This window comes from Carassius gibelio, chromosome B16, assembly GCF_023724105.1.
Source record: "Carassius gibelio isolate Cgi1373 ecotype wild population from Czech Republic chromosome B16, carGib1.2-hapl.c, whole genome shotgun sequence".
In the NCBI taxonomy this organism is placed as follows: domain Eukaryota; kingdom Metazoa; phylum Chordata; class Actinopteri; order Cypriniformes; family Cyprinidae; genus Carassius; species Carassius gibelio.
In genome coordinates, this window is record NC_068411.1 from 5,088,358 (window position 1) to 5,199,781 (window position 111,424).

Below are 111,424 nucleotides of genomic sequence, written 5' to 3' on the forward strand. Positions count from 1 at the left end.
GTGAGCTAAAGACCATGGGGGAAAGAGCCTTTTCATATAAAGCCCCTAAGCTATGGAATGTACTTCTTCTACACGTCAGATATGCACCTATGTTGGGCGATTTTAAAAAGTTGATTAAGTCACATTTATCCAAGACTGTCTGTCTTTAATGAATTGTTGTATTGCTTTTGGCGTTTGTTTCTACAAATAAAATGCATTATTATTATTATTATTATTATTATTATTATTATTATTGTTACATTCGCCTTACCGCGCACGTTTAAACCTCGCCGAAATGATACAGACATAAGTTCAAAAAAAAAAAAAAAGTGCCTGCTAAATGCTTAATTTAAAATTTTAATTTCCATGCAAGTCTTCTGGTAGGACCAAATCATTTAGGGACCTATTTTACCATTCACTGGCGTGATCACTCAAAATTAATCTAAAACGCATCTGCCCTCGTGTTTAGATGCAGGATAGCAAGTGTGAGTAAAATTACCATCGCCTTTTAAGGACCGTAATACGGAAAACCGGAAAGTAAATCTCTTTAGAAACCACTTGGAAGCGAATAGCACATAACTGCTGTTAACCCATTTGCTGCAAGCATCGCCAACGGCCCCAGTCTATGTTTCATTTTCACAGCACGTTAAACATCACTCTCTTACTTGATCTGGATAAACCGCGCATCAATTGAAGTCCAAAGACTTTGGCTTTCATATTTGACCAATATTTCGCTAAAACATAATTCCAGTGATTAATTTTCCATCATGTCAGGAAAACTATTCCTGAACGGTAAACGTCAAAGTGTTAGCTCGTGGACAAATGTTGATCATGGATCTAGTCAGAAAGAATCATGAACAGAAACCTCTTTATTTTGGGTATATAATTTCTGCCTCCATGCCAAAAATGGGGGGTGTCTGGTAAGGGGTTAACGTTACTGCTATAATCATGTCTTTCGGTACAACGCCTTACAAGACTAAAAACATGCTCAATCGTTTCCAAAAGCCTCTGTTTCCACAGTCCATAATACAACGTGAAAACAGCGTTCCAAACGTATCCGCTCGGGAGTCCGTCTAAAGAGCCCGGAGGCCAAATGAGAGGAAAGATGCTTTTCCAACAGGAACATAATAAGGTGGACAAGGCCTGAGGAATTGTCAAATCAGGCAACAAATTGCTAAGCTGCCAACATCTACAGCAGCCGAAGCAAGTAGCCTTTTATGTACCTCCTCACTGCCGCAGCGGCGTCTGCTCCCGCAGGAGCCTTTCCTGTACCTCCCCACCGCCACTGCAGTGTCTGCTCCCGCAGGAGCCTTTCCTTTATCTCCCCACTGCCGCTGCAGTGTCTGCTCCCGCAGGAGCCTTCCTGTATCTCCCCACTGCCGCTGCAGTGTCTGCTCCCGCAGGAGCCTTCCTGTATCTCCCCACTGCCGCAACAGTATCTGCTCCCGCAGGAGCCTTTCCCGTTCTCCCCACTGCCACAGCAGTGTCTGCTCCCGCAGGAGCCTTTCCTATACCTCCTCACTGCCGCGCAGTGTCTGCTCCCGCAGGAGCCTTTCCTATACCTCCTCACTGCCGCGCAGTGTCTGCTCCCGCAGGAGCCTTCCTACACCTCCTCACTGCCGCGCAGTGTCTGCTCCCGCAAGAGCCTTTCCTATACCTCCTCACTGCCGCGCAGTGTCTGCTCCCGCAGGAGCCTTTCCTATACCGCCTCACTGCCGCGCAGTGTCTGCTCCCGCAGGAGCCTTCCTACACCTCCTCACTGCCGCGCAGTGTCTGCTCCCGCAGGAGCCTTTCCTATACCTCCACACTGCCGTAGCAGTGTCTGCTCCCGCAGGAGCCTTTCCCGTTCTCCCCACTGCCGTAGCAGCGTCTGCTCCCGCAGGAGCCTTTCCTACACCTAAATATATAAAAAAAAAAAAAAAAAAAAAATACCACACATCACCTCCGCCTAAAGGCATGCCATGCATCCGAGGTTGCGGTGATAGCATCATGTATCGACAATAGCCAAGACGATATTAGGCCCATTTTCCAACCAACGTTTTTTTATAATAATCATTAGGCGGCCTACCTTAAATCGGCTATCAACCGCTCCGTTATCCCATCTCAGCACTGCATTTCCCGCTCGCCCGTGCTCTCAAAGGATGATGTGAGCCCGTAGGTTTAAAAAAAAAAAAAAAAAAAATACATGAACTAGCAGTATTTAAATATAGTATTTATACTTAATACCAGTGTATCAGTACGTCCGAAAGTATATTTTTTGATTATTGGTGATTCCATAGGCTCTTTTCGTGCACCTGCATGGTCAAAATGGTAAATAGTAAGCTCAGACAGTATAAAGAATCTTTCTCTTACTCCACCCATGCACGATTACATCGTCGATATGTACCATCGATCTCACGTGCTGACAATGACCACATCGCCGATACATGGCACCTATTTGGGGTACACTGGCACAGGAAATCCAATTTATTTTTGCACGCTTAATTTCGGATACTATGACTGCACCAAGATTTTTTCTGACTCATTATCGGAAGCAGCTCATTGGATTTGCTAAACAATTATTCAAGTAAGCCTCACAGCGTCTACCCTCGTAGACAAATAAATCATCTTTAGTATCGAACTCCCTGCCAGGCCCTGCAAGAGGGCTCCCGGTTGAACCAACCTTTGCCTTCTCCATTCAACTATCAGCAAAGCTTTCTCGTTTGACATATTAAAATCCTGCCAGATGCTTTCCCACTTAAGCAATCTTGGACTTTCCATCCGACCACCAGCGAAGCTTACCCGATTGAAATAGGCCGATTAACCAAAAAAAAAAAAAAAAAAAAAAAAAACGACATTTACCTATCGAACACCAATGAGTACATTGCAGCCCAAACAAATTTTCCCTCCGATGGCAAGATGTACCCATCCAATACCGCAAGTTACGCTTTCGCCGAACACCAACGGGCTCTTCGCAGATAAAACAATCTAAATTTTCCCTCCGATGGCTGGAGAGACTACCCATCTGGTGTCGCAAATTTTAATAAATATAATAAATAAAAATAAAAATAAATATAGAAAATAAATAAATCAATAAATAAAAAGACACCGGATGCTGGCCATAGCCTCCCGACCAGATAACCTTACCTTTTTCAATCCTATGGCCGGCAAGGCTTCTCTCTTTGATGCCAAGAGCTTGCGCTCCCATCGGATGCTGACGAGAGCCTCCCGGCCAGACAACCTCACCTTTTCCATTCTGCGGCCAGCAAGGCTTACCCGTTCGTTGCCAGGAGCTCACACTCCCTTCGGACGTAGGTGAAAGCCCCTGGCTACCTGCTTTGCCATTCTGTCTTACGTACGGAGAGGTTTACCCATCCAATGCACGGAGTCAGGGCTCCCATTGAATGTAGGTGAGAGCTTCCCGGCTAGACAACCTTACCTTTTCCGTCCTTTGGCCAGCGAGGCTTAACCGTTCTATCCGGGAGCTAAGCTCCTGTCGGACGAAGGTAAGAGCCTCCCGGCCGGACAACCTTTTCCGTCTTTCAGCCAGAGAGGTTTACCCGTTCGATTCCTGGAGCTAAGCTCCTATCGGACGTCGGTCCGAGCCTCCCGGCTAGACAACCTGACCCTTTCCACCCTCGGCCAGTGAGGCTTACCCGTCCGATGCGAGTGCTCCCATTGGACGCTGGCGACAGCCTCCTGGCCAGCCAACCACGACCTTACCGCGTGGTTTAGGTTACAAACCTACAAGCAAGCTGTTCAAATGCTGCAAGTACCAAACACACAATAAACTCTCCTTCCTTCCTATGGTCGCCAAGGCTAACCCGTCTCTTGCCGGGAGTAGCAAACTCCCTTAAAACGCCGACGACAGCCTAACGACCACACAAACTTACCTTTTCCATCCTACGGCCTGCGAGGCTCACCCAGTTTTGTCCCCGCCGGACGCTGGCAAGAGCCTCCTGGCCACCTATCGTTACCTTTTCTGTCCGCCATCCAGAGAGGCTTACCCGTTCGATGCGTGTGCTCCCTTCGGACGCCGGCGAGAGCCTCCCGGTTAGACAACCTTACCTTTTCCTTTTCTATGGTCAGCGAGGCTTACCCGTTCGATGTGTGTGCTCCCTTCGGACGCTGGCGAGAGCCTCCTGGACAGACTTGCTTTACGTTTCCACTCTACGGTCGGCGAGGCTTACCCGTTCGATGTGTGTGCTCCCTTCGGACGTCGGTAACAGTCTCTCGGCCACGCAACTTACCTTTCCATTTGACGGTAGGCGAGGCTTAACCGTCCGACTCTACAAGTCTCGTCCTCTCGCCAAATCCTGCAAAAAATAAAAAAAAAATAAAAATAAAAATAAAAAAAGCTACCCTCAGCTACTCTCACATCTTTTAACCCCGTCTGGCGAGGCTTACCCGTTCGATGTTCTGAGTTAGAGGCCCCATCGGATGCTGCGAGAGTCCTCCCAGTCGGGTTTTCCTTTCCAACCCTCCCCGTCCGCCGAGGCTTACCCGTCTGTCGCGTGTGCTCCCTTCAGACGTCTGGCGAGAGTCTCCCGGACGGGCCTATGCTTGCCAGCCGCAAGCGAGTCTCATCCATCCGATGCCGTGAGTCGGGATCTCCCTTCGGATGTTGCCAGAGTCCTCCTTGTCGGCTAGCCCAAAAGCTTTTTATCTGCCAAACCGAGAGGACCCAGACGTCCGTCATCCTGAGTCTCAATCTCCTGTCGGAGGCTTCATGGGCCCTCTCGGTCAGCGTTAGGCCCTTCACCCACTGAATAGCAGGGGCTATCAGCCAGTAGGGCCCTTACGCCGACACCGTGACCTATTCCGGTCGAGGCAACTCGGGTCCTCCCGGTCGGGCACCACAACCACGCTGCTCCTCCTCATCGGCCGGTAGGGCTCACCGTTCCAACGCCAAAAAGCTCCAGTTGAGCATCGGCCCGAGCCCTACCGACCGGGCGCCAACAACCACGTAGTTCACTAGCTGCAGCCGGTAGGGCCTACTCTCCCAACTCCCATGTCGCTCCCTCCGGAGTACGTAGGCCCTTCCAGCCTGCCAACGAGATGACTTCTCAGAAACCAAATCAGCCCCCGCCAGTACTCTGCTTTTATGGGGGACATTCTTTAAACTGGCGGCTGTCCTCTTGTACATTTGCCTTTTTGGGGGGTACTCTAGGTTCGGGCAATTCCCGAGCTCGGAGCCCTTCCCCGGACAGCACGCCAAATACGCATACCATACCTCAGCTAATTATATGTAAGCGTGAACTAGTGAAATGTAATTATCAATGAAGATTCGGGAGGAGCGCGTCAGATACTTAGCCTAATCATCACAGGTGGACCACAATCAAGTAATCAATCCCACAGTATAAATATCGCTGACTTACCTCTATCCATTGACGGTTTATCAGCATCCCTCCTCCACCCCATCTCCTCACTTCAAGTTCACTTTACAATATACGGGGAAGGGGGGGTACTCTAGGTTCGGGCAATTCCCGAGCTCGGAGCCCTTCCCCGGACAGCACGCCAAATACGCATACCATACCTCAGCTAATTATATGTAAGCGTGAACTAGTGAATATAAATCCTTGCTGTACCCCCAGTGCACAGTTGCACAGAAACCGAGCAGACCTGGCATAAGCCAAGGACTTTGGTAAGTCATTTGTCTGTCATGTGAATTTTACCTATGCACATGTAACTATTGTGATGCCATGTCAAAATGTCTCATTGCTGTCAGGGTGTGAGGCCAGGTCCAGTGGGAGACATGGAGGTCCGCAAACCCCAAAATTCTACCGCTGTTTGTGTGAGGTGAGACTATATTACCTTTAGTTATATATATATAGTTTAGCTATGTGTTGATGTGGTTAATATGTGTGCAATTAATATGCTGAATTTAATTTTTTTACATCTTTTCACTTCAACATTTTCAGAAGTTCTCTCTACAAAGCACTGGATGGGGAAATGCCAGATCTTGCCACATTGAGAGTGGAAGAAGTATATAGGGACTTTCCCCCTTTGCTTGCACCTCTGGTGACCACCATGGGCATGTCAGCGGAAGTCCCATTAGTTCAGTCAGCTTTTGGGGCTGTCCAGGCCGGGAGTGTGCTGTCATTTCAGCAAAAACCACCAGAAATGCGGGAAATCAACAACATCCCAGAAGCCCCTGCCCAACCTTCCCTTCCCATCCAAGGCTATAGGCTTGAGCCAACCACATGTGCCAATGTGTTATCAGAGGAGGAACATGTATATATGAAATCGCTACAGGTGTCATTCCACATGGCCCACAGGATTGAAGCTGCAACACGGGAGCAGAGCTCATGCCAGGAATGGCATCGACTGAGAAAGATGCGAGTTACATCTACACACTTTCACGAGGCATGCCATGTTCGCTGTCATACATCAGCTGAAAATCTGGCACACAGAATTCTGAGGGGGACATTCATGACGAAGGACATGAGGAGAGGAATCGATATGGAGCCAGTTGCCGTGACAGAGTACTGCAGTTTAAAAAATGTCAACTATTCACCCTGCGGGTTCATTATACACCCTGATGCTCCATGGCTGGGATGCTCCCCCGATGGAGTAGTGTTTGATCCTTCTGAAAACCCACCATTCGGCCTGCTGGAAATTAAATGCCCCAACATCAAGAGTTACGTTGACTGTCCCTACCTGAAAATGTCTGATGGCTCTTTGCAGCTTAGGAGGCAGCACAAGTACTATTGGCAAGTACAAGGTCAGATCCTCCTGACAGGTTTGGAGTGGTGCGATTTTGTGGTATGTGCGCAGGAGGACATGCTTGTTGAGCGCATACACAAAAATTTAGATGTAATGTGTACCATTAGAGACCGAGGAGATCTTTTTTTTTTTTACCACTACCTACAGAAGTGTTTGTGTGTTTAAGTCATTTCAGATATAATGACTGTCTAAGTGTGAGTGTGGCCACATACCACTGGTGGTCCATTCAAATACACTGAAATTATTGTAATTATTGTATATATATATATTAGGGGTGTAACGGTTCACAAAATTCACGGTTCGGTTCGATACGATACACTGATGTCACGGTTCGGTTCGGTTCGGTTCGATACGTTTTAGATACAGCAAAATGTAAAAACATCTCAACTTTTCAGAATGCCGCAAGCGCACCGCGGGTCATGTGACAAGAACCAACCAATCAGCTTCATCCTTTCCCGTAACAACGTTGAGAGCTCAGCCAAGATGAAGGAACAGCTGATCATAGTTGTATATGGATTGCAATTTTGAAATAAATTCAGTAGCAGAGCTACTGCAAGCGATTTTTAGAGCTGCAAATCCATTTATCCTTCGCTGAAATTTCCGCGTCTCATGGAGAGAGCACGTCATTGTTGCTTAGCAAAGACAGACGCCTCAGGAGAAAGACGCGCTTAGCGTTTTCCACGCGTTTTTAGGCACGATATGTGAACGGCCCCTAAGGCGCTCGCTCACTCAGCACGCGCTGAAGGCTCGTTGCAAAATGTCTAATGCATTTAACAGACCAGAAATATAAGATCCTAAAATAACCAACAGGTCTGGTGTTTGGGTTGGATTCCCTGTAAGCTAGTGTCTAAATGCTGCAGGGATAGTTTGCTGCGTGCATGTTTCTCCTTTTTTTCGTCTTTTCCCAGATAGTACTGACGCATATATCCCAGATATTCCCGCTGGTTTTTTTTTTTTTTTTTTTTTTTTGTAATCCCGCTGGTGTACCCTGTCATGTTGCAGATGCGACATACCGTTGTTTTTTTATCCACCACTCTCTTGCCATCACCATTATAGCTTAAAGGGAATCCAAAGTGCACCCAAACACCAGACCTGTTGGTTATTGGAGGATCTTCTCATTTCTAGTCTGTTAAACGCATTGGCTATTTTGCAACGAGCCTTCAGCGCGTGCTGAGTGAGTGAGCGCCTGCTGAGTAGCCTAACATAAACATATAAGATGGTGTTTTTTTCTTCTTCGGGAGTGTCAGGGGCGTTGCCTGTTACGTTGTTTGGGTTATTGGGCTACCTTGTTGAACGCATATCATTATATTTCTTTCTCTCTCTTTTTTTTTTTTTTCAAATATAATTAATTACTCCAACGAACCGTTCGGTATACATAATGCGTACCGCGTACCGAACCGAAAGCGTCGTACCGAACGGTTCAATACGAATACGCGTATCGTTACACCCCTAATATATATATATATATATATATATATATATATATTTATATATACACACACACATACATTACATTTATACAAGATATACAATATAATACATATACCTATCTATATCTATTATATTACATATACATGTATATATATATACATATCTTTATACAGCATTATATTTATTGTATTATTCATAGTCATTTACACGAAACAATATTTACATACACTATATTTATACAGTATATATACACCTATCTATTTTATTACAGTATATATACACACATTATCTTTATACAGCATTATATTTGTTATATATATATATATATATATATATATATATATATATATACACACACATTATATACAATATATACCTATCTATTATATTACATTACACATGTATATACTATATCTTTAGGTTCTTATAGTTTTTTTGTGTTATTATAATAAAATATGTATAAGGAAACTGTCTGAGTTTTGTCTGTTGATCAGAGGTATTAATACAGAACAGAGTGTGAAATCCATAGTATTAACAAAAGAATATGTACAATATTTATACAAACCCTAGCACATCATCAAGTTTTTAGACTCAGTGGCTCCATGCCTTGACAAGTGGTCCACATTGGTAGTTCACAAGCAAACATGCCACTGTGAACAGTTGGTTTATGCTACCAGAAATTGACATGGGAATGATTGTGTACATTCAATGGGAGCCCTGACTCCGTGCATTGGATGGGTAAACCTCTCCGTACGTAAGACAGAATGGCAAAGCAGGTAGCCGGGGGCTTTCACCTACGTCCGAAGGGAGTGTGAGCTCCTGGCAATGAACGGGTAAGCCTTGCTGGCCGCAGAATGGAAAAGGTGAGGTTGTCTGGCCGGGAGGCTCTCGTCAGCATCCGATGGGAGCTCAAGCTCTTGGCATCGAAGAGAGAAGCCTTGCCGGCCATAGGATTGAAAAAGGTAAGGTTATCTGATCGGGAGGCTATGGCCAGCATCCGGTGTCTTTTTATTTATTATTTATTTATTTATTTATTTTCTATATTTATTTTTATTTTTATTTATTATATTTATTAAAATTTGCGACACCAGATGGGTAGTCTCTCCAGCCATCGGAGGGAAAATTGAGATTGTTTTATCTGCGAAGAGCCCGTTAGTGTTCGGCGAAAGCGTAACTTGCGGTATTGGATGGGTACATCTTGCCATCGGAGGGAAAATTTGTTTGGGCTGCAATGTACTCATTGGTGTTCGATAGGTAAATGTCGCGTTTTTTTTTTTTTGGGTTAAACTGCCTTTTTTAATCGGGTAATCTTCGCTGGTGGTCGGATGGAAAGTCCAAGATTGATTAAGTGGGAAAGCATCTGGCAGGATTTTAATACTTGCGATGTCAAACGAGTAAGCTTTGCTGATAGTTGAACGGAGAAGGCAAAGGTTGGTTCAACCGGGAGCCCTCTTGCAGCGCCTGGCAGGGAGTTCAATACTAAGGATGATTTATTTGACTACGAGGGTAGACGCTGTGAGGCTTACTTGAATAATTGTTTAGCAAATCCAATGAGCTGCTTCCGATAATGAGTCCATGATCAACATTTGTCCACGAGCTAACACTTTGACGTTTACCGTTCAGGAATAGGAATAGTTTTCCTGACATGATGGAAAATTAATCACTGGAATTATGTTTTATCGAAATATTGGTCAAATATAAAAGCCAAAGTCTTTGGACTTCAATTGATCCGCGGTTTATCCAGATCAAGTAAGAGTATGATGTTTAACGTGCTGTGAAAGTGGAACGATAATAGACTGGGGCCATTGGCGATGCTTGCACCAAATGGGTTAACAGCAGTTATGTGCTATTCGCTTCCAAGTGGTTTCTAAAGAGATTTACTTTCCGGTTTTTCCGTATTACGGTCCTTAAAAGGCGATGGTAATTTTACTCACACTTGCTATCCTGCATCAAAACACGAGGGCAGATGCGTTTTAGATTAATTTTGAGTGATCACGTCAGTGAATGGTAAAATAGGTCCCTAAATGATTTGGTCCTACCAGAAGACTTGCATGGAAATTAAAATTTTAAATTAAATTAAGCATTTAGCAGGCGCTTTTATCCAGAGACTTAAGTTTTTTTTTTTGTTTTTTTTGAACTTATGTCTGTATCATTTCGGCGAGGTTTAAACGTGCGCGGTAAGGCGAATGTAACAATAATTAAAGCTGCAAGCAGCGATGAACGGGCCCTCGCACCCGGGCTCACCGGCAGCGAGTGGCTTTAGTTAATAGGTGAACGGTGAGAAATATGCGTTTAAACTCATAAATATAAGTAGAATATATCAATGTTTATTCCATATATGTGCCAATCTTCCTGTTGCCAGCAGGTGGCGCTATCATTATAATGGAAAATTGGCCTTCAGATGTGTTCAGGGCAGGACTTTTATCGAACATGTGAGGTTTGGGGAAGATTGGACATTTTATGCCTGAGTTACAACAACATCCTATTTCATGGCGAAACAATGAAATTAGTCAGGCCGCCATGGACACGCCCTTTAACGAAACCTCAAGATCTTCGCAATTTAAGATCGCAAAAGGCTTTAGATTACACTGACCAAGTTTGGTGTTGATCTGAATAAATATCTAGGAGGAGTTCGTTAAAGTACAACCCCTGAAAATGGCCAAAACAACACTAATTTTGCAGAGAAAATTCCAAATAACTGACTTCCTGTTGGGATTCGGACTTCGTACCAAGAGACTTTTTCGTAGATATTGGTGTGTTACATGTGTGTACCGATTTTTGTACATGTACGTGAAACATAGCTCAAGCCGCACTCCGTTTAAAGTGTATACGCACTCCGTTGAAAGTTTATAGGTGGCGCTATTGAGCCATTTTGCCACACTCGATGGAATATTGGCCTTCAGATCTGTCCAGGCCAGGACCCTTATCACACAAGTGAAGTTTGGGCAAGATCGGACATTTTATGCCTGAGTTATAACATCTTTTATTCCCATGGTGAGACATTGAACTTCATCACGGCGCCATGGACACACCTTTTAACAAAAACTCAAGATCTTCACAACTAAACATCACACAGGTCTTTAGATTAGACTGACCACAAAAAAGACATTGATGTCATAAAATTTCTAGGAGTAGTTTGTCGCAGTGTAAAATATGTAACTTCCTGTTGCCAATAGGTGGCGCTATGACTATAACTGAATATTGGCATGTAGATCTGTTCAGGTCAAGAGTCTTATCCAACATGTGAAGTTTGGGGCAGATTGGACATTGTATGTCTGAGTTACAGCAACTTCCTTTTTCATGGCGAAACATCGAAATTTGTCAGGCTGCCATGGACCCGCCCTTTAACGAAACCTCAAGTCCTTCGCAATTTATTATTGCAAAGGGCTTTAGATTACACTGACCAAGTTTGGTATTGATCTGAATAAATCTCTAGGAGGAGTTCGTTAAAGTACAACCCCTGAAAATGGCAAAAACAACAGCAATTTTGAAGGGAAAATTCAAAATAACCGACTTCCTGTTGGGATCCGGATTTCGTACCAAGAGACTTTTTTTGTAGGTATTGGAGTGTTACATGTGTGTACCAATTTTTGTACATGTACGTGAAACATAGCTCGAGGCGCACTCCGTTGAAAGTGTATAGGTGGCGCTATAGAGCCATTCTGCCACACCCGGTGGAATATTGGCCTGAAGATCTGTTCAGGCCAGGACTCTTATCACACATGTGAAGTTTGGGGAAGATCGGACATCTTATGCCTGAGTTATAACATCTTTTATTCGCATGGCGAGACATCAAACTTCGTCGCGGCGCCATGAACAAGCCTTTTAACGAAAACTCAAGATCTTCACAACTGAACATCGCACAGGCCTTTAGATTAGACTGACCACAAAAAAGACATTGATGTCATAAAATTTCTAGGAGTAGTTCGTCGCAGCGTAAAATATGTCACTTCCTGTTGCCAATAGGTGGCGCTATGACTATAACTGAATATGGGCATGTCAATCTGTTCAGGTTCGGAGTCTCATCAAACATGTGAAGTTTGGGGCAGATTGGTCATTGTATGTGTGAGTTATAGCAACTTCATTTTTCATGGCGAATCATCGAAATTCGCCAGGCCGCCACGGACACGCCCTTCAACGAAAAGTCAGGATCTTCGCAATTTAACATCGCAAAGGCCTTTAGATTAGGCATACCAAATTTGGTGTTGATTTGAAGAACTCTCTAGGAGGAGTTCGTTAAAATACAACACATGGAAATGACCAAAATTACACAAAATATGCTCATAATATTAAAAATAACCGACTTCCTGTTGGGTTTAGAATTTCGCTCCAAGAGTCTTTTTTGTAGGTATTGGTGTGTTACATATGTGTGCCAATTTTCGTGCATGTACGTGAAACATAGCTGGAAGGCTGTTGATTTTCTTGGTATAGGTGGCGCTGTCGAGCCATTTTGCCACACCCTCTTCTGAATCCTATATCACACGAAAATTTTCACCAGGTTTGACGAGTGTGCAAAGTTTCATGACTTTTTGAGCATGTTAAAGCCCTCAAAAATGCGATTCATTCGGGAGAAGAAGAAGAAGAAGAAGAAGAAATATAGCTGCAAGCAGCGATGGCGGGCTCAAGCCACCAGTGCCATCGCCACCCCGGTGGCATCAGGTAAACTGTGTCCAGCGGGCACATGCATTCACAATATCCCTCTGGCAGTGAGGTTTTAAAGGATATGGCAGTTAAAGGGTTAATCCGAATCATCTAGACTTTAAAATCACATTCACAGAACAATATATATATATATATAACTTTAGTAACACTTTACAATAAGATTCCATTCATAAACATTATGTTAACATGAACAATATTTATATAGCATTCATTCATGTCAGTTAATATTCCAAACTTAAACATTAAAACATTGTTTTATTGTGATTTTTTTCCAAGCACATTTTACCAATTCCAAACCATATCAATCTTAATAACTACCATTATTTTTTATTTAATCATTTATGAGTGCTATACAATAGTCCAGGAAAGCTGGAAGAGAAAAACAGGTCAAGAAGAACTGACAAAAGAATTGCAAAATAATTAGGAAAAAATGTGAAGATTAATTTTTAGTCAATTCTGCAAGACAGACTTTCAGGAAAGGAGGTGGAATAAAAATGAGCTCCTAAATCTTAATCCCGGATTCAGGAAAATATATTCCTCAAACCATCGGACAAGAGGAGGTGGTGCTGGTCCTTCACGAGTCACTCTAATCTGTTCATAAAGCCTATATATAAAGTCTTAATATATAGTATTTCACAATACTTCATGGTATTCTAATTAAATAATTTTTTGGAATCTTAGATCTCTCAGAACCTGGCACATTGTAATTCTGAGACTCCAGGAAAGTGGCAGTTCTGTAAAATGTTGGCGCTGGAGACTAAATGCTCCCTGATAGTTTCACACCTAATTCACTTAAAACACACACAAACACACACACACAGTGACAGAGGGACAGAGTGACATCAGATGTATGTTTTTTAATTTTCTGTCATCCATATAATGTTGTATAGTCATGAAACTATGCATATTTCCTCTGTCTTCTATGTGTACATTTTTTTGAAGTGTTTAGAAGCTGCACTTTTTTTTACTGGTTCCTTTTTTACTATTATTTCAAAAAACATCACGGCAAAACCATTCAAGCTATCCAAAATTCATTCACACCTGTTCTGTAAGATTAATTCTTTAAACAGTGGTAAAAGAGGATGTGGTGCTGATCCTTCAAGAGTCACTCAAAACGTATCTGTCCATAAAGCCTATAAAGAATTATTCTTAATATACAGTTCAAAATACTTCAGCTTGTTATTCTAATTAAGTGAGGGTCATTTTATCAGTAAAATATATACAATTCATTTTTTTTTTTAAAGATTTCTATAAATGATTTAAATCATACTCGTTTCTACAATAATTATTTAAAAGTAATCCTATAGCTCCCTCTGGTGGCCATTATAGGTACTAAGAATTGCAAGCTTGATTTATAAGTTATGATAGTTTTAATTTTATGCTGGCTCTTGAAAGTGATAAAGCTATGAAACTTACTGTGCTTCCTTCAAATGATGACTTCTACTTATATAAAAAATTATGAAGATTTAGAATGAAAAATTGTAAAGATATAGTAAAATAACTATTGTATTTTTTTATGTTACTTTAATAAATCTCTATGGCAACACCATTTAAGCTATCCTAAACCCATTCACAATTTAACATCTCAGTATATTGGCATCATGTTGAAAAAGGAGTATGGAGTAGTATGAGTAGGAGTATGAATTCATTTGCAGGCTTTATCATAAATCCACAATAACATTTCTGAGTTCTGTATCAATCTGTGTTGTTGTTTGTTTATTTTTATCTTTTATTTTTCATAGGAAGATAACTTACTCTCATTTTTAATAAATGTGCTTATAAACCAAGGACAAGCTATTTATAGCTGTATTTATAAACTGCTTACTACTGACTATTAATATTGGGACAAGGCTTTATAAAGCATGAACTGACTATTTAATAATGAGTGCAGTTATTATAAAGTGTTATCAATGAATTTGCTAATGTTAACAAATTAGACATTATTTTACAGTGTTATCAAATCCTTAAATGACTCATAAGCATTTGTGAAAGTTCTGCTTGTATTACAGCTTAGTATTGATCTGTGAGCTGAACAGATTTACTGTTACATCCATGAGATTATGTAAATTAAAATAAATATAATGTCACAGGATGTCATAGGTCAGTATCAAATGAGTTTGAAATTATTATTTGCAGCACAAATAAGGTTTTTTTAGGATTTTTAAAAATCCCTAAAACTGTCAGAAAAAGGTTAAGGCCTAAGCTATTTCTATGTGAGTGGCTAATTTTATTTTTGTTTTTATAATTGTAATACACAAACTATGAAATTATACAAAATGTATAAAAAGATAAATAAATAAATACGCACACATTAAAAAAGCAGCCAAGTCGAATGAGTTTCCTTTTTTATATAGATTAAAATTGAAGACAGAAGCAAGTGGTAAATGTGGTCACTTTAATATTCAAATCCAGTAGATCCAGTTTATGTTCACGTGGCTGTTTTCGTTTATATTCGCCAAGCTATTATGTATTTTGAAATAATCTTGTCCGTTATGTGTTCGTTCGTACGACGAAAGGCAGAATCCTGCAGCTCCAGAGATACATGTTATTCTGCCAGTCGCGCTTTCAAATAGTCTTGCACACTTAAACAGGTCACAAACACCTGCATTTAGCTCTTGTTGTGTTACAATGGGTTGATTGTGTGATATCGCTGTAATAATTTATTTTTAAAAGCTTTAAAACAGGAATAAATTCGTTTTCTCTGAGCTCTTTACTCCAGACGCTCGTGATCACAGCGGTGATTCATCTCTCCTATTTCTCACGTATCTCTGGCCAGAAATAATTTATCCATGAGCCCTGAACCGGTAATAATCAGATATGTTGGTTTAGCTTGTCAGTGTGAATTAAATCTAAGTATTTGTTTGTATTTTTAACCGATTTAAAAGTGAAAGTAAAAGTCCGGGAATTGAACCTGTAGGGGCGCTATTTCTCTCAGACAATGGAAGTCTGAAGCACATATACTCAAACAGAGGGACAGAGTGAGATGAGATGTCTTACAGTTTTTTTAATTTTCTGTTATCCATACAGTGTTGTAAAGTCGTGAAACTATGCATATTTCCTCAGAATGACTTTTTCATCTGTATGAAAAAATTATTTGACGTGTTTGGAAGCTGCAATTTAAAAATACAATAATGATTCCCTTTGTAAGGTCATTTAAAAAAATCACCACGGCAAAACCATTCAAGCTATCCAAAATCCATTCACAATTTAAGTTCCTATCAGAAATACTGATGTGTGTTCAGAGTTTTGTGAAATTCTAAGTATGTTATTTGCCTCAAAATCACCTGAGAAGTATTCCAGTTTGACATGTTGCCACGGCAACAATATTTTTAGATATCAATATCCCCCCAGCAGATTTATATCGGCTGTGTTTTAACATTATTCTGATGAAGTTTGAAGCAAATCGAGTAAAAATAAGATGCTCAATTCAAAGCATTTTGAAAATGACACACTTCCTGCTGCCACTTGGTGGCGCTATAACTTTGACTCCTAATAGTCACATATATGCGATCGACATCATACAATGAATAATCTGATGAAGTTTGATTAAAATTAGGAAATGTATGTGGATGGTATTAGACACTTCCTGTTTCTCATTTCTCGCCATAATTTCAAAGCCTCGCCACGAGCAAACCGTTTGAGATATCAAAAATCCCCTGGCAATTTTTCATCCCCAATGTCTTGAGATCATGTTGACCGAGTTTGGCGGCAATCGAGTAAAAAACCTATGACAAGTATTTCAAATTCCAGAGCATGCGCTTTTTACATAACTCTAAATAGCTGACTTCCTGTTGGGCGGAGCCTATGATATTCAATACGAAAGTTGTTCGGCACAATGAGATCTATATGTGTACTGAGTTTCTTATGAATATTGGCAAGTATGTGTGAGCTATACATCAACATTTCTGACTGTGATCCAGGGGGCGCCGTAGAGCCCCTGTGCCACGCCCGGGTCCCAGCTTCTGCAGGCTCCTAAAGGCCACAGATTCCAAAGTGTGTGCAAATTTTCAAGAGTTTTTGAGTATGTTAAGGACCCCAAAAGCCCCCACAACTTTGACGAAAAATATGACTACTAAACCCAAAATAGCCAACTTCCTGTTGGGCGGAGCCTATGACATGCAGTACGAAAGTTGTTTGGTTTGATGAGATCTACATGTGTACCGAGTTTCGTGTGTCTACATGCAAGTATGTATGATATATGGCCCTCAGTATTCCAGGGGGCGCTGTAGAGCCCCTGTGCCACGCCCGTGTATCAGTCTCTGCCCGGCCCTAATGGCCGCAGGTTCCAATGTGTGTGCCAATTTTCAAGACTTTTTAAGCATGTTAAGGACCCCAAAAGCCCCCGAAACCTTGGAAAAAAATTAGAAGAATAAATAATAATTAAAGCTGCAAGCAGCGATGAACGGGCCCTCGCACCCGGGCTCACCGCCATCGTGTGGCTTTAGTAAAAAGGTGAACGTTGAGAAATATGCATTTAATGTCCTAAATATAAGTGGAATATGTCAAAGTATATCCCATATATGTGCCAATCTTACCGTTGCCAGCAGGTGGCGCTATCATTATAATGGAATATTGGCCTTCAGATGTGTTCAGGCCAGGACTCTTATCAAACATGTGAAGTTTGGGGAAGATTGAACATTTTATGCTTGAGCTACAACAACTTCTCTTGCTGTGGCAAGGCATCAAATTTTGTCATGGCGCCATGGAAACGCCCTTTAACAAAAACTCAAGATCTCCAAAAGTTAACATTGCACAGGCCTTTAGATTAGACTGACCACCAAATATATGTTAATCTAAAAAAAATTATAGGAGTAGTTTGTCACAGCGTAAAACATGTCACTTCCTGTTGCCAATAGGTGGCGCTATGACTATAACTGAATGTGGGCATGTAGATCTGTTAAGGGCAGAAGTTTTATCTAACATGTGAAGTTTGGGGCAGATTGGACATTGTATGTCTGAGTTACAGCAACTTCCTTTTTCATGGCGAAACATCGAAATTTGTCAGGCCGCCATGGACACGCCCTTTAACGAAATCTAAAGACCTCCGCAATTTAACATCGCAAAGGGCTTAAGATTACACTGAACAGGTTTGGTGTTGATCTGAATAAATCTCTAGGAGGAGTTTGTTAAAGTACAACCCCTGAAAATGGCAAAAACAACGTCAATTTTGCAGAGAAAATTCTAAATAACCGACTTCCTGTTGGGATTCGGATTTCGTACCAAGAGACTTTTTTGTAGGTATTGGTGTGTTACATGTGTGTACCAATTTTTGTACATGTACGTGAAACATAGCTCGAGGCGCACTCTGTTGAAAGTGTATAGGTGGCGCTATCGAGCCATTTTGCCACACCTGATGGAATATTGGCCTTCAGATGTGTTCAGGCCAGGACTCTTATCACACATGTGCAGTTTGGGGAAGATCGGACATTTTATGCCTGAGTTATAACATCTTTTATTCCCATGGCGAGACATCGAACTTCGTGACGGCGCCATGGACACGCCTTTTAACGAAAACTCAAGATCTTCACAACTTAACATCTCACAGGCCTTTAGATTAGACTGACCACAAAAAATACACTGATGTCATAAAATTTCTAGGAGTAGTTCATCGCAGTGTAAAATATGTCACTTCCTGTTGCCAATAGGTGGCGCTATGACTATAACTGAATATGGGCATGTCAATCTGTTCACGTCAGGAGTCTCATCAAACATGTGAAGTTTGGGGCAGATTGGTCATTGTATGTCTGAGTTATAGCAACTTCCTGTTTCATGGCGAATCAACGAAATTCACCAGGCCGCCACGGACACGCCCATTAACGAAAACTCAAAAGCTTCGCAATTTAACATCGCAAAGGCCTTCAGATTAGGCATACCAAATTTGGTGTTGATCTGAAAGAATCTCTAGGAGGAGTTCGTTAAAATACAACGCATGGAAATGACAAAAATGACACAAAATTTGCTCATAATATTAGTAATAACCGACTTCCTGTTGGGTTTCGGATTTTGCTCCAAGAGACTTTTTTGTAGGTATTGGAGAGTTACATGAGTATACCGATTTTCATACATGTACATGAAACGTAGCTCGAGGCGCACACCGTTGAACGTGTATAGGTGGCGCTGTTGAGCCATTTTGCCACACCCACTTCTGAAACCCATATCAGACGTAAATTTTCGCCAGTTCTGAGGTGTGTGCAAAGTTTCATGACTTTTCGAGCATGTTTAGGCCCTCAAAAATGCGATTCATTTTGGAGAAGAAGAATAATAATAATAATAATAATAATAATAATAATAATAATAATAATAATAATAATAATAATAATAAACGGAGCAATTCCAAGAGGGTCCTCACACCATCGGTGCTCGGGCCCTAAATATAGCTGCAAGCAGCGATGGCGGGCTCAAGCCACCAATGCCATCGCCACCCCGGTGGCATCAGGCAAACTGTGCCCAGCGGGCACATGCATTCACAATATCCCTCTGGCAGTGAGGTTTTAAATGATATGGCAGTTAAAGGGTTAATCCGAATCATCTAGACTTTAAAATCACATTCACAGAACAATATATATATATATATATATATATATATATATATATATATATATATATATATATATATATATATATATATATATATATATATATGTATATATATATATATATATATATATATAACTTTAGTAACACTTTACAATAAGATTTCATTTATAAACATTATGTTAACATGAACAATATTTATATAGCATTCATTCATGTCAGTTAATATTCCAAATTAAACATTAAAACATTGTTTTATTGTGATTTTTTTCCAAGCACATTTTACCAATTCCAAACCATATCAATCTTAATAACTACCATTATTTTTTATTTAATCATTTATGAGTGCTATACAATAGTCCAGGAAAGCTGGAAGAGAAAAACAGGTCAAGAAGAACTGACAAAAAGAATTGCAAAATAATTAGGAATTAATGTGAAGATTAATTTTTAGTCAATTCTGCAAGACAGACTTTCAGGAAAGGAGGTGGAATAAAAATGAGCTCCTAAATCTTAATCCCGGATTCTGGAAGATATATTCCTCAAACCATCGGACAAGAGGAGGTGGTGCTGGTCCTTCACGAGTCACTCTAATCTGTTAATTAAGCCTATATATAAAGTCTTAATATATAGTATTTCACAATACTTCATAGTATTCTAATTAAATAATTTTTTGGAATCTTAGATCTCTCAGAACCTGGCACATTGTAATTCTGAGACTCCAGGAAAGTGGCAGTTCTGTAAAATGTTGGCGCTGGAGACTAAATGCTCCCTGATAGTTTCACACCTAATTCACTTAACACACACACAAACACACACACACACACACATTAACCACAGTGACAGAGGGACAGAGTGACATCAGATGTATGATAGTTTTTTAATTTTCTATCATCCATATAATGTTGTATAGTCATGGAACTATGCATATTTCCTCAGAATGACTTGTCTGCTATGTGTACATTTTTTTGAAGTGTTTAGAAGCTGCACTTTAAAAAAATAAAAGACATTTACTGGTTACTTTTTTACTGTTATTTCAAAAAATCACCACGCAAAATCATTCAAGCTATCCAAAATTCATTCACACCTGTTCTGTAAGATAAATTCTTTAAACAGTGGTAAAAGAGGATGTGGTGCTGAACCTTCAAGAGTCACTCAAAACGTATCTGTCCATAAAGCTTATAAAGAATTATTCTTAATATACAGTTCACAATACTTCAGCTTGTTATTCTAATTAAGTGAGGGTCATTTTATCAGTAAAATACATAAAATACATATTATTTTTCTTTGAAAGATTTCTATAAATGATTTAAATCATACTTGTTTTACAATAATTATTTAAAAGTAATCCTATAGCTCCATCTGGTGGTCATTATTGGAACTAAGAATTGCAAGCTTGATTTATAAGTTATGATAGTTTTAATTTTATGCTGGCTCTTGAAAATGATAAAGCTATGAAACTTACTGTGCTTCCTTCAAATGATGACTTCTACGTATATAAAAAATTATGAAGAGTTGGAATGAAAAATTTTAAAGATATAGTAAAATAACGATTGTATTTTTTTATGTTACTTTAATAAATCGCTATGGCCACACCATTTAAGCTATCCTAAACCCATTCGCAATTTAACATCTTCAGTATATTAGCTTCATGTTAAAAAAGTTTGCTGTGAACTTGTGTCTTCTTGGAGGAGTATGAATTCATTTACAGGCTGATTTTATCATAAATCCACAATAAAATTTCTGAGTTCTGTATCAATCTGTGTTGTTGTTTGTTTTTTTTGTTTTTTTTTTTATTTTTCATAGGAAGATAACTGACCCTTTACTCTCCTTTTTAATAAATGTGCTTATAACCCAAGAACAAGCTTTTTATAGCTGTATTTATAAACTGCTTACTATTGACTATTAATATTGGGACAAGGCTTTATAAAGCATGAACTGAATATTTACTGTTTGAGTTTGAAATTATTATTTGCAGCACAAATAAGGTTTTTTAGGATTTTTAAAAATCCCTAAAACTGTCAGAAAAGGATAAGGCCTAAGATTTCTATGTGAGTGGCTAAATTTATTTGTTTTTATAACTATAATGCATAAACTATGAAATTATACAAAATGTATAAAAATGTACAACAGTTATTCTTTTCCAATGTTTTTTATTTATTTATTTATTTAATTTTTTTTTTATTTTATTTACATTTCAAAACATTTGCCTACTGCAATCATTCTAAACAGCTTGAATAAAACCTGTCAATATTTATTATAGACCACTGTAACTGTGTATAATCTAACAAACAAGTTTATTATGAAAATAAAAGTGTGTACACCAGATAAATTGGACGATAAAGAAATTGCTAACAATAGTATAATAGAGCATGTTTTATGTTTTTAGGCGTTTAGATGCAGAAATGGACAAATAAAATGTAAAATAAAATGTAATTGATTTAATTAAATATAGATTAATTCTTGTTAGAGCAAAATAATAAATAAATAAATACGTACACACATTAAAAACGCAGCCAAGATGAATGAATTACATTTTTTATATAGATTAAAATTGAAGACAGAAGCAGCTGGTATACGCGGTCACTTAATATTCAAATCCAGTAGATCCACTTCAGATATATTTCTCAACGGTTTACGTTCACGTGGCTGTTTTCGTTTATATTCGCCAAGCTATTTTGAAATAATCTTGTCCGTGATGTGTTCGTTCTTACGACGAAAGGCAGAATCCTGCAGCTCGAGAGATATGTTATTCTGCCAGTGGCGGTGTCAAATAGTCTTGCACACTTAAACGGGTCACAAACACCTGCATTTAGCTCTTGTAGTGTTACAATGGGTTTATTGTGTGCATTTGTGGTAATATTTTATTTAAAAAAGCTCTTAAACAAGAATAAATTCGTTTGTTTTGAGCTCGACACTGTACGCGCTGATCGGAGGCGTGATTTCATATAGGCAGCCTCAAATATTTCATTTTCACACAAACAGTTCAAAAACATCTTAATTTAGCTCTTGGTGTGTTCTAATTGGTGAATTGTGTGATATCGCTGCAATACTTTATTTTTAATAGCTATAAAACAAGAATAAACTCGTTTTTTCTGAGCTCATCATTCCAGATGCTCATGCTCAGAGCGGTGATTCATCTCTCGTGTTTCTCACGTATCACTGACCACACATCCATTATTAATGAGCCCTGACCTGATAATAATCATATATGTTGGTTTAGCTTGTCAGTGTGAATTAAATCCAAGTATTTATTTGTATTTTAACCGATTTAAAAGAGAAACTAAATCTCCGGTAATTGCACCTGTAGGGGCGCAATTTCTCTCAGACAATGGAAGTCTGAAGCACATATACTCAAACAGAGGGACAGAGTGAGATGAGATGTCTGACAGTTTTTTAATTTTCTATTATCCATACAGTGTTGTAAAGTCGTGAAACTATCCATATTTACTCAGAATGACTTTTTGTCTGTATGAAAAAAGGTTTTGAAGTGTTTGGAATTTAAAAATGCAGGAAAATTAATAATTCCAGTTTTACTGTCATTAAAAAAAATCACCACGACAAAACCGTTCAAGCTATCCAAAATCCATTGGCAATTTAAGTTGTTTAAAATGTTTTGGCATCATGTAGAAAAAGTTTGGTGTGTATAGTGTTACTCTCCTCTGAGCAGTATGCATTAATTCACAACTAAATGTAAAAAAAAATCCACATTCAAATCAAAATAGCTGACTTCCTGTTGATCGTAGCTGATGACTGTGAATTAGAAAGTTGTCCGTCTTGATAAGAACAATTTTTTTACCGAGTTTGGTGTCTGTAGCTAAAACTAACCCCCCCACTTTTGACAAAAGGTGGCGCTATAGAGTGCCTCTTCCACGCCCTCTTATGAACTTTTGCCAGTGTCTAGTTATCATAAATACTGATATGTGTTCTGAGTTTGATGAAATTCTAAGCATGTTATATGCCTCAAAATCACCTGAGAAGTATTCCAGTTTGACATGTTGCCACGGCAACAATATTTTTAGCTATCCAATTTCCCCCAGCAGATTCATATCGGCTGTGTTTTAACATTATTCTGATGAAGTTTGAAGCAAATCGAGTAAAAATAAGATGCTGAATTCAAAGCATTTTGAAAATGACACACTTCCTGCTGCCAGTTGGTGGCGCTATAACTTTGACTCCTAATAGTCACATATATGTGATCGACATCATACAATGAATAATCTGATGAAGTTTGATTGAAATCAGGAAATGTATGTGGATGGTATTAGACACTTCCTGTTTCTCAATTCTCGCCATAATTTCAACGCCTCGCCACGAGCAAACCGTTCGAGATATCAAAAATCCCCTGGCAATTTTTCATCCCCAATGTCTTGAGATCATGTTGACCGAGTTTGGTGGTAAACGAGTAAAAAACCTATGACAAGTATATCAAATTCCAGAGCATGCGCTTTTTACATAACTCTAAATAGCTGACTTCCTGTTGGGCGGAGCCCAATGACATGCAATACGAAAATTGTTCGGCACAATGAGATCTATATGTGTACTGAGTTTCATATGAATATGTGCAAGTATGTGTGAGCTATACATCAACATTTATGACTGTGTTCCAGGGGGCGCCATAGAGCCCCTGTGCCACGCCCGGGTCCCAACCTCTGCAGGCTCCTAAAGGGCACAGATTCCAAAGTGTGCGCAAATTTTCAAGAGTTTTTGAGTATGTTAGGGACCCCAAAAGCCCCCACAACTTTGACCAAAAATATGAATAATAAACCCTAAATAGCCAACTTCCTGTTGGGCGGAGCCTATGACATGCAGTACGAAAGTTGTTTGGTTTAATGAGATCTACATGTGTACCGAGTTTCATGCGTCTACGTGCAAGTATGTATGATATATGGCCCTCAGTATTCCAGGGGGCGCTGTAGAGCCCCTGTGCCACGCCCGTGTATCAGTCTCTGCCCGACCCTAATGGCCGCAGGTTCCAATCTGTGTGCCAATTTTCAAGAGTTTTCGAGCATGTTGAGGACCCCAAAAGCCCCCGTAACGTTAGAAAAAAATAATAATAATAATAATAATAATAAAATATAGCTGCAAGCAGCGATGGCGGGCTCAAGCCGTCAGTGCAACACCACCCCGGTGGCATCGGGAAAACTGTGCCCAGCGGGCATAAGCATTTACAGTAACCCTCTGGCAATCAAATTTTAAGGGATATGGCAGTTAAAGGGTTAATCCAACCCGTCTAGACTTTGAAATCACATACACAGAACAATATATATATATATATAACTTTAGTAACACTTTATTTTAATATATATAAAAAATGTATAAGTTGTGCATCGTAGCTGACACCTAAATGAACACATTACAATTGGTTTATGACTGCAAGTCTTTTTCCTCAAATGCTATTGAGCTTCAAATTTGCTTTTGAGCCCATGTGAAAAAGTAGCATAATGTACATATGACTTACAGTTTGTTTTAATAAATATCAAACATTTAATTTAATGGTGCATTATAGCTGTCACCTAGATGAACAATTACAGTTGTTTTTATGACTGTAAGTCATTCTCTTCAAATGCTACTGACGTTAGAAAAGTGTATAACAATATCACATGTAACTTTAGAGACGGTCCCTAAATTTGAGACTCTCGAATGTCCAATGTCAAGCCAACTTTATGCCTGTTTTTGTTTTGTTTTTTACTTTATATTTCTTTTCTCTGTGCCGGATTGCTGATGTCTTTTACCCTGGCATAGATGTCCATCCATCAATTACGAACATTCATCCGCAAATGTCCGAGCGGTCGCGAGCGCGGATGGGAGAATGGCGCATGTTTTATTTTTTTTGAGCTACTGGGATGGTGCCCCCTCTGGGAGTTGGTGCCCTACGAAGACTGCGTATTCTGCATATAGGGAGCGGCGGTACTATCTGGAAGATATATTCCTCAAACCGTTGTACAAGAGGAGGTGATGCTAGTACTTCAAGAATCTCTCAAAACCTATCTGTTCATAAAGCCTATATATAAAGTCTTAATATAGTATTCCACAATATGTTGTGCTATTCTAATATTATTGTGGTTTTTTATTGACATTGTTATTTGCTGTTATTTTTTGTTTTAATATTGTTACTGTTGTTACTTGTTGTACGGTGACCTTGAGTGGTTTGAAAGGCGCCTTAAATAAAATGCATTATTATTATTGTTATTATTATTATTATTATTATTAGCTGTACACTTGATAAAAAAAATAAATATAAACTTATTCAATTGTGTATGTATATATATATATAGTGTACAGTTTTCTTTTATTGCATCTTGAAATAAATGTTTCTGAGTTCTGTGTTTGTTTATTTTTTTTATTTTTATTTTTTTTATTTTTTTAGGAAGATTACAGCCTTTAATCTCCTCAAAATTAATGTGCATATAAACTATGAACAATTTAATTATAGCTGTATTTATAAAATGCTTACTAATGACTATTAATTTTGGGAGTAGGCTAGCAACAGTTGATGTTGAGGCCTAAGATATTTCTTAAGCTGTAATGATGAAAAAACAACAACAACACCAAATTGCTTTTTTTTCTGCTGGTGATTAAAGAGATGATTAAGTCTCCCCCCCCCCCCCTCTCTCTCTCTCTGACACCAAGCCCATCCCCTCTCCCACACATTCACACAAACTCAGCACACACACTTAACACACACACACACACACATTACCCAGAGGGACAATGACATCAGATGTATGGTAGTTTTTTAATTTTCTATCATCCATATAGTGTTGTATAGTCATGAAACTATGCATATTTCCTCAGCATGACTTGTCTTCTATGTGTACATTTTGTTGAAGTGTTTAGAAGCTGCACTTAAAAAAATAAAAGACATTTACTGGTTCCTTTTTTACTGTTATTTCAAAAAATCACCACGACAAAACCATTCAAGCTATCCAAAATTCATTCGCACCTGTTCTGTAAGATAAATTCTTTAAACAGTGGTAAAAGAGGATGTGGTGCTGATCCTTCAAGAGTCACTCCAAACTTATCTGTCCATAAAGCCTATAAAGAATTATTCTTAATACACAGTTTTCACAATACTTCAGCATATTATTCTAATTAAGTGAGGGTCATTTTATCAGTAAAATACATATTATTTTTCTTTGAAAGATTTCTATAAATGATTTAAATCATACTTGTTTCTACAATAATTATTTAAAAGTAATCCTATAGCGCCATCTGGTGGCCATTATTGGTACTAAGAATTGCAAGCTTGATTTATATGTTATGATAGTTTTAATTTTATGCTGGCTCTTGAAAATGATAAAGCTATGAAACTTACTGTGCTTCCTTCAAATGATGACTCCTACGTATATAAAAAATTATGAAGAGTTGGAATTAAAATTTTTTTAAAGATATAGTAAAATAACTATTGTATTTTGTTTATGTTACTTTAATAAATCGCTATGGCCACACCATTTAAGGTATCCTAAACCCATTCGAAATTGAACATCTTCAGTATATGGGTTCATGTTAAAACAGTAAAACAGGTGTGAACTACTTGTGTCTTCTTGGAGGAGAATGAATTCATTTACAGGCTGAGTTTATCATAAATCCACAATAACATTTCTGAGTTCTGTATCAATCTGTGTTGTTGTTTGTTTATTTTTATTTTTTTATTTTTCATAGGAAGATAACTGACCCTTTACTCTCCTTTTTAATAAATGTGCTTATAAACCAAGAACAAGCTATTTATAGCTGTATGGATTTACATTTAAAAAAATATCCTATGGCAATCATTCTAAACAGCTTGAATAAAACCTGTTAATATTTATTATAGACCACTGCAACTGTGTATAATCTAACAAAAAAGTTTATTATGAAAATAAAAGTGTGTACACCAGATAAATTGGACGATAAAGAAATTGCTAACAATAATATAATAGAGCATGTTTTAGGTTTTTAGGCGTTTAGATGCAGAAATGGACAAATCAAATGTAAAATAAAATGTAATTGATTTAATTAAATATAGATTAAGTCTTGTTAGAGCAAAATAATAAATAAATACATACACACATTAAAAAAGCAGCCAAGATTAATGAGTTAAATTTTTTATATAGATTAAAATTGAAGACAGAAGCAGCTGGTATATGCGGTCAATTAATATTAAAATCCAGTAGATCCACTTCAGATTTATTTCTCAACAGTTTATGTTCACTTGGCTGTTTTCGTTTATATTAGCCAAGCTATTATGTGTTTTGAAATAATCTTGTCCGTGATGTGTTCGTTCTTACGACGAAAGGCAGAATCATGCAGCTCGAGAGATATATGTTATTCTGCCAGTCGCGCTTTCAAATAGTCTTGCGCACATAAACGGGTCACAAACACCTGTATTTAGCTCGTGTTGTGTTATAATGGGTGTATAGTGTGCATTTATGGCAATAATTTATTTTAAAAAGCTCTTAAACAAGAATAAATTTGTTTGTTTTGAACTTGTGACACTGTGCGCGCTGATCGGAGGCAGTGATTTCAGATAGGCAGCCGCGAATATTTCATTATCACACAAACAGTTCAAAAACATCTTAATTTAGCTCTTGGTGTGTTCTAATTGGTGAATTGTGTGATATCGCTGCAATACTTTATTTTTAATAGCTATAAAACAAGAATAAACTCGTTTTTCTGAGCTCATCATTCCACACGCTCCTGCTCAGAGCGGTGATTCATCTCTCGTGTTTCTCACGTATCACTGACCACACATCCATTATTAATGAGCCCTGACCTGGTAATAATCATATATGTTGGTTTAGCTTGTCAGTGTGAATTAAATCCAAGTATTATTTTGTATTTTAACCGATTTAAAAGTGAAACCAAAAGAGAGTCTCCTCCCTTTTTTAGTTCAGGATATGCACCTGTAGGGGCGCAATTTCTCTCAGACAATGGAAGTCTAAGCACACACACTCAAACAGAGGGACAGAGTGAGATGAGATGTCTGACAGTTTTTTAATTTTCTGTTATCCATACAGTGTTGTAAAGTCGTGAAACTATCAATATTTACTCAGAATGACTTTTTTTCTGTATGAAAAAACGTTTTGAAGTGTTTGGAATTTAAAAATGCAGGACAATTAATAATTTCATTTTTACTGTCATTTAAAAAAATCACCACGACAAAACCATCCAAGCTATCCAAAATCCATTGGCAATTTAAGTTGTTTAAAATGTTTTGGCATCATGTAGACAAAGTTTGGTGTGTATAGTGTTACTCTCCTCTGAGCAGTATGCATTAATTCACAGCTAAATGTAAAAAAAAATCCACATTCAAATCAAAATAGCTGACTTCCTGTTGATCGTAGCTGATGACTGTGAATTAGAAAGTTGTCCGTCTTGATAAGAACAATTTATGTACCAAGTTTGGTGTCTGTAGCTAAAACTAACCCCCCCACTTTTGACAAAAGGTGGCGCTATAGAGTGCCTCATTCACGCCCTTTTAAAAGCTTTTGCCATTGTCTAGCTATCACTAATACTGATATGTGTTTTGAGTTTCATGTAAATCTGAGCTTGTTGTCTGCCTCAAACTCACCATAACAGAACATTCAAGTTTGACACGTTGCCATGGCAACACTATATCAGATATCAATATCCCCACAACAGATTTACATCGTCCGTGTTTTGTCATTATTCTGATGAAGTTTTAAGTAAATCGAGTAAAAATAAGATGCTGAATTCAAAGCATTTGGAAAATGACACACTTCCTGCTGCCAGTTGGTGGCGCTATAACGTTGACTCTTAATAGTCACATATATACAATCAGTATCATACAACGAACAAACCAATGAAGTTTGATCAAATTCAGGAAATGTATGTGGATGTTTTTAGACATTTCCTGTTCCTCATTTCTCGGCATAAGTTCCACGCCTCGCCACGGGCAAACCGTTCGAGATATCAAAAATCCCCTCGCAATTTTTCATCCACAATGTCTTGAGATCATGTTCACCGAGTTTCGTGGCGAACGGGTTGAAAACCTCAGAGGAGTATTTCAAATTCCAGAGCATGCTTTTTTTAAAAAGCCCTGAATAGCTGACTTCCTGTTGGGCGGAGCCTATGACATAAAGCGCGAAAGTTGTTCAGCTCAATTAGATCTACAAGTGTACTGAGTTTCATATAAATATATGCAAGTGTGTGTGAGCTATGGTTCAAGATTTCTGACTGTGTTCCAGGGGGCGCTGTAGAGCCCCTGTGCCACGCCCGGGTCCCAGCCTCTGTGGCGTCCTGATGGCCGCAGATTCCAATGTGTGTGCCAATTTTCAAGAGTTTTTGAGCATGTTAAGGCCCCCAAAAACCCCCGGAAGGTTTAATAAAAAATAAAAAAAATAATAATAAGAATAATCCTTAGAAGAACAATAGGGCTCTTCGCCCCTTCGGGCTTGAGCCCTAAAAATAATCCTAAGGAAAACAATAGGGCTCTCGCCCTCCAGGCTTGAGCCCTAATAATAATAACAAATAATCCTAAGGAAAACAATAGGGCTCTCGCCCTCCAGGCTTGAGCCCTAATAAATATAGCTGCAAGCAGCGATGGCGGGCTCAAGCCACCAATGCCATCGCCACCCCCGGTGGCATCCGGTAAACTGTGCCCAGCGGGCACATGCATTCACAATATCCCTCTGGCAGTGAGGTTTTAAATGATATGGCAGTTAAAGGGTTAATCCGAATCATCTAGACTTTAAAATCACATTCACAGAACAATATATATATATATATATATATATATATATATATATATATATATATATATATATATATATATATATATATATATATATATATATATATAACTTTAGTAACACTTTACAATAAGATTTCATTTATAAACATTATGTTAACATGAACAATATTTATATAGCATTCATTCATGTCAGTTAATATTCCAAATTAAACATTAAAACATTGTTTTATTGTGATTTTTTTCCAAGCACATTTTACCAATTCCAAACCATATCAATCTTAATAACTACCATTATTTTTTATTTAATCATTTATGAGTGCTATACAATAGTCCAGGAAAGCTGGAAGAGAAAAACAGGTCAAGAAGAACTGACAAAAAGAATTGCAAAATAATTAGGAATTAATGTGAAGATTAATTTTTAGTCAATTCTGCAAGACAGACTTTCAGGAAATGAGGTGGAATAAAAATGAGCTCCTAAATCTTAATCCCGGATTCTGGAAGATATATTCCTCAAACCATCGGACAAGAGGAGGTGGTGCTGGTCCTTCACGAGTCACTCTAATCTGTTAATTAAGCCTATATATAAAGTCTTAATATATAGTATTTCACAATACTTCATAGTATTCTAATTAAATAATTTTTTGGAATCTTAGATCTCTCAGAACCTGGCACATTGTAATTCTGAGACTCCAGGAAAGTGGCAGTTCTGTAAAATGTTGGCGCTGGAGACTAAATGCTCCCTGATAGTTTCACACCTAATTCACTTAACACACACACAAACACACACACACACACATTAACCACAGTGACAGAGGGACAGAGTGACATCAGATGTATGATAGTTTTTTAATTTTCTATCATCCATATAATGTTGTATAGTCATGGAACTATGCATATTTCCTCAGAATGACTTGTCTGCTATGTGTACATTTTTTTGAAGTGTTTAGAAGCTGCACTTTAAAAAAATAAAAGACATTTACTGGTTACTTTTTTACTGTTATTTCAAAAAATCACCACGCAAAATCATTCAAGCTATCCAAAATTCATTCACACCTGTTCTGTAAGATAAATTCTTTAAACAGTGGTAAAAGAGGATGTGGTGCTGAACCTTAAAACGTATCTGTCCATAAAGCTTATAAAGAATTATTCTTAATATACAGTTCACAATACTTCAGCTTGTTATTCTAATTAAGTGAGGGTCATTTTATCAGTAAAATACATAAAATACATATTATTTTTCTTTGAAAGATTTCTATAAATGATTTAAATCATACTTGTTTTACAATAATTATTTAAAAGTAATCCTATAGCTCCATCTGGTGGTCATTATTGCAACTAAGAATTGCAAGCTTGATTTATAAGTTATGATAGTTTTAATTTTATGCTGGCTCTTGAAAATGATAAAGCTATGAAACTTACTGTGCTTCCTTCAAATGATGACTTCTACGTATATAAAAAATTATGAAGAGTTGGAATGAAAAATTTTAAAGATATAGTAAAATAACGCTTGTATTTTTTTATGTTACTTTAATAAATCGCTATGGCCACACCATTTAAGGTATCCTAAACCCATTCGCAATTTAACATCTTCAGTATATTAGCTTCATGTTAAAAAAGTTTGCTGTGAACTTGTGTCTTCTTGGAGGAGTATGAATTCATTTACAGGCTGATTTTATCATAAATCCACAATAAAATTTCTGAGTTCTGTATCAATCTGTGTTGTTGTTTGTTTTTTTTTATTTTTTTATTTTTCATAGGAAGATAACTGACCCTTTACTCTCCTTTTTAATAAATGTGCTTATAACCCAAGAACAAGCTTTTTATAGCTGTATTTATAAACTGCTTACTACTGACTATTAATATTGGGACAAGGCTTTATAAAGCATGAACTGAATATTTACTGTTTGAGTTTGAAATTATTATTTGCAGCACAAATAAGGTTTTTTAGGATTTTTAAAAATCCCTAAAACTGTCAGAAAAGGATAAGGCCTATAAGATTTTATGTGAGTGGCTAAATTTATTTGTTTTTATAACTATAATGCATAAACTATGAAATTATACAAAATGTATAAAAATGTACAACAGTTATTCTTTTCCAATGTTTTTTATTTATTTATTTATTAAATTTTTTTTATTTTATTTACATTTCAAAACATTTGCCTACTGCAATCATTCTAAACAGCTTGAATAAAACCTGTTAATATTTATTATAGACCACTGTAACTGTGTATAATCTAACAAACAAGTTTATTATGAAAATAAAAGTGTACACCAGATAAATTGGACGATAAAGAAATTGCTAACAATAGTATAATAGAGCATGTTTTAGGTTTTTAGGCGTTTAGATGCAGAAATGGACAAATCAAATGTAAAATAAAATGTAATTGATTTAATTAAATATAGATTAATTCTTGTTAGAGCAAAATAATAAATAAATAAATAAATAAATAAATAAATAAATACGTACACACATTAAAAAAAGCAGCCAAGATGAATGAGTTTCATTTTTTATATGGATCAAAATTGAAGACAGAAGCAGCTGGTATATGCGGTCACTTAATATTAAAATCCAGTAGATCCATTTCAGATTTATTTCTCAACAGTTTATGTTCACGTGGCTGTTTTCGTTTATAGTCGCCAAGCTATTATGTATTTTGAAATAATCTTGTCCGTGATGTGTTCGTTCGTACGACGAAAGGCAGAATCCTGCAGCTCGAGAGATGTTATTCTGCCAGTCGCGCTTTCAAATAGTCTTGCACACTTAAACGGGTCACAAACACCTGCATTTAGCTCTTGTAGTGTTGCAATGGGTTTATTGTGTGCATTTGTGGTAATATTTTATTTAAAAAAGCTCTTAAACAAGAATAAATTCGTTTGTTTTGAGCTCGACACTGTACGCGCTGATCGGAGGCGGTGGTTTCAGATAGGCAGCCGCAAATAATTCATTTTCACACAAACAGTTCAAAAACATCTGAATTTAGCTCTTGGTGTGTTCTAATTGGTTGATTGTGTGATATCGCTGTAATAATTTATTTTTAAAAGCTTTAAAACAGGAATAAATTCGTTTTTTTCTGAGCTCTTTACTCCAGACGCTCGTGATCACAGCGGTGATTCATCTCTCCTATTTCTCACGTATCTCTGGCCAGAAATAATTTATCCATGAGCCCTGAACCGGTAATAATCAGATATGTTGGTTTAGCTTGTCAGTGTGAATTAAATCTAAGTATTTATTTGTATTTTTAACCGATTTAAAAGTGAAAGTAAAAGTCCGGGAATTGAACCTGTAGGGGCGCTATTTCTCTCAGACAATGGAAGTCTGAAGCACATATACTCAAACAGAGGGACAGAGTGAGATGAGATGTCTGACAGTTTTTAAATTTTCTGTTATCCATACAGTGTTGTAAAGTCGTGAAACTATCCATATTTACTCAGAATGACTTTTTTTCTGTACGAAAAAAGGTTTTGAAGTGTTTGGAATTTAAAAATGCAGGAAAATTAATAATTCCATTTTTACTGTCATTTAAAAAAATCACCACGACAAAACCGTTTAAGCTATCCAAAATCCATTGGCAATTTAAGTTGTTTAAAATGTTTTGGCATCATGTAGACAAAGTTTGGTGTGTATAGTGTTACTCTCCTCTGAGCAGTATGCATTAATTCACAGCTAAATGTAAAAAAAAAATCCACATTCAAATCAAAATAGCTGACTTCCTGTTGATCGTAGCTGATGACTGTGAATTAGAAAGTTGTCCGTCTTGATAAGAAAAATTTTTGTACCGAGTTTGGTGTCTGTAGCTAAAACTAACCCCGCCACTTTTGACAAAAGGTGGCGCTATAGAGTGCCTCTTCCACGCCCTCTTATGAACTTTTGCCAGTGTCTAGTTATCATAAATACTGATATGTGTTCTGAGTTTGATGAAATTCTAAGCATGTTATATGCCTCAAAATCACCTGAGAAGTATTCCAGTTTAACATGTTGCCACGGCAACAATATTTTTAGATATCAATATCCCCCCAGCAGATTTATATCGGCTGTGTTTTAACATTATTCTGATGAAGTTTGAAGCAAATCGAGTAAAAATAAGATGCTGAATTCAAATAATTTTGAAAATGACACACTTCCTGCTGCCAGTTGGTGGCGCTATAACTTTGACTCCTAATAGTCACATATATGCGATCGACATCATACAACGAATAATCTGATGCAGTTTGATTAAAATCAGGAAATGTATGTGGATGGTATTAGACACTTCCTGTTTCTCATTTTTCGCCATAATTTCAACACCTCGCCACGAGCAAACCGTTCGAGATATCAAAAATCCCCTGGCAATTTTTCATTCCCAATGTCTTGAGATCATGTTGACCGAATTTGGTGGCAATCGGCAAAAAAACCTATGACAAGTATTTCAAATTCCAGAGCATGCGCTTTTTACATAACTCTAAATAGCTGACTTCCTGTTGGGCGGAGCCGAATGACATGCAGTACGAAAGTTGTTCAGCACGATGAGATCTATATGTGTACTGAGTTTCATATTAATACTAGCAAGTATGTGTGAGCTATACATCAACATTTATGACTGTGTTACAGGGGGCGCCATAGAGCCGCTGTGCCACGCCCGGGTCCCAGCCTCTGCAGGCTCCTAAAGGCCACAGATTCCAAAGTGTGCGCAAATTTTCAAGAGTTTTTGAGTATGTTAAGGACCCCAAAAGCCCCCACAACTTTGACGAAAAATATGAATACTAAACCCTAAATATCCAACTTCCTGTTGGGCGGAGCCTATGACATGCAGTACAAAAGTTGTTTGGTTTGATGAGATCTACATGTGTACCGAGTTTCGTGTGTCTACGTGCAAGTATGTATGATATATGGCCCTCAGTATTCCAGGGGGCGCTGTAGAGCCCCTGTGCCACGCCCGTGTATCAGTCTCTGCCCGGCCCTAATGGCCGCAGGTTCCAATGTGTGTGCCAATTTTCAAGACTTTTTAAGCATGTTAAGGGCCCCAAAAGCCCCCGAAACCTTGAAGAAAAATAATAATAATAACAAAATATAGCTGCAAGCAGCGATGGCGGGCTCAAGCCACCAATGCCATCGCCACCCCCGGTGGCATCAGGTAAACTGTGCCCAGCGGGCACATGCATTCACAATATCCCTCTGGCAGTGAGGTTTTAAATGATATGGCAGTTAAAGGGTTAATCTGAATCATCTAGACTTTAAAATCACATTCACAGAACAATATATATATATATATATATATATATATATATATATAACTTTAGTAACACTTTACAATAAGATTTCATTTATAAACATTATGTTAACATGAACAATATTTATATAGCATTCATTCATGTCAGTTAATATTCCAAATTAAACATTAAAACATTGTTTTATTGTGATTTTTTTCCAAGCACATTTTACCAATTCCAAACCATATCAATCTTAATAACTACCATTATTTTTTATTTAATCATTTATGAGTGCTATACAATAGTCCAGGAAAGCTGGAAGAGAAAAACAGGTCAAGAAGAACTGACAAAAAGAATTGCAAAATAATTAGGAATTAATGTGAAGATTAATTTTTAGTCAATTCTGCAAGACAGACTTTCAGGAAAGGAGGTGGAATAAAAATGAGCTCCTAAATCTTAATCCCGGATTCTGGAAGATATATTCCTCAAACCATCGGACAAGAGGAGGTGGTGCTGGTCCTTCACGAGTCACTCTAATCTGTTCATAAAGCCTATATATAAAGTCTTAATATATAGTATTTCACAATACTTCATAGTATTCTAATTAAATAATTTTTTGGAATCTTAGATCTCTCAGAACCTGGCACATTGTAATTCTGAGACTCCAGGAAAGTGGCAGTTCTGTAAAATGTTGGCGCTGGAGACTAAATGCTCCCTGATAGTTTCACACCTAATTCACTTAACACACACACAAACACACACACACACACACACACATTAACCACAGTGACAGAGGGACAGAGTGACATCAGATGTATGATAGTTTTTTAATTTTCTATCATCCATATAATGTTGTATAGTCATGGAACTATGCATATTTCCTCAGAATGACTTGTCTGCTATGTGTACATTTTTTTGAAGTGTTTAGAAGCTGCACTTTAAAAAAATAAAAGACATTTACTGGTTACTTTTTTACTGTTATTTCAAAAAATCACCACGCAAAATCATTCAAGCTATCCAAAATTCATTCACACCTGTTCTGTAAGATAAATTCTTTAAACAGTGGTAAAAGAGGATGTTGTGCTGAACCTTCAAGAGTCACTCAAAACGTATCTGTCCATAAAGCTTATAAAGAATTATTCTTAATATACAGTTCACAATACTTCAGCTTGTTATTCTAATTAAGTGAGGGTCATTTTATCAGTAAAATACATAAAATACATATTATTTTTCTTTGAAAGATTTCTATAAATGATTTAAATCATACTTGTTTTACAATAATTATTTAAAAGTGATCCTATAGCTCCATCTGGTGGCCATTATTGGTACTAAGAATTGCAAGCTTGATTTATAAGTTATGATAGTTTTAATTTTATGCTGGCTCTTGAAAATGATAAAGCTATGAAACTTACTGTGCTTCCTTCAAATGATGACTTCTACGTATATAAAAAATTATGAAGAGTTGGAATGAAAAATTTTAAAGATATAGTAAAATAACGATTGTATTTTTTTACGTTACTTTAATAAATCGCTATGGCCACACCATTTAAGCTATCCTAAACCCATTCGCAATTTAACATCTTCAGTATATTAGCTTCATGTTAAAAAAGTTTGCTGTGAACTTGTGTCTTCTTGGAGGAGTATGAATTCATTTACAGGCTGATTTTATCATAAATCCACAATAAAATTTCTGAGTTCTGTATCAATCTGTGTTGTTGTTTGTTTTTTTTTTTTGTTTTTTTTTTTTTTCATAGGAAGATAACTGACCCTTTACTCTCCTTTTTAATAAATGTGCTTATAACCCAAGAACAAGCTTTTTATAGCTGTATTTATAAACTTCTTACTACTGACTATTAATATTGGGACAAGGCTTTATAAAGCATGAACTGAATATTTACTGTTTGAGTTTGAAATTATTATTTGCAGCACAAATAAGGTTTTTTAGGATTTTTAAAAATCCCTAAAACTGTCAGAAAAGGATAAGGCCTATAAGATTTTATGTGAGTGGCTAAATTTATTTGTTTTTATAACTATAATGCATAAACTATGAAATTATACAAAATGTATAAAAATGTACAACAGTTATTCTTTTCCAATGTTTTTTATTTATTTATTTATTTAATTTTTTTTTATTTTATTTACATTTCAAAACATTTGCCTACTGCAATCATTCTAAATAGCTTGAATAAAACCTGTCAATATTTATTATAGACCACTGTAACTGTGTATAATCTAACAAACAAGTTTATTATGAAAATAAAAGTGTACACCAGATAAATTGGACGATAAAGAAATTGCTAACAATAGTATAATAGAGCATGTTTTAGGTTTTTAGGCGTTTAGATGCAGAAATGGACAAATCAAATGTAAAATAAAATGTAATTGATTTAATTAAATATAGATTAATTCTTGTTAGAGCAAAATAATAAATAAATAAATAAATAAATAAATAAATAAATAAATAAATAAATACGTACACACATTAAAAAAAGCAGCCAAGATGAATGAGTTTCATTTTTTATATGGATCAAAATTGAAGACAGAAGCAGCTGGTATATGCGGTCACTTAATATTATAATCCAGTAGATCCATTTCAGATTTATTTCTCAACAGTTTATGTTCACGTGGCTGTTTTCGTTTATAGTCGCCAAGCTATTATGTATTTTGAAATAATCTTGTCCGTGATGTGTTCGTTCGTACGACGAAAGGCAGAATCCTGCAGCTCGAGAGATATATGTTATTCTGCCAGTCGCGCTTTCAAATAGTCTTGCACACTTAAACGGGTCACAAACACCTGCATTTAGCTCTTGTAGTGTTACAATGGGTTTATTGTGTGCATTTGTGGTAATATTTTATTTAAAAAAGCTCTTAAACAAGAATAAATTCGTTTGTTTTGAGCTCGACACTGTACGCGCTGATCGGAGGCGGTGGTTTCAGATAGGCAGCCGCAAATAATTCATTTTCACACAAACAGTTCAAAAACATCTGAATTTAGCTCTTGGTGTGTTCTAATTGGTTGATTGTGTGATATCGCTGTAATAATTTATTTTTAAAAGCTTTAAAACAGGAATAAATTCGTTTTTTCTGAGCTCTTTACTCCAGACGCTCGTGATCACAGCGGTGATTCATCTCTCCTATTTCTCACGTATCTCTGGCCAGAAATAATTTATCCATGAGCCCTGAACCGGTAATAATCAGATATGTTGGTTTAGCTTGTCAGTGTGAATTAAATCTAAGTATTTATTTGTATTTTTAACCGATTTAAAAGTGAAAGTAAAAGTCCGGTAATTGAACCTGTAGGGGCGCTATTTCTCTCAGACAATGGAAGTCTAAGCACATACACTCAAACAGAGGGACAGAGTGAGATGAGATGTCTGACAGTTTTTTAATTTTCTGTTATCTATACAGTGTTGTAAAGTCGTGAAACTATCCATATTTACTCAGAATGACTTTTTTTCTGTACGAAAAAAGGTTTTGAAGTGTTTGGAATTTAAAAATGCAGGAAAATTAATAATTCCATTTTTACTGTCATTTAAAAAAATCACCACGACAAAACCGTTTAAGCTATCCAAAATCCATTGGCAATTTAAGTTGTTTAAAATGTTTTGGCATCATGTAGACAAAGTTTGGTGTGTATAGTGTTACTCTCCTCTGAGCAGTATGCATTAATTCACAGCTAAATGTAAAAAAAAATCCACATTCAAATCAAAATAGCTGACTTCCTGTTGATCGTAGCTGATGACTGTGAATTAGAAAGTTGTCCGTCTTGATAAGAAAAATTTTTGTACCGAGTTTGGTGTCTGTAGCTAAAACTAACCCCGCCACTTTTGACAAAAGGTGGCGCTATAGAGTGCCTCTTCCACGCCCTCTTATGAACTTTTGCCAGTGTCTAGTTATCACAAATACTGATATGTGTTCTGAGTTTGATGAAATTCTAAGCATGTTATATGCCTCAAAATCACCTGAGAAGTATTCCAGTTTAACATGTTGCCACGGCAACAATATTTTTAGATATCAATATCCCCCCAGCAGATTTATATCGGCTGTGTTTTAACATTATTCTGATGAAGTTTGAAGCAAATCGAGTAAAAATAAGATGCTGAATTCAAATCATTTTGAAAATGACACACTTCCTGCTGCCAGTTGGTGGCGCTATAACTTTGACTCCTAATAGTCACATATATGCGATCGACATCATACAACGAATAATCTGATGAAGTTTGATTAAAATCAGGAAATGTATGTGGATGGTATTAGACACTTCCTGTTTCTAATTTCTCGCCATAATTTCAACGCCTCGCCACGAGCAAACCGTTCGAGATATCAAAAATCCCCTGGCAATTTTTCATCCCCAGTGTCTTGAGATCATGTTGACCGAATTTGGTGGCAATCGGCAAAAAAACCTATGACAAGTATTTCAAATTCCAGAGCATGCGCTTTTTACATAACTCTAAATAGCTGACTTCCTGTTGGGCGGAGCCGAATGACATGCAGTACGAAAGTTGTTCAGCACGATGAGATCTATATGTGTACTGAGTTTCATATTAATACGAGCAAGTATGTGTGAGCTATACATCAACATTTATGACTGTGTTCCAGGGGGCGCCATAGAGCCCCTGTGCCACGCCTGGGTCCCAGCCTCTGCAGGCTCCTAAAGGCCACAGATTCCAAAGTGTGCGCAAATTTTCAAGAGTTTTTGAGTATGTTAAGGACCCCAAAAGCCCCCACAACTTTGACGAAAAATATGAATACTAAACCCTAAATATCCAACTTCCTGTTGGGCGGAGCCTATGACATGCAGTACAAAAGTTGTTTGGTTTGATGAGATCTACATGTGTACCGAGTTTCGTGTGTCTACGTGCAAGTATGTATGATATATGGCCCTCAGTATTCCAGGGGGCGCTGTAGAGCCCCTGTGCCACGCCCGTGTATCAGTCTCTGCCCGGCCCTAATGGCCGCAGGTTCCAATGTGTGTGCCAATTTTCAAGACTTTTTAAGCATGTTAAGGGCCCCAAAAGCCCCCGAAACCTTGAAGAAAAATAATAATAATAACAAATAATCCTAAGGAAAACAATAGGGCTCTCGCCCTCCAGGCTTGAGCCCTAATTAAAGCTGCAAGCAGCGATGAACGGGCCCTCGCACCCGGGCTCACTGCCATCGTGTGGCTTTAGTAAAAAGGTGAACGTTGAGAAATATGCATTTAATGTCCTAAATATAAGTGGAATATGTCAAAGTATATCCCATATATGTGCCAATCTTACCGTTGCCAGCAGGTGGCGCTATCATTATAATGGAATATTGGCCTTCAGATGTGTTCAGGCCAGGACTCTTATCAAACATGTGAAGTTTGGGGAAGATTGAACATTTTATGCTTGAGTTACAACAACTTCTCTTGCTGTGGCAAGACATCAAATTTTGTCATGGCGCCATGGAAACGCCCTTTAACAAAAACTCAAGATCTCCAAAAGTTAACATTGCACAGGCCTTTAGATTAGAATGACCACAAAATATATGTTAATCTCAAAAAAATTATAGGAGTAGTTTGTCGCAGCGTAAAACATGTCACTTCCTGTTGCCAATAGGTGGCGCTATGACTAGAACTGAATGTGGGCATGTAGATCTGTTAAGGGCAGAAGTTTTATCTAACATGTGAAGTTTGGGGCAGATTGGACATTGTATGTCTGAGTTACAGCAACTTCCTTTTTCATGGCGAAACATCGAAATTTGTCAGGCCGCCATGGACACGCCCTTTAACGAAATCTAAAGATCTTCGCAATTTAACATCGCAAAGGGCTTAAGATTACACTGACCAGGTTTGGTGTTGATCTGAATAAATCTCTAGGAGGAGTTCGTTAAAGTACAACCCCTGAAAATGGCAAAAACAACGCCAATTTTGCAGAGAAAATTCTAAATAACCGACTTCCTGTTGGGATTCGGATTTCGTACCAAGAGACTTTTTTGTAGGTATTGGTGTGTTACATGTGTATACCGATTTTTGTACATGTACGTGAAACATAGCTCGAGGCGCACTCTGTTGAAAGTGTATAGGTGGCGCTATCGAGCCATTTTGCCACACCTGATGGAATTTTGGCCTTCAGATGTGTTCAAGCCAGGACTCTTATCACACATGTGCAGTTTGGGGAAGATCGGACATTTTATACCTGAGTTATAACATCTTTTATTCCCATGGCGAGACATCGAACTTCGTGATGGCGCCATGGACACGCCTTTTAACGAAAACTCAAGATCTTCACATCTTAACATCGCACAGGCCTTTAGATTAGACTGACCACAAAAAATACATTGATGTCATAAAATTTCTAGGAGTAGTTCTTCGCAGCGTAAAATATGACACTTCCTGTTGCCAATAGGTGGCGCTATGAAGATAACTTAATATGGGCATGTCAATCTATTCAGTTTCAGAGTCTTATCAACCATGTGAAGTTTGGGGCAGATTGGACATTGTATGTCTGAGTTATAGCAACTTCATTTTTCATGGCGAATCATCGAAATTCGCCAGGCCGCCACTGACACGCCCTTCAACGAAAACTCAAAATCTTCGCAATTTAACATCGCAAAGTCCTTTAGATTAGGCATACCAAACTTGGTGTTGATCTGAATAAGTCTCTAGGAGGAGTTCGTTAAAATACAACGCATGGAAATGGCAAAAATGACACAAAATTTGCTCATAATATTAAAAATAACCCACTTCCTGTTGGGTTTAGAATTTTGCTCTAAGAGACTTTTTTTGTAGGTACTGGAGAGTTACACCTGTGTACCGATTTTCATACATGTACGTGAAACATAGCTCGAGGCGCACACCATTGAACGTGTATAGGTGGCGCTGTCGAGCCATTTTGCCACACCCACTTCTGAAACTCATATCAGATGTAAATTTTCGCCAGTTCTGAGGTGTGTGCAAAGTTTCATGACTTTTTGAGTATGTTTAGGCCCTCAAAAATGCGATTCATTTTGGAGAAGTATAATAATAATAATAATAATAATAATAAACGGAGCAATTCCAAGAGGGTCCTCACACCATCGGTGCTCGGGCCCTAAATATAGCTGCAAGCAGCGATGGCGGGCTCAAGCCACCAGTGCCATCGCCACCCCGGTGGCATCAGGTAAACTGTGTCCAGCGGGCACATGCATTCACAATATCCCTCTGGCAGTGAGGTTTTAAAGGATATGGCAGTTAAAGGGTTAATCCGAATCATCTAGACTTTAAAATCACATTCACAGAACAATATATATATATATATAACTTTAGTAACACTTTACAATAAGATTCCATTCATAAACATTATGTTAACATGAACAATATTTATATAGCATTCATTCATGTCAGTTAATATTCCAAACTTAAACATTAAAACATTGTTTTATTGTGATTTTTTTCCAAGCACATTTTACCAATTCCAAACCATATCAATCTTAATAACTACCATTATTTTTTATTTAATCATTTATGAGTGCTATACAATAGTCCAGGAAAGCTGGAAGAGAAAAACAGGTCAAGAAGAACTGACAAAAGAATTGCAAAATAATTAGGAAAAAATGTGAAGATTAATTTTTAGTCAATTCTGCAAGACAGACTTTCAGGAAAGGAGGTGGAATAAAAATGAGCTCCTAAATCTTAATCCCGGATTCAGGAAAATATATTCCTCAAACCATCGGACAAGAGGAGGTGGTGCTGGTCCTTCACGAGTCACTCTAATCTGTTCATAAAGCCTATATATAAAGTCTTAATATATAGTATTTCACAATACTTCATGGTATTCTAATTAAATAATTTTTTGGAATCTTAGATCTCTCAGAACCTGGCACATTGTAATTCTGAGACTCCAGGAAAGTGGCAGTTCTGTAAAATGTTGGCGCTGGAGACTAAATGCTCCCTGATAGTTTCACACCTAATTCACTTAAAACACACACAAACACACACACACAGTGACAGAGGGACAGAGTGACATCAGATGTATGTTTTTTAATTTTCTGTCATCCATATAATGTTGTATAGTCATGAAACTATGCATATTTCCTCTGTCTTCTATGTGTACATTTTTTTGAAGTGTTTAGAAGCTGCACTTTTTTTTACTGGTTCCTTTTTTACTATTATTTCAAAAAACATCACGGCAAAACCATTCAAGCTATCCAAAATTCATTCACACCTGTTCTGTAAGATTAATTCTTTAAACAGTGGTAAAAGAGGATGTGGTGCTGATCCTTCAAGAGTCACTCAAAACGTATCTGTCCATAAAGCCTATAAAGAATTATTCTTAATATACAGTTCAAAATACTTCAGCTTGTTATTCTAATTAAGTGAGGGTCATTTTATCAGTAAAATATATACAATTCATTTTTTTTTTTAAAGATTTCTATAAATGATTTAAATCATACTCGTTTCTACAATAATTATTTAAAAGTAATCCTATAGCTCCCTCTGGTGGCCATTATAGGTACTAAGAATTGCAAGCTTGATTTATAAGTTATGATAGTTTTAATTTTATGCTGGCTCTTGAAAGTGATAAAGCTATGAAACTTACTGTGCTTCCTTCAAATGATGACTTCTACTTATATAAAAAATTATGAAGATTTAGAATGAAAAATTGTAAAGATATAGTAAAATAACTATTGTATTTTTTTATGTTACTTTAATAAATCTCTATGGCAACACCATTTAAGCTATCCTAAACCCATTCACAATTTAACATCTCAGTATATTGGCATTATGTTGAAAAAGGAGTATGGAGTAGTATGAGTAGGAGTATGAATTCATTTGCAGGCTTTATCATAAATCCACAATAACATTTCTGAGTTCTGTATCAATCTGTGTTGTTGTTTGTTTATTTTTATCTTTTATTTTTCATAGGAAGATAACTTACTCTCATTTTTAATAAATGTGCTTATAAACCAAGGACAAGCTATTTATAGCTGTATTTATAAACTGCTTACTACTGACTATTAATATTGGGACAAGGCTTTATAAAGCATGAACTGACTATTTAATAATGAGTGCAGTTATTATAAAGTGTTATCAATGAATTTGCTAATGTTAACAAATTAGACATTATTTTACAGTGTTATCAAATCCTTAAATGACTCATAAGCATTTGTGAAAGTTCTGCTTGTAGCTTAGTATTGATCTGTGAGCTGAACAGATTTACTGTTACATCCATGAGATTATGTAAATTAAAATAAATATAATGTCACAGGATGTCATAGGTCAGTATCAAATGAGTTTGAAATTATTATTTGCAGCACAAATAAGGTTTTTTTAGGATTTTTAAAAATCCCTAAAACTGTCAGAAAAAGGTTAAGGCCTAAGCTATTTCTATGTGAGTGGCTAATTTTATTTTTGTTTTTATAATTGTAATACACAAACTATGAAATTATACAAAATGTATAAAAAGATAAATAAATAAATACGCACACATTAAAAAAGCAGCCAAGTCGAATGAGTTTCCTTTTTTATATAGATTAAAATTGAAGACAGAAGCAAGTGGTAAATGTGGTCACTTTAATATTCAAATCCAGTAGATCCAGTTTATGTTCACGTGGCTGTTTTCGTTTATATTCGCCAAGCTATTATGTATTTTGAAATAATCTTGTCCGTTATGTGTTCGTTCGTACGACGAAAGGCAGAATCCTGCAGCTCCAGAGATACATGTTATTCTGCCAGTCGCGCTTTCAAATAGTCTTGCACACTTAAACAGGTCACAAACACCTGCATTTAGCTCTTGTTGTGTTACAATGGGTTGATTGTGTGATATCGCTGTAATAATTTATTTTTAAAAGCTTTAAAACAGGAATAAATTCGTTTTCTCTGAGCTCTTTACTCCAGACGCTCGTGATCACAGCGGTGATTCATCTCTCCTATTTCTCACGTATCTCTGGCCAGAAATAATTTATCCATGAGCCCTGAACCGGTAATAATCAGATATGTTGGTTTAGCTTGTCAGTGTGAATTAAATCTAAGTATTTGTTTGTATTTTTAACCGATTTAAAAGTGAAAGTAAAAGTCCGGGAATTGAACCTGTAGGGGCGCTATTTCTCTCAGACAATGGAAGTCTGAAGCACATATACTCAAACAGAGGGACAGAGTGAGATGAGATGTCTTACAGTTTTTTTAATTTTCTGTTATCCATACAGTGTTGTAAAGTCGTGAAACTATGCATATTTCCTCAGAATGACTTTTTCATCTGTATGAAAAAATTATTTGACGTGTTTGGAAGCTGCAATTTAAAAATACAATAATGATTCCCTTTGTAAGGTCATTTAAAAAAATCACCACGGCAAAACCATTCAAGCTATCCAAAATCCATTCACAATTTAAGTTCCTATCAGAAATACTGATGTGTGTTCAGAGTTTTGTGAAATTCTAAGTATGTTATTTGCCTCAAAATCACCTGAGAAGTATTCCAGTTTGACATGTTGCCACGGCAACAATATTTTTAGATATCAATATCCCCCCAGCAGATTTATATCGGCTGTGTTTTAACATTATTCTGATGAAGTTTGAAGCAAATCGAGTAAAAATAAGATGCTCAATTCAAAGCATTTTGAAAATGACACACTTCCTGCTGCCACTTGGTGGCGCTATAACTTTGACTCCTAATAGTCACATATATGCGATCGACATCATACAATGAATAATCTGATGAAGTTTGATTAAAATTAGGAAATGTATGTGGATGGTATTAGACACTTCCTGTTTCTCATTTCTCGCCATAATTTCAAAGCCTCACCACGAGCAAACCGTTTGAGATATCAAAAATCCCCTGGCAATTTTTCATCCCCAATGTCTTGAGATCATGTTGACCGAGTTTGGCGGCAATCGAGTAAAAAACCTATGACAAGTATTTCAAATTCCAGAGCATGCGCTTTTTACATAACTCTAAATAGCTGACTTCCTGTTGGGCGGAGCCTATGATATTCAATACGAAAGTTGTTCGGCACAATGAGATCTATATGTGTACTGAGTTTCTTATGAATATTGGCAAGTATGTGTGAGCTATACATCAACATTTCTGACTGTGATCCAGGGGGCGCCGTAGAGCCCCTGTGCCACGCCCGGGTCCCAGCTTCTGCAGGCTCCTAAAGGCCACAGATTCCAAAGTGTGTGCAAATTTTCAAGAGTTTTTGAGTATGTTAAGGACCCCAAAAGCCCCCACAACTTTGACGAAAAATATGACTACTAAACCCAAAATAGCCAACTTCCTGTTGGGCGGAGCCTATGACATGCAGTACGAAAGTTGTTTGGTTTGATGAGATCTACATGTGTACCGAGTTTCGTGTGTCTACATGCAAGTATGTATGATATATGGCCCTCAGTATTCCAGGGGGCGCTGTAGAGCCCCTGTGCCACGCCCGTGTATCAGTCTCTGCCCGGCCCTAATGGCCGCAGGTTCCAATGTGTGTGCCAATTTTCAAGACTTTTTAAGCATGTTAAGGACCCCAAAAGCCCCCGAAACCTTGGAAAAAAATTAGAAGAATAAATAATAAATATAGCTGCAAGCAGCGATGGCGGGCTCAAGCCACCAATGCCATCGCCACCCCGGTGGCATCAGGTAAACTGTGCCCAGCGGGCACATGCATTCACAATATCCCTCTGGCAGTGAGGTTTTAAAGGATACGGCAGTTAAAGGGTTAATCCGAATCATCTAGACTTTAAAATCACATTCACAGAACAATATATATATTAGTAACACTGTACAATAAGATTTCATTTATAAACATTATGTTAACATGAACAATATTTATATAGCATTCATTCATGTCAGTTAATATTCCAAACTTAAACATGAAAACATTGTTTTATTGTGATTTTTTTCCAAGTACATTTTGTCAATTCCAAACCATATAAATCTTAATAACTACCATTATTTTTTATTTAATCATTTATGAGTGCTATACAATAGTCCAGGAAAGCTGGAAGAGAAAAACTCCTTATATTCATGTGTGCAGAATTATTAGGCATGTTTTCTTTTACAGATGAAATGCGCTAAAATAGACTTTTAACTCAAACTGTAAGGTCGAAAATTATGAAATACCCATGAGAAATATCAAACTCAAATGCAATACAGAAATGGATAAGTTAAGACTTGACCATTGTACAAAAAATACTGACTGGGTCATGAGGTCAGAAAAGAAGAAGAAAAAAGCAGGTCAAGAAGAACTGACAAAAAGAATTGCAAAATAATTAGTAATTAATGTGAAGATTAATTTTTAGTCAATTCTGCAAGACAGACTTTCAGGAAAGGAGGTGGAATAAAAATGAGCTCCTAAATCTTAATCCTGGATTCTGGAAGATATATTCCTCAAACCATCGAACAAGAGGAGGTGGTGCTGGTCCTTCACGAGTCACTCTAATCTGTGCATAAAGCCTATATATAAAGACTTAATATATAGTATTTCACAATACTTCATGGTATTCTAATTAAATCATTTTTTGGAATCTTAAGTCTCTCAGAGTCCGACACCGAGTAATTCTGGAGACTCCAGGAAAGTGGCAGTTCTGTAAAATGTTGGCGCTGGAGACTAAATGCACCCTGATAGTTTAACACCTAATTCACTTAACACACACACACACACACACACACATTACCTACAGTGACAGTGGGACTGAGTGACATCAGATGTATGATAGTTTTTTTTTAATTTTCTATCATCCATATAGTGTTGTATAGTCATGAAACTATGGTCATGAGACCAGTCATTCTGAGGAAATATGCCTCAGAATGACTGGTCTTCTATGTGTACATTTTTTTTTTTTTTAAGTGTTTAGAAGCTGCACTTTAAAAAAATAAAAAGACATTTACTGGTTCCTTTTTTACTATTATTTCAAAAAACATCACGGCAAAACCATTCAAGCTATCCAAAATTCATTCACACCTGTTGTGTAAGATTAATTCTTTAAACAGTGGTAAAAGAGGATGTGGTGCTGAACCTTCAAGAGTCACTCAAATTGTATCTGTCCATAAAGCCTATAAAGAATTATTCTTAATATACAGTTCAAAATACTTCAGCTTGTTATTCTAATTAAGTGAGGGTCATTTTATCAGTAAAATATATACAATTCATTTTTTTTTTAAAGATTTCTATAAATGATTTAAATCATACTCGTTTCTACAATAATTATTTAAAAGTAATCCTATAGCTCCCTCTGGTGGCCATTATTGGTACTAAGAATTGCAAGCTTGATTTATAAGTTATGATAGTTTAAATTTTATGCTGGCTCTTGAAAGTGATAAAGCTATGAAACTTACTGTGCTTCCTTCAAATGAGGACTTCTACTTATATAAAAAATTATGAAGATTTAGAATGAAAAATTGTAAAGATATAGTAAAATAACTATTGTATTTTTTTATGTTACTATAATAAATCTCTATGGCAACACCATTTAAGCTATCCTAAACCCATTCACAATTTAACATCTCAGTATATTGGCATCATGTTGAAAAAGGAGTATGGAGTAGTATGAGTAGGAGTATGAATTCATTTGCAGGCTTTATCATAAATCCACAATAAAATTTCTGAGTTCTGTATCAATCTGTGTTGTTGTTTGTTTATTTTTATCTTTTATTTTTCATAGGAAGATAACTTACTCTCATTTTTAATAAATGTGCTTATAAACCAAGGACAAGCTATTTATAGCTGTATTTATAAACTGCTTACTACTGACTATTAATATTGGGACAAGGCTTTATAAAGCATGAACTGACTATTTAATAATGAGTGCAGTTATTATAAAGTGTTATCAATGAATTTGCTAATGTTAACAAATTAGACATTATTTTACAGTGTTATCAAATCCTTAAATGACTCATAAGCATTTGTGAAAGTTCTGCTTGTATTACAGCTTAGTCTTGATCTGTGAGCTGAACAGATTTACTGTTACATCCATGAGATTATGTAAATTAAAATAAATATAATGTCACAGGATGTCATAGGTCAGTATCAAATGAGTTTGAAATTATTATTTGCAGCACAAATAAGGTTTTTTTAGGATTTTTAAAAATCCCTAAAACTGTCAGAAAAAGGTTAAGGCCTAAGCTATTTCTATGTGAGTGGCTAATTTTATTTTTGTTTTTATAATTGTAATACACAAACTATGAAATTATACAAAATGTATAAAAAGATAAATAAATAAATACGCACACATTAAAAAAGCAGCCAAGTCGAATGAGTTTCCTTTTTTATATAGATTAAAATTGAAGACAGAAGCAAGTGGTAAATGTGGTCACTTTAATATTCAAATCCAGTAGATCCAGTTTATGTTCACGTGGCTGTTTTCGTTTATAGTCGCCAAGCTATTATGTGTTTTGAAATAATCTTGTCCGTGATGTGTTCGTTCGTACGACGAAAGACAGAAACCTGCAGCTCAAGAGATACATGTTATTCTGCCAGTCGCGCTTTCAAATAGTCTTGCACACTTAAACAGGTCACAAACACCTGCATTTAGCTCTTGTTGTGTTACAATGGGTTTGTTGTGTGCATTTGTGGTAATATTTTATTTAAAAAAGCTCTTAAACAAGAATAAATTCGTTTGTTTTGAGCTGGACACTGTACGCGCTGATCGGAGGCGTGATTTCAGATAGGCAGCTGCAAATATTTCATTTTCACACAAACAGTTCAAAAACATCTTAATTTAGCTCTTGGTGTGTTCTAATTGGTTGATTGTGTGATATCGCTGTAATAATTTATTTTTAAAAGCTTTAAAACAGGAATAAATTCGTTTTCTCTGAGCTCTTTACTCCAGACGCTCGTGATCACAGCGGTGATTCATCTCTCCTATTTCTCACGTATCTCTGGCCAGAAATAATTTATCCATGAGCCCTGAACCGGTAATAATCAGATATGTTGGTTTAGCTTGTCAGTGTGAATTAAATCTAAGTATTTGTTTGTATTTTTAACCGATTTAAAAGTGAAAGTAAAAGTCCGGGAATTGAACCTGTAGGGGCGCAATTTCTCTCAGACAATGGAAGTCTGAAGCACATATACTCAAACAGAGGGACAGAGTGAGATGAGATGTCTGACAGTTTTTTTAATTTTCTGTTATCCATACAGTGTTGTAAAGTCGTGAAACTATGCATATTTCCTCAGAATGACTTTTTCATCTGTATGAAAAAATTCTTTGACGTGTTTGGAAGCTGCAATTTAAAAATACAATAATGATTCCCTTTGTAAGGTCATTTAAAAAAATCACCACGGCAAAACCATTCAAGCTATCCAAAATCCATTCACAATTTAAGTTCCTATCAGAAATACTGATGTGTGTTCAGAGTTTGATGAAATTCTAAGCATGTTATATGCCTCAAAATCACCTGAGAAGTATTCCAGTTTAACATGTTGCCACGGCAACAATATTTTTAGATATCAATATCCCCCCAGCAGATTTATATCGGCTGTGTTTTAACATTATTCTGATGAAGTTTGAAGCAAATCGAGTAAAAATAAGATGCTGAATTCAAATAATTTTGAAAATGACACACTTCCTGCTGCCAGTTGGTGGCGCTATAACTTTGACTCCTAATAGTCACATATATGCGATCGACATCATACAACGAATAATCTGATGCAGTTTGATTAAAATCAGGAAATGTATGTGGATGGTATTAGACACTTCCTGTTTCTCATTTTTCGCCATAATTTCAACACCTCGCCACGAGCAAACCGTTCGAGATATCAAAAATCCCCTGGCAATTTTTCATCCCCAATGTCTTGAGATCATGTTGACCGAATTTGGTGGCAATCGGCAAAAAAACCTATGACAAGTATTTCAAATTCCAGAGCATGCGCTTTTTACATAACTCTAAATAGCTGACTTCCTGTTGGGCGGAGCCGAATGACATGCAGTACGAAAGTTGTTCAGCACGATGAGATCTATATGTGTACTGAGTTTCATATTAATACGAGCAAGTATGTGTGAGCTATACATCAACATTTATGACTGTGTTCCAGGGGGCGCCATAGAGCCGCTGTGCCACGCCCGGGTCCCAGCCTCTGCAGGCTCCTAAAGGCCACAGATTCCAAAGTGTGCGCAAATTTTCAAGAGTTTTTGAGTATGTTAAGGACCCCAAAAGCCCCCACAACTTTGACGAAAAATATGAATACTAAACCCTAAATATCCAACTTCCTGTTGGGCGGAGCCTATGACATGCAGTACAAAAGTTGTTTGGTTTGATGAGATCTACATGTGTACCGAGTTTCGTGTGTCTACGTGCAAGTATGTATGATATATGGCCCTCAGTATTCCAGGGGGCGCTGTAGAGCCCCTGTGCCACGCCCGTGTATCAGTCTCTGCCCGGCCCTAATGGCCGCAGGTTCCAATGTGTGTGCCAATTTTCAAGACTTTTTAAGCATGTTAAGGGCCCCAAAAGCCCCCGAAACCTTGAAGAAAAATAATAATAAATATAGCTGCAAGCAGCGATGGCGGGCTCAAGCCACCAATGCCATCACCACCCCGGTGGCATCAGGTAAACTGTGCCCAGCGGGCACATGCATTCACAATATCCCTCTGGCAGTGAGGTTTTAAAGGATAGAGGGGAGCGTAGAGGGGAGCGTGCATTTGCAGTGGCTGGGCCACGACTCTGGAATACCCTGCCTTTAGAGATCAGACTGGCCCCTTCCTTGTCTATTTTTAAATCTTTGCTAAAAACTTTTTTATTTTCCTTAGTGTACTGACTACTGTGTTATGCTACATTTTGAAATGGGTGGTTTTAAATTTTTTGTCTGGTCTATTTTTATGTATGTGTAATATTCTTGCTCTTATGTTAAAGCACTTTGGTCAGCCAGGAGGCTGTTGTAAATGCGCTATACAAATAAAATGAACTTGAACTAGAACTTGAACTTGATATGGCAGTTAAAGGGTTAATCCGAATCATCTAGACTTTAAAATCACATTCACAGAACAATATATATATATATATATATATATATATATATATATATATAACTTTAGTAACACTTTACAATAAGATTTCATTTATAAACATTATGTTAACATGAACAATATTTATATAGCATTCATTCATGTTAGTTAATATTCCAAACTTAAACATTAAAACATTGTTTTATTGTGATTTTTTTCCAAGCACATTTTACCAATTCCAAACCATATCAATCTTAATAACTACCATTATTTTTTATTTAATCATTTATGAGTGCTATACAATAGTCCAGGAAAGCTGGAAGAGAAAAACAGGTCAAGAAGAACTGACAAAAGAATTGCAAAAGAATTAGGAATTAATGTGAAGATTAATTTTTAGTCAATTCTGCAAGACAGACTTTCAGGAAAGGAGGTGGAATAAAAATGAGCTCCTTAATCTTAATCCCAGATTCTGGAAGATATATTCCTCAAACCATCGGACAAGAGAAGGTGGTGCTGGTCCTTCACGAGTCACTCTAATCTGTTCATTAAGCCTATATATAAAGTCTTAATATATAGTATTTCACAATACTTCATGGTATTCTAATTAAATAATTTTTTGGAATCTTAGATCTCTCAGAACCTGACACATTGTAATTCTGAGACTCCAGGAAAGTGGCAGTTCTGTAAAATGTTGGCGCTGGAGACTAAATGCTCACTGATAGTTTCACACCTAATTCACTTAACACACACACACACACACACACACACACACACATTACCCACTGTGACAGAGGGACAGAGTGACATCAGATGTATGATAGTTTTTTAATTTTCTATCATCCATATAGTGTTGTATAGTCATGAAACTATGCATATTTCCTCAGAATGACTTGTCTTCTATGTGTACATTTTTTTGAAGTGTTTAGAAGCTGCACTTTTTTTTACTGGTTCCTTTTTTACTATTATTTCAAAAAATCACCACGACAAAACCATTCAAGCTATCCAAAATTCATTCACACCTGTTCTGCAAGATTAATTCTTTAAACAGTGGTAAAAGAGGATGTGGTGCTGAACCTTCAAGAGTCACTTAAAACGTATCTGTCCATAAAGCCTATTAAGAATTATTCTTAATATACAGTTCATAATACTTCAGCTTGTTATTTTAATTAAGTGAGGGTCATTTTATCAGTAAAATTCCTAAAATACATATTATTTTATTTGAAAGATTTCTATAAATTATTTAAATCATACTCGTTTCTCCAATAATTATTTAAAAGTAATCCTATAGCTCCCTCTGGTGGCCATTGTAGGTACTAAGAATTGCAAGCTTGATTTATAAGTTATGATAGTTTTAATTTTATGCTGGCTCTTGAAAATGATAAAGCTATGAAACTTACTGTGCTTCCTTCAAATGAGGACTTCTACTTATATAAAAAATTATGAAGAGTTAGAATGAAAAATTTTAAAGATATAGTAAAATAACTATTGTATTTTTTATGTTACTTTAATAAATCTCTATGGCAACACCATTTAAGCTATCCTAAACCCATTCACAATTTAACATCTCAGTATATTGGCATCATGTTGAAAAAGGAGTATGGAGTAGTATGAGGAGGAGTATGAATTCATTTACAGGCTGATTTTATCATAAATCCACAATAAAATTTCTGAGTTCTGTATCAATCTGTGTTGTTGTTTGTTTATTTTTATCTTTTATTTTTCATAGGAAGATAACTGACCCTTTACTCTCCTTTTTAATAAATGTGCTTATAAACCAAGGACAAGCTATTTATAGCTGTATTTATAAACTGCTTACTACTGACTATTAATATTGGGACAAGGCTTTATAAAGCATGAACTGACTATTTACTAATGAGTGCAGTTATTATAAAGTGTTATCAATGCATTTGCTAATGTTAACAAATTAGACATTATTTTACAGTTTTATCAAATCCTTAAATGACTCATAAGCCTTTGTGAAAGTTCTGCTTGCATTACAGCTTAGTATTGATCTGTGAGCTGAACAGATTTACTGTTACATCTATGAGATTATGTAAATTCAAATAAATATAATGTCACAGGATGTCATAGGTCAGTATCAAATGAGTTTGAAATTATTATTTGCAGCACAAATAAGTTTTTTTTAGGATTTTTAAAAATCCCTAAAACTGACAGAAAAAGGTTAAGGCCTAAGCTATTTCTATGTGAGTGGCTAAATTTATTTTTGTTTTCATAATTGTAATACACAAACTATGAAATTATACAAAATGTATAAAAAGGTAAATAAATAAATACGCACACATTAAAAAAGCAGCCAAGTCGAATGAGTTTCCTTTTTTATATAGATTAAAATTGAAGACAGAAGCAAGTGGTAAATGTGGTCACTTTAATATTCAAATCCAGTAGATCCAGTTTATGTTCACGTGGCTGTTTTCGTTTATATTCGCCAAGCTATTATGTATTTTGAAATAATCTTGTCCGTTATGTGTTCGTTCGTACGACGAAAGACAGAAACCTGCAGCTCAAGAGATATGTTATTCTGCCAGTCGCGCTTTCAAATAGTCTTGCACACTTAAACAGGTCACAAACACCTGCATTTAGCTCTTGTAGTGTTACAGTGGGTTTATTGTGTGCATTTGTGGTAATATTTTATTTAAAAAAGCTCTTAAACAAGAATAAATTCGTTTGTTTTGAGCTCGACACTGTACGCGCTGATCGGAGGCGTGATTTCAGATAGGCAGCCACAAATATTTCATTTTCACACAAACAGTTAAAAAACATCTGAATTTAGCTCTTGGTGTGTTCTAATTGGTTGATTGTGTGATATCGCTGTAATGATTTATTTTTAAAAGCTATAAAACTGGAATAAATTAGTTTTTTCTGAGCTCTTTACTCCAGACGCTCGTGGTCACAGCGGTGATTCATCTCTCCTATTTCTCACGTATCTCTGGCCAGAAATAATTTATCCATGAGCCCTGAACCGGTAATAATCAGATATGTTGGTTTAGCTTGTCAGTGTGAATTAAATCTAAGTATTTATTTGTATTTTTAACGGATTTAAAAGTGAAAGTAAAAGTCCGGGAATTGAACCTGTAGGGGCGCTATTTCTCTCAGACAATGGAAGTCTGAAGCACATATACTCAAACAGAGGGACAGAGTGAGATGAGATGTCTGACAGTTTTTTAATTTTCTGTTATCCATACAGTGTTGTAAAGTCGTGAAACTATACATATTTCCTCAGAATGACTTTTTCATCTGTATGAAAAAATTATTTGACGTCTTTGGAAGCTGCAACTTAAAAATACAATAATGATTCCCTTTGTAAGGTCATTTTAAAAAATCACCACGGCAAAACCATTCAAGCTATCCAAAATCCATTCACAATTTAAGTTCCTATCAGAAATACTGATGTGTGTTCAGAGTTTTGTGAAATTCTAAGTATGTTATTTGCCTCAAAATCACCTGAGAAGTATTCCAGTTTGACATGTTGCCACGGCAACAATTTTTTAGATATCAATATCCCCCTTGCAGATTTATATCGGCTGTGTTTTAACATTATTCTAATGAAGTTTGAAGCAAATCGAGTAATAATAAGATGCTGAATTCAAATCATTTTGAAAATGACACACTTCCTTCTGCCAGTTGGTGGCGCTATAACTTTGACTCCTAATAGTCACATATATGCGATCGACATCATACAACGAATAATCTGATGAAGTTTGATTAAAATCAGGAAATGTATGTGGACGATATTAGACACTTCCTGTTTCTCATTTCTCGCCATAATTTCAACGCCTCGCCACGAGCAAACCGTTCGAGATATCAAAAATCCCCTGGCAATTTTTCATCCCCAGTGTCTTGAGATCATGTTGACCGAGTTTGGCGGCAATCGAGAAAAAAACCTATGACAAGTATTTCAAATTCCAGAGCATGCGCTTTTTACATAACTCTAAATAGCTGACTTCCTGTTGGGCGGAGCCTATGACAAGCAATATGAAAGTTGTTCAGCACGATGAGATCTATATGTGTACTGAGTTTCATATGAATATGTGCAAGTATGTGTGAGCTATACATCAACATTTCTGACTGTGTTCCAGGGGGCGCCGTAGAGCCCCTGTGCCACGCCCGGGTCCCAGCCTCTGCAGGCTCCTAAAGGCCACAGATTCCAAACTGTGCGCAAATTTTCAAGAGTTTTTGAGTATGTTAAGGACTCCAAAAGCACCCACAACTTTGACGAAAAATTTGAATACTAAACCCTAAATAGCCAACTTCCTGTTGGGCGGAGCCTATGATATGCAATACAAAAGTTGTTTGGATTGATGAGATTTATATGTGTACCGAGTTTCATACGTCTACGAGCAAGAGTGTATGATATATGGCCCTCCATATTCCAGGGGGCGCTGTAGAGCCCCTGTGCCACGCCCGTGTATCAGTCTCTGCCCGGCCCTAATGGCCGCAGGTTCCAATCTGTGTGCCAATTTTCAAGACTTTTTAAGCACGTTAAGGGCCCCAAAAGCCCCCGAGACGTTGGAAAAAAATAATAATAATAATAATAATAATAATAAAAAATAATCCTAAGGAAAACAATAGGCCTCTCGCCCTTTGGGCTTGAGCCCTAATAATAATAATAATAATAACAAATAATCCTAAGGAAAACAATAGGGCTCTCGCCCTCCAGGCTTGAGCCCTAAATATAGCTGCAAGCAGCGATGGCGGGCTCAAGCCACCAATGCCATCACCACCCCGGTGGCATCAGGTAAACTGTGCCCAGCGGGCACATGCATTCACAATATCCCTCTGGCAGTGAGGTTTTAAAGGATAGAGGGGAGCGTAGAGGGGAGCGTGCATTTGCAGTGGCTGGGCCACGACTCTGGAATACCCTGCCTTTAGAGATCAGACTGGCCCCTTCCTTGTCTATTTTTAAATCTTTGCTAAAAACTTTTTTATTTTCCTTAGTGTACTGACTACTGTGTTATGCTACATTTTGAAATGGGTGGTTTTAAATTTTTTGTCTGGTCTATTTTTATGTATGTGTAATATTCTTGCTCTTATGTTAAAGCACTTTGGTCAGCCAGGAGGCTGTTGTAAATGCGCTATACAAATAAATTGAACTTGAACTAGAACTTGAACTTGATATGGCAGTTAAAGGGTTAATCCGAATCATCTAGACTTTAAAATCACATTCACAGAACAATATATATATATATATATATATATATAACTTTAGTAACACTTTACAATAAGATTTCATTTATAAACATTATGTTAACATGAACAATATTTATATAGCATTCATTCATGTCAGTTAATATTCCAAACTTAAACATTAAAACATTGTTTTATTGTGATTTTTTTTCCAAGCACATTTTACCAATTCCAAACCATATCAATCTTAATAACTACCATTATTTTTTATTTAATCATTTATGAGTGCTATACAATAGTCCAGGAAAGCTGGAAGAGAAAAACAGGTCAAGAAGAACTGACAAAAGAATTGCAAAAGAATTAGGAATTAATGTGAAGATTAATTTTTAGTCAATTCTGCAAGACAGACTTTCAGGAAAGGAGGTGGAATAAAAATGAGCTCCTAAATCTTAATCCCAGATTCTGGAAGATATATTCCTCAAACCATCGGACAAGAGAAGGTGGTGCTGGTCCTTCACGAGTCACTCTAATCTGTTCATAAAGCATATATATAAAGTCTTAATATATAGTATTTCACAATACTTCATGGTATTCTAATTAAATATTTTTTTGGAATCTTAGATCTCTCAGAACCTGACACATTGTAATTCTGAGACTCCAGGAAAGTGGCAGTTCTGTAAAATGTTGGCGCTGGAGACTAAATGCTCACTGATAGTTTCACACCTAATTCACTTAAAACACACACAAACACACACACACAGTGACAGAGGGACAGAGTGACATCAGATGTATGTTTTTTAATTTTTCTGCCATCCATATAATGTTGTATAGTCATGAAACTATGCATATTTCCTCAGAATGACTTGTCTTCTATGTGTACATTTTTTTGAAGTGTTTAGAAGCTGCACTTTTTTTTACTGGTTCCTTTTTTACTATTATTTCAAAAAATCACCACGACAAAACCATTCAAGCTATCCAAAATTCATTCACACCTGTTCTGTAAGATTAATTCTTTAAACAGTGGTAAAAGAGGATGTGGTGCTGAACCTTCAAGAGTCACTTAAAACGTATCTGTCCATAAAGCCTATTAAGAATTATTCTTAATATACAGTTCACAATACTTCAGCTTGTTATTCTAATTAAGTGAGGGTCATTTTATCAGTAAAATTCCTAAAATACATATTATTTTATTTGAAAGATTTCTATAAATTATTTAAATCATACTCGTTTCTCCAATAATTATTTAAAAGTAATCCTATAGCTCCCTCTGGTGGCCATTATAGGTACTAAGAATTGCAAGCTTGATTTATAAGTTATGATAGTTTTAATTTTATGCTGGCTCTTGAAAATGATAAAGCTATGAAACTTACTGTGCTTCCTTCAAATGAGGACTTCTACTTATATAAAAAATTATGAAGAGTTAGAATGAAAAATTTTAAAGATATAGTAAAATAACTATTGTATTTTTTATGTTACTTTAATAAATCTCTATGGCAACACCATTTAAGCTATACTAAACCCATTCACAATTTAACATCTCAGTATATTGGCATCATGTTGAAAAAGGAGTATGGAGTAGTATGAGGAGGAGTATGAATTCATTTACAGGCTGATTTTATCATAAATCCACAATAAAATTTCTGAGTTCTGTATCAATCTGTGTTGTTGTTGTTTGTTTATTTTTATCTTTTATTTTTCATAGGAAGATAACTGACCCTTTACTCTCCTTTTTAATAAATGTGCTTATAAACCAAGGACAAGCTATTTATAGCTGTATTTATAAACTGCTTACTACTGACTATTAATATTGGGACAAGGCTTTATAAAGCATGAACTGACTATTTACTAATGAGTGCAGTTATTATAAAGCGTTACCAATGAATTTGCTAATGTTAACAAATTAGACATTATTTTACAGTGTTATCAAATCCTTAAATGACTCATAAGCATTTGTGAAAGTTCTGCTTGCATTACATCTTAGTATTGATCTGTGAGCTGAACAGATTTACTGTTACATCCATGAGATTATGTAAATTAAAATAAATATAATGTCACAGGATGTCATAGGTCAGTATCAAATGAGTTTGAAATTATTATTTGCAGCACAAATAAGGTTTTTTTAGGTTTTTAAAAAATCCCTAAAACTGTCAGAAAAAGGTTAAGGCCTAAGCTATTTCTATGTGAGTGGCTAATTTTATTTTTGTTTTTATAATTGTAATACACAAACTATGAAATTATACAAAATGTATAAAAAGATAAATAAATAAATACGCACACATTAAAAAAGCAGCCAAGTCGAATGAGTTTCCTTTTTTATATAGATTAAAATTGAAGACAGAAGCAAGTGGTAAATGTGGTCACTTTAATATTCAAATCCAGTAGATCCAGTTTATGTTCACGTGGCTGTTTTCGTTTATATTCGCCAAGCTATTATGTGTTTTGAAATAATCTTGTCCGTGATGTGTTCGTTCGTACGACGAAAGCCAGAATCCTGCAGCTCGAGAGATATGTTATTCTGCCAGTCGCGCTTTCAAATAGTCTTGCACACTTAAACAGGTCACAAACACCTGCATTTAGCTCTTGTTGTGTTACAATGGGTTTATTGTGTGCATTTGTGGTAATATTTTATTTAAAAAAGCTCTTAAACAAGAATAAATTCGTTTGTTTTGAGCTGGACACTGTACGCGCTGATCGGAGGCGTGATTTCAGATAGGCAGCTGCAAATATTTCATTTTCACACAAACAGTTCAAAAACATCTTAATTTAGCTCTTGGTGTGTTCTAATTGGTTGATTGTGTGATATCGCTGTAATAATTTATTTTTAAAAGCTTTAAAACAGGAATAAATTCGTTTTCTCTGAGCTCTTTACTCCAGACGCTCGTGATCACAGCGGTGATTCATCTCTCCTATTTCTCACGTATCTCTGGCCAGAAATAATTTATCCATGAGCCCTGAACCGGTAATAATCAGATATGTTGGTTTAGCTTGTCAGTGTGAATTAAATCTAAGTATTTGTTTGTATTTTTAACCGATTTAAAAGTGAAAGTAAAAGTCCGGGAATTGAACCTGTAGGGGCGCTATTTCTCTCAGACAATGGAAGTCTGAAGCACATATACTCAAACAGAGGGACAAAGTGAGATGAGATGTCTGACAGTTTTTTTAATTTTCTGTTATCCATACAGTGTTGTAAAGTCGTGAAACTATGCATATTTCCTCAGAATGACTTTTTCATCTGTATGAAAAAATTATTTGACGTGTTTGGAAGCTGCAATTTAAAAATACAATTATGATTCCCTTTGTAAGGTCATTTAAAAAAATCACCACGGCAAAACCATTCAAGCTATCCAAAATCCATTCACAATTTAAGTTCCTATCAGAAATACTGATGTGTGTTCAGAGTTTTGTGAAATTCTAAGTATGTTATTTGCCTCAAAATCACCTGAGAAGTATTCCAGTTTGACATGTTGCCACGGCAACAATTTTTTAGATATCAATATCCCCCTTGCAGATTTATATCAGCTGTGTTTTAACATTATTCTGATGAAGTTTGAAGCAAATCGAGTAATAATAAGATGCTGAATTCAAATCATTTTGAAAATGACACACTTCCTTCTGCCAGTTGGTGGCGCTATAACTTTGACTCCTAATAGTCACATATATGCGATCGACATCATACAACGAATAATCTGATGAAGTTTGATTAAAATCAGGAAATGTATGTGGATGGTATTAGACACTTCCTGTTTCTAATTTCTCGCCATAATTTCAACGCCTCGCCACGAGCAAACCGTTCGAGATATCAAAAATCCCCTGGCAATTTTTCATCCCCAGTGTCTTGAGATCATGTTGACCGAGTTTGGCGGCAATCGAGAAAAAAACCTATGACAAGTATTTCAAATTCCAGAGCATGCGCTTTTTACATAACTCTAAATAGCTGACTTCCTGTTGGGTGGAGCCTATGACATGCAATACGAAAGTTGTTCGGCACGATGAGATCTATATGTGTACTGAGTTTCATATGAATATGTGCAAGTATGTGTGAGCTATACATCAACATTTCTGACTGTGTTCCAGGGGGCGCCGTAGAGCCCCTGTGCCACGCCCGGGTCCCAGCCTCTGCAGGCTCCTAAAGGCCACAGATTCCAAAGTGTGCGCAAATTTTCAAGAGTTTTTGAGTATGTTAAGGACCCCAAAAGCCCCCACAACTTTGACGAAAAATTTGAATACTAAACCCTAAATAGCCAACTTCCTGTTGGGCGGAGCCCATGATATGCAATACAAAAGTTGTTTGGATTGATGAGATTTATATGTGTACCGAGTTTCATACGTCTACGAGCAAGAATGTATGATATATGGCCCTCCATATTCCAGGGGGCGCTGTAGAGCCCCTGTGCCACGCCCGTGTATCAGTCTCTGCCCGGCCCTAATGGCCGCAGGTTCCAATCTGTGTGCCAATTTTCAAGACTTTTTAAGCATGTTAAGGGCCCCAAAAGCCCCCGAGACGTTGGAAAAAAATAATAATAATAATAATAATAATAATAATAATAATAATAAAAAATAATCCTAAGGAAAACAATAGGCCTCTCGCCCTTTGGGCTTGAGCCCTAATAACAAATAATCCTAAGGAAAACAATAGGGCTCTCGCCCTCCAGGCTTGAGCCCTAAATATAGCTGCAAGCAGCGATGGCGGGCTCAAGCCACCAGTGCCATCGCCACCCCGGTGGCATCAGGTAAACTGTGCCCAGCGGGCACATGCATTCACAATATCCCTCTGGCAGTGAGGTTTTAAAGGATATGGCAGTTAATGGGTTAATCCGAATCATCTAGACTTTAAAATCACATTCACAGAACAATATATATGTATAACTTTAGTAACACTTTACAATAAGATTCCATTCATAAACATTGTTAACATGAACAATATTTATATAGCATTCATTCACGTCAGTTAATATTCCAAACTTAAACATTAAAACATTGTTTTATTGTGATTTTTTTCCAAGCACATTTTACCAATTCCTAACCATATAAATCTTAATAACTACCATTATTTTTTATTTAATCATTTATGAGTGCTATACAATAGTCCAGGAAAGCTGGAAGAGAAAAACTCCTTATATTCATGTGTGCAGAATTATTAGGCATGTTTTCTTTTACAGATGAAATGCGCTAAAATAGACTTTTAACTCAAACTGTAAGGTCGAAAATTATGAAATACCCATGAGAAATATCAAACACAAATGCAATACAGAAATGGATAAGTTAAGACTTGACCATTGTACAAAAAATACTGACTGGGTCATGAGGTCAGAAAAGAAGAAGAAAAAAGCAGGTCAAGAAGAACTGACAAAAAGAATTGCAAAATAATTAGTAATTAATGTGAAGATTAATTTTTAGTCAATTCTGCAAGACAGACTTTTCAGGAAAGGAGGTGGAATAAAAATGAGCTCCTAAATCTTAATCCTGGATTCTGGAAGATATATTCCTCAAACCATCGAACAAGAGGAGGTGGTGCTGGTCCTTCACGAGTCACTCTAATCTGTTCATAAAGCCTATATATAAAGACTTAATATATTGTATTTCACAATACTTCATGGTATTCTAATTAAATCATTTTTTGGAATCTTAAGTCTCTCAGAGCCTGACACCGAGTAATTCTGGAGACTCCAGGAAAGTGGCAGTTCTGTAAAATGTTGGCGCTGGAGACTAAATGCACCCTGATAGTTTCACACCTAATTCACTTAACACACACACACACATTACCCACAGTGACAGTGGGACTGAGTGACATCAGATGTATGATAGTTTTTTTTTATTTTCTATCATCCATATAGTGTTGTATAGTCATGAAACTATGGTCATGAGACCAGTCATTCTGAGGAAATATGCCTCAGAATGACTGGTCTTCTATGTGTACATTTTTTTTTTTAAGTGTTTAGAAGCTGCACTTTAAAAAAATAAAAAGACATTTACTGGTTCCTTTTTTACTATTATTTCAAAAAATCATCACGGCAAAACCATTTAAGCTATCCAAAATTCATTCACACCTATTCTGTAAGATTAATTCTTTAAACAGTGGTAAAAGAAGATGTGGTGCTGAACCTTCAAGAGTCACTCAAAACGTTATCTGTCCATAAAGCCTATAAAGAATTATTCTTAATATACAGTTCAAAATACTTCAGCTTGTTATTCTAATTAAGTGAGGGTCATTTTATCAGTAAAATATATACAATTCATTTTTTTTTTTAAAGATTTCTATAAATGATTTAAATCATACTCGTTTCTACATTAATTATTTAAAAGTAATCCTATAGCTCCCTCTAGTGGCCATTATAGGTACTAAGAATTGCAAGCTTGATTTATAAGTTATGATAGTTTAAATTTTATGCTGGCTCTTGAAAGTGATAAAGCTATGAAACTTACTGTGCTTCCTTCAAATGAGGACTTCTACTTATATAAAAAATTATGAAGATTTAGAATGAAAAATTGTAAAGATATAGTAAAATAACTATTGTATTTTTTTATGTTACTTTAATAAATCTCTATGGCAACACCATTTAAGCCATCCTAAACCCATTCACAATTTAACATCTCAGTATATAGGCATAATGTTGAAAAAGGAGTATGGAGTAGTATGAGTAGGAGTATGAATTCATTTGCAGGCTTTATCATAAATCCACAATAAAATTTCTGAGTTCTGTATCAATCTGTGTTGTTGTTTGTTTATTTTTATCTTTTATTTTTCATAGGAAGATAACTTACTCTCATTTTTAATAAATGTGCTTATAAACCAAGGACAAGCTATTTATAGCTGTATTTATAAACTGCTTACTACTGACTATTAATATTGGGACAAGGCTTTATAAAGCATGAACTGACTATTTAATAATGAGTGCAGTTATTATAAAGTGTTATCAATGAATTTGCTAATGTTAACAAATTAGACATTATTTTACAGTGTTATCAAATCCTTAAATGACTCATAAGCATTTGTGAAAGTTCTGCTTGCATTACAGCTTAGTATTGATCTGTGAGCTGAACAGATTTACTGTTACATCCATGAGATTATGTAAATTAAAATAAATATAATGTCACAGGATGTCATAGGTCAGTATCAAATGAGTTTGAAATTATTATTTGCAGCACAAATAAGGTTTTTTTAGGATTTTTAAAAATCCCTAAAACTGTCAGAAAAAGGTTAAGGCCTAAGCTATTTCTATGTGAGTGGCTAATTTTATTTTTGTTTTTATAATTGTAATACACAAACTATGAAATTATACAAAATGTATAAAAAGATAAATAAATAAATACGCACACATTAAAAAAGCAGCCAAGTCGAATGAGTTTCCTTTTTTATATAGATTAAAATTGAAGACAGAAGCAAGTGGTAAATGTGGTCACTTTAATATTCAAATCCAGTAGATCCAGTTTATGTTCACGTGGCTGTTTTCGTTTATAGTCGCCAAGCTATTATGTGTTTTGAAATAATCTTGTCCGTTATGTGTTCGTTCGTACGACGAAAGACAGAAACCTGCAGCTCGAGAGATATATGTTATTCTGCCAGTCGCGCTTTCAAATAGTCTTGCACACTTAAACAGGTCACAAACACCTGCATTTAGCTCTTGTTGTGTTACAATGGGTTTATTGTGTGCATTTGTGGTAATATTTTATTTAAAAAAGCTCTTAAACAAGAATAAATTCGTTTGTTTTGAGCTGGACACTGTACGCGCTGATCGGAGGCGGTGATTTCAGATAGGCAGCCACAAATATTTCATTTTCACACAAACAGTTCAAAAACATCTTAATTTAGCTCTTGGTGTGTTCTAATTGGTTGATTGTGTGATATCGCTGTAATAATTTATTTTTAAAAGCTTTAAAACAGGAATAAATTCGTTTTCTCTGAGCTCTTTACTCCAGACGCTCGTGATCACAGCGGTGATTCATCTCTCCTATTTCTCACGTATCTCTGGCCAGAAATAATTTATCCATGAGCCCTGAACCGGTAATAATCATATATGTTGGTTTAGCTTGTCAGTGTGAATTAAATCTAAGTATTTGTTTGTATTTTTAACCGATTTAAAAGTGAAAGTAAAAGTCCGGGAATTGAACCTGTAGGGGCGCTATTTCTCTCAGACAATGGAAGTCTGAAGCACATATACTCAAACAGAGGGACAGAGTGAGATGAGATGTCTGACAGTTTTTTAATTTTCTGTTATCCATACAGTGTTGTAAAGTCGTGAAACTATGCATATTTCCTCAGAATGACTTTTTCATCTGTATGAAAAAAATATTTGACGTGTTTGGAAGCTGCAATTTAAAAATACAATAATGATTCCCTTTGTAAGGTCATTTAAAAAAATCACCACGGCAAAACCATTCAAGCTATCCAAAATCCATTCACAATTTAAGTTCCTATCATAAATACTGATGTGTGTTCAGAGTTTTGTGAAATTCTAAGTATGTTATTTGCCTCAAAATCACCTGAGAAGTATTCCAGTTTGACATGTTGCCACGCCAACAATTTTTTAGATATCAATATCCCCCTTGCAGATTTATATCGGCTGTGTTTTAACATTATTCTGATGAAGTTTGAAGCAAATCGAGTAATAATAAGATGCTGAATTCAAATCATTTTGAAAATGACACACTTCCTTCTGCCAGTTGGTGGCGCTATAACTTTGACTCCTTATAGTCACATATATGCGATCGACATCATACAACGAATAATCTGATGAAGTTTGATTAAAATCAGGAAATGTATGTGGACGATATTAGACACTTCCTGTTTCTCATTTCTCGCCATAATTTCAACGCCTCGCCACGAGCAAACCGTTTGAGATATCAAAAATCCCCTGGCAATTTTTCATCCCCAGTGTCTTGAGATCATGTTGACCGAGTTTGGCGGCAATCGAGAAAAAAACCTATGACAAGTATTTCAAATTCCAGAGCATGCGCTTTTTACATAACTCTAAATAGCTGACTTCCTGTTGGGTGGAGCCTATGACATGCAATACGCAAGTTTTTCGGCACAATGAGATCTATATGTGTACTGAGTTTCTTATGAATATGTGCAAGTATGTGTGAGCTATACATCAACATTTCTGACTGTGTTCCAGGGGGCGCCGTAGAGCCCCTGTGCCACGCCCGGGTCCGAGCCTCTGCAGGCTCCTAAAGGCCACAGATTCCAAAGTGTGCGCAAATTTTCAAGAGTTTTTGAGTATGTTAAGGACCCCAAAAGCACCCACAACTTTGACGAAAAATTTGAATACTAAACCCTAAATAGCCAACTTCCTGTTGGGCGGAGCCTATGATATGCAATACAAAAGTTGTTTGGATTGATGAGATTTATATGTGTACCGAGTTTCATACGTCTACGAGCAAGAGTGTATGATATATGGCCCTCCATATTCCAGGGGGCGCTGTAGAGCCCCTGTGCCACGCCCGTGTATCAGTCTCTGCCCGGCCCTAATGGCCGCAGGTTCCAATCTGTGTGCCAATTTTCAAGACTTTTTAAGCACGTTAAGGGCCCCAAAAGCCCCCGAGACGTTGGGAAAAAAAAAAAAAAAAAAAAAAAAAATAATAATAATAATAATAATAATAAAAAATAATCCTAAGGAAAACAATAGGCCTCTCGCCCTTTGGGCTTGAGCCCTAAATATAGCTGCAAGCAGCGATGGCGGGCTCAAGCCGTCAGTGCAACACCACCCCGGTGGCATCGGGAAAACTGTGCCCAGCGGGCATAAGCATTTACAGTAACCCTCTGGCAATCAAATTTTAAGGGATATGGCAGTTAAAGGGTTAATCCGGTTATGCCTGTTTTTGTTTTGTTTTTTTACTTTATTTTTCTTTTCTCTGTGCCGGATTGCTGATGTCTTTTACCCGGGCATAGATGTCCATCCATCAATTACGAACATTCATCCGCAAATGTCAGAGCGGTCGCGAGCGCGGATGGGAGAATGGCGTTATTTTTTGTTTTAATATTGTTACTGTTGTTACTTGTTGTACGGTGACCTTGAGTGGTTTGAAAGGCGCCTTAAATAAAATGCATTATTATTATTATTATTATTATTAGCTGTACACTTGATAAAAAAAATTAAATATAAACTTATGCAATTGTATATATATATATATATATATATATATATATATATATATATATATATATATATATATATATATATATATATATATAGTGTACAGTTTTCTTTTATTGCATCTTGAAATAAATGTTTCTGAGTTCTGTGTTTGTTTATTTTTTTTATTTTTTTTAGGAAGATTACAGCCTTTAATCTCCTCAAAATAAATGTGCATATAAACCATGAACAATTTAATTATAGCTGTATTTATAAAATGCTTACTAATGACTATTAATTTTGGGAGTAGGCTAGCAACAGTTGATGTTGAGGCCTAAGATATTTTTTAAGCTGTAATGATGAAAAAACAACAACAACACAAAAAAAATTTTCTGCTGGTGATTAAAGAGATGATTAAGTCTCCCTCTCTCTCTCTCTCTCTCTCTCTCTCTCTCTCTCTCTCTCTGACACCAAGCCCATCCCCTCTCTTACACATTCACACAAACTCAGCACACACACTTAACACACAAACACACACACACACATACACATTACCCAGAGGGACAGAGTGACATCAGATGTATGGTAGTTTTTTAATTTTCTATCATCCATATAGTGTTGTATAGTCATGAAACTATGCATATTTCCTCAGCATGACTTGTCTTCTATGTGTACATTTTGTTGAATTGTTTAGAACTTGCACTTAAAAAAATAAAAGACATTTACTGGTTCCTTTTTTACTGTTATTTCAAAAAATCACCATGACAAAACCATTCAAGCTATCCAAAATTAATTCGCACCTGTTCTGTAAGATTAATTCTTTAAACAGTGGTAAAAGAGGATGTGGTGCTGATCCTTCAAGAGTCACTCCAAACTTATCTGTCCATAAAGCCTATAAAGAATTATTCTTAATACACAGTATTTCACAATACTTCAGCATATTATTCTAATTAAGTGAGGGTCATTTTATCAGTAAAATACATATTATTTTTCTTTGAAAGATTTCTATAAATGATTTAAATCATACTTGTTTCTACAATAATTATTTAAAAGTAATCATATAGTAATCATCTGGTGGCCATTATTGGTACTAAGAATTGCAAGCTTGATTTATATGTTATGATAGTTTTAATTTTAAGCTGGCTCTTGAAAATGATAAAGCTATGAAACTTGCTGTGCTTCTTTCAAATGATGACTTCTACGTATATAAAAATTATGAAGAGTTGGAATGAAGAATGTTAAAGATATAGTAAAATAACTATTGTATTTTTTATGTTACTTTAATAAATCGGTATGGCCACACCATTTAAGGTATCCTAAACCCATTCGCAATTTAACATCTTCAGTATATTGGCATCATGTTGAAAAAGTTTGGTGTGAACTACTTGTGTCTTCTTGGAGGAGTATGATTCATTTACAGGCTGATTTGATCATAAATCCACAATAAAATTTCTGAGTTCTGTATCAATCTGTGTTGTTGTTTGTTTATTTTCATTTTTTTATTTTTCATAGGAAGATAACTGACCCTTTACTCTCCTTTTTAATAAATGTGCTTATAAACCAAGATCAAGCTATTTATAGCTGTATTTATAAGCTGCTTATTAATGACTATTTAAGTTGGGACAAGACTTTATAAAGCATGAACTGACTATTTACTAATGAGTGCAGTTATTATAAAGTGTTACCAATGCATTTACTAATGTTAACAAATTAGACATTATTTTACAGTGTTATAAAATCCTTTAATGACTTATAAGCATTTGTTAAAGTTCTGCTTGCATTACAGCTTAGTCTTGATCTGTGAACTGAACAGTTTTACTGTTACATCCATGAGATTATGTAAATTAAGATAAATGTCATGTCACAGGATGGAATAGGTCAGTATCAAATGAGACTGAAATTATTATTTGCAGCACAAATAAGTATTTTTAGAATTTTGTTTTTAATTCCTGAAACTGTCAGAAAAGGATAAGGCCTAAGAGATTTCTTAAGCTGTAATGAAAACAGCAATGTTAGCAAAAGCAACAAAAAATAACAATTTAAAATACATTTTTTTTTTCTGGTGATTAAAGAGATGATTAAGTCTCTCTCTCTCTCTCTCTTTCTCTCTCTCATTGTGTCTGCCACTCAGCTCATGCCCATCCCCCACTCACAGACACACACACACACACACTCAAGTCAGCACACATACATTCCTCAAACAGAGGGACAGAGTGAGTTGAGATGTCTGACAGTTTTTTTATTTTCTTTTAGTCAGTGTTGTAAAGTCATGAAACTATGCATATGTCCTCAGAATGATTTGATCTCTGTATGATTTTTTTTTTAAGTGTTTGGAAGCTGCAATTTAAAAATACAAGACAATTAATGATTCCCTTTTTACTGTCATTTCAAAAAATCACCACGACAAAACCGTTCAAGCTAACCAAAATCCGTTCGCAATTTAAGTTCCTCAATGTTTTTTCAACATGTAGACAAAGTTTGGTGAGTATAGTGAACATTTCCTGTGAGGAGTATGCATTAAATCAGAGCTCAATTTAAATATTCAAATCAAAATAGCCAACTTCCTGTTGGTCGTAGCTGATGACTGTGAATTAGAAAGTTGTCCGTCTTGAAAAGAACAATTTATGTACCAAGTTTGGTGTCTGTAGCTAAAACTAACCCCCCCACTTTTGACAAAAGGTGGCGCTATAGAGTGCCTCCTTCACGCCCTTTTAAAAGCTTTTGCCATTGTCTAGCTATCACTAATACTGATATGTGTTTTGAGTTTCATGTAAATCTGAGCTTGTTGTCTGCCTCAAACTCACCATAACAGAACATTCAAGTTTGACACGTTGCCATGGCAACACTATATCAGATATCAATATCCCCACAACAGATTTACATCGGCCGTGTTTTGTCATTGTTCTGATGAAGTTTTAAGTAAATAGAGTAAAAATAAGATGCTGAATTCAAAGCATTTGGAAAATGACACACTTCCTGCTGCCAGTTGGTGGCGCTATAATGTTGACTCTTAATAGTCACATATATACGATCAGTATCATACAACAAACAAACCAATGAAGTTTGATCAAATTCAGGAAATGTATGTGGATGTTATTAGACATTTCCTGTTTCTCATTTCTCGCCATAATTTCAACGCCTCGCCACGGGCAAACCGTTCGAGATATCAAAAATCCCCCCGCAATTTTCCATCCCCAATGTCTTGAGATCATGTTGACCGAGTTTGGTGGCAATCAAGTAAAAGACCTATGACAAGTATATCAAATTCCAGAGCATGCTTTTTATAAACAGCCCTAAATAGCTGACTTCCTGTTGGGCGGAGCCTATGACATAGAGTGCGAAAGTTGTTCGGCTCAATGAGATCTATAAGTGTACTGAGTTTCATATAAATACATGAAAGTGTGTGTGAGCTATGGTTCAAGATTTCTGACTGTGTTCCAGGGGGCGCTGTAGAGCCCCTGTGCCACGCCCGGGTCCCAGTCTCTGTGGCGTCCTGATGGCCGCAGATTCCAATGTGTGTGCCAATTTTCAAGAGTTTTTGAGCATGTTAAGGCCTCCAAAAACCCCCGGAAGGTTTAATAAAAAATAAAAAAAATAATAATAAGAAGAAGAATAATCCTTAGAAGAACAATAGGGCTCTTCGCCCCTTCGGGCTTGAGCCCTAAATATAGCTGCAAGCAGCGATGGCGGGCTCAAGCCACCAATGCCATCACCACCCCGGTGGCATCAGGTAAACTGTGCCCAGCGGGCACATGCATTCACAATATCCCTCTGGCAGTGAGGTTTTAAAGGATATGGCAGTTAAAGGGTTAATCCGAATCATCTAGACTTTAAAATCACATTCACAGAACTTTAGTAACACTTTACAATAAGATTTCATTTATAAACATTATGTTAACATGAATAATATTTATATAGCATTCATTCATGTCAGTTAATATTCCAAATTTAAACATTAAAACATTGTTTTATTGTGATTTTTTTCCAAGCACATTTTACCAATTCCAAACCATATCAATCTTAATAACTACCATTATTTTTTATTTAATCATTTATGAGTGCTATACAATAGTCCAGGAAAGCTGGAAGAGAAAAACTCCTTATATTCATGTGTGCAGAATTATTAGGCATGTTTTCTTTTACAGATGAAATGCTCTAAAAAAGAGTTTTAACTCAAACTGTTTTAACTCAAAGTCGAAAATTATGAAATACCCATGAGAAATATCAAACACAAATGCAATACAGAAATGGATAAATTAAGTCTTGACCATTGTACAAAATTCTGACTGGGTCATGAGCTCAGAAAAGAAGAAGAAAAAAAAACAGGTCAAGAAGAACTGACAAAAATAATTGCAAAATAATTAGGAATCAATGTGAAGATTAATTTTTAGTCAATTCTGCAAGACAGACTTTCAGGAAAGGAGGTGGAATAAAAATTAGCTCCTAAATCTTAATTCCGGATTCAGGAAAATATATTCCTCAAACCATCGGACAAGAGGAGGTGGTGCTGGTCCTTCACGAGTCACTCCAATCCAGAGATGCCCAAACTAGGGCCCGCGGGCCAAAGTTGGCCCGTGGTAACCTTTGTTTTGGCCCACCATACCATCTGAGGAGAGAGAGGGGGTGGGTGATACCTTCGCACAGATCGTCATTTCTAATTTGACATAACATTTTTGTTTGTTTTATCGTTTAACTACAACAGGGTAAACCGAAATTAAATGTTTAAATTGAATGTAAATTAATTAGATTTTTTCCTGTAAATGGCGATTCAAGGTGCAGCACCACGTGCTTTGCGACACTTGACGTCAATTAACGTCAACAAATTAAACGCAATAATGGAGAAATCAAGGCAGTGGCACACAGACAAGAGAAATTTTAAAAAAGATTGGCAAGATGCGTTTTTATTCACTGAAGTAAAATCAAAGGCAGTATGTCTAGTTTGCAAACAGTCTGTTGCTGTTTTAAAAGAGTACAATATCCGTCGTCATTATGAAACAAAACATTCTGCAGCTTTCTCAAAGTACAGCGGCGAGGCGTGAAAACAGAAGGCTAACGAGCTTCTTGCTAAACTTCGATCTGAACAGAGCGCGCTGCTTCGTCCTTCATCAGCACAAGAAAGCGCCACACGGGCCAGTTATCAGATTTCCGCTCTAATTGCTAAAAGTGGAAGAGCCTTCGCTACTGGAGAGTTAGTCAAGGAATGTCTTGCAGTGGCTGCAGAAGCAGTTTGTCCTTCTCAGGTACGAATGTTCTCACAAATTAGCCTGTCAAGAAATACTGTTACCCGACGTATAGAGGACATGGCTCAAGACATCAGAGAGCAAATCAAGACAAAGGCAAGTGCGTTCTCTGCCTATTCAATAGCCTGCGACGAGAGCACCGACATATCCGATTTCGCACAGCTGTTGGTATTTTTGCGTGGAGTAAATGAAACTTTTGATGTGACACAAGAGCTGGCTGGCATTGAGACCCTTTCTGGTACTACTAAAGGAGAAGATCTCTTTTTTGCTGTTGAGAGAGTGTTGAAAAAAAAATGAATTAAAGTGGGAGAAGATGGCAGGCATTACAACTGACGGAGCGCCGGCAATGGTAGGGAGGAAATCTGGCCTTGCTACATTTGTGTCTCAGAAAGTCAGTGAATGTGGAGGAAAAGTTGTTAAGTACCACTGCATTTTACATCAAGAACAACTATGTGCTAAATCTGTCGGGCTTGTGGATGTGATGCGTGACGTCGTCAAAATTGTCAACAATATACGCTCCAAGGCGCTTTCTCACCGACAATTCAAGACACTGATGGATGAGATGGATGCGCAATATGGTGATGTGTTGTACCACCAGGAGGTCAGATGGCTCAGCCGTGGAAAAGTTCTCAGGAGATTTTTTGATCTGCGTGATGAGATCAGATTTTTTCAGGAAAGCAAGGATGGTAATATTCAAGTGCCCACTGATAAGAATGGCTCTCTGACCTGGCTTTCCTTGTGGATGTAACAGAGATGCTCAATATTTTGAATGTTCAGCTCCAGGGAAAGGACCAGATTATCACCCAGCTTTTTGATCACGTCAGAGCCTTCAAACAAAAACTACTGCTGCTCAGAAGACATCTCTCAGCAGGTAACAGTAACATTTATAGTTATAATATTAAGGATATTTTGTGCAATTATAATTATATTATTATTAATTATATTTAGATTTATATGTGGAGTTTTTATATTCAGTCATGTCAGCATTAGAATTTTTGTTGTACATCAAGCTGATAAAATTTGCTTAAAATTTGCTAGTTTCTTAAATTATCATGAAATAATAATTTCCTTCTTTTTTTTGTTATTTATTCTATTTTTTCTTCCTCTTTTTTACAAGCCTGTCCCAGTCCCACACTGTTCTTTCTGTTTCTCATCCCACATGCAGGAAATTTAGCCCATTTCCCTGTCTTGGAGAGGTAGGCATGGTGAAAGAGAAGGTCCATGAGTATGATGCTGTTCTCTGCAACCTTATCCAGGAGTTTGACAGTCGCTTTGAGGACTTCAGACACAACACTGCTGACTTTGAGTTGTTTGCTCAACCCTTCACCATCAGTGTGGATGCAGTCTGAGATGATCTTCAGATGGAACTAATTGAGCTTCAGTGTGATTCAGAACTGAAACACAAGTTCACATCCCTTCCCTTGACAGATTTCTACAAATGTGTCCCAGCAAACAGGTACCCAAAGATGTGTAAGCAGGCACAAGTGATGCTGTCTCTGTTTGGCAGTACCTACCTCTGCGAGCAGACTTTCAGTCTAATGAATTTGAACAAAAGTAAACTCAGAAGCAAAATAACTGACTCTCACCTACATAATATCTTGTCTTTGTCTGTAAGTCAGCTACAGCCCAATCTTGAAAAACTTCTGAAAAATAAGGAACAGCTTCATATCTCTCATTAGGTCACTGACATTGCAACCACATGGTTTTATTATTGCTTGTGTATTTGGCATTGAACTGTATTGTACATTGAACACTTGGGAAATGTTGGTTTTATTGTAATAAATTCATTAAAATGCAAAACTTTACAAATAAAACTGCATTAGTTAATCAGATTAAAGTTGTTTTTTATTTATTTTAAATATTATGAAATAAATAAACCCATAGCAACTTTAATATAATACAGTTTGATTTATGATGCAAAATTTACTTTTGGCCCACGGCCCTCAATCAAGTTAGATTTTTGGCCCTTCATAGGAAAAAGTTTGGGCACCCCTGCTCTAATCTGTTTATAAAGCCTATATATAAAGTCTTAATATATAGTATTTCACAATACTTCATGGTATTCTAATTAAATAATTTTTTGGAATCTTAGATCTCTCAGAACCTGACACATTGTAATTCTGAGACTCCAGGAAAGTGGCAGTTCTGTAAAATGTTGGCGCTGGAGACTAAATGCTCCCTGATAGTTTCACACCTAATTCACTTAACACACACACACACACATTACCCACAGTGACAGAGGGACAGAGTGACATCACATGTATGATAGTTTTTTAATTTTCTATCATCCATATAGTGTTGTATAGTCATGAAACTATGCATATTTCCTCAGAATGACTTGTCTTCTATGTGTGTATTTTTTTGAAGTGTTTAGAAGCTGCACTTAAAAAAAATAAAAGACATTTACTGGTTACTTTTTTACTGTTATTTCAAAAAATCACCATGACAAAACCATTCAAGCTATTCAAAATTCATCCGCACCTGTTCTGTAAGCTACATTCTTTAAACAGTGGTAAAAGAGGATGTGGTGCTGATCCTTCAAGAGTCACTCAAAACGTATCTGTCCATAAAGCCTATAAAGAATTATTCTTAATATACGGTTCACAATACTTTAGCTTGTTATTCTAATTAAGTGAGGGTTATTTTATCAGTAAAATACATAAAATTCATATTATTTTTCTTTGAAAGATTTCTATAAATGATTTAAATCATACTTGTTTCTACAATAATTATTTAAAAGTAATCCTATAGCACCATCTGCTGGCCATTATTGGTACTAAGAATTGCAAGCTTGATTTATATGTTATGATAGTTTTAATTTTATGCTGGCTCTTGAAAATGATAAAGCTATGAAACTTACTGTGCTTCCTTCAAATTATGACTTCTACGTATATAAAAAATTATGAAGAGTTGGAATGAAAAATTTTAAAGATATAGTAAAATAACTATTGTATTTTTTTATGTTACTTTAATAAATCGCTATGGCCACATCATTTAAGGTATCCTAAACCCATTCGAAATTTAACATCTTCAGTATATGGCTTCATGTTAAAACAGTTTGGTGTGAACTACTTGTGTCTTCTTGGAGGAGAATGAATTCATTTACAGGCTGAGTTTATCATAAATCCACAATAACATTTCTGAGTTCTGTATCAATCTGTGTTGTTGTTTGTTTATTTTTATTTTTTTATTTTTCATAGGAAGATAACTGACCCTTTACTCTCCTTTTTAATAAATGTGCTTATAAACCAAGAACAAGCTATTTATAGCTGTATTTATAAACTGCTTACTAATGACTATTAATATTGGGACAAGGCTTTATAAAGCATGAACTGACTATTTACTAATGAGTGCAGTTATTATAAAGTGTTATTAATGCATTTGCTAATCTTAACAAATTAGACATTATTTTACAGTGTTATCAAATCCTTAAATGATTCGTAAGTGTTTTGTAATGATTTTATTGACCTACAAGCATTTTTGAAAGTTCTGATTGCATTTTTAAAAAAAACCTAAAACTGTCAGAAAAGGATAATGCCTAAGATTTCTATGTGAGTGGCTAAATTTATTTGTTTTTATAACTATAATGCATAAACTATGAAATTATACAAAATGTATAAAAAAGTACAACAGTTATTGTTTTCCAATGTTTTTTATTTATTTAATTTATTTTTTGGGATTTACATAAAAACAAATTAGCCTACTGCAATCATTCTAAACAGCTTGAATAAAACCTGTTAATATTTATTATAGACCACTGTTACTGTGTATAATCTAACAAACAAGTTTATTATGAAAATAAAAGCGTGTACACCAGATAAATTGGACGATAAAGAAATTGCTAACAATAGTATAATAGAGCATGTTTTAGGTTTTTAGGCGTTTAGATGCAGAAATGGACAAATCAAATGTAAAATAAAATGTAATTGATTTAATTAAATATAGATTAATTCTTGTTAGAGCAAAATAATAAATAAATACATACACACATTAAAAAAGCCGCCAAGATGAATGAGTTTCCTTTTTTATATGTAGATTAAAATTGAAGACAGAAGCAGCTGGTATATGCGGTCACTTAATATTAAAATCCAGTAGATCCACTTCAGATTTATTTCTCAACAGTTTATGTCTACGTGGCTGTTTTCGTTTATATTCGCCAAGCTATTATGTATTTTGAAATAATCTTGTCCGTGATGTGTTCGTTCTTACGACGAAAGGCGGAATCCTGCAGCTCAAGAGATATATGTTATTCTGCCAGTCGCGCTTTCAAGTAGTCTTGCGCACTTAAACGGGTCACAAACACCTGTATTTAGCTCGTGTTGTGTTATAATGGGTGTATTGTGTGCATTTATGACAATATTTTATTTGAAAAAGCTCTTAAACAAGAATAAATTTGTTAGTTTTGAACTTGTGACACTGTGCGCGCTGATCGGAGGCAGTGATTTCATATAGGCAGCCGCAAATATTTCATTTTCACACAAACAGTTCAAAAACATCTGAATTTAGCTCCTGGTGTGCTCTAATTGGTGTATTGTGTAATATCGCTTTAATATTTTAATTTTAAAAGCTATAAAACAAGAATAAACTCATTTTTTCTGAGCTCGTCATTCCACACGCTCCTGCTCAGAGCGGTGATTCATCTCTCGTGTTTCTCACGTATCACTGACCACACATCAATCATTAATGAGCCCTGACCTGGTAATAATCATATATGTTGGTTTAGCTTGTCAGTGTGAATTAAATCTAAGTATTTATTTGTATTTTAACCGATTTAAAAATGAAACTAAAAGAGAGTCTCCTCCCTTTCAGTCGAATTTCCCTTTCAGGAATTGCACCTGTAGGGGCGCATTTTCTCTCAGACAATGGAAGTCTGAAGCACATACACTCAAACAGATGGACAGAGTGAGATGAGATGTCTGACAGTTTTTTAATTTTCTGTTATCCATAGTGTTGTAAAGTCGTGAAACTATCCATATTTACTCAGAATGACTTTTTTTCTGTATGAAAAAAGGTTTTGAAGTGTTTGGAATTTAAAAATGCAGGAAAATTAATAATTCCATTTTTATTGTCATTTTAAAAAATCCCCACGACAAAACCATCCAAGCTATCCAAAACCCATTCACAATTTAAGTTACTCAATGTTTTTTCAACATGTACACCAAGTTTGGTGTGTATAGTGTTACTCTCCTCTGAGCAGTATGCATTAATTCACAGCTAAATGTAAAAAACAATCCACATTCAAATCAAAATAGCCGACTTCCTGTTGGTCGTAGCTGATGACTGTGAATTAGAAAGTTGTCCGTCTTGATAAGAACAATTTTTGTACTGAGTTTGGTGTCTGTAGCTAAAACTAACCCCCCCACTTTTGACAAAAGGTGGCGCTATAGAGTGCCTCTTCCACGCCCTCTTATGAAATTTTGCCAGTGTCTAGCTGTCACTAATACTGATATGTGTTCTGAGTTTGATGAAATTCTAAGCATGTTATATGCCTCAATATCACTTGAGAACTATTCCAGTTTGACATGTTGCCACGGCAACAATATTTTTAGATATCAATATCCCCCCAGCAGATTTATATTGGCTGTGTTTTAACATTATTCTGATGAAGTTTGAAGCAAATCGAGTAAAAATAAGATGCTGAATTCAAAGCATTTTGAAAATGACACACTTCCTGCTGCCACTTGGTGGCGCTATAACTTTGACTCCTAATAGTCACATATATGCGATCGACATCATACAATGAATAATCTGATGAAGTTTGATTAAAATTAGGAAATGTATGTGGATGGTATTAGACACTTCCTGTTTCTCATTTCTCGCCATAATTTCAAAGCCTCGCCACGAGCAAACCGTTTGAGATATCAAAAATCCCCTGGCAATTTTTCATCCCCAATGTCTTGAGATCATGTTGACCGAGTTTGGCGGCAATCGAGTAAAAAACCTATGACAAGTATTTCAAATTCCAGAGCATGCGCTTTTTACATAACTCTAAATAGCTGACTTCCTGTTGGGCGGAGCCTATGATATGCAATACGAAAGTTGTTCGGCACGATGAGATCTATATGTGTACTGAGTTTCATATTAATACGTGCAAGTATGTGTGAGCTATACATCAACATTTATAACTGTGATCCAGGGGGCGCCGTAGAGCCCCTGTGCCACGCCCAGGTCCCAGCCTCTGCAGGCTCCTAAAGGCCACAGATTCCAAAGTGTGCGCAAATTTTCAAGAGTTTTTGAGTATGTTAAGGACCCCAAAAGCCCCCACAACTTTGACGACAAATATGAATAATAAACCCCAAATAGCCAACTTCCTGTTGGGCGGAGCCTATGATATGCAATACGAAAGTTGTTTGGTTTGATGAGATCTACATGTGTACCGAGTTTCGTGTGTCTACGTGCAAGTATGTATGATATATGGCCCTCAGTATTCCAGGGGGCGCTGTAGAGCCCCTGTGCCACGCCCGTGTATCAGTCTCTGCCCGGCCCTAATGGCCGCAGGTTCCAATGTGTGTGCCAATTTTCAAGACTTTTTAAGCATGTTAAGGACCCCAAAAGCCCCCGAAACCTTGGAAAAAAATTAGAAGAATAAATAATAATAATAATAATAACAAATAATCCTAAGGAAAACAATAGGGCTCTCGCCCTCCAGGCTTGAGCCCTAAATATAGCTGCAAGCAGCGATGGCGGGCTCAAGCCACCAATGCCATCGCCACCCCGGTGGCATCAGGTAAACTGTGCCCAGCGGGCACATGCATTCACAATATCCCTCTGGCAGTGAGGTTTTAAAGGGTATGGCGGTTAAAGGGTTAATCCGAATCATCTAGACTTTAAAATCACATTCACTGACTTCACTGACTATATATATATATATATATATATATATTTAGTAACACTTTACAATAAGATTTCATTTATAAACATTATGTTAACATGAACAATATTTATATAGCATTCATTCATGTCATTTAATATTCCAAACTTAAACATTAAAACATTGTTTTATTGTGATTTTTTTCCCAAGCACATTTTACCAATTCCAAGCCATATCAATCTTAATAACTACCATTATTTTTTATTTAATCATTTATGAGTGCTATACAATAGTCCAGGAAAGCTGGAAGAGAAAAACTCCTTATATTCATGTGCAGAATCATTAGGCATGTTTTCTTTTACAGATGAAATGCGCTAAAAAAGAGTTTTAACTCAAACGTTTTTAACTCAAAGTCGAAAATTATGAAATACCCATGAGAAATATCAAACACAAATGCAATACAGAAATGGATAAGTTAAGATTTGACCATTGTACAAAAATGCTGACTGGGTCATGAGGTCAGAAAAGAAGAAGAAAAAAAAAAAAACAGGTCAAGAAGAACTGACAAAAATAATTGCAAAATAATTAGGAATTAAGGTGAAGATTAATTTTTAGTAAATTCTGCAAGACAGACTTTCAGGAAAGGAGGTGGAATAAAAATGAGCTCCTAAATCTTAATCCCGGATTCTGGAAGATATATTCCTCAAACCATCGGACAAGAGGAGGTTGTGCTGGTCCTTCACGAGTCACTCTAATCTGTTCATAAAGCCTATATATAAAGTCTTAATATGTAGTATTTCACAATACTTCATGGTATTCTAATTAAATCATTTTTTGGAATCTTTGATTTCTCAGAACCTGACACATTGTAATTCTGAGACTCCAGGAAAGTGGCAGTTCTGTAAAATGTTGGCACTGGAGACTAAATGCTCCCTGATAGTTTCACAACTAATTCACTTAACACACACACACACACACACACACACATTACCCACAGTGACAGAGGGACAGAGTGACATCAGATGTATGATAGTTTTTTAATTTTCTATCATCCATATAGTGTTGTATAGTCATGAAACTATGCATATTTCCTCAGAATGACTTGTCTTCTATGTGTAAATTTTTTTTAAGTGTTTAGAAGCTGCACTTAAAAAAAAAAAAGACATTTACTGGTTACTTTTTTACTAATATTTTAAAAAATCACCACGACAAAACCATTCAAGCCATTCAAAATTCATCCGCACCTGTACTGTAAGATACATTCTTTAAACTGGTAAAAGAGGATGTGGTGCTGATCCTTCAAGTCACTCAAAACGTATCTGTCCATAAAGCCTATAAAGAATTATTCTTAATATACAGTTCACAATACTTCAGCTTGTTATTCTAATTAAGTGAATGTCATTTTATCAGTAAAATACATAAAATTCATATTATTTTTCTTTGAAAGATTTCTATAAATGATTTAAATCATACTTGTTTCTACAATAATTATTTAAAAGTAATCCTATAGCTCCATCTGGTGGCCATTATAGGTACTAAGAATTGCAAGCTTGATTTATATGTTATGATAGTTTTAAATTTATGCTGGCTCTTGAAAATGATAAAGCTATGAAACTTACTGTGCTTCCTTCAAATGATGACTTCTACGTATATAAAAAATTATGAAGAGTTGGAATTAAAAATTTTAAAGATATAGTAAAATAACTATTGTATTTTTTTTATGTTACTTTAATAAATCGCTATGGCCACACCATTTAAGGTATCCTAAACCCATTCGCAATTTAACATCTTCAGTATATGGCTTCATGTTAAAACAGTTTGGTGTGAACTACTTGTGTCTTCTTGGAGGAGAATGAATTCATTTACAGGCTGAGTTTATCATAAATCCACAATAACATTTATGAGTTCTGTATCAATCAGTGTTGTTGTTTGTTTATTTTTTATTTATTTTTTTCATAGGAAGATAACTGACCCTTTACTCTCCTTTTTAATAAATGTGCTTATAAACCAAGAACAAGCTATTTATAGCTGTATTTATAAACTGCTTACTACTGACTATTAATATTGGGACAAGGCTTTATGAAGCATGAACTGACTATTTACTAATGAGTGCAGTTATTATAAAGTGTTATCAATGCATTTGCTAATCTTAACAAATTAGACATTATTTTACAGTGTTATCAAATCCCTTAAATGATTTGTAAGTGTTTTGTAATGATTTTATTGACCTAAAAGCATTTGTGAAAGTTCTGCTTGCATTAGAGCTTAGTCTTGATCTGTGAGCTGAACAGATTTACTGTTACATCCATGAGATTATGTAAATTCAAATAAATATCATGTCACAGGATGTCAGAGGTCAGTATCAAATTAGTTTGAAATTATTATTTGCAGCACAAATAAGGTTTTTTAGGATTTTTAAAAATCCCTAAAACTGTCAGAAAAGGATAAGGCCTAAGATTTCTATGTGAGTGGCTAAATTTGTTTGTTTTTATAACTATAATGCATAAACTATGAAACTATACAAAATGTATAAAAAAGTACAAGTTATTCTTTTCCAATGTTTTTAATTTATTTAATTTTTTATTTTTTATTTTTTTTGGATTTACATTTTAAAAAATTAGCCTACGGCGATCATTCTAAACATCTTGAATAAAACCTGTCAATATTTATTATAGACCACTATAACTGTGTATAATCTAACAAACGAGTTTATTATGAAAATAAAAGTGTACACCAGATAACTTGGACGATAAAGAAATTGCTAACAATAGTATAATAGAGCATGTTTTAGGTTTTTAGGCGTTTAGATGCAGAAATGGACAAATCAAATGTAAAATAAAATGTAATTGATTTAATTAAATATAGATTAAGTCTTGTTAGAGCAAAATAATAAATAAATACGTACACACATTAAAAAAGCAGCCAAGATGAATGAGTTTAATTTTTTTATATAGATTAAAATTGAAGACAGAAGCAGCTGGTATATGCGGTCACTTAATATTAAAATCCAGTAGATCCACTTCAGATTTAATTCTCAACAGTTTATGTTCACGTGGCTGTTTTCGTTTATATTAGCCAAGCTATTATGTATTTTGAAATAATCTTGTCCGTGATGTGTTCGTTCTTACGACGAAAGGCAGAATCCTGCAGCTCGAGAGATATATGTTATTCTGCCAGTCGCGCTTTCAAATAGTCTTGCGCACATAAACGGGTCACAAACACCTGCATTTAGCTCGTGTTGTGTTATAATGGATGTATTGTGTGCATTTATGGCAATAATTTATTTTAAAAAGCTCTTAAACAAGAATAAATTCGTTTGTTTTCAGCTCTGAGACACTGTGCGCGCTGATCGGAGGCAGTGATTTCAGATAGGCAGCCGCAAATATTTCATTTTCACACAAACAGTTCAAAAACATCTTAATTTAGCTCTTGGTGTGCTCTAATTGGTGAATTGTGTGATATCGCTGCAATACTTTATTTTTAATAGCTATAAAACAAGAATAAACTCGTTTTTTCTGAGCTCATCATTCCACATGCTCCTGCTCAGAGCGGTGATTCATCTCTCGTGTTTCTCACGTATCACTGACCACACATCAATTATTAATGAGCCCTGACCTGATAATAATCATATATGTTGGTTTAGCTTGTCACTGTGAATTAAATCCAAGTATTTATTTGTATTTTAACCGATTTAAAATCGAAACCAAAAGACAGTCTCCTCCCTTTTTTAGTCCGGTAACTGAACCTGTAGGGGCGCTATTTCTGTCAGACAATGGAAGTCTAAGCACACACACTCAAACAGATGGACAGAGTGAGATGAGATGTCTGACAGTTTTTTAATTTTCTGTTATCCATACAGTGTTGTAAAGTCATGAAACTATGCATATTTACTCAGAATAACTTTTTTTCTGTATGAAAAAAGGTTTTGAAGTGTTTGGAATTTAAAAATGCAGGAAAATTAATAATTCCATCTTTATTGTCATTTAAAAAAATCACCACGACAAAACCATCCAAGCTATCCAAAACCCATTCACAATTTAAGTTCCTCAATGTTTTTTCAACATGTAGACCAAGTTTGGTGTGTATAGTGTTACTCTCCTCTGAGCAGTATGCATTAATTCACAGCTAAATGTAAAAAATAATCCACATTCAAATCAAAATAGCCGACTTCCTGTTGGTCGTAGCTGATGACTGTGAATTAGAAAGTTGTCCGTCTTGATAAGAACAATTTTTGTACTGAGTTTGGTGTCTGTAGCTAAAACTAACCCCCCCACTTTTGACAAAAGGTGGCGCTATAGAGTGCCTATTCCACGCCCTCTTATGAACTTTTGCCAGTGTCTAGCTGTCACTAATACTGATATGTGTTCTGAGTTTGATGAAATTCTAAGCATGTTATATGCCTCAAAATCACCTGAGAAGTATTCCAGTTTGACATGTTGCCACGGCAACAATTTTTTAGATATCAATATCCCCCTTGCAGATTTATATCAGCTGTGTTTTAACATTATTCTGATGAAGTTTGAAGCAAATCGAGTAATAATAAGATGCTGAATTCAAATCATTTTGAAAATGACACACTTCCTTCTGCCAGTTGGTGGCGCTATAACTTTGACTCCTAATAGTCACATATATGCGATCGACATCATACAACGAATAATCTGATGAAGTTTGATTAAAATCAGGAAATGTATGTGGATGGTATTAGACACTTCCTGTTTCTAATTTCTCGCCATAATTTCAACGCCTCGCCACGAGCAAACCGTTCGAGATATCAAAAATCCCCTGGCAATTTTTCATCCCCAGTGTCTTGAGATCATGTTGACCGAGTTTGGCGGCAATCGAGAAAAAAACCTATGACAAGTATTTCAAATTCCAGAGCATGCGCTTTTTACATAACTCTAAATAGCTGACTTCCTGTTGGGTGGAGCCTATGACATGCAATACGAAAGTTGTTCGGCACGATGAGATCTATATGTGTACTGAGTTTCATATGAATATGTGCAAGTATGTGTGAGCTATACATCAACATTTCTGACTGTGTTCCAGGGGGCGCCGTAGAGCCCCTGTGCCACGCCCGGGTCCCAGCCTCTGCAGGCTCCTAAAGGCCACAGATTCCAAAGTGTGCGCAAATTTTCAAGAGTTTTTGAGTATGTTAAGGACCCCAAAAGCCCCCACAACTTTGACGAAAAATTTGAATACTAAACCCTAAATAGCCAACTTCCTGTTGGGCGGAGCCTATGATATGCAATACAAAAGTTGTTTGGATTGATGAGATTTATATGTGTACCGAGTTTCATTCGTCTACGAGCAAGAATGTATGATATATGGCCCTCCATATTCCAGGGGGCGCTGTAGAGCCCCTGTGCCACGCCCGTGTATCAGTCTCTGCCCGGCCCTAATGGCCGCAGGTTCCAATCTGTGTGCCAATTTTCAAGACTTTTTAAGCACGTTAAGGGCCCCAAAAGCCCCCGAGACGTTGGAAAAAAATAATAATAATAATAATAATAATAATAATAAAAAATAATCCTAAGGAAAACAATAGGCCTCTCGCCCTTTGGGCTTGAGCCCTAAATATAGCTGCAAGCAGCGATGTCGGGCTCAAGCCATCAGTGCAACGCCACCCTGGTGGCATCGGGAAAACTGTGCCCAGCGGGCATAAGCATTTACAGTAACCCTCTGACAATCAAGTTTTAAGGGATGTGGCAGTTAAAGGGTTAATCCGACCAATCTAGACTTTGAAATCACATACACAGAACAATATATATAACTTTAGTAACACTTTATTTTAAAATGTATAAAAAATGTATAAGGTGTGCATTGTAGCTGACACCTATATGAACACATTACAATTGTTTTGTGACTACAAGTCTTTCTTCTCAAATGCTATTGAGTGGTCGCGAACGCGGATGGGAGAATGGCGCATATTTGTTTTGTTTTTTTTGAGCAACTGGTGCCCCCTCTGGGAGTTGGTGCTCTACGAAGACTGCATACTCTGCATATAGGGAGCGGCGGTACTATCTGGAAGATATATTCCTCAAACCATCGTTCAAGTGAAGGTGATGCTAGTCCTTCAAGAATCGCTCAAAACCTTTTCAAGTGTACAGTTTCCTTTTATTGCATCTTGAAATAAATATTTCTGAATTCTGAATCAAACTGGGTTGTGTTTATTGATTTATTTTATAAGACAACTGAAACTTTAATCTCCTTTGTAATATATGTGCTTTTAAACCAAGAACAATGTAATTAGAGATGTATTCCTGCTTAATAATGACTATTATTAAGGGAAAAGGCTTTATAATCATGAACTATTTACTAATGCTTAGCTAATGAGTGCAGTTATTATAAAGTGTTACCAATGCATTTACTAATGTTAACAAATTAGACATTATTATACAGTGTTACCAAACCCTTTAATAATTTATTAGTGTTTTGTAATGATTTTAATGACCTATAAGCATTTGTGAAATAGTTTTGCTTGCATTGCAGCTTAATCTGTCAGTTGAAGAGTTTTACTGTTACATCCATGAGATTAATAAATATCATGTCACGTCACAGGTTGTCATAGGTCAGTATCAAATGAGTTTGAAATTATAATTGCAGCACAAATAAGGCTTCTTAGGATGTTTTTAAATCCCAAAAACTGTCAGAAAAGGATAAGGCCTAAGAGATTTCTTAACCTGTAATGAAAGGAAAAAAACACCACCATTAGCAACAACAAAAACAATAACAATTTAAAATATAGATTTTTTTTCCTGATTATTAAAGGAATGATTAGGTCTCTCTCTCTCTCTCTCTCTCTCTCTCTCTCTCTCTCTCTCTCTCTCTCTCTGTCAGACAGCCCCTCCCTACAATCCACACACACTGTCAGTCACCAAAGATTCACAGTCACCAACCCCCTCACACTCACACTCCCCCTCCCTTTCTTCACACAGACGGAGTGGCCAGAGTGAGATCATGTCAGTTGAGAAGTCTGACAGTTTTTTCTTTTCTTTTATCCATACAGTGTTGTAAAGTCATGAAACTATGCATATTTCCTCATAATGATTTGATCTCTGTATGAAAACATGCCTTGAAGTGTTTGGAAGCTGCAATTTAGACATACAATACAATTAATGTTTCCCTTCTTACTGTCATTTCAAAAAATCACCACGTCAAAACCGTTCAAGCTAACCAAAATCCGTTCGCAATTTAAGTTCCTCGATGTTGTTTCTTCATGTAGTCAAAGTTTGGTGTGTATAGTGTACTTCCCATGTGAGGAGTATGCATTAATTCACAACTGTAAAATCTCAAAAATACACATTCAAATCAAAATAGCTGACTTCCTGTTGATCGTAGCTTATGACTGTGAATTAGAAAGTTGTCCGTCTTGATAAGAACAATTTAAGTACCGAGTTTGGTGTCTGTAGCTAAAACTAAATAAAATGCATTATTATTATTATTAGCTGTACACTTGCTAAACATTTTTAAATATAAACTTATGCAATTGTGTGTGTATATATATATATATATATATATATATATATATATATATAAATTCAAGTGTACAGTTTTCTTTTATTGCATCTTGAAATAAATATTTACGAGTTCTGTGTTTGTTTATTTTATTTATTTTATTTTTTATTTTACATTTTTTTAGGGAGATTACAGCCTTTAATCTCCTCAAAATAAATGTGCATATAAACCATGAACAATTTAATTATAGCTGTATTTATAAAATGCTTACTAAAATATTAATTTTGGGAGAAGGCTATATAAAGCATGAACTGACTATTTACTAATGCTTAGCTAAGAATTGCAGCTATTATGAAGTGTTACCAATGCATTTACTAATGTTAACAATTGAGACATTATTTTAAAGTGTTACCAAATCCTTAAATAATTTAAAAGTGTTTTGTTATGATTTCATTAACCTATAAGCATTTGTGAAATAGTTCTGCTTGCATTAAAGCTTAGTCTTCATCTGTGAGCTGAACAGTTTTACTGTTACATCCTTGAGATTATGTAAATTCAAATAAATGTCACAGGGTGACAGAGGTCAGTATCAAATGAGTTTGAAATTATTATTTGCAGCACAAATAAGGTTTTTTAGGATTTTTTTTAATCCCTGAAACTGTCAGAAAAGGATAAGGCCTAAGATATTTCTTAAGATGTAATGATAACAGCACAATTTGCAACAACAACAAAAAAATAACTATTTAAAATACAGTTTTTTTTCTGGTGATTAAAGAGATGTTTAAGTCTCTCTCTCTCTCTCTCTCTCTCTCTCTGTCTGTCTGCCACTCAGCTCACACCCCTCCCCCACTCACACTCACACACACACACAGAGTCAGCACACAGAGTGACAGAGTGAGATCAGATGTCTGACAGTTTTTTAATTTTCTTTTAATCATACAGTGCTGTAAAGTCATGAAACTATGCATATTTCCTCAGAATCACTGGTTTTCTAAATTAAAAATGTTTTTTAAAGGTTTGGAAGCTGCAATTTAAAAATACAAGACGATTAATGTTTCACTTTTTACTGTCATTTCAAAAAATCACCACGACAAAACCGTTCAAGCTAACCAAAATCTGTTCGCAATTTAAGTTCCTCGATGTTTTTTCTTCATGTAGGCAACGTTTGGTGTGTATAGTGTACTTCCCCTGTGAGGAGTATTCATTAATTCACAACTGTAAAATCTCAAAAATACACATTCAAATCAAAATAGCCGACTTCCTGTTGATCGTAGCTGATGACTGTGAATTAGAAAGTTGTCCGTCTTGAAAAGAACAATTTATGTACCAAGTTTGGTGTCTGTAGCTAAAACTAACCCCCCCACTTTTGACAAAAGGTGGCGCTATAGAGTGCCTCCTTCACGCCCTTTTAAAAGCTTTTGCCATTGTCTAGCTATCACTAATACTGATATGTGTTTTGAGTTTCATGTAAATCTGAACTTGTTGTCTGCCTCAAACTCACCATAACAGAACATTCAAGTTTGACACGTTGCCATGGCAACACTATATCAGATATCAATATCCCCACAACAGATTTACATCGGCCGTGTTTTGTCATTATTCTGATGAAGTTTTAAGTAAATCGAGTAAAAATAAGATGCTGAATTCAAAGCATTTGGAAAATGACACACTTCCTGCTGCCAGTTGGTGGCGCTATAACGTTGACTCTTAATAGCCACATATATACAATCGGTATCATACAACGAACAAACCCATGAAGTTTGATCAAATTCAGGAAATGTATGTGGATGTTATTAGACATTTCCTGTTTCTCATTTCTCGCCATAAGTTCCATGCCTCGCCACGGGCAAATCGTTCGAGATATCAAAAATCCCCTCGCAATTTTTCATCCTCAATGTCTTGAGATCATGTTCACCGAGTTTCGTGGCGAACGGGTTGAAAACCTCAGAGGAGTATTTCAAATTCCAGAGCATGCTTTTTTTAAACAGCCCTGAATAGCTGACTTCCTGTTGGGCGGAGCCTATGACATAAAGTGTGAAAGTTGTTTGGCTCAATGAGATCTATAAGTGTACCGAGTTTGATATAAATACATGCAAGTGTGTGTGAGCTATGGTTCAAGAATTCTGACTGTCTTCCAGGGGGCGCTGTAGAGCCCCTGTGCCACGCCCGGGTCCCAGCCTCTGCGGCGTCCTGATGGCCGCAGATTCCAATGTGTGTGCCAATTTTCAAGAGTTTTTGAGCATGTTAAGGCCCCCAAAACACCCCGGAAGGTTTAATAAAAAATAAAAATAATAATAACAAGAATAATCCTTAGAAGAACAATAGGGCTCTTCGCCCCTTCGGGCTTGAGCCCTAAATATAGCTGCAAGCAGCGATGGCGGGCTCAAGCCACCAGTGCCATCGCCACCCCGGTGGCATCAGGTAAACTGTGCCCAGCGGGCACATGCATTCACAATATCCCTCTGGCAGTGAGGTTTTAAAGGATATGGCAGTTAAAGGGTTAATCCGAATCATCTAGACTTTAAAATCACATTCACAGAACAATATATATATATATATATATATATATATATATATATATATATATAACTTTAGTAACACTTTACAATAAGATTCCATTCATAAACATTATGTTAACATGAACAATATTTATATAGCATTCATTCATGTCAGTTAATATTCCAAACTTAAACATTAAAACATTGTTTTATTGTGATTTTTTTCCAAGCACATTTTACCAATTCCAAACCATATCAATCTTAATAACTACCATTATTTTTTATTTAATCATTTATGAGTGCTATACAATAGTCCAGGAAAGCTGGAAGAGAAAAACAGGTCAAGAAGAACTGACAAAAAGAATTGCAAAATAATTAGGAAATAATGTGAAGATTAATTTTTTGTCAATTCTGCAAGACAGACTTTCAGGAAAGGAGGTGGAATAAAAATGAGCTCCTAAATCTTAATCCCAGATTCTGGAAGATATATTCCTCAAACCATCGGACAAGAGAAGGTGCTGCTGGTCCTTCACGAGTCACTCTAATCTGTTCATAAAGCCTATATATAAAGTCTTAATATATAGTATTTCACAATACTTCATGGTATTCTAATTAAATCATTTTTTGGAATCTTAACTCTCAGAGCCTGACACCGAGTAATTCTGGAGACTCCAGGAAAGTGGCAGTTCTGTAAAATGTTGGCGCTGGAGACTAAATGCTCTCTGATAGTTTCACACCTAATTCACTTAACACACACACACACACACACACACACACACACACACACACACTACCCACAGTGACAGTGGGACTGAGTGACATCAGATGTATGATAGTTTTTTAATTTTCTATCATCCATATAGTGTTGTATAGTCATGAAACTATTGTCATGAGACCAGTCATTCTGAGGAAATATGCCTCAGAATGAATTGTCTTCTATGTGTACATTTTTTTTTTTTGAAGTGTTTAGAAGCTGCACTTTAAAAAAATAAAAAGACATTTACTGGTTCCTTTTTTACTATTATTTCAAAAAATCACCACGACAAAACCATTCAAGCTATCCAAAATTCATTCACACCTGTTCTGTAAGATAAATTCTTTAAACAGTGGTAAAAGAGGATGTGATGCTGAACCTTCAAGAGTCACTCAAAACGTATCTGTCCATAAAGCTTATAAAGAATTATTCTTAATATACAGTTCACAATACTTCAGCTTGTTATTCAAATTAAGTGAGGGTCATTTTATCAGTAAAATTCCTAAAATACATATTATTTTATTTGAAAGATTTCTATAAATGATTTAAATCATACTAGTTTCTACAATAATTATTTAAAAGTAATCCTATAGCTCCCTCTGGTGGCCATTATAGGTACTAAGAATTGCAAGCTTGATTTATAAGTTATGATAGTTTTAATTTTATGCTGGCTCTTGAAAAAAATAAAGCTATGAAACTTACTGTGCTTCCTTCAAATGAGGACTTCTACTTATATAAAAAATTATGAAGAGTTAGAATGAAAATTTGTAAAGATATAGTAAAATAACTATTGTATTTTTTTATGTTACTTTAATAAATCTCTATGGCAACACCATTTAAGCTATCCTAAACCCATTCACAATTTAACATCTCAGTATATTGGCATCATGTTGAAAAAGGAGTATGGAGTAGTATGAGGAGGAGTATGAATTCATTTGCAGGCTTTATCATAAATCCACAATAAAATTTCTGAGTTCTGTATCAATCTGTGTTGTTGTTTGTTTATTTTTATCTTTTATTTTTCATATGAAGATAACTTACTCTCCTTTTTAATAAATGTGCTTATAAACCAAGGACAAGCTATTTATAGCTGTATTTATAAACTGCTTACTACTGACTATTAATATTGGGACAAGGCTTTATAAAGCATGAACTGACTATTTACTAATGAGTGCAGTTATTATAAAGTGTTATCAATGCATTTGCTAATGTTAACAAATTAGACATTATTTTACAGTGTTATCAAATCCTTAAATGACTCATAAGCATTTGTGAAAGTTCTGCTTGCATTACAGCTTAGTATTGATCTGTGAGCTGAACAGATGTACTGTTACATCCATGAGATTTTGTTTTTATTGTAATACACAAACTATGAAATTATACAAAATGTATAAAAAGATAAATAAATAAATACGCACACATTAAAAAAGCAGCCAAGAATGAGTTTCCTTTTTTATATAGATTACAATTGAAGACAGAAGCAAGTGGTAAATGTTGTCACTTTAATATTCAAATCCAGTAGATCCACTTCAGATTTATTTCTCAACAGTTTATGTTCACGTGGCTGTTTTCGTTTATATTCGCCAAGCTATTATGTGTTTTGAAATAATCTTGTCCGTTATGTGTTCGTTCGTACGACGAAAGCCAGAATCCTGCAGCTCGAGAGATATATGTTATTCTGCCAGTCGCGCTTTCAAATAGTCTTGCACACTTAAACAGGTCACAAACACCTGCATTTAGCTCTTGTAGTGTTACAATGGGTTTATTGTGTGCATTTGTGGTAATATTTTATTTAAAAAAGCTCTTAAACAAGAATAAATTCGTTTGTTTTGAGCTGGACACTGTAAGCGCTGATCGGAGGCGGTGATTTCAGATAGGCAGCTGCAAATATTTCATTTTCACACAAACAGTTCAAAAACATCTTAATTTAGCTCTTGGTGTGTTCTAATTGGTTGATTGTGTGATATCGCTGTAATAATTTATTTTTAAAAGCTTTAAAACAGGAATAAATTCGTTTTTTTCTGAACTCTTTACTCCAGACTCTTGTGGTCACAACGGTGATTCATCTCTCCTATTTCTCACGTATCTCTGGCCAGAAATAATTTATCCATGAGCCCTGAACCGGTAATAATCAGATATGTTGGTTTAGCTTGTCAGTGTGAATTAAATCTAAGTATTTATTTGTATTTTTAACCGATTTAAAAGTGAAAGTAAAAGTCCGGGAATTGAACCTGTAGGGGCGCTATTTCTCTCAGACAATGGAAGTCTGAAGCACATATACTCAAACAGAGGGACAGAGTGAGATGAGATGTCTGACAGTTTTTTAGTTTTCTGTTATCCATACAGTGTTGTAAAGTCGTGAAACTATGCATATTTCCTCAGAATGACTTTTTCATCTGTATGAAAAAATTCTTTGACGTGTTTGGAAGCTGCAATTTAAAAATACAATAATGATTCCCTTTGTAAGGTCATTTTAAAAAATCACCACTGCAAAATCATTCAAGCTATCCAAAATCCATTCACAATTTAAGTTCCTATCAGAAATACTGATGTGTGTTCAGAGTTTTGTGAAATTCTAAGTATGTTATTTGCCTCAAAATCACCTGAGAAGTATTCCAGTTTGACATGTTGCCACGCCAACAATTTTTTAGATATCAATATCCCCCTTGCAGATTTATATCGGCTGTGTTTTAACATTATTCTGATGAAGTTTGAAGCAAATCGAGTAATAATAAGATGCTGAATTCAAATCATTTTGAAAATGACACACTTCCTTCTGCCAGTTGGTGGCGCTATAACTTTGACTCCTAATAGTCACATATATGCGATCGACATCATACAACGAATAATCTGATGAAGTTTGATTAAAATCAGGAAATGTATGTGGATGGTATTAGACACTTCCTGTTTCTCATTTCTCGCCATAATTTCAATGCCTCGCCACGAGCAAACCGTTCGAGATATCAAAAATCCCCTGGCAATTTTTCATCCCCAGTGTCTTGAGATCATGTTGACAGAGTTTGGCGGCAATCGAGAAAAAAACCTATGACAAGTATTTCAAATTCCAGAGCATGCGCTTTTTACATAACTCTAAATAGCTGACTTCCTGTTGGGTGGAGCCTATGACATGCAATACGAAAGTTGTTCGGCACGATGAGATCTATATGTGTACTGAGTTTCATAAGAATATGTGCAAGTATGTGTGAGCTATACATCAACATTTCTGACTGTGTTCCAGGGGGCGCCGTAGAGCCCCTGTGCCACGCCCGGGTCCCAGCCTCTGCAGGCTCCTAAAGGCCACCAATTCCAAAGTGTGCGCAAATTTTCAAGAGTTTTTGAGTATGTTAAGGACCCTAAAAGCCCCCACAACTTTGACAAAAAATTTGAATACTAAACCCTAAATAGCCAACTTCCTGTTGGGCGGAGCCTATGATATGCAATACAAAAGTTGTTTGGATTGATGAGATTTATATGTGTACCGAGTTTCATACGTCTACGAGCAAGAATGTATGATATATGGCCCTCCATATTCCAGGGGGCGCTGTAGAGCCCCTGTGCCACGCCCGTGTATCAGTCTCTGCCCGGCCCTAATGGCCGCAGGTTCCAATCTGTGTGCCAATTTTCAAGACTTTTTAAGCACGTTAAGGGCCCCAAAAGCCCCCGAGACGTTGGAAAAAAATAATAATAATAATAAATATAGCTGCAAGCAGCGATGGCGGGCTCAAGCCACCAATGCCATCGCCACCCCGGTGGCATCAGGTAAACTGTGCCCAGCGGGCACATGCATTCACAATATCCCTCTGGCAGTGAGGTTTTAAAGGATACGGCAGTTAAAGGGTTAATCCGAATCATCTAGACTTTAAAATCACATTCACAGAACAATATATATATTAGTAACACTGTACAATAAGATTTCATTTATAAACATTATGTTAACATGAACAATATTTATATAGCATTCATTCATGTCAGTTAATATTCCAAACTTAAACATGAAAACATTGTTTTATTGTGATTTTTTTCCTAGTACATTTTACCAATTCCAAACCATATCAATCTTAATAACTACCATTATTTTTTATTTAATCATTTATGAGTGCTATACAATAGTCCAGGAAAGCTGGAAGAGAAAAACTCCTTATATTCATGTGTGCAGAATTATTAGGCATGTTTTCTTTTACAGATGAAATGCGCTAAAATAGACTTTTAACTCAAACTGTAAGGTCGAAAATTATGAAATACCCATGAGAAATATCAAACACAAATGCAATACAGAAATGGATAAGTTAAGACTTGACCATTGTACAAAAAATACTGACTGGGTCATGAGGTCAGAAAAGAAGAAGAAAAAAGCAGGTCAAGAAGAACTGACAAAAAGAATTGCAAAATAATTAGTAATTAATGTGAAGATTAATTTTTTGTCAATTCTGCAAGACAGACTTTTCAGGAAAGGAGGTGGAATAAAAATGAGCTCCTAAATCTTAATCCCAGATTCTGGAAGATATACTCCTCAAACAATCGAACAAGAGGAGGTGGTGCTGGTCCTTCACGAGTCACTCTAATCTGTGCATAAAGCCTATTTATAAAGACTTAATATATAGTATTTCACAATACTTCATGGTATTCTAATTAAATAATTTTTTTGGAATCTTAAGTCTCTCAGAGCCTGACACCGAGTAATTCTGGAGACTCCAGGAAAGTGGCAGTTCTGTAAAATGTTGGCGCTGGAGACTAAATGCACCCTGATAGTTTCACACCTAATTCACTTAACACACACACACACACACACACACATTACCCACAGTGACAGTGGGACTGAGTGACATCAGATGTATGATAGTTTTTTTTAATTTTCTATCATCCATATAGTGTTGTATAGTCATTCTGAGGAAATATGCCTCAGAATGACTGGTCTTCTATGTGTACATTTTTTTTTTTTTTTTAAAGTGTTTAGAAGCTGCACTTTAAAAAAATAAAAAGACATTTACTGGTTCCTTTTTTACTATTATTTCAAAAAACATCACGGCAAAACCATTCAAGCTATCCAAAATTCATTCACACCTATTCTGTAAGATTAATTCTTTAAACAGTGGTAAAAGAAGATGTGGTGCTGAACCTTCAAGAGTCACTCAAAACGTTATCTGTCCATAAAGCCTATAAAGAATTATTCTTAATATACAGTTCAAAATACTTCAGCTTGTTATTCTAATTAAGTGAGGGTCATTTTATCAGTAAAATATATACAATTCATTTTTTTTTGAAAGATTTCTATAAATGATTTAAATCATACTCGTTTCTACAATAATTATTTAAAAGTAATCCTATAGCTCCCTCTGGTGGCCATTATAGGTACTAAGAATTGCAAGCTTGATTTATAAGTTATGATAGTTTAAATTTTATGCTGGCTCTTGAAAGTGATAAAGCTATGAAACTTACTGTGCTTCCTTCAAATGAGGACTTCTACTTATATAAAAAATTATGAAGATTTAGAATGAAAAATTGTAAAGATATAGTAAAATAACTATTGTTTTTTTTTATGTTACTTTAATAAATCTCTATGGCAACACCATTTAAGCTATCCTAAACCCATTCACAATTTAACATCTCAGTATATTGGCATCATGTTGAAAAAGGAGTATGGAGTAGTATGAGTAGGAGTATGAATTCATTTGCAGGCTTTATCATAAATCCACAATACAATTTCTGAGTTCTGTATCAATCTGTGTTGTTGTTTGTTTATTTTTATCTTTTATTTTTCATAGGAAGATAACTTACTCTCATTTTTAATAAATGTGCTTATAAACCAAGGACAAGCTATTTATAGCTGTATTTATAAACTGCTTCCTACTGACTATTAATATTGGGACAAGGCTTTATAAAGCATGAACTGACTATTTAATAATGAGTGCAGTTATTATAAAGTGTTATCAATGAATTTGCTAATGTTAACATATTAGACATTATTTTACAGTGTTATCAAATCCTTAAATGACTCATAAGCATTTGTGAAAGTTCTGCTTGCATTACAGCTTAGTATTGATCTGTGAGCTGAACAGATTTACTGTTACATCCATGAGATTATGTAAATTCAAATAAATATAATGTCACAGGATGTCATAGGTCAGTATCAAATGAGTTTGAAATGATTATTTGCAGCACAAATAAGGTTTTTTTTAGGATTTTTAAAAATCCCTAAAACTGTCAGAAAACGGTTAAGGCCTAAGCTATTTCTATGTGAGTGGCTAATTTTATTTTTGTTTTTATAATTGTAATACACAAACTATGAAATTATACAAAATGTATAAAAAGATAAATAAATAAATACGCACACATTAAAAAAGCAGCCAAGTCGAATGAGTTTCCTTTTTTATATAGATTAAAATTGAAGACAGAAGCAAGTGGTAAATGTGGTCACTTTAATATTCAAATCCAGTAGATCCAGTTTATGTTCACGTGGCTGTTTTCGTTTATAGTCGCCAAGCTATTATGTATTTTGAAATAATCTTGTCCGTGATGTGTTCGTTCGTACGACGAAAGCCAGAATCCTGCAGCTCGAGAGATACATGTTATTCTGCCAGTCGCGCTTTCAAATAGTCTTGCACACTTAAACAGGTCACAAACACCTGCATTTAGCTCTTGTTGTGTTACAATGGGTTTATTGTGTGCATTTGTGGTAATATTTTATTTAAAAAAGCTCTTAAACAAGAATAAATTCGTTTGTTTTGAGCTGGACACTGTACGCGCTGATCGGAGGCGTGATTTCAGATAGGCAGCCACAAATATTTCATTTTCACACAAACAGTTCAAAAACATCTTAATTTAGCTCTTGGTGTGTTCTAATTGGTTGATTGTGTGATATCGCTGTAATAATTTATTTTTAAAAGCTTTAAAACAGGAATAAATTCGTTTTCTCTGAGCTCTTTACTCCAGACGCTCGTGGTCACAGCGGTGATTCATCTCTCCTATTTCTCACGTATCTCTGGCCAGAAATAATTTATCCATGAGCCCTGAACCGGTAATAATCAGATATGTTGGTTTAGCTTGTCAGTGTGAATTAAATCTAAGTATTTGTTTGTATTTTTAACCGATTTAAAAGTGAAAGTAAAAGTCCGGGAATTGAACCTGTAGGGGCGCTATTTCTCTCAGACAATGGAAGTCTGAAGCACATATACTCAAACAGAGGGACAGAGTGAGATGAGATGTCTGACAGTTTTTTAATTTTCTGTTATCCATACAGTGTTGTAAAGTCGTGAAACTATGCATATTTCCTCAGAATGACTTTTTCATCTGTATGAAAAAATTCTTTGACGTGTTTGGAAGCTGCAATTTAAAAATACAATAATGATTCCCTTTGTAAGGTCATTTAAAAAAATCACCACGGCAAAACCATTCAAGCTATCCAAAATCCATTCACAATTTAAGTTCCTATCAGAAATACTGATGTGTGTTCAGAGTTTTGTGAAATTCTAAGTATGTTATTTGCCTCAAAATCACCTGAGAAGTATTCCAGTTTGACATGTTGCCACGCCAACAATTTTTTAGATATCAATATCCCCCTTGCAGATTTATATCAGCTGTGTTTTACCATTATTCTGATGAAGTTTGAAGCAAATCGAGTAATAATAAGAAGCTGAATTAAAATCATTTTGAAAATGACACACTTCCTTCTGCCAGTTGGTGGCGCTATAACTTTGACTCCTAATAGTCACATATATGCGATCGACATTATACAACGAATAATCTGATGAAGTTTGATTAAAATCAGGAAATGTATGTGGATGGTATTAGACACTTCCTGTTTCTAATTTCTCGCCATAATTTCAACGCCTCGCCACGAGCAAACCGTTCGAGATATCAAAAATCCCCTGGCAATTTTTCATCCCCAGTGTCTTGAGATCATGTTGACCGAGTTTGGCAGCAATCGAGAAAAAAACCTATGACAAGTATTTCAAATTCCAGAGCATGCACTTTTTACATAACTCTAAATAGCTGACTTCCTGTTGGGTGGAGCCTATGATATGCAATACGAAAGTTGTTCGGCACGATGAGATCTATATGTGTACTGAGTTTCATATGAATATGTGCAAGTATGTGTGAGCTATACATCAACATTTCTGACTGTGTTCCAGGGGGCGCCGTAGAACCCCTGTGCCACGCCCGGGTCCCAGCCTCTGCAGGCTCCTAAAGGCCACAGATTCCAAAGTGTGCGCAAATTTTCAAGAGTTTTTGAGTATGTTAAGGACCCCAAAAGCCCCCACAACTTTGACGAAAAATTTGAATACTAAACCCTAAATAGCCAACTTCCTGTTGGGCGGAGCCCATGATATGCAATATAAAAGTTGTTTGGATTGATGAGATTTATATGTGTACCGAGTTTCATACGTCTACGAGCAAGAATGTATGATATATGGCCCTCCATATTCCAGGGGGCGCTGTAGAGCCCCTGTGCCACGCCCGTGTATCAGTCTCTGCCCGGCCCTAATGGCCGCAGGTTCCAATCTGTGTGCCAATTTTCAAGACTTTTTAAGCACGTTAAGGGCCCCAAAAGCCCCCGAGACGTTGGAAAAAAAAAAAAATAATAATAATAATAATAATAAAAAATAATCCTAAGGAAAACAATAGGCCTCTCGCCCTTTGGGCTTGAGCCCTAATAATAATAATAATAATAATAAAAAATAATCCTAAGGAAAACAATAGGCCTCTCGCCCTTTGGGCTTGAGCCCTAAATATAGCTGCAAGCAGCGATGGCGGGCTCAAGCCACCAATGCCATCACCACCCCGGTGGCATCAGGTAAACTGTGTCCAGCGGGCACATGCATTCACAATATCCCTCTGGCAGTGAGGTTTTAAAGGATATGGCGGTTAAAGGGTTAATCCGAATCATCTAGACTTTAAAATCACATTCACAGAACAATATACATATATATTCCCCAAACATATATATATATATTTAGTAACACTTTACAATAAGATTTCATTTATAAACATTATGTTAACATGAACAATATTTATATAGCATGAATTTATGTCAGTTAATATTCCAAACTTAAACATTAAAACATTGTTTTATTGTGATTTTTTTCCAAGCAAATTTTACCAATTCCAAACCATATCAATCTTAATAACTACCATTATTTTTTATTTAATCATTTATAAGTGCTATACAATAGTCCAGGAAAGCTGGAAGAGAAAAACTCCTTATATTCATGTGTGCAGAATCATTAGGCATGTTTTCTTTTACAGATGAAATGCGCTAAAAAAGAGTTTTAACTCAAACTGTTTTAACTCAAAGTCGAAAATTATGAAATACCCATGAGAAATATCAAACACAAATGTAATACAGAAATGGATAAGTTAAGACTTGACCATTGTACAAAAATGCTGACTGGGTCATGAGGTCAGAAAAGAAGAAGAAGAAAAAAAAAACAGGTCAAGAAGAACTGACAAAAATAATTGCAAAATAATTAGGAATTAATGTGAAGATTAATTTTTAGTCAAATCTGCAAGACAGACTTTCAGGAAAGGAGGTGGAATAAAAATGAGCTCCTAAATCTTAATCCCGGATTCTGGAAGATATATTCCTCAAACCATCGGACAAGAGGAGGTGGTGCTGGTCCTTCACGAGTCACTCTAATCTGTTCATAAAGCATATATATAAAGTCTTAATATATAGTATTTCACAATACTTCATGGTATTCTAATTAAATCATTTTTTTGGAATCTTTGATTTCTCAGAACCTGACACATTGTAATTCTGAGACTCCAGGAAAGTGGCAGTTCTGTAAAATGTTGGCACTGGAGACTAAAAGCTCCCTGATAGTTTCACACCTAATTCACTTAACACACACACACACACACACACACACACACACACACACACACACACACACACACACACACACATTACCCACAGTGACAGAGGAACAGATTGACATCAGATGTATGATAGTTTTTTAATTTTCTATCATCCATATAGTGTTGTATAGTCATGAAACTATGCATATTTCCTCAGAATGACTTGTCTTCTATGTGTACATTTTTTTGAAGTGTTTAGAAGCTGCACTTAAAAAAATGAAAGACATTTACTGGTTACTTTTTTACTGTTATTTCAAAAAATCACCACGACAAAACCATTCAAGCTATTCAAAATTCATTCGCACCTGTTCTGTAAGATACATTCTTTAAACAGTGGTAAAAGAGGATGTGGTGCTGAACCTTCAAGAGTCACTCAAAACTTATCTGTCCATAAAGCCTATAAAGAATTATTCTTAAAATACGGTTCACAATACTTCAGCTTGTTATTCTAATAAAGTGAGGGTCATTTTATCAGTAAAATACATAAAATTCATATTATTTTTCTTTGAAAGATTTCTATAAATGATTTAAATCATACTTGTTTCTACAATAATTATTTAAAAGTGATCCTATAGCTCCATCTGGTGGCCATTATTGGTACTAAGAATTGCAAGCTTGATTTATATGTTATGATAGTTTTAATTTTATGCTGGCTCTTGAAAATGATAAAGCTATGAAACTTACTGTGCTTCCTTCAAATGATGACTTCTAGGTATATAAAAAATTATGAAGAGTTGGAATTAAAAATTTTAAGGATATAGTAAAATAACTATGGTATTTTTTTATGTTACTTTAATAAATCTCTATGGCCACACCATTTAAGGTATCCTAAACCCATTCGCAATTTAACATCTTCAGTATATGGCTTCATGTTAAAACAGTTTGGTGTGAACTACTTGTGTCTTCTTGGAGGAGAATGAATTCATTTACAGGCTGAGTTTATCATAAATCCACAATAACATTTCTGAGTTCTGTATCAATCAGTGTTGTTGTTTTTTTTTTTTTTAATTTTTTTTTTTTTTCATAGGAAGATAACTGACCCTTTACTCTCCTTTTTAATAAATGAGCTATTTATAGCTGTATTTATAAACTGCTTACTACTGACTATTAATATTGGGACAAGGCTTTATGAAGCATGAACTGACTATTTACTAATGAGTGCAGTTATTATAAAGTGTTATCAATGCATTTGCTAATGTTAACAAATTAGACATTATTTTACAGTGTTATCAAATCCCTTAAATGATTTGTAAGTGTTTTGTAATGATTTTATTGACCTACAAGCATTTGTGAAAGTTCTGCTTGCATTACAGCTTAGTCTTGATCTGTGAGCTGAACAGATTTACTGTTACATCCATGAGATTATGTAAATTCAAATAAATATCATGTCACAGGATGTCAGAGGTCAGTATCAAATTAGTTTGAAATTATTATTTGCAGCACAAATAAGGTTTTTTAGGATTTTTAAAAATCCCTAAAACTGTCAGAAAAGGATAAGGCCTAAGATTTATATGTGAGTGGCTAAATTTGTTTGTTTTTATAACTATAATGCATAAACTATGAAACTATACAAAATGTATAAAAAAGTACAAGTTATTCTTTTCCAATGTTTTTTATTTATTTACAATTTTTTTTTTTTTTTTTGGGATTTACATTTTTAAAAATTTGCCTACGGCAATCATTCTAAACAGCTTGAGTAAAACCTGTCAATATTTATTATAGACCACTATAACTGTGTATAATCTAACAAACGAGTTTATTATGAAAATAAAAGCGTGTACACCAGATGAATTGGACGATAAAGAAATCGCTAACAATAGTATAATAGAGCATGTTTTAGGTTTTTAGGCGTTTAGATGCAGAAATGGAAAAATCAAATGTAAAATCAAATGTAATTGATTTAATTAAATATAGATTAAGTCTTGTTAGAGCAAAATAATAAATAAATACGTACACACATTAAAAAAGCAGCCAAGATGAATGAGTTTAATTTTTTATATAGATTAAAATTGAAGACAGAAGCAGCTGGTATATGCGGTCACTTAATATTAAAATCCAGTAGATCCACTTCAGATTTAATACTCAACAGTTTATGTTCACGTGGCTGTTTTCGTTTATATTCGCCAAGCTATTATGTATTTTGAAATAATCTTGTCCGTGATGTGTTCGTTCTTACGACGAAAGGCAGAATCCTGCAGCTCGAGAGATATGTTATTCTGCCAGTCGCGCTTTCAAATAGTCTTGCACACTTAAACGGGTCACAAACACCTGCATTTAGCTCGTGTTGTGTTATAATGGATGTATTGTGTGCATTTATGGCAATAAATTATTTTAAAAAGCTCTTAAAGAAGAATAAATTCGTTAGTTTTGAACTTGTGACACTGTGCGCGCTGATCGGAGGCAGTGATTTCAGATAGGCAGCCATGAATATTTCATTTTCACACAAACAGTTCAAAAACATCTTAATTTAGCTCTTGGTGTGCTCTAATTGGTGAATTGTGTGATATCGCTGCAATACTTTATTTTTAATAGCTATAAAACAAGAATAAACTCGTTTTTTCTGAGCTCATCATTCCACACGCTCTTGCTCAGAGTGGTGATTCATCTCTCGTGTTTCTCACGTATCACTGACCACACATCCATTATTGATGAGCCCTGACCTGATAATAATCATATATGTTGGTTTAGCTTGTCAGTGTGAATTAAATCCAAGTATTTATTTGTATTTTAACCGATTTAAAAGTGAAACCAAAAGACAGTCTCCTCCCTTTTTTAATCCGGTAACTGCACCTGTAGGGGCGCTATTTCTCTCAGACAATGGAAGTCTAAGCACACACACTCAAACAGAGGGACAGAGTGATATGAGATGTCTGACAGTTTTTTAATTTTCTGTTATCCATACAGTGTTGTAAAGTCATGAAACTATGCATATTTACTCAGAATAACTTTTTTTTTCTGTATGAAAAAAGGTTTTGAAGTGTTTGGAATTTTAAAATGCAGGAAAATTAATAATTCAATCTTTATTGTCATTTAAAAAAATCACCACGACAAAACCATCCAAGCTATCCAAAACCCATTCACAATTTAAGTTCCTCAATGTTTTTTCAACATGTACACCAAGTTTGGTGTGTATAGTGTTACTCTCCTCTGAGCAGTATGCATTAATTCACAGCTAAATGTAAAAAACAATCCACATTCAAATCAAAATAGCCGACTTCCTGTTGGTCGTAGCTGATGACTGTGAATTAGAAAGTTGTCCGTCTTGATAAGAACAATTTTTGTACTGAGTTTGGTGTCTGTAGCTAAAACTAACCCCCCCAGTTTTGACAAAAGGTGGCGCTATAGAGTGCCTCTTCCACGCCCTCTTATGAACTTTTGCCAGTGTCTAGCTGTCACTAATACTGATATGTGTTCTGAGTTTGATGAAATTCTAAGCATGTTATTTGCCTCAAAATCACCTGAGAAGTATTCCAGTTTGACATGTTGCCACGGCAACAATATTTTTAGATATCCAATTTCCCCCAGCAGATTCATATCGGCTGTGTTTTAACATTATTCTGATGAAGTTTGAAGCAAATCGAGTAAAAATAAGATGCTGAATTCAAAGCATTTTGAAAATGACACACTTCCTGCTGCCAGTTGGTGGCGCTATAACTTTGACTCCTAATAGTCACATATATGTGATCGACATCATACAATGAATAATCTGATGAAGTTTGATTGAAATCAGGAAATGTATGTGGATGGTATTAGACACTTCCTGTTTCTCAATTCTCGCCATAATTTCAACGTCTCGCCACGAGCAAACCGTTCGAGATATCAAAAATCCCCTGGCAATTTTTCATCCCCAATGTCTTGAGATCATGTTGACCGAGTTTGGTGGTAAACGAGTAAAAAACCTATGACAAGTATATCAAATTCCAGAGCATGCGCTTTTTACATAACTCTAAATAGCTGACTTCCTGTTGGGCGGAGCCCAATGACATGCAATACGAAAATTGTTCGGCATAATGAGATCTATATGTGTACTGAGTTTCATATGAATATGTGCAAGTATGTGTGAGCTATGCATCAACATTTATGACTGTGTTCCAGGGGGCGCCGTAGAGCCCCTGTGCCACGCCCGGGTCCCAGCCTCTGCAGGCTCCTAAAGGGCACAGATTCCAAAGTGTGTGCAAATTTTCAAGAGTTTTTGAGTATGTTAGGGACCCCAAAAGCCCCCACAACTTTGACCAAAAATATGAATAATAAACCCTAAATAGCCAACTTCCTGTTGGGCGGAGCCTATGACATGCAGTACGAAAGTTGTTTGGTTTAATGAGATCTATATGTGTACCGAGTTTCATGTGTCTACGTGCAAGTATGTATGATATATGGCCCTCAGTATTCCAGGGGGCGCTGTAGAGCCCCTGTGCCACGCCCGTGTATCAGTCTCTGCCCGACCCTAATGGCCGCAGGTTCCAATCTGTGTGCCAATTTTCAAGAGTTTTCGAGCATGTTAAGGACCCCAAAAGCCCCCGTAACGTTAGAAAAAAATAATAATAATAATAATAATAACAAATAATCCTAAGGAAAACAATAGGGCTCTCGCCCTCCAGGCTTGAGCCCTAATAATCCTAAGGAAAACAATAGGGCTCTCGCCCTCCAGGCTTGAGCCCTAATAATAAAAAACAAAGCAGATACAAGAGGGTCCTCGCACCTCGGTGCTCGGGCCCTAATAATAATAATGCATTTTATTTGTAGGAACAAACGCCAAAAGCAATACAACAATTCATTAAAGACAGACAGTTTTCAATAAATGTGACTTAATCAACTTTTTAAAATCGCCCAACATAGGTGCATATCTGACATGCAGAAGAAGTACATTCCATAGCTTAGGGGCTTTATATGAAAAGGCTCTTTCCCCCATGGTCTTTAGCTCACATTATGGCTGGTGAAGTGAAAGAGAGTTAGTAGAGCGAAGAGAGCGTGATGGAATATCAGGACTGATGAGTTCACAAAGATACTCAGGAGCAGTCCCATGAAGTGCCTAGTATGTTAAGATAAGAATTTTAAAATCAATTCTCACGTTTACGGGAAGCCCGTGTAATTGTGAAAGAACCGGTGTAATGTGTTCGCGAGGAGAAGTACAAGCGCGCGGCAGAATTTGTATATACTGAAGCTTGCTCAACGATTTAGCTGGAAGGCCTGAGAACGAGGCATTACAATAATCTAACCTAATGCCTTTGGCTTCGTGGTTAAAAAGTGGCATCATCATCCGACGGAACGGTGTATAATCTATGCGGGATCCACACCCCGGATCAGCGGGTGGCGGTAATGCACCTTTACGTTGGTTTGCCAAAACCGCCTTAAAACGCTATTAGAAGACGGAACTACGTCAAGACGTAGTGTAACAAAATTTAGCCGCAAAACTGCTTTTAGATGCAACACTTTGAATGCAAACTGGCGTAAAAATCCAATGAAGAAAAAGAAGAACCTGTTTTTTAGCGTCTTCGCCTGGAAATGTATTAGTCTGTGCCGCTAGAGGAAGTGGCCTCAAACTGCCACTCGGCCGGAACGCCGTGGTGAAAGACTGAGCCGTGGTTGGATTCTTTCTGCTGCAGTCCAGCGCTCGACGAGAGCTCGGTCTCGGGCGGCACGATCGTGAATCGAGCAAGGCGAGCTCAGAGTTGTACGGTCTATTGGCCACGATTTGTGGCTTGGCGAGGATAGCAGCTGTCGCGATGACGCTTAATGCTGCTCAACGGCCGTGTTTGGCTGGGTAGAAATTATCTCGGGTCCGGCAAAAGTAGCAGGTCTTATAAATCCCCTGTGTAGCACTCTTCGTTGGTAGGAAAATTGGGTCTGTGATAAGGTGACTGACGAGGCGAACCAGCATGCTGATAAACCGTCAATGGATAGAGGTAAGTCAGCAATATTTATACTGTGGGATTGATTACTTGATTGTGGTCCACCTGTGATGATTAGGCTAAGTATCTGACGCGCTCCTCCCGAATCTTCATTGATAATTACATATAATTAAACTAACTCTGGTTGCTGTTGAAGACAACAGCTGGTGTTCATACTTATAATTATGTTGTTGTTATTATTTTGTCAGTGTAGACTACGTGTAGCTATCGTATACAACTCCAATAATATTTATCAGAAATATGGACCAGTGTTTTCAGGACAGTGGCAATACTATTACAAATGTTTACCACAGGCAATACAATCTTACCTTGTATAAAAGCGAATGTCCTCATCGGACCCAGCAAATCTACTGAGACCAAAGCGGTGCATCATCTTTGTTTGCTCTAACTGCTTCCGTACATCTTCTATCTCTCTTTTTAACTCCTCGTTTTCATGTAGAACCATGTCCACGGCTGCAGCTTCGGGAACTGAACAATAATCATGTCCAGTGCTCTCCACATCGAAGTCCATATCTTCCTGTTCTGCGTCCGAGTCAGGATCAGGGGTCAGCGGTCTCTCTCAACGTTCCCAAACACTCAACCTCGGTGGCTGCTCCTGGTAGTCGTTCCACTCAAACAGTGTAGGGAAAACACCTTTTTTCAGACGTTTCAGACGAGCCCCTTCCATAAAGTCATCAGATCTGAAATGAACGCTACACACCTTTGTGTTTTTGTTGACTTGGAAGTCATCTCTCCTGATCTGAACGAGCCACTTTTTTCTGAGATCCTCTTCCACTGGAAATGAATGGAAACTAACCATAGAGTTGTATCTTGCCGACACAACGCACAACGGCACACAACAATGTTCCGATCTAGGTCGCATTAGCTTTTGGTATCGGAAAACCTTTTTCTCCATGGTTAAGATGTAAAAAATGATATATACTAACAACCAGAAATGTTGAGGGAAATGTTTGTCGCTTTTAAGTTTCGCGCCATACCCAACGATCTCGCGAGGTTTAGCGTCAGATGTAAAGAGGGAACCGGAAACTGTTAGCCCAGTAGAGAGTGTAGTCGGAAACACGTCACGATTCCCGCTGCATAGAGCCTATAGGATTGGCAGGATGGTATAGGGCTTCAGACATTCGTCACACCGAAGGTGTTCCCATACGTGGTGACGTCACCGCAGCATCTCGTTCCCTATTCAGGGAACCATGGTTACATACGTAACCGAGATGATTTCCTACTTTAGTAAACGCATGTCAAAATCATTTGTTTAGTGTTTTATGTCTTTTTGGAGATGTTCCGCAATTAAAGCGAAGGCGATATATTGAAAGTTTTCCTCCGTGATTCAGTTGCCATGACATCCAGTGAGTGTAAACGTTTGACTTAATTGGGCGCGAGTCGCACGACGCGACACTTCACCTCAGTAATATAAGCGTTTGAATGGTCGTGGAGGATGTCATTGTCCAGGAAAAGAAAAGTTGACCAAGAAAATAGAGTTTTCAAAGATGATTGGACAGAGAGGTATGCGTTTCCCTTACGAAAAATAACCATGGTTTTATTATAGTAAAACTGTAGTAACCCATGGTTTTTTGGCGTATAGACTGCCGTTTGTAAAACCACAGATTTACTACAAATACCATGGTTAAACTATGGTTAATATAGCAAAACCATGGTTAATTTGTGGTTACCATGGTTTAACTACAGTAACCATGGTTTTTTGGTTTTATTTGTAGTAAAACCATGGTTAATTTTCGTAAGGGTTATTTTGCTCCAATCCAGCTCGAAGCCATTCTGTTTGTTTGTAACGAGACAGTTGGAGTTGTGAGTGGAAACGTCAAACGTTATTATGAAACAAAACAGAGCTGTGACACAGCAAGACAGAGCTATTTGGACTAAAATGGTCACAGCTGAAAATTTCCCCAATCTACAGAAAGTAGTCATCTGTGTTCTAACCATGTTTGGGTCAACCTAGCGGTGTGAGTCTGCATTCTCAGCAATGAATGCTGTAAAGAACTCACACCGCAGCTTGACTAATGAACATTTAGGCCAGTGTCTCCGTCTAGCAACCACACCTTTTGTGCCACGGCAGCTGATGGGAGACAGACAGTGCCATTTCTCACATTAAACTGCTCTGTATTTTGCACCATGTTACTTTTGTGGTGTTTTGTTAAGAAAAATCCAGACCCTTAAATTAATTGTTTTGCCACTTTTGCACGTTATTCATGTATTTTGAATGCAGCCACCTTATTTTTTCATAAAATGAATGTTAATTTGTAATACATGTTGATCAAAAACAAGTTTTGTAATGACCAATAGTTCCGGACCTTTCTCATTGTTGAAAATTCAGATTTGGACCTTTGAATGTAGACTTTGAGAACCCCTGCTCTAGATGCTCTCGCTGCTCGGGCCACCGATGAGGAAGAGAGCACAGCAGCATCTGGTCCTGGTGAGAGCTGGAGTGATGGAGCATCTCATCCATATCTCTGGACCATTTCCGGATGCTGAAGTGGACTTCTCCATCCTCAGTGCACAAACCAGTCTGCAGACATTTTCATAACCTACACAAATACACACACACACACACACACAATACAAAAAGTCATTACTTTATTCATTTGTTTCAGGTATTTCCTTTTTTCCCCTTTCCTTGCAGGTCTTGCTCCACCACAAAAGATCTGCAGTAAATGAATCAACAATAAGAAAAGTACTGTTATAACTCTTTGAAATTACACTAATGAAATTGTTTCATTTATTTTTGTAGTGTACTTACACAAATCCTTTGATGGCAGCATTCCTTCATCAGTCACTCTACAGCAGATAAACATAATCTGTTCCTGTAACTTCCAGACAAGAGTCAGTCTCCTCTGTGATTTATCTGTGATATACTGCATCTGCATGTTGAGTTAGTAAATGATGTAACTCGCTTTTTATCCAACACAAATGTTCCTAAAGTTATCAATATTGCAAATGGACAAATAAAATAGATAACCGTGTTTAGTTACTGTATGTAGATTTGTTTGATTACATGACTTACACTTATCTAAAGCAGTGTTGACAACAATGAGTGAACTCAGATGCCTGTTTCATGTCTGTTAAATGTGCTCACCTGCAATACTTATCAAAGACTATCCTGTCAGATGATAGACATTTAGTAATAGTCTTCAAGATGTATATATGGTTTATGTAAATCCACTTTTGAGTCGTGTACTTAATGGAGCTCCCCTGTTAATTATTCATTATAAAACGTGTTTTTACAGCACAATCACAATTGCTATATTATGTAAGTAACAGACAGGGTTTAGATTAAGCCTGGATCAATAAGATCAATTAGTCTTGCCTGTGAAACCGGATAGCATCTTTACACCTTTTGCTTATATGTTGCTGACTTTACACCTTATATTTAATAGATTATTAACTCCAAAATCAATACCACTGTATGAAAATAACTTGTACTCTTAAATGTAAATAATTATTTTGTGAAAAAATATATATTCTCACCATTGTGACTCACAGCAAACCGTCATATTCGTCTTCTTTCCAGTTTAACGGCGGTTGGCATCCAGCTTATTGGTGCAATACAGCCCTCTTCTGTTCCGGAGTGTGGATCAGATAATATGTTTTCCTACTAAACGTACACATCACTCAGATTGTTCCCTAACATTAATATCTACATACACTAGCGTACTCTTCAAATACAGTTTCTCCAAACTTGTTTATTATTTTAGGTAGTCATTATCACGATAATCCATGTCCAAGAGTCAATTTCCTCGGATGAGATGATTTTTATTCGTTCCTTATTTAACACAAAGCTATGAACACACACTGACCTCATCCTTTTATTTTGCCACTTCCAGCATTTGAATTTGCATATTAGCTAAATATTTAGTTTCAACCGAAACATTTAGATTCAACATTTAGATTTAGATTTAACATTTAGATTTAGATTTAACATTTAGATTTAACATTAAGATTTAGATTTAACATTAAGATTTAGATTAAGATTTAACATTTAGACATAACATTTAGATTTAGATTTAACATTTAGATTTAAATTTATATTTAACATTTAGATTTAAATTTAACATTTAGATTTTACATTTAGATTTAGATTTAACATTTAGATTTAACATTTAGATTTAGATTTAACATTAAGATTTAGATTTAACATTTAGATTTAACATCTAGATTTAGATTTAACATTTAGATTTAGATTTAACATTAAGATTTAGATTTAACATTTAGATTTAACATTTAGATTTAGATTTAACATTAAGATTTAGATTTAACATTAAGATTTAGATTTAACATTTATATTTATATTTAACATTTATATTTAACATTTATATTTAAATTTATATTTAACATTTAGATTTAAATTTATATTTACATTTAGATTTAGATTTAAAGGGGGGGTGAAATGCTCGTTTTAACTCAATATCCTGTTAATCTTGAGTACCTATAGAGTAGTACTGCATCCTGTACCAATTTTTCCCAGAATAAAACACGAGCGCCTGGAGGCGTGACGTGTGGGCGGAGATAAAGAATCACGAGCGTGAGTAGGCTTTTGCGTTGAGAGCGTTTGGAAGCTGTGACATTACCGTGAGGAAAAAAAAACATCCAAAACAAACCATGGCTAATGGTCAGATTCAGCCGTATATTTAGGATCCAGAATCAGATACAGAGGCTGAAATTTAACAAGAGCAGCATCAGCAACAAGGTCTCTATGTTAGGGCTGTGTAAAAAATCGAATGCGATTTTCATGTACATCTCATCAGTAAAGATGCTCCTGTAATTAGAAGTACAGTATATCTCCAGCACGTGTGTTCAGATCAGGGTTGCCAGGTTTTCACAACAAATCCTGCCCAGTTGCTTCTCAAAACTAGCCCAATCCCGCTTCCAGAAGGTTCCCCGATAAAACATTGCTTCCCGGGGTTAAAATATAAGTTTTTTAGCAGGGTTGCCTTGGTAAAATTTGCATTTTAGGGGCTAAATATCACGTTATTTGTATTGGGGTCGCTGTGACCCGCGGACATGAAAAAAACCCACTACAGACTTGGCAACACTGGCTGGCATTTACTACACAGAGCCGTAATTCACTGACAATCTACACAAAATCGATGTTAAAATCGCAGGCGATTCTTTGTCGATTTTGAAAACTATTTTGTGTTAGTTGTCGGTAGACTAAGGCTCTGTGCAGTAACTGCCGCTCCACCTGAACCAGTGTTGCCAAGTCTGCGGTTGTTTTTCATGTCCACAGTTTGAAGCAATCCCAATACCAATAACGTGATATTTAGCCCCTAAAATGCTAATTTTACCAGGGAAACCCTTCCCAAAAATGTCTATTTTAACCCCGGGAAGCAATTTTTATCAGGGAACCTCCCGGAAACGCGATTGGGCTAGTTTTGGACTAGTTTTAAGAAGCAACTGGGCAGAATTTGTTGTGAAAACCTGGCAACCCTGATCTGAACGCACATGCTGGAGATATACTTCTAATTAAAGGAGCGTCTTTACTGATGAGATCCTTAAGAAATAAACGATGTGCAAATCCGGCGTCAAACTGGGCCTTGTTTGTAAAACAAGCATCTTCGAAATGCAGGGATGTGCATTTCCCCCTGAGGAACAGTTCCACTCATTCTCTACTATA

General features: G+C 36.1%; 4 long non-coding RNA genes across 7 annotated transcripts; 2 read left to right on the forward strand and 2 right to left on the reverse strand.

Annotated features, from left to right (window-relative positions):
• The first annotated feature begins 20,153 nt into the window (after positions 1-20,153).
• LOC127974879 (uncharacterized) lies at positions 20,154-65,456 on the forward strand. Of its 2 annotated transcripts, none has more exons than XR_008157400.1 (3): positions 20,154-21,296; positions 31,944-32,773; positions 64,805-65,456. It is a non-coding gene; the product is annotated as an uncharacterized LOC127974879 (long non-coding RNA). The 2 variants fall into 2 exon arrangements; XR_008157401.1 differs by lacking the exon at positions 64,805-65,456 and adding an exon at positions 59,763-59,823.
• LOC127974871 (uncharacterized) lies at positions 30,876-61,998 on the reverse strand. Of its 3 annotated transcripts, none has more exons than XR_008157389.1 (3): positions 61,710-61,973; positions 36,281-40,219; positions 30,876-31,112 (listed from the first exon to the last, which is right to left on the reverse strand). It is a non-coding gene; the product is annotated as an uncharacterized LOC127974871 (long non-coding RNA). The 3 variants fall into 3 exon arrangements; XR_008157391.1 differs by lacking the exon at positions 61,710-61,973 and adding an exon at positions 45,225-45,302 and having other exon boundaries at positions 36,281-38,485; XR_008157390.1 differs by lacking the exon at positions 30,876-31,112 and having other exon boundaries at positions 35,373-40,219; positions 61,710-61,998.
• On the forward strand, positions 44,780-55,940 carry LOC127974878 (uncharacterized). The gene is made up of 3 exons (XR_008157399.1): positions 44,780-45,291; positions 50,208-50,378; positions 55,388-55,940. It is a non-coding gene; the product is annotated as an uncharacterized LOC127974878 (long non-coding RNA).
• Positions 65,457-108,370: 42,914 nt separating the features above from the next.
• Positions 108,371-109,021, reverse strand: LOC127974873 (uncharacterized). The gene is made up of 3 exons (XR_008157392.1): positions 108,887-109,021; positions 108,551-108,614; positions 108,371-108,455 (listed from the first exon to the last, which is right to left on the reverse strand). It is a non-coding gene; the product is annotated as an uncharacterized LOC127974873 (long non-coding RNA).
• Positions 109,022-111,424: the final 2,403 nt, after the last annotated feature.